We start from the raw sequence: 144,179 nt of genomic DNA, 5'->3' as shown, positions 1-144,179 counted from the left end.
CATATCCTGTGGAATCATGCATAGTAATCACAACCGAGTGGGGTTTGAGGTTTCAGTCAGTAATGCAAATACATTCAGCATCACTAAGGCTGGTTGCCCTTGCTGGAGTGTAGTCAGTCACCCAGGTTACACATGTTGCTGGTCTGAAAATGTTGTTTGGACATGTGCTTTTTTAAGAATCTGAAAAGTGGATTCATAATGTGTCAGACTGTAAAAGTACTTATCACTTGCCAAAAAAAAGAGTAGTAAGTGTGCATTCAAATTGGCAAAGAAATTTCGTTTTGTGACTAATGTGAAAACATGACTCTGTGTGCAAATAGGAATTACAGGCAGAGATTTATTGCGTATTGCTCTGGTGATTTTACATTTGCATTAGATGTAAAGGGGGAGCTATTTTTTTGTGCAGAAGCAGACTCTTAGCACACAGCCAGCTGCTTATCCTGTGGAATCATGCACAGTATTCACAACCGAGTGGGGTTTGAGGTTGCAGTCAGTAATGCAAATACATTCAGCATCACTAAGGCTGGTTGCCCTTGCTGGAGTGTACTCAGTCACCCAGGTTACACATGTTGCTGGTCTGAAAATGTTGTTTGGACATGTGCTTTTTTAAGAATCTGAAAAGTGGATTTAAAATGTGTCAGACTGTAAAAGTATTTATCACTTGCCAAAAAAAAGAGTAGTAAGTGTGGTTTCAAATTGGCAAAGAAATTACGTTTTCAGACTAATATGAAAACATGACTCTGTTTGCAAATAGGAATTACAGGCAGAGATTTATTGCGTATTGCTCTGGTGATTTTACATTTGCATTAGATGTAAAGGGGGAGCATTTTTTTTATGCAGAAGCAGACTCTTAGCACACACCCAGCTGCTTATCCTGTGGAATTATGCACAGTATTCACAACTGAGTGGGGTTTGAGGTTGCACTTAATAATGCAAATAAAAACATGTAAAATAATATGGACTATGTTTTCACCATAAATTAAGGTGTAGTGGTATAAATGAGGAATACTTTTAGGGGGCGAGGTTGCAGTCAGTAATGCAAATACATTGAGCATCAATAAGGCTGGTTGCCCTTGCTGGAGTGTAGTCAGTCACCCAGGTTACACATGTTGCTGGTCTCAGAAATCTGTTTGGTATTGCTCTGGTGATTTTACATTTGCATTAGATGTAAAGGGGGAGCATTTTTTTTATGCAGAAGCAGACTCTTAGCACACACCCAGCTGCTTATCCTGTGGAATCATGCACAGTATTCACAACCGAGTGGGGTTTGAGGTTGCACTTAGTAATGCAAATACATTCAGCATCACTAAGGCTGGTTGCCCTTGCTGGAGTGTAGTCAGTCACCCAGGTTACACATGTTGCTGGTCTGAAAAAGCAGTTTGGACATGTGCTTTTTTAAGAATCTGAAAAGTGGATTTAAAATGTGTCAGACTGTAAAAGTATTTATCACTTGCCAAAAAAAAGAGTAGTAAGTGTGGTTTCAAATTGGCAAAGAAATTACGTTTTCAGACTAATATGAAAACATGACTCTGTGTGCAAAGAGGAATTACAGGCAGAGATTTATTGCGTTATGCTCTGGTGATTTAACATTTGCATTAGATGTTAAGGGGGAGCTATTTTTTTATGCAGAAGCAGACTTTTAGCACACACACAGCTGCTTATCCTGTGGAATCATGCACAGTATTAACACCCGAGTGGGGTTTGAGGTTGCACTTAGTAATGCAAATACATTCAGCATCACTAATGCTGGTTGCCCTTGCTGGAGTGTAGTCAGTCACCCAGGTTACACATGTTGCTGGTCTCAGAAAGCTGTTTGGTATTGCTCTGGTGATTTTACATTTGCATTAGATGGAAAGGGGGTGTTATTTTTTTATTGAGAAGCAGACTCTTAGCACACAACCAGCTGCTTATCCTATGGAATCATGCACAGTATTCACAACCGATTGGGGTTTGAGGTTGCAGTCAGTAATGCAAATACATTCAGCATCACTAAGGCTGGTTGCCCTTGCTGGAGTGTAGTCAGTCACCCAGGTTACACATGTTGCTGGTCTGAAAATGTTGTTTGGACATGTGCTTTTTTAAGAATCTGAAAAGTGGATTTATAATGTGTCAGACTGTAAAAGTACTTATCACTTGCCAAAAAAAATAGTAGTAAGTGTGCTTTGAAATTGGCAAAGAAATTTCGTTTTGTGACTAATATGAAAACATGACTCTGTGTGCAAATAGGAATTACAGGCAGAGATTTATTGCGTATTGCTCTGGTGATTTTACATTTGCATTAGATGTAAAGGGGGAGCTATTTTTTTGTGCAGAAGCAGACTCTTAGCACACAGCCAGCTGCTTATCCTATGGAATCATGCACAGTATTCACAACCGAGTGGGGTTTGAGGTTGCAGTCAGTAATGCAAATACATTCAGCATCACTAAGGCTGGTTGCCCTTGCTGGAGTGTACTCAGTCACCCAGGTTACACATGTTGCTGGTCTGAAAATGTTGTTTGGACATGTGCTTTTTTAAGAATCTGAAAAGTGGATTTAAAATGTGTCAGACTGTAAAAGTATTTATCACTTGCCAAAAAAAGAGTAGTAAGTGTGGTTTCAAATTGGCAAAGAAATTACGTTTTCAGACTAATATGAAAACATGACTCTGTTTGCAAATAAGAATTACAGGCAGAGATTTATTGCGTTATGCTCTGGTAATTTTACAGTTGCATTAGTAGGAAAGGGGGAGCTATTTTTTTATGCAGAAGCAGACTTTTAGCACACACCCAGCTGCTTATCCTGTGGAATTTTGCACAGTATTCACAACTGAGTGGGGTTTGAGGTTGCACTTAATAATGCAAATAAAAACATGTAAAATAATATGGACTATGTTTTCACCATAAATTAAGGTGTAGTGGTATAAATGAGGAATACTTTTAGGGGGCGAGGTTGCAGTCAGTAATGCAAATACATTGAGCATCAGTAAGGCTGGTTGCCCTTGCTGGAGTGTAGTCAGTCACCCAGGCTACACATGTTGTTGGTCTCAGAAAGCTGTTTGGTATTGCTCTGGTGATTTTACATTTGCATTAGATGGAAAGGGGGAGGTATTTTTTTCTGCAGAAGCAGACTCTTAGCACACAGCCAGCTGCATATCCTGTGGAATCATGCATAGTAATCACAACCGAGTGGGGTTTGAGGTTTCAGTCAGTAATGCAAATACATTCAGCATCACTAAGGCTGGTTGCCCTTGCTGGAGTGTAGTCAGTCACCCAGGTTACACATGTTGCTGGTCTGAAAATGTTGTTTGGACATGTGCTTTTTTAAGAATCTGAAAAGTGGATTCATAATGTGTCAGACTGTAAAAGTACTTATCACTTGCCAAAAAAAAGAGTAGTAAGTGTGCATTCAAATTGGCAAAGAAATTTCGTTTTGTGACTAATATGAAAACATGACTCTGTGTGCAAATAGGAATTACAGGCAGAGATTTATTGCGTATTGCTCTGGTGATTTTACATTTGCATTAGATGTAAAGGGGGAGCTATTTTTTTGTGCAGAAGCAGACTCTTAGCACACAGCCAGCTGCTTATCCAGTGGAATCATGCACAGTATTCACAACCGAGTGGGGTTTGAGGTTGCAGTCAGTAATGCAAATACATTCAGCATCACTAAGGCTGGTTGCCCTTGCTGGAGTGTACTCAGTCACCCAGGTTACACATGTTGCTGGTCTGAAAATGTTGTTTGGACATGTGCTTTTTAAGAATCTGAAAAGTGGATTTAAAATGTGTCAGACTGTAAAAGTATTTATCACTTGCCAAAAAAAAGAGTAGTAAGTGTGGTTTCAAATTGGCAAAGAAATTACGTTTTCAGACTAATATGAAAACATGACTCTGTGTGCAAAGAGGAATTACAGGCAGAGATTTATTGCGTTATGCTCTGGTGATTTAACATTTGCATTAGATGTTAAGGGGGAGCTATTTTTTTATGCAGAAGCAGACTTTTAGCACACACCCAGCTGCTTATCCTGTGGAATCATGCACAGTATTCACAACCGAGTGGGGTTTGAGGTTGCACTTAGTAATGCAAATACATTCAGCATCACTAATGCTGGTTGCCCTTGCTGGAGTGTAGTCAGTCACCCAGGTTACACATGTTGCTGGTCTCAGAAAGCTGTTTGGTATTGCTCTGGTGATTTTACATTTGCATTAGATGGAAAGGGGGTGTTATTTTTTATTGAGAAGCAGACTCTTAGCACACAACCAGCTGCTTATCCTATGGAATCATGCACAGTATTCACAACCGAGTGGGGTTTGAGGTTGCAGTCAGTAATGCAAATACATTCAGCATCACTAAGGCTGGTTGCCCTTGCTGGAGTGTAGTCAGTCACCCAGGATACACATGTTGCTGGTCTGAAAATGTTGTTTGGACATGTGCTTTTTTAAGAATCTGAAAAGTGGATTTATAATGTGTCAGACTGTAAAAGTACTTATCACTTGCCAAAAAAAATAGTAGTAAGTGTGCTTTGAAATTGGCAAAGAAATTTTGTTTTTTGACTAATATGAAAACATGACTCTGTGTGCAAAGAGGAATTACAGGCAGAGATTTATTGCGTTATGCTCTGGTAATTTTACAGTTGCATTAGTAGGAAAGGGGGAGCTATTTTGTTATGCAGAAGCAGACTTTTTGCACACACCCAGCTGCTTATCCTGTGGAATTATGCACAGTATTCACAACTGAGTGGGGTTTGAGGTTGCACTTAATAATGCAAATAAAAACATGTAAAATAATATGGACTATGTTTTCACCATAAATTAAGGTGTAGTGGTATAAATGAGGAATACTTTTAGGGGGCGAGGTTGCAGTCAGTAATGCAAATACATTGAGCATCAATAAGGCTGGTTGCCCTTGCTGGAGTGTAGTCAGTCACCCAGGTTACACATGTTGCTGGTCTCAGAAATCTGTTTGGTATTGCTCTGGTGATTTTACATTTGCATTAGATGTAAAGGGGGAGCATTTTTTTTATGCAGAAGCAGACTCTTAGCACACACCCAGCTGCTTATCCTGTGGAATCATGCACAGTATTCACAACCGAGTGGGGTTTGAGGTTGCACTTAGTAATGCAAATACATTCAGCATCACTAAGGCTGGTTGCCCTTGCTGGAGTGTAGTCAGTCACCCAGGTTACACATGTTGCTGGTCTGAAAAAGCAGTTTGGACATGTGCTTTTTTAAGAATCTGAAAAGTGGATTTAAAATGTGTCAGACTGTAAAAGTATTTATCACTTGCCAAAAAAAAGAGTAGTAAGTGTGGTTTCAAATTGGCAAAGAAATTACGTTTTCAGACTAATATGAAAACATGACTCTGTGTGCAAAGAGGAATTACAGGCAGAGATTTATTGCGTTATGCTCTGGTGATTTAACATTTGCATTAGATGTTAAGGGGGAGCTATTTTTTTATGCAGAAGCAGACTTTTAGCACACACCCAGCTGCTTATCCTGTGGAATCATGCACAGTATTCACAACCGAGTGGGGTTTGAGGTTGCACTTAGTAATGCAAATACATTCAGCATCACTAATGCTGGTTGCCCTTGCTGGAGTGTAGTCAGTCACCCAGGTTACACATGTTGCTGGTCTCAGAAAGCTGTTTGGTATTGCTCTGGTGATTTTACATTTGCATTAGATGGAAAGGGGGTGTTATTTTTTTATTGAGAAGCAGACTCTTAGCACACAACAAGCTGCTTATCCTATGGAATCATGCACAGTATTCACAACCGAGTGGGGTTTGAGGTTGCAGTCAGTAATGCAAATACATTCAGCATCACTAAGGCTGGTTGCCCTTGCTGGAGTGTAGTCAGTCACCCAGGTTACACATGTTGCTGGTCTGAAAATGTTGTTTGGACATGTGCTTTTTTAAGAATCTGAAAAGTGGATTTATAATGTGTCAGACTGTAAAAGTACTTATCACTTGCCAAAAAAAATAGTAGTAAGTGTGCTTTGAAATTGGCAAAGAAATTTCGTTTTGTGACTAATATGAAAACATGACTCTGTGTGCAAATAGGAATTACAGGCAGAGATTTATTGCGTATTGCTCTGGTGATTTTACATTTGCATTAGATGTAAAGGGGGAGCTATTTTTTTGTGCAGAAGCAGACTCTTAGCACACAGCCAGCTGCTTATCCTATGGAATCATGCACAGTATTCACAACCGAGTGGGGTTTGAGGTTGCAGTCAGTAATGCAAATACATTCAGCATCACTAAGGCTGGTTGCCCTTGCTGGAGTGTACTCAGTCACCCAGGTTACACATGTTGCTGGTCTGAAAATGTTGTTTGGACATGTGCTTTTTTAAGAATCTGAAAAGTGGATTTAAAATGTGTCAGACTGTAAAAGTATTTATCACTTGCCAAAAAAAGAGTAGTAAGTGTGGTTTCAAATTGGCAAAGAAATTACGTTTTCAGACTAATATGAAAACATGACTCTGTTTGCAAATAAGAATTACAGGCAGAGATTTATTGCGTTATGCTCTGGTAATTTTACAGTTGCATTAGTAGGAAAGGGGGAGCTATTTTTTTATGCAGAAGCAGACTTTTAGCACACACCCAGCTGCTTATCCTGTGGAATTTTGCACAGTATTCACAACTGAGTGGGGTTTGAGGTTGCACTTAATAATGCAAATAAAAACATGTAAAATAATATGGACTATGTTTTCACCATAAATTAAGGTGTAGTGGTATAAATGAGGAATACTTTTCGGGGGCGAGGTTGCAGTCAGTAATGCAAATACATTGAGCATCAGTAAGGCTGGTTGCCCTTGCTGGAGTGTAGTCAGTCACCCAGGCTACACATGTTGTTGGTCTCAGAAAGCTGTTTGGTATTGCTCTGGTGATTTTACATTTGCATTAGATGGAAAGGGGGAGGTATTTTTTTCTGCAGAAGCAGACTCTTAGCACACAGCCAGCTGCATATCCTGTGGAATCATGCATAGTAATCACAACCGAGTGGGGTTTGAGGTTTCAGTCAGTAATGCAAATACATTCAGCATCACTAAGGCTGGTTGCCCTTGCTGGAGTGTAGTCAGTCACCCAGGTTACACATGTTGCTGGTCTGAAAATGTTGTTTGGACATGTGCTTTTTTAAGAATCTGAAAAGTGGATTCATAATGTGTCAGACTGTAAAAGTACTTATCACTTGCCAAAAAAAAGAGTAGTAAGTGTGCATTCAAATTGGCAAAGAAATTTCGTTTTGTGACTAATATGAAAACATGACTCTGTGTGCAAATAGGAATTACAGGCAGAGATTTATTGCGTATTGCTCTGGTGATTTTACATTTGCATTAGATGTAAAGGGGGAGCTATTTTTTTGTGCAGAAGCAGACTCTTAGCACACAGCCAGCTGCTTATCCTGTGGAATCATGCACAGTATTCACAACCGAGTGGGGTTTGAGGTTGCAGTCAGTAATGCAAATACATTCAGCATCACTAAGGCTGGTTGCCCTTGCTGGAGTGTACTCAGTCACCCAGGTTACACATGTTGCTGGTCTGAAAATGTTGTTTGGACATGTGCTTTTTAAGAATCTGAAAAGTGGATTTAAAATGTGTCAGACTGTAAAAGTATTTATCACTTGCCAAAAAAAAAGAGTAGTAAGTGTGGTTTCAAATTGGCAAAGAAATTACGTTTTCAGACTAATATGAAAACATGACTCTGTTTGCAAATAGGAATTACAGGCAGAGATTTATTGCGTATTGCTCTGGTGATTTTACATTTGCATTAGATGTAAAGGGGGAGCATTTTTTTTATGCAGAAGCAGACTCTTAGCACACACCCAGCTGCTTATCCTGTAGAATCATGCACAGTATTCACAACCGAGTGGGGTTTGAGGTTGCACTTAGTAATGCAAATACATTCAGCATCACTAAGGCTGGTTGCCCTTGCTGGAGTGTAGTCAGTCACCCAGGTTACACATGTTGCTGGTCTGAAAAAGCAGTTTGGACATGTGCTTTTTTAAGAATCTGAAAAGTGGATTTAAAATGTGTCAGACTGTAAAAGTATTTATCACTTGCCAAAAAAAAGAGTAGTAAGTGTGGTTTCAAATTGGCAAAGAAATTACGTTTTCAGACTAATATGAAAACATGACTCTGTGTGCAAAGAGGAATTACAGGCAGAGATTTATTGCGTTATGCTCTGGTGATTTAACATTTGCATTAGATGTTAAGGGGGACCTATTTTTTTATGCAGAAGCAGACTTTTAGCACACACTCAGCTGCTTATCCTGTGGAATCATGAACAGTATTCACAACCGAGTGGGGTTTGAGGTTGCACTTAGTAATGCAAATACATTCAGCATCACTAATGCTGGTTGCCCTTGCTGGAGTGTAGTCAGTCACCCAGGTTACACATGTTGCTGGTCTCAGAAAGCTGTTTGGTATTGCTCTGGTGATTTTACATTTGCATTAGATGGAAAGGGGGTGTTATTTTTTGTTGAGAAGCAGACTCTTAGCACACAACCAGCTGCTTATCCTATGGAATCATGCACAGTATTCACAACCGAGTGGGGTTTGAGGTTGCAGTCAGTAATGCAAATACATTCAGCATCACTAAGGCTGGTTGCCCTTGCTGGAGTGTAGTCAGTCACCCAGGTTACACATGTTGCTGGTCTGAAAATGTTGTTTGGACATGTGCTTTTTTAAGAATCTGAAAAGTGGATTTATAATGTGTCAGACTGTAAAAGTACTTATCACTTGCCGAAAAAAATAGTAGTAAGTGTGCTTTGAAATTGGCAAAGAAATTTTGTTTTTTGACTAATATGAAAACATGACTCTGTGTGCAAAGAGGAATTACAGGCAGAGATTTATTGCGTTATGCTCTGGTAATTTTACAGTTGCATTAGTAGGAAAGGGGGAGCTATTTTGTTATGCAGAAGCAGACTTTTTGCACACACCCAGCTGCTTATCCTGTGGAATTATGCACAGTATTCACAACTGAGTGGGGTTTGAGGTTGCACTTAATAATGCAAATAAAAACATGTAAAATAATATGGACTATGTTTTCACCATAAATTAAGGTGTAGTGGTATAAATGAGGAATACTTTTAGGGGGCGAGGTTGCAGTCAGTAATGCAAATACATTGAGCATCAATAAGGCTGGTTGCCCTTGCTGGAGTGTAGTCAGTCACCCAGGTTACACATGTTGCTGGTCTCAGAAATCTGTTTGGTATTGCTCTGGTGATTTTACAGTTGCATTAGATGGAAAGGGGGAGCTATTTTTTTATGCAGAAGCAGACTCTTAGCACACAGCCAGCTGCATATCCTGTGGAATCATGCATAGTAATCACAACCGAGTGGGGTTTGAGGTTTCAGTCAGTAATGCAAATACATTCAGCATCACTAAGGCTGGTTGCCCTTGCTGGAGTGTAGTCAGTCACCCAGGTTACACATGTTGCTGGTCTGAAAATGTTGTTTGGACATGTGCTTTTTTAAGAATCTGAAAAGTGGATTCATAATGTGTCAGACTGTAAAAGTACTTATCACTTGCCAAAAAAAAGAGTAGTAAGTGTGCATTCAAATTGGCAAAGAAATTTAGTTTTGTGACTAATATGAAAACATGACTCTGTGTGCAAATAGGAATTACAGGCAGAGATTTATTGCGTATTGCTCTGGTGATTTTACATTTGCATTAGATGTAAAGGGGGAGCTATTTTTTTGTGCAGAAGCAGACTATTAGCACACAGCCAGCTGCTTATCCTGTGGAATCATGCACAGTATTCACAACCGAGTGGGGTTTGAGGTTGCAGTCAGTAATGCAAATGCATTCAGCATCACTAAGGCTGGTTGCCCTTGCTGGAGTGTACTCAGTCACCCAGGTTACACATGTTGCTGGTCTGAAAATGTTGTTTGGACATGTGCTTTTTTAAGAATCTGAAAAGTGGATTTAAAATGTGTCAGACTGTAAAAGTATTTATCACTTGCCAAAAAAAAGAGTAGTAAGTGTGGTTTCAAATTGGCAAAGAAATTACGTTTTCAGACTAATATGAAAACATGACTCTGTTTGCAAATAGGAATTACAGGCAGAGATTTATTGCGTATTGCTCTGGTGATTTTACATTTGCATTAGATGTAAAGGGGGAGCATTTTTTTTATGCAGAAGCAGACTCTTAGCACACACCCAGCTGCTTATCCTGTGGAATCATGCACAGTATTCACAACCGAGTGGGGTTTGAGGTTGCACTTAGTAATGCAAATACATTCAGCATCACTAAGGCTGGTTGCCCTTGCTGGAGTGTAGTCAGTCACCCAGGTTACACATGTTGCTTGTCTGAAAAAGCAGTTTGGACATGTGCTTTTTTAAGAATCTGAAAAGTGGATTTAAAATGTGTCAGACTGTAAAAGTATTTATCACTTGCCAAAAAAAAGAGTAGTAAGTGTGGTTTCAAATTGGCAAAGAAATTACTTTTTCAGACTAATATGAAAACATGACTCTGTGTGCAAAGAGGAATTACAGGCAGAGATTTATTGCGTTATGCTCTGGTGATTTAACATTTGCATTAGATGTTAAGGGGGAGCTATTTTTTTATGCAGAAGCAGACTTTTAGCACACACCCAGCTGCTTATCCTGTGGAATCATGCACAGTATTCACAACCGAGTGGGGTTTGAGGTTGCACTTAGTAATGCAAATACATTCAGCATCACTAATGCTGGTTGCCCTTGCTGGAGTGTAGTCAGTCACCCAGGTTACACATGTTGCTGGTCTCAGAAAGCTGTTTGGTATTGCTCTGGTGATTTTACATTTGCATTAGATGGAAAGGGGGTGTTATTTTTTTATTGAGAAGCAGACTCTTAGCACACAACCAGCTGCTTATCCTATGGAATCATGCACAGTATTCACAACCGAGTGGGGTTTGAGGTTGCAGTCAGTAATGCAAATACATTCAGCATCACTAAGGCTGGTTGCCCTTGCTGGAGTGTAGTCAGTCACCCAGGTTACACATGTTGCTGGTCTGAAAATGTTGTTTGGACATGTGCTTTTTTAAGAATCTGAAAAGTGGATTTATAATGTGTCAGACTGTAAAAGTACTTATCACTTGCCCAAAAAAATAGTAGTAAGTGTGTTTTGAAATTGGCAAAGAAATTTTGTTTTTTGACTAATATGAAAACATGACTCTGTGTGCAAAGAGGAATTACAGGCAGAGATTTATTACGTTATGCTCTGGTAATTTTACAGTTGCATTAGTAGGAAAGGGGGAGCTATTTTGTTATGCAGAAGCAGACTTTTAGCACACACCCAGCTGCTTATCCTGTGGAATTATGCACAGCATTCACAACTGAGTGGGGTTTGAGGTTGCACTTAATAATGCAAATAAAAACATGTAAAATAATATGGACTATGTTTTCACCATAAATTAAGGTGTAGTGGTATAAATGAGGAATACTTTTAGGGGGCGAGGTTGCAGTCAGTAATGCAAATACATTGAGCATCAGTAAGGCTGGTTGCCCTTGCTGGAGTGTAGTCAGTCACCCAGGTTACACATGTTGCTGGTCTCAGAAATCTGTTTGGTATTGCTCTGGTGATTTTACAGTTGCATTAGATGGAAAGGGGGAGCTATTTTTTTATGCAGAAGCAGACTCTTAGCACACACCCAGCTGCGTATCCTGTGGAATCATGCACAGTATTCACAACCGAGTGGGGTTTGAGGTTGCAGTCAGTAATGCAAATACATTCAGCATCACTAAGGCTGGTTGCCCTTGCTGGAGTGTAGTCAGTCACCCAGGTTACACATATTGCTGGTCTCAAAAAGCAGTTTGGACATGTGCTTTTATCAGAATCTGAAAAGTGGATTCAAAATGTGTCAGACTGTAAAAGTACTTATTGCTTGCCAAAAAAGTAGTAGAATGTGTGCTTTCCAATTGGCAAAGAAATTTCGTTCTCTGCCTAATTTCAAAGCATGACTCTGTGTGCACACAGGAATTGTTTTTAGATATTTAATTTGTGAATGTGTTATTGTGATTTTCACTTCTAGGAAAGGGGTACTTAGTATTTTAAGATTTGAAAAGATCATAAAAAATGTAGTAATATATTTAAATATAAAAAAGGAATTTTTTTTTAGTTTTTTTCAGGTATTGCTGAAGAGCAGTGAACAAAATTTAAGATGCCTACAAAATCCAGAGTAACGAAAAACCACAAAAAAAACTATATTTGAAGACAACTGGAGGACCTAAGTTAGTTGGAGATGCTCATGTTGGGAAAAAGAGAAAGTCTTCTGGTAAGCAGACAAAAGATTTTTTAAAGAACATCTTCAATAAAAGGAAAAATGTACAAAATGTCTGTACTGGAAAGAATGTTTTCAATAGAAAAGAACAGGAAAAAATTGAGAATTTAGTTAATGCAAATATACCTTCTGCAATAACAAAGATTAACTTAAACAGAAAAACAGCGTTTAAAGAGATACGTAGAAAAATGTTTCAGAGAAGAGTTATGTCCAATTTGATAAAGGATGTGAAGAAATATAAGAAAAAGGCAAAATATTACAAGAGAAAAAAAGAAATTGAAGCCATTGCAGCAAAGGCATTAGAATTAAAAAGGAAACTATTCATTTTAATTTTGAATAGGATGCGTACATTAGATAAAATGGTCAATGTACTGAAATCACAAAGCAAAAGGAAAAGAGTAGTGAAAAGAACAAAGTTTTGTAAAGTGTTTTTAGGAGAATGGATGCATAGTTCAAGTAGTGAACCTTTTTTTAATGAAGAGAGTTATTTTCAAAGTAATAGTTTGCTGCATGCAGTTGACACCAGAGGTCGTGCTTACGAAGTGAAAAATGGTTGTATAATGGAGAAGGAGAAAATGGTTCCAAGAGATGAGGTACAAGTGATGGCGGATGAGGCTATGGGGAGACGTCCTAAATCCCCAGTGTACACTTGGAATTGTAGTAGTATTTGCACTGTGCGTCAGGAATCTATTGATACATTTCGTGAGTTTCTAAGAGAATATAGTAAAAAAAGTGTAAAACAGAAGATTAAGGTGCTTCAAAGTCTAGATCCATGCAGAGTGAGAGAGAATACTGGTTTGCAGGGTCATTCTCTGGCTTGTCTATCTAGAAAAGTGTGTAATAGTGTTTTCCATCATTTTAGGATGCTGTCTGTTCATCATGCTGAAATGAGAAAGTTTGTGAGACGGTTGTATTTTGCTAAAAGTCCAGCAATAAAGTTCGATGAATTGAATAGGGCTCTGTTCCGTGGATCGGTATCAGATGTAGAGAAGGTTGTTGATGAAATTCAGTTTTGTTACTTTGGTCCTGAACAAGACAGTGCAGAAAAGGACACAGTAAATGAGGAAGAAGTGGAAGAGAATGTAGAACCCTCTGTAAGTAAAACATTTAATGATCACATAACAAAATTTGCAATAATCTCTAATGAAAGACCAAATATAACTTGTATTTGTTGCCGCAGAACTCATTATAGAAAACAAACTAGGAATGTTGATCTCTACAGAAAGAGTGAAAATGAAGATAATTATAAGTGGAAGGATTTTGCCACATATATATTTCTTGAAAATTGTTTTGAATTGGGTGAAGATCAGCGTATTTGTAAATACTGTTACAACAAGTTAGAGGAAAATAGAATGCCAACCAGAGCTGTACATAATAATTTAGAATTGGATGTTATTCCTGCCGAACTTTCTGAATTAAATACATATGAGTCTATACTTATTCAATGTGTTCATCCGTTCCAGACCATAGTACGTATGGAGCCCAAAACTGGTAAATTACCTCCTTCAGATTTACTGAGAGATTTAAAAGGTAGAGTGGTGTCTTTGCCCTTGGATTTGAAAAAAAATATGGAAACTATTGATGCAGATACTTTGGAAACTGAACCATTAGTTATTCTGGTTAATGGTGTACCTACAAAGAATAAGAAGATTTGGCAGGAGCTGGTAGATGTACGGAAAGTACAAAGAGCAAATTTGTATTTGAAAAGGAATAACAAATGGTATGAATCAATTTATATAGAAGAAGAAGAAGAAGATTTACAAGAAGACACAGAAACACCAACTGGACAAATTGAAAAAGTGGACAAGTCAAAGGAAGAAGAAATTTATGAACATTTTAGCAGACATCCTCTACATTCAAAAGAAGTTATGGGAGACAATATTGATCTGTTTCAGATGAAGAAAGCAAAAGGAACTCCCGTGAGTGTATGGGAGGAGAGCTTGGAAGCTCGATGTTTTCCCCAGCTGTTTCCTAAAGGAAAAGGAGGACGATACGATGAACGTCCAGAACAGATTCCAGCTTCTGAGTATCGGACTACAAGACTATATGCAGAAGATCCCAGATTTCGACAAAGTATTCCTTATTTGTTCCATCTTTTATTTGAAAGCGACTTGTCTGCACTATCTTATGCAGTAAATCACATTTTAAAAAGTGGAGTACATTTACAAAATGTGTCTGCTAAGGATTTTATGGAGAAAGTGCAGCACCGAGATGATCATTTGGAAACACAACTGATCAATCTGATGGCTTGTCAGCGTGGGACAAATGAATATTGGTACCGACGCCATGGTGAATTAAAATGCATGTTACGGAATTTAGGAACACCAACATGGTTCCTTACCCTAAGCTGTGCTGAGTACGCTTGGGATGATTTACTGGATTTTCTACGAGAGGCAAATTCAAACATTAAAAACATTGAATACAAGACAGCAGGAGAACTGGGCTCATTGGATCGGGTTAATGTTTGCAGATATTTCAATCATAGATTTGAGGCTATGATGTCCTTCATCTGCAATAAAAAAAATCCACCCCTTGGAGAAGTAGTGGATTTCTTTTGGAGAAAAGAGTACCAGGCAAGAGGTGCTCCTCATATTCCTATGCTGTTGTGGATCAAGGATGCCCCAAAGTTTGGAACAGATACTGATGAAGCAGTATTATCTTACATTGAAGAATATGCAACATGTGCTATACCAAAAAGCACAGAAGAGAAAAAGTTAAAGGAGCAAGTTTTACGTTTCCAAAGTCATCGGTGTGGAAAATACTGTCGACGGAAATACAAGAGCAAAGATAAATACTACACTAAATGTCGATTTGGATTTCCTAGACCTGTTCTTTCAAATGGAAGAGTAAACAGTTTTATGTCATTTGTGAGACATACTATCACAAGAAAATCACCTAAGAATACCTACAACCTAAAAAGAAAAGAAGAATCAAAAAATATAAATGACTACAACCCAGTCATTTTATCCATGTGGAATGCTAACATGGATATACAGTATGTAGCTGACAATTCCATTGCTGTTGCTCGATATGTAACGTCTTACATTACTAAATCTGAAAAAACTGAATTGAAAGAAATGTGGGAAGAGATTTCTCACGAGAAGACTGTCAGTAAGAAGCTGTACAGTTTCAGTTTAAAGATGTTATCGCATCGAGAAATTGGATCCTACGAATGTTCAGATAGGTTATCTTCTGCAAGTCTCTACTCGAAATCAAGAAGAATAATTTGGGCAAGTTTAGGCCTTGCAGCAATGAGAAATCGGGTACTGAAATCTGTTGCAGAAATTGAATATTTGGCCGAGAATGACCCAGAAAGTACAGATATTTTGAAATCAAACATGTTGGACACATATTATCCAAAAAGAAGTCATCATCTGGAGAACATGTGTCTCTATGAAGTGCTGCAGAACTACATTTATTCACGGAAAGCCGCAGAAGACATCAACAATGGAAAATATAAAGTCATTGGTGAGGAAGGATGTTTGGTGAAGCAAACAAAAGGAAGTTTGATAAATCACAGGAAGCTGAGTTGCGACACTACTGACAAAAAGGAATTTTACTACTTGGCTCTTTTACAGCTGTTTAAACCATGGCGTACAGAGGATGAACTACTGGGAGAATTTCAAAGCTATGAAGATTCTTTTAATGCTTGCAAAGACAGCATACAATGCAGTACATTCTCAACTTATCTGCAAATGTTAAATGAAGAAATTGAACAGGAAACTACAATTGCAGCTGAAGTAGCTAGAGACAGTTCTCAAGACAGCCAAAGTTCAGGAACACTCAGTCAAGATCCCCTAGGACAACCAATCGTTGAAAATGAAGCATCAATAGCCATGAATGAAGTGGAAACGGCTATGAATCAAGCTCAAGAAGAATTTATAGACTTACAAAATTTGGAAAGACAACTGAATGAAGAGCAGCAACACATTTATGAAGAGATCAGAAGCAAAATTGATCACGGATTTCTACATGAAAAAAAAGAGTGCTCATGCACATCATTTCATCCAATCAGGATGTATGTAAGCGGATAAGCTGGAACTGGAAAAAGTTTCCTAATAAAAGTCATCAGAAGCTACCTACAGCAAAAAACGGATTCTACTTTGTCTTGTGTGGTTACTGCTCCAACTGGGTTAGCAGCATATAACATAAAAGGAATCACCTTACATCGTTTGCTAATGTTACCAGTGGAGCATGAGAACAAAATACAATACAACAAGCTAACTGGAGAAGCATGCTTGGAAGTTTCAAGAGTATTGAAGAAGATGCAAGTTCTCATTATTGATGAGGTGAGCATGGTATGAAACTTAATGCTTGCCTTTGTGCATTTAAGAATGCAGCAAATTCTAAGGACAGACTATGACGTGTTATTTGGTGGAAAACATGTCATAGTTTTTGGGGATCTTCTACAACTTACTCCAGTTAAAGGACAACCAGTGTTTAATACTGTGACACATGAAGACACAAAGAAGTCATTGGGAAGCATCGGTAATGCAAATATTTGGTCCTTCTTTGAGTACAAGGAACTTACTACTAATATGAGGCAAGCAAACGATGAAGAAAATGGAAGTATTCTGAAAGATATCAGAATTGGACTACTCACAGAAGTTGGCAAAAAAGCATTACAGAGTCGGCTGCAACATAATTTATTTCCAAAGGAAGAAATAGTTGCAGAGAAGATATACAAGAACATTGCAGAAAAGAAAAGTGTCATCTGCTTAATGCCAACTCTACGTGAATGCTCAATATTCAATGAGGAGCTTTTAAAATTGGAAAAGGAAGATATCAGGAAATTGGAAGCAGTGGACAAAATTGAGGATGGAAGAATTACTATCACATTAACAGGCACACTGAAAAATAAATTGGATTCACTAGAGAAGAACATTTCCAAAACAGCTGGATTAGAAAGAAATCTATATGTTTGCATGAACTGTAGAGTATTTTTTAGGAGAAATTTGGATGTTGAAAAAGGTTTAGTTAATGGAGCTATGGGAAGAGTTGTGGGTTTTATTAATTATCAGAAAAAAGATGGAATTGAATGTTTAAAAATAAAATTTGATCAGATAGAAGAAGTTAAAGACATTTGTCGTTGTTTAGTTCGTTTCATGCTTGTGAAAGACTTATATGTACGTAGGAAGCAGTTTCCGTTTTCTCTAGCATATGCTGTAACTATTCACAAGTCTCAAGGATTGACTGTAGATTGTGCTTTTGTGAACATTGGTTCAACTGTGTTCAAAGAAGGTATGGCTTATGTAGCTTTGTCACGAGTGAAAACATTATCTGGTTTATTCATGATAGACTTTGATGACTCAAAAGTTAGTGCTGATGCAAATTGTGTAAAGGAGTATAATAGATTAAGAAGAACCTATGCTCCTCATTTAGGTCAGTATCCTGTGTTGGAGAAACGTGTAGTTTCTCGTAAAAGGAGAAATGAGAATATCTGTAATGAAGATGTAGAGAGGAGGAAAAAAAAGAGGAGTGATGTAATTGCAAGCAAAAAGAAAAAGGAAAATGAAGAAGAGGTTGTAGGATGTCATTTTGAAAATAGCTCTGGTGTCAACTGCTACGCTAATGTAGTGCTGAATGTTGCATTTTATCTGGAAAGTGTGCAAGAGCAGATAATAGTAAATCAGAGAAAAAGATTCTGTTCTGAGTTGAGTCTCCTTTTTCAAAAGCTGAGTAATGATAAAACTCAAATAGAAAGTGCTACTGAAATTAGAAAACTGTTAGATGTATGTTCAGGACGAACACAGTTTTCTCAAAATGTACAGCAAGACGCACAGGAATTCTTGATGTTTTTTCTTCAGGTACTGGAAGAAGAAGGGGTTCCCATTGAAAATATGTTTGGTGTCTCTTATAAATGGGAACATAGTTGTGAAAACTGTTACAATACATGTGGCTCTAATGTTGATTCTGAAAGGTTTATTTATTTAACATTGCCAGAAAGTAAAACAGTCACTTTTGCTAAATTAGTTAAAGATGCTAATCATAGCATGGAATGCGGTGAGTGTCAATCTGAAATGTTTTCAACGTTAATTTTAAAGGAATACAGACAATATGTAATTTTAATGATGCAACGATGTAAAGCTGATGGTTCAAAATTGGATACTTTAATAAAGAAGTTTACAGGACAGCAATTATCAATTTCAGGAAAAACTTTTGTAACAGTTGCAATAATTTTCCATGAAGGACCTACTGTTACTTCTGGACATTACACAGTTTATCTTAAATGTATTCACATATTCACAAAGCTTTATTTCGACAGTTTGTCATAAAAGCACAACAATACAACACATAACAATCAATAAATAACACATATACAATTACAAAGTAAAAAGTTATTAAATTCCATGACTGTCTAGTATCTAAAAAAAATAAGAAGAGTACATTACTGTAACAACTGTTTTCTTACAGATCTTATCCTCCATGCCCAGCCCAAAAATTTAGCCAAGCAACAGGCATAGAAGGGACGGGCGTCTGAACGTAATATGCGTAAAGCTTCCAGACAGGATCTTGTGCCTAGACACCTACATAAGGGCTTTAACCATCTCGACCTGGGCACAGAATAAGCATAGCACTCAAATAACAAATGGGCTGTAGACTCGACCCTAGAATCACAAAAGGGGCAATAGGGTATAGTTTGGTATGGAGGTTTCCAAGTAGACGTGAACAGACCTAATGGAAGAACGCCCACCCTAAATTTAAAGTATAATGCTCTGTCACCCGGGTTAAGGATTGAATCCAAGTAGGGTTCTCTGCAAGGGATCTCCTTAACCAAGAAAAACTGGGCGACAGATTTACAATGGTTAGGGTTACACAACCTCTCATTATCCACCCAGAGCCAATAGATCTTCTTAAGCAATTGTTTTGAGGGTGCTGTTCTATTTGCCCAGGCATCTCCTAATCCCAGGTCCAAAAGGAGACGCTTAACCTCCCTGAGCCAGGTAACCTTATGCCAGCCAGATAAGGATAGAATTTCGCTAAGGGCATCTGCATAACTACTCAGTTCAGGGACATTCCATATCCTGGCCCATAATAAGAGAGGACGTAGCCTAGCTTGCTCACAAATTGGGCGTGTGCCTGCGTCTAACAAAAGAGGAATAGTAGGGGTGCTATGGGGTAACCTCATAAGATCTTTGTGGAAATTATTTTCGAGGTATGTCAAGGTGTCAACACTCTGTATACCCCACAGTTCAGCACCATACAATGCTGCACTCACCACCCTTGCCCTATAGATATCAAGCAGTGCCCCTATAGGTTTTAAAGCTGAGGCACGATGTTCCTTGAGCAGGGCCCCTGAAACTCTCTTGTGTGTCAGAAACACCTTCTGGTGGTGCGCCTTCCAACTCATATTGGCACACAAACGAATACCAAGGTAGTCAAATTCATTGACTCTATCCAAAGGAACAGAGTCCAAGGTAGGGGGAACAACCGTTTTCCTGGGAGGATTAAGAATGAGGAATTTGGTCTTGCTTATGTTTATAGACAGGCCCTTGGTATCACAAAAGGCCTTAAAGCTAGAAAGCAACTTTTGGATACCTACTGGTGACTTGGAAATTAGGAGGGTATCATCCGCAAACAGGAGCGTAGGAACTTTCCTACCAGCCAAGGATGGTGCATCTGACGGCTGTTGAAGCAGATGCTCCACCACTCCGTTAACGTATAGAGAAAACAGAGTGGGGGCGAGCACGCAACCCTGGCGGACGCCCCTGTCTACGGAGATACGAGATGTTTTATCCCCCTGGGTACCCCATCTAATCTGGGCAAAGTTGCTTTCATGAAACTTTATAAGCAAGGCCAGCAAATAGGGAGGTATGCCCAACCTATCTAAGACATTCCATAGTTGGGCTCGAGGGACCAGGTCGAAGGCAGTTCGCAAGTCAATAAAGACCAAGTACAAGCTGCCCCCACCCAGCACAACCACCTTCCAGTAAATCATTAAAAGACGGAACGTCTGCTCGATAGTACCCATCCCAGATCTGAAACCTGCCTGGAAATCTGACAAAACCTGGTTTTCTTCAACCCACTGCAGGATCCTACCTAGAACCACTTTGCCCGCAACCTTTTGCGTTGAATCAAGCAGGCTAATAGGGCGATAGTTAGCTGGGTCGTCCCGACTGCCTTTCTTAAAAATGGGGACGACCTCAGCACCACTCCATGAGTCAGGAAGAGAACCACCCAACACCGCCTCATTCAGAAGAGCGGCAATTAATCTACTCCACAATGATGGATATTTCTTCAACAGGTCCCCCGGAATTCCATCGGGACCAGCAGCCTTACTAGAAACAATACGACTGATTGCCCCTTCAACTTCCTCTATGCTGAAGGGGGAGGCATTGGTAGAAATCTCAGGTGGTAGGCTGGCATGAAGGCCCGTTTTAAGGATGGGTACCCCACTTTGAACAGAGTACAATTTGGAAAAGTGGGCAAACCAGAGATCGCCAGAAATATTACAAGTGAACTGCGAATCAAGGGGTTTGTCCCTGGCTCTTAGCAGATCCCAGAACCCTTTGGAGTCTTTTCTGGTACTTGCCTCCGCTAAATCCCACCAAAAGCTAAAGTCATGGGCCTCCTTCGCCTCTGCCACAACTTTTTTATAGAGATTCCTCGCCAATCTGATGGTGCCTGGATCCTTGTTTTTAACTGCGGTAATAAGTTCCCCCTTGGCAACCCGACATTTTGAAGAATACCATTTATTTCTTGCCCTGGGAGCACCCTTCACAGAAACCTTTGTGCTGGATTGAGGTATAATAAACAAATCGCTTAGCACCACAATGGTTTCTGTGAATAAAGGTAAAACAGATTGGCTGGAGACACCCAGGGCATCCAGGCGCTGCCCTGCCGCTAACATTGCGGTCCCTGCCTGTGCCATCCTTCCCTCATCCGCTTCTACTTTAGCCCATTTTAGGCGCCTACCACAGGCCGAGGGGACAAGCTCATGGGAGGTTTTCCACTTGAAGGGAATCTTATTCTGACTTCCCACCTGCCAGGGCGGAATCAATGATAAGGAGAGAGGATTGTGGTCACTATCACAAGACGCAATGACCTCCATATCATAATGGAATGCCCACAAATTATAATTCAGCACAACATAGTCTATTCTGGAGGTACGGCCTATCCGGTTGTAAGTGTGCGCACCCAGGATATCCGATTTAGATCGGCCGTTAGTTGGTCTTAAATCATGTTCCATACAGAGCGCGTTGATGTCTACGGCACTCTGGGTCCACTTGGGAATCGGATCTAGGGTCAGGATGGGAATACCTCTCCTTGTGTCCTCATCCCAAGTATCCAGTATATCCTCCACAGCCAATGGCTCAAAACAGCAATTAAAGTCGCCTGCCAGAAGAACATAAGAGTCGATACTGCAGGCGGCTAAATCGCTGCCCAGACCTGTAGAGGATAATGTGGATGACCCGCCCCTGGCCCGCCTTAGATAAAGGTTAAAGACTTCCAACTTCCTACCCCCTGGGCATAGAATGGTTATCCTCTGGAGATCAGGAGAATGCGTGGGCTTTTGAGTGACACTTAGACCTAGAGCAATGTTGACCCATATGAGAAGGCCACCTGACGGGCGACCTTTACCTCCATTTTGGTGGGAAGCTGGCACAAAGTAAGTCGTGAAGCCCACTCTATGCCTAGGCTCAAGACACCAGGTTTCCTGCAAAAGACAGATGTTGTAGGGGGCCAGAAAGGCATTCCATTCTGGAATTTCGAAGTTACGGGCGAGCCCTGCCACATTCCAACATATGATCTTTATCAAGGGGTCGGCAGAGGTAGTCTGTCTTGGAGGGTCATCTAATGTGGCCAATTTAATCACAGGACCTGCCCCCCCCGCAGCAGATCTATTTGGCCTAGATAATGGCTCAATCTGATGGTAATAGGGAGCCATTGTTACATCAGTCAGCTTCCTAGCTAAAGGAACATGCTGGATTGAGATCGTGGGAAACGGGCAAGGTAGGGCCAGTTGGTCCATTACAGGTTGAGAATCAGAAGAATACAGCGTAATCGAGGCCGCCTCCATAGATGGAACAAACAGCATTCCCTCTGAAGTTGGTGGGCTAACAGCCGAGGGTTCGGTCACACAAGGAGAGGAAGATGGTTCATTATGCCCTAGTACCAGTGGTAAAGGATCCTGGGGAACAGGTTGACATGCCAGTCAATCTACCTCCTCAAACCCAGTAAACCGATTAGAAGTGGAAAAGACATTCCAATTTATGGGGAAAACTTGGGATTTTTTGGGGTGGCTCCTCCAATTGCGGTGGTGTACTAGAGACCAGTCCTCATCACGTGTAGATCTAAGACACGGTGGATAAAAGAAGGACAAAGGCCTTGGTATAACGAGAGAACCTTCGCCAATGGGCCAGGAACAGATGTGGTGTACCATGAAAGGATCTTCAAAGGTCACCACTATGCAATCCCCAGCGCTAGATTTCCTTGAGGGGCCCACCCAGGGGGTTCTACGTACCATTAAAATTCTACTTCTCTGACCATTAGGGATTGGTCTATTCGCATTGAGCCAATGGATTGTCTTATTCTTCAGAGACCAATGGTTCTCGTATTGGCCATTTCCTAACTGGGGGACATTCGTCAGCACAACCACATAATCATTAGCCTCTGGAGGGAGATCGATAAAACCCCCTCTAAAGTTATTCTTAGCAGGAGGGCTCTTGGTTGATTGGAGCACCGCTTCCCTAGGAGGGGGTCTATGCAACACACCTATATTAGGTTTAACTACTGGTTGGGGGGTGGGACATTTAGGAGCTTTAGGTATAGAGGCGGTTGAGCTATGATGCCCAGCCGCAGGCCCCGATGTAGGCACCGATCGTGCGATAACTGGTAAAGGAGGGGAAGGTTGTGGAACTTGAGGGATCATATCGTGGGGAAGAGGCTCAGCAACAGGAAAACCCTGGTTTTCTAGACTTCTCAGACCGAGAGTGGCCAGAGCAATAATGCTCTTTTCCATCTCGAGTAAATGGTTCTCAATGCGTGAGAGTCTAAGATCAAGAGGAGAAAGAAGTTTCTTAAGGGTTTCCCAAACTAAACTTATAAATTCCCCTTCGTTCCTGTCCCCACTCTCAACATGTATGCCCTCTTCTCCTGCCTCAATAACCAAGGAGGTGGTCAAGGAAGCAGGAGCTGGCTCATCTTTAACCCCCTCAAAATGTGAATGTTCCCCGGTCACACCCCCTCCTATAGGATTTGAGACCGGAGCACTAGTCGCATTCAGATGTTCAGTAATCACAATTTTGGCCTTCTTACGAAGGTAAGCAGACCGAGAGGTGCATTTTCTTTTAGCTTGATGGGCTCTACTAAGAGTGTGCCTAGAGGAGAACATTGCCGAGGTAGGATTATTAGAACCAGTATCTTGCTTGAGAGGGGTTATGGACAGATTCGCAGCACTATCCAGAATCAGTGGCTCCAGTGTGGGAGGTAGTACAGAGAAAGCCGGAGTGTGGTGGACATCAACATGTGTAACTACACAATGGGGGATAGCTGGACGTGGCGGGGTAACCGCTGTGGCTATATTGCCCAGGGAAGATTTTTTCGACAAATCGATTACCTGGGACAATCTCCTAGCGGACGCCAATTCCAGGGAAACACGAGTCTGGAGTTTGGAAATTTCATGGTCTATAGCTGTATTGGTACGAGTAATAAAATCGTCCATAGGACCATTGATAGGAAGACCACCGATTGGGGCCTTGCTCCGTGTTAACCTGCTAGACATAGCTCAACAACCAACAGGGGCAACCCCCAACCTTACTGTGTGGATATGATAATAATAAATTGTATAACAATTACACTCGCACAGACTAGTTTGAACAATACAAAAGGGGGTAGCCCAGACCAGACCTCACAGACCTCGAACGGCCTCAAACAGCCCGCTCTTTGCCCGGTCTTCGCCCCGGGGTACGCCCCGCACGCGTCCCGCTTACGCGTAGGCGGGGAGACAGTTATAGTAATCGAGGAGGGAGTGGCCGGGAAGAGCCAGCAGCTGCAGCAAATAATCAGCAAGGCAGTAGGGCTGCTGGTACTCGCAGTCCCGGGGACCCGTGTGGAAGAAGAAAGTCACCACTCCTGCACTTCTCCGCCCAACAGATACCTCCGGTGAGTTGAATGCTGGTAACAAAGTTCGTGGACCAAGACAGATTCCGAGCGGCTCCCGCGAAGCGGGGGCCGCGAGGCGCTTTATAGTGGGAGGGAGGGGCCGGGAAGAGCCAGCAGCTGCAGCAAATAATCAGCAAGGCAGTAGGGATGCTGGTACTCGCAGTCCCGGGGACCCGTGTGGAAGAAGAAAGTCACCACTCCCGCACTTCTCCGCCCAACAGATACCTCCGGTGAGTTGAATGCTGGTAACAAAGTTCGTGGACCAAGACAGATTCCGAGCGGCTCCCGCGAAGCGGGGGCCGCGAGGCGCTTTATAGTGGGAGGGAGGGGCCGGGAAGAGCCAGCAGCTGCAGCAAATAATCAGCAAGGCAGTAGGGCTGCTGGTACTCGCAGTCCCGGGGACCCGTGTGGAAGAAGAAAGTCACCACTCCCGCACTTCTCCGCCCAACAGATACCTCCGGTGAGTTGAATGCTGGTAACAAAGTTCGTGGACCAAGACAGATTCCGAGCGGCTCCCGCGAAGCGGGGGCCGCGAGGCGCTTTATAGTGGGAGGGAGGGGCCGGGAAGAGCCAGCAGCTGCAGCAAATAATCAGCAAGGCAGTAGGGCTGCTGGTACTCGCAGTCCCGGGGACCCGTGTGGAAGAAGAAAGTCACCACTCCCGCACTTCTCCGCCCAACAGATACCTCCGGTGAGTTGAATGCTGGTAACAAAGTTCGTGGACCAAGACAGATTCCGAGCGGCCCCCGCGAAGCGGGGGCCGCGAGGCGCTTTATAGTGGGAGGGAGGGGCCGGGAAGAGCCAGCAGCTGCAGCAAATAATCAGCAAGGCAGTAGGGCTGCTGGTACTCGCAGTCCCGGGGACCCGTGTGGAAGAAGAAAGTCACCACTCCCGCACTTCTCCGCCCAACAGATACCTCCGGTGAGTTGAATGCTGGTAACAAAGTTCGTGGACCAAGACAGATTCCGAGCGGCTCCCGCGAAGCGGGGGCCGCGAGGCGCTTTATAGTGGGAGGGAGGGGCCGGGAAGAGCCAGCAGCTGCAGCAAATAATCAGCAAGGCAGTAGGGCTGCTGGTACTCGCAGTCCCGGGGACCCGTGTGGAAGAAGAAAGTCACCACTCCCGCACTTCTCCGCCCAACAGATACCTCCGGTGAGTTGAATGCTGGTAACAAAGTTCGTGGACCAAGACAGATTCCGAGCGGCTCCCGCGAAGCGGGGGCCGCGAGGCGCTTTATAGTGGGAGGGAGGGGCCGGGAAGAGCCAGCAGCTGCAGCAAATAATCAGCAAGGCAGTAGGGCTGCTGGTACTCGCAGTCCCGGGGACCCGTGTGGAAGAAGAAAGTCACCACTCCCGCACTTCTCCGCCCAACAGATACCTCCGGTGAGTTGAATGCTGGTAACAAAGTTCGTGGACCAAGACAGATTCCGACACTGTGTAATGATTCCCAATTGATTTTCAAGCACCGTTTGCCTTTTGATTTAGCAAATTCCTATCTAATCTTCCTGAAACCTACATTTTAGAGAAATTGGCAAGATCTGTACAAAACAATTTTACCATTTTATTGGATTACCATTGGAATTTAAAAAAAAAATGATTTTACAAATTATCATTTGGCCTAATGGAAAGGTAACCAATTGTAATGTGGACTTTTTGAATTTTTAATGAAACTTTGGAAAACCAAAAATTTAGACAAAATCAGTAACATCTGCACAATTTAAATTTTGGAATGTTATTGGATTGCCATTGGAAATTTATTCAAAAAAGATTTTTAAAATTACTTTTTGGCCATGAGGAAAGGTAAACAATTGTATTGTGGACTTATTTAATTATTAATTAATCTTTCGTAAACCTAAATGTTACAGAGAATCGGTGAGATCTGTACAATTTAAATTTAAGAATTTTATTGGATTAACATTGGAAATTTAATCAAAAAAGAATTTTAAAATTACTATTTGGCCTAAAGGAAATGGAACCAGATGTATTGTGGAGTTATTTGAGATATATTTTTGTGATTATACTTCTGAAACAAAAATGTCAGACGGTATTTTAAAGAAATAAGTATTGATATTAGATGATATTTTTTTAGAATATTATGCATTTCTATAATGTTATGTTTAAGTAAAAAGAGATTCTGGGCTTTTTTAAAACAATCTTTGAGATTGTTATTTTTTTTTTGCCCGCTGTTAAATGATGAATGCAATTGCTGTCACAATTTATAGTGAAATGCAATATATTCTGAAAACAGCAAAAAAAAGGCAAAAAATGTTTTGGGAAAATATGTAAATATGTGTACTGTATTATAAAATGTTTTATTAAATATTAATACTTTTTTCTTTTTTTTCAGATTGAGATAGAAAATTTTCGAAAACTTGAACCATTTTTAAAGCAATTAAAATTAAATTTTAATTAATAAATAATTTTTTGAGTGGGTATGGTAAGTCAAAAATTTCATGGTCCCTTTTTTCCACTTCTCCACAATCACATTTTCAGTTTTTCATTCTAGTCTCTCAAGGACCTTGTAATGTGATAATTGATTTTATGTGTTTAAAAAAAAAAAAAAAAAAAAAAATACGCGTACCGTACGCGTACGGTAAAAAAAAAAAAAAAAATATATAAAAAAAGTTGAAAGGTAAGGTTGGCTCTTAAAAGAGCCGTTGTGTTCATGCAGGGACAGAGGAAAGAAAGAATGGGAATATTAGTCGGTACGACAAATGTGCTGATCTATTAAATTGTTCACTAGGGCAACATTGGTCTCCCTATGACAAATTAGATCATGACAAGTGGCGCACCGAATTAAAACCCTCGCAAACCGATGGTTGGTTTCCAGAGGACCAGAAAAAGGAGATGCTCCCCCCACAGATGAAGGGCTCAGCTGACCTGCCGAAGATGGACTCGGCCCTGCAGATGATGGACCAGGCTGAGCTGCTGTGGATGTGCTTGGTTGACTTACTGAAGGGTTACCTTCAGTATGTCGAGCATATGTCCTACCGTGTACATCATGAAGGTGTCTCAACATGGTGTGATTCCCGAAGGAATACTTCTTGTTGGGATTCCCTCTTGAAAGTACACGGTCACAAAGCTTACAAGTCACTAAGGGTGCATTTACCTTTTTCTTGCCCTCTGGAAAAGAAAAATACTCCCATATGAAAGAGCTCTTGTTTCCTCCTTCTCTGCCTCAAGGTAGTGCTGCTAGCCTCACTCTTAGAAGAGGTCTGCTGTTCTGCCATCGTATCACAAAGACAACTCAGCTCCTTCTCCTAAGGGATCACAAGCAGAAATGAGGGGAATGGGTGTGGTGTAGGAGAGTTCTAGAACTGAAAGTACTTTAAACCAATCAAAAGTTTTGTTTCTTGATCACATGACCTACCGTGCGCGTACGTTACGCTTACGGTGCGCTTACGGAGCGCTTACGGCAAAAGTACGCATGCGCGTAAAAAAGACACGTGCACGCGCGCATGCGCAAAACAGGCACGCCCCTTCACTTCCGCGTAACATGCGCGTGCAGCGTACGCGTTACGCGCTGCGCACGTGTGACGTACGTCTACGCAAATTGCGTAAATGAACGCAAACAGCGTAGAAATCTAACGTTATAAAAGCAAGACGTGCGCTTACCGTACGCGCACGGTAAAAAAATACTAAAACAAAAAAAAAAAAAGGGGGAAAAAAAAACCACTATGTTATACTAATAAATCTTACCTGTTTAGTTTAAAAAAATGGTAAAAATAAAAAATATATTGTAGAATTTTTAAAATTTAACCATAGTCTTTAAAAAAGGATAGAAAATTAAAATAAAAATATGTAAAAAAAATTGAAAAAAAAAAACAAAAAAAAAAGGGAAATATAAGAATTAGCATTTAAAAAACCTTGCAAATTCACTGAAATAACCATGGGTTTCACACACGTTATAGTTAGGAATTAGCATTTAAAAAACCTTAGAAATTCAATGAAAAAACCAAAGGTTTCACACACGTTATAGTTAGGAATTAGCATTTAAAAAACCTTAGAAATTAAATGAAAAAACCAAAGGTTTCACACATGTTATAGTTAGCTGGACATTTCACTCGTAAAAAACCAATGAAATTCCCCCGTTATAGTTAGTTCAGCTAACTATAACTCGCGCGCCTGCAATGCACTACTGATGACGTCACATGTTACATCACTCATGACATGGTCACTGACATCACTCATGACATCACTGATGACATCTCAAATGACATCACTGATGACATCACTGATGACATCATCCTTGTGATAGAGTGGCAGACCTCCTCTTCCCCTAATATAACCTTTGATACACACATTCAAAAATAGAGACTAAAATTTTCAAAACAATGGACATACCAATACCAGTTACAACAACCTCTTCAGTAATTCTAAGAACCACATACACATCCACTCATTCACCAACAGTCCTATACAGTCACTCATACATGTACTCACTCATCATATGTACTCATACACATATACATCCTGTTACACAATGCCACTCATCCATAGAGTTACTCACACATACTCACTCATGCTAATAAAGAAACAAACATACATTTATTTGCATATACAGTTATACACACACCACCACACTTACTTTTACAGAAACTTACACATACTTAGTCTTATAAACAGTCACTTATAGAAACACATACTTATTCATACAGGAACTCTTTCAATCTCTCACTCTCACATATACTCACTTATATACACCAATAGTCACATATACTAGTTTAATAGATATGTAGTTACTCATAAAGACACTATTGAGACAGTCATTCACTCACTAACACACCCATACACACACTCATCCACCCATACAGTCCTGCACACATGCTGTCTTCAACACATACAAAGAGTGAATCACTCATTCATGCACCTATGCACTACGTAATACCCCCCACCGAACCATGCAGACACTCAGACTGATAGTCAAAAAAACAACTAATAACCTATATAGACACCCATGAAGCTAATCACCAACCCATGCAGCCACTTATACACAAAGTGAGAGACTGATACAGATATTTTCATATTTAAACATTACTCAGTAAGCCATGTATTCACTATGATACACTTAATCAGTCAGTTACACAATACATTTTTCAAAAACAAAGCATCCATTTAGACACTTATATACCCATTTATTCTTCCATTGACCTTGAGATATACATATATAAAACATATTTAATTTTCAGAAAAACACACATTCACTGGATGATGTCATCAGTGATGTCATCAGTGATGTCATTTGAGATGTCATCAGTGATGTCATGAGTGATGTCAGTGACCATGTCATGAGTGATGTAATATGTGACGTCATCAGTAGTGCATTGCGGGCGCGCGAGTTATAGTTAGCTGAACTAACTATAACGGGGGAATTTCATTGGTTTTTTATGAGTGAAATGTCCAGCTAACTCTAACATGTGTGAAACCTTTGGTTTTTTCATTTAATTTCTAAGGTTTTTTAAATGCTAATTCCTAACTATAACGTGTGTGAAACCTTTGGTTTTTTCATTGAATTTCTAAGGTTTTTTAAATGCTAATTCCTAACTATAACGTGTGTGAAACCCATGGTTTTTTAAGTGAATATGTATATATATATAAAATTTGCATATATACACCATACATGAACAGTAATCAACCAAAGCAGAATTAAACATCAACTATTTAATGGAACTAAGGAAAGGCAGAATAAGAAGAAATATCAGAAGGGACGAAGTTGGAAAATGAGAAAAAGAGGCAAAAGAGAGAGAGAATATCTTCTGAAGAAAGAGAATAAGCATTAATCAACAAAGGCTTAAACCATCTGGAACAGGAAGACATAAAGGTCAACATAAATGCAAAGAATGGGAGTCTAACAGGAGCCAGCAAGGAGGCCTCTAAAACTATGAACAATTCAAAATCAATAATATTGTAAATGGAAAATGAGACAAATATACATTGGACAGAATATTTAAAATTTTAGGAGCACATATCAATTTATGGGGAACAGGAAGGAAACACAGGGTTGAGGAGAGAACATTAGGAAAATAAGACATCTGGGAGACATATCCTGATAAGATAAATAATGCCTGAGAAGGAAAAAAAGAGCATGAGGATGGCAGAATTAGAGAGACCGCGGACAGAATAATGACCAAAAGCAAACACATCCAAAATCATTATGATTGAACGATCACATTTTCCTAAAATCCATTTCTTCTCCTTTATGATGGAATAAGATTTTCTTTAAGTCCTCTAGAGAGTCAAATGATTTAAGTTTGTATGTGACTTTTTACAGGCATGTGTGAATAAGAACATAACAACTGATCATGGATCTGAGAGCAGGACGAAATGATACAAATTCTTTCTTAGCCACGTCCTGTGCAAAGAAGACCTGACCAAAGCATCTGTTTGCTCTCCTTGGCTGCTGTTAGAACCTTCCTCAAATCAGTATATTGTAAGTCGAGAACTATAATGCCTCTTAAACAAGCTAATGGGGAAGCCTTGGAGACTTTAGGGCCCACAGAGTGAGCTCTTTGTATATTGAGAGTTGTTCCTTCTTTGAGACCGACAATTTTTGGAATATGCGATGTGAGGAAGGCCACCATATCGTAGCCTTTTGATCTTTCCACAATTCCATAAATTCATAGGTTATTGGGCTGATTATTTTCCAAATCTTCAGATTGTTGTTTCAGAAGAGAACTGTCTACCATACTTCCACCTTAGTAACTGTATTCTAAACTTCACTATTTTGTTGTTCTCTCTCAGAAACTCTGGATTCAGTGTTAGGCCATTTCTCTTCAATTTTGAAGTATGGTGTTAGTCTCCATTACAAAAGGTTTCAGAAGCTCTATTTCCTCCATTATGTCCTCAAGTGCTAGAGGCAACTGAGATTTTGTCAGCAAGGTAGGGTTTGTTTTTTGCCGTTTATTGGTTTTACTATTAGAATCCTTATGGGTATAGGCATTGTCAGAGGTGGAGCAGTAGTCTTTTGGGCATAGTGGTCACTTGTGTGAGTGCCCAAAGCACAGAATGAAAACCTGGGGGGGAATCAAAGTGGGTCCAAATGGCAGGTTTTTTTTATAAGTTTTTAGGCTGACGCTACTTTCGGCACCCAACTAGTGAGGTATCATTTTTATTGAAAGGGGCATGCTGGGGGGTGGGAAACGTGTGCTGGCACAGTGATCCCAGAAAGAAATGTAACAAAAATGTGACTTTTTGTAGCTAGATTTGAGGTTTGCAGAGGATTCTAGATAGGAAAACGCTGGGGGATCCACACAAGTCACATCTCTCTGTACTTCCCTGGGTGTCTAGTTTTGAGAAATGTCTGGATTTGGTAGGTTTCCGGGGCCAAAAACGCAGGTGCCTTCCTTGTAAAACCAGGTTGTTTTGTGATACATAATTTTGATCTCTCCACAATACGTTTTGGGCCCTTCCCTGTTGCGGGTACGTGACCCATCCACACAAGTGAGGTACCATTTTTATCGGTAAACCAGAGGGAATGCTTGGGGATAGGAAATTTGTGTCGGACTAGTGATCTCACAACTTTGCCAACACAGAAATGTGAGGAAATGTGATTTTTTAAAGCAAAATGTAAGGTTTGCAAGGGATTCTGAATAAGAAAACATTGGGAGATCCATGCTAGCTATACCTCCCTGGACTTTCCTGGGTGTCTAGTTTTCAGAGAGTACTGTGGTAGGTTTCCTTAGATGGCCGTCGAGCCCGGCACTAAAAACGCATGTGATTCCCTTACAAAACCAGATTGTTTCATGAAAAATAATTTTGATGTTTCCACAATAAGTTTTGGGCCATTCCCTGTTGCAGGCACTAGGCCTACCCACACAAGTGAGGTACCATTTTTATTGGTAGAATTGGGGGGATGCTAGGTGGGTGGACGTTTATGGCTCCTCACAGATTCCAGAACTTTCCATCACAGAAATGTGAGGAAAATGTGCTTTTTTGACAAAATTTGAGGTTTGCAAAGCAATCTAGATAATATAATCTGGAGAGAGCCACACAAGTCACCCCATTCTGGATTGCCCTTGGTGTCTAGCTTTAAAAATGTACAGGTTTTCTAGGTTTCCCTAGGTGCCGGCTGAGCTAGGGCCATACATCCACAGCTAGGCACATTGCAGAAAAACGGTCCGTTTTCAGTGGGAAAAATGTGATGTGTCCACATTGCATTTTGACGTGTTTCCTGTCACGGGCACTAGGCCTACCCACAAAAGTGAGGTGCCATTTTTATCGGGATACTTGGCAGTTTGTGGCTCCCCACAGCCTCCTGAACTTTCCATCACAGAAATATGAGGAAAATGTGTTGTTTGACAAAGGTTGAGGTTTGCGAGGGATTGTGGGTAACATAACTTGGTGAGAGCCACACAAGACACCCCATCCTGGACTCCCATGGGTGTATAGTTTTCAAAAATGAATGTACAGGTTTGTTAGTCTTCCTTAGGTGCTGGCTGAGCTAGGGCACACAATCCACAGCTAGGCACATTGCAGAAAAAGGGTCTGTTTTCACCTGAAAAATGTGATGTATCCATGTTGCATTTTGGACCTATCCCTGTCGCAGGCATGAGGTCTACCCACACAAGTGAGCTACCATTTCTATCAGGACACTTGGGGGAATGATGGGTGCGTGGAAGTTTGTGGCTCCTCACAGATCCCAGAACTTTCTAACACAGAAATGTGAGGAAAATTAAACTGTCTTTTTTTTTTCTAAGTTTGAGGTTTTCAAGAGATTCTGGGTAGCATAGCCTGGTGAGAGCGACACAAGTCACCCCTTCCTGGACTTCCCTGGGTGTCTAGTTTTCATAAATGTACAGGTTTGCTAGGTTTCCCTAGGTTCAGGCTGAGCTAGGGCCCAAAATCCACAGCTAAGCACATTGCAAAAAAGGGATCGGTTTTCACTGGGAAAATGTAATGTGTCCACATCGTGTTTTGGGCCGTTTCCTGTCCCGGACACTAAGACTACCAACACAAGTGAGGTGTTATTTTTATCAGAAGACTTGAAAACACAGATTAGTAGAGAAAGTGTTAGTACCATTTGTCTTTCTATGCATTGCTGCCTTCCGAATGTAAGACAGTGTGTAAAAAAGAAGTCATTTTGAACAATACAGTCTAATTCACATGCTAATATGGGTACTCACAAATTCAGAGATGCACAAATAACCACTGCTTCTAAACTCCATATCTTGTTCCCATTTCAGATACACATAGGTTTCCTTGATATCTATTTTTCATTCTTTATATTTTACCAAATGAATGACTGTATACCCGGTACACAATGAAAAACCATTGCAAGGTGCAACTCAGTCATTGGCTCTGGGTACCTCGGGTTCTTGGTGAACCTACAAGCCTCATATATCTCCCCAACCAGAAGGGTCCTGTGGACTTAATGGTATATAGCTTTCAAATATGTACTATAGTTAGAAAAAGTTACACATCCATTTCTATCACTAACTGGAAGGAGGTTAAAAGAACAAAAAATACTAACAATAGGCTATGTCCCAGTAAAATGCCAAAATTGTGTAGAACGTTTTTGTTTTCCGATAAAAGTCTGCCTGTTCCTGAAAGCTGAGAAGACGGTAATTTTAGCACTACAAACCCTTCATACTGCCATTTGCAGGAGAAAAAAAACAGACGCTTTCTTCTGTAGCACTTTCTTTCCATTTTTCCTCAACAAACAAAATGTTGCTGTATTTTGCCTAAATTCTCTATTCCCTGCAGGGGAATCTGCAAACCATGTGTATCTTTAGATTCCTCTGCACTTTGGAAGAAAAGGATGCCAATTTGACGTAGATATCTTATGTGGACAAAATATTATTGGGCCGAAGTACAAACTACCCCAAAAAGCCAAAAGAAGGGTGTGGAACAGAGGGTACATAAGGCCTGGAAGTGAAGGAGTTAACCAAAAGGCAATATGGTTAAATAATCATGTACTCTTGCATTTCCATCAGTCATGTACCCTTCATCTACACCAATAAATCTCAAAGTGAAGGGAGTTCTCTGGGGAGGCAGGATATTTATATACTGTACAGCTAAAATATGGAATTCTCTTGAAAACATATCCTTTCAAGCAATAGCTTTATTATCCTTCTGCGTTTGTCAGGATCTTTTTTTCTAACTCGTTCATCCTTCTCGTTCCCTTCTTGTGCTGTTGGAAGCACCTAGATGCCTTCGGGCAGTAGTGAGCTATGTAAAAAATATAATTTTGATTTTATTTCATTTCATTACTAAGATTACTCAAAAGGTAGCCCATGACATTCCCATTGAACAATAGGGATCACCAGCAAATTTGCTATCAAGAGAAAGTTAGAGAAAAAGAGGGTGGGGAAATCGGGGTCTCAATTGTTTTAAATCTATGTGCTTCCAGGAGCTGGTAATTTAAAGGGAGGTGGTTGAGTAAATCAAAAAACAACTGCAGACTATGGGCTGTCTATGGGTTTCTCGGGAAACAGTTTGCATTAGGTCAGATCTGGAGTATATAACACAATTCTGAAAGTCATTTGTGAAGTGCAGAAAGTACAGGACTCACGATTAGGTGAGCAAAATCATAAAACTGGATATATACGACACGCCTATGCCTACGCATGTATTGCCTGATTCACAAAGCTCAAGCGCAAAAGTCCTACATTACCTCTAGTATCTTTTCGCCTATATTTGTGGTTCATTTATGACATTTCACGCATTCAAATGGCATTTCCGAAAATCTACAGCAGTTTCAGACTACTAGCCATACCACCACCTAGCATCATTCGATTATTAGGACTGTGCAATACAAAAGGCTGCATGACAAATCTTTGGAGAAAAGTGCATTTGTGTATTTCACTTCCGTTTTTATCCGCACAAGAGCTATTATTTTCCTTTTCGAGAAACCTCTTAAACCGAGTACACAAGAAATATGGATACTTTTTTTCTTGCCAATCATAGAAGGGTTATTATAACACGTATCATTCTACATATGATTCCATGAGTGTGAATATTTGTAAACGGGCATAAACCCAGGAGTTTGTGGCCTAGTGATGACTACATTTTGTATGAACTTCTCTTATACTGCCCCCTTTCGTGAGCCTAATACTAAATCTATGATTCCAGTATATACACATAACTGATGCAATTTCTGGTACCTCAAGTCCACCTTGAGTTTCATAAAGAATCCACTAATCATATTGTTCGGAATCAAGGGGACTTATTTTAAGAGATTTTCTTCTGTGCCACTAGGCGTGCAAAAACTATGTCAATCAGGCCAGAGATGTAACAAGGAATGGAAATGGCAATGTCTCGGTCAGTGGTCTAAGTTTTCATTACGGGCTGACAGTTTCTGAGGAAGGAATCGTTTGTTCAGAGAGGCTGTTGGAAGTGTCAGAGATTGCCGTGATTTACCCCCTTTTTGTAAGAATGTTTTTTTAATACCTCTCCTTTCCAATTTATCTTCCTTGTATTACATATGCATTTTGCTACATTTTGCATGGTGCTCGCCTTCATTATGCTGTTCACTTTTTAGCTGTCCCTGCATCTTCGTGGCATGTCTCTTTTAAACCTTCCTCCACTGTTGCATAGGATAACGTGTTCTGTTTTTTAAATCCTTCGGGTTTTTTTTTTTTTTTTTGACAGAGGCGCAGACTTTAGTACTTTTCTAGTTTATATGTATATAATTATTATATATACATCATATCCTGTAAGCGTATCCTTGAGATGAGAGAAGCCCTATATATTTTTTTTTCTTATTTAAACTCACTTTTTAGGCACTGTCTGCAACTGTCAGGTCGCAGCGTCTGTAAAGGCTAGCATAGGACTGCAACTCCTCTGAAATGCAGCTGTTCTGTAATGAGAGAGCTTTGAGTTCATCTAAAGGCCAGCAATCCAACATAAAATGATCAGGGAGGGAGTGTGAGAATGTGTGTGTAGCCTGTCTTCCCTTTTCCCTTTCAATGGAGACAAAATAGAAGTAGTAGTTCATTTTTCATTTCCACGCTGTTACCATTGCAAGAATACGTGAGCCCAATAACAAGCGGTTTTGATGTGGATTTCCAAGAATGTGGGATAAGGAGAGGCGATCTGAGCATCATTATCAACCAAAAGATAGAACATAGCAGACAGCCGCAACACATTGCATTCTCCCTGCGTCTTTCATTTCTTTTTAAGTGAAGCAATATTCATCAAAGTCTTTCAGCAAGTGGCAGGGGGACAGGGCTGCTTTTTTAAGAAAGTCCTCTCTTGAAGCAAGTAGTTTTGATTTTAAACGATAATGCGCTGTGGAAGTTGTTGCTTTGTGACTGCTGTGGCATACTGCACGTTTACTACAAACGGTAAAAACAACAGTCCTAGACAGCCTGACTGCCTACGGCACTTCAACAACATAAAGTGGTAGGTTATTTAGCAATCAATCACACAACGTTGTCTACAGATAATTGAACAAACAAATACCCCAGCTAGTGAAATCAACCGTGTGTGCATTTATTGATCTGCTAAATAGCTTTGCATAATTAGATGCATACGAACTTTGCTTTTGTAATATCCGTGAATTTTGTTAATAAAAGAGCCAATTTCAATCTTCTTTGTGTAAGTTTGAAATTTAAGAAAACACAGCACGTTAATGATGGATGTTGTCTTACTATAGCTGGCATACAAAGTGCACTTGCCCCTCCCCCTCCACCATCCTTTCTCTCATAGAAACACTTGAGTCATTTTTGGTCTTCACAGTGCAAACATTTATTAATACAGATCCGGCCAATTACTCCATTGGCCACTTTACTTATTCGTGATCATCTTTTAATATATTTTACTTCAACCCACCACAGCACTCCAACTGACTGTAAAGATTATACATTTTCAGGTTTGATCTTCGGGCTGTGCCAGCAGGCCACAACCAAGATAGCCTGCTCTCCTTAGGCTGACCGCCCCCCGGTCAACAGAGCCGCAGGTAAATAATCTGCCGCCTCTTGTGACAACCGCTGGCTTCCTGGGGTAGAGCCAGAGAGTCCGGAGCCACCAGCAGGTCAGCCCCACCTCTCTCGCCAGCCCGGAGCCCTGATAGACTTCAAGACCTGTTCTGGTACTAAAAGAGCCACCGACAAACGGAGTCCATGTCATTTCTCTTGCCCAGGACCCCGCCTAACCAACGCACTGCTTTCAGGGATGGGTGGGTGGGCAACTCCGACACGACCTCCGACCCTGTTGCAGGACCGCGGACAAGGAGGGCGAAGTTCACGCCCCTTTCGCTTTTAAACCCCCCTCCATCATCTAATTACTTCCTGGGGTCATCTCCTCGTCCTCCCTGCGCACATCCGGTCTGTTTGTTAATGTGTCTCCCCTCTTCCGGGTCTCGCGACCCGGAAGGGATTCCTAAGCTGCCTGGGCCCTTTGTTGCCACTAAAGGCGCGACGCCCCTTACGTAGGGTGGCGCCCCTCATAGCTGGCATACAAAGTGCACTTGCCCCTCCCCCTCCACCATCTTTTCTCTCATAGAAACACTTGAGTCATTTTTGGTCTTCACAGTGCAAACATTTATTAATATAGATCCGGCCAATTACTCCATTGGCCACTTTACTTATTCGTGATCATCTTTTAATATATTTTACTTCAACCCACCACAGCACTCCAACTGACTGTAAAGATTATACATTTTCAGGTTTGATCTTCGGGCTGTGCCAGCAGGCCACAACCAAGATAGCCTGCTCTCCTTAGGCTGACCGCCCCCCGGTCAACAGAGCCGCAGGTAAATAATCTGCCAACTCTTGTGACAACCGCTGGCTTCCTGGAGTAGAGCCAGAGAGTCCGGAGCCACCAGCAGGTCAGCCCCCCCTCTCTCGCCAGCCCGGAGCCCTGATAGACTTCAAGATCTGTTCTGGTACTAAAAGAGCCACCGACAAACAGAGTCCATGTCATTTCTCTTGCTCAGGACCCCGCCACAGGGCGAGGCACTCACTGGCGGTCTCGCCCTCCCCCCTCCTCAATCTAATACCTCCTCCATGTCTCCTAACACCGTCTGTATGAACAACTCATTACCTGCCTTAGAAAGGTGTACTCCATCCACTGCATAAAGGTCTAACCTTGCTGGTTGTATCAACTTGTGCCTGATGTTCCGGATGCTGGATCCCTTTAAAATTTCCGCCACCGACTGATTCAGCCTCCTCACTGACTTATTTATAGCCCTTGGAGGCTCCCCTTCCGCCCAACGTTGCCGTGGTATGACCTCGGACCAGAATAATATCGCTTTGGGCAAAATGTTCTTGACCTCTGCCAGCACTGAGAACAAAGCCTCCTTGACTCCCCTCCTTCCTGCCGGGATCATATCATTGCCCCCTGAATGTATTACTAAGATATCGGGGATCGGCATGCCACTGGCCATGGTGCCCTGCAAGTCCTTGGGAACCCCCCCTAAACGTTGTCCGCCTACCCCCACCCAATGGTGGTCAATTCTTTTCGCCTTCTGCGCTCTCTCTTCCTGTGAATCCTTGAAGGCAAGCCTTGCCCTGCATATAAAGGAATGGCCACACCAGCATATTTGGGACCTCTGGGATGTTGTACCTAGAGCAAATTGAATGTGGACATAATTAACGTGAGGTGGCATACAAGGGGGGGGTGGGGCAGTCACCCAGCACCTATACTAGCTGGGGGCGTATATAACGTTCAAAGCATGTCGACTTCCACCTGCCCACTCTCTTAATGATATCATCAGGAAGGCCTAATGCCACTGCTGTCGTGGCTGCGCCGATGCGGAATGAATGGGATGTAAAATGCGCCGTGTCCACCCCCAGGCCTACCAGAGCTAGCTTGCACACTCTAGTGAATTGAAATCTGGTGAGGGGAAACCCGTCGTCATGTAATAGAAGTCTGCTGTCGCCCCTTTTGGCCTGATTTGCAGGAAATTCCTTTCCAGGTTAACCGGGCAACTTGTCGCCCCTGCCATTGGTCTTAGCTGGATCCAAATCCCTTTCCCCAGCGGGTCTGTTTTTGATCTCCGCACCCTGACTTGTAGCGAGTCGCCTGTCAGAATCACATCCTCAACTTGTATGCCCCCCTCATTGTCTGTCTTTGAGGCTGGCAGTAACTCTGATATCGTGAATGCCCCAAAAAAGGTTAGAGAATATGCTACTCTAAATAATTGTGTCTCGTATGGTGTAAAACAAATTCTGGGCAGTATTTCCAGCATGTTAGTTAATCTGCTTGCATCTATGGGTCTCCTAGAGTCTTTTGCCCCTGGTGTCAGTCGCTCCCAACTCTTTATCGCTCTTCTCACTCTCGGGTCTTTTGTTGGGTCTGCCACACCTCTCAACCGAGCATAGAATGCTATTGCCGACAATTGTCTTCTCATCATTGCTGGAGATTTCCCGCTTGCCTTCTGATGCACTATGAATTCTAAGATACTTAATGGTGACAATTCCTCTATTCCTCCTGATCCCTTCATAAAAACCTGATATGCCTGCCATGACCTCTCATACATACTCTTGGTCTTGGGGGCCAGTGAAGCTGTTATCAACTCGGGGGCTGTGGGGCACCAAGCTTCCATAGTCCCGCCGGGAAGTCCGTCATCTCTATGTCTGCTTGCGGCCATCGGGAGCGAAACTCTGCCAACTTAAAATGGGACAAAGCGTCAGCGACTGTGTTGTCTATCCCTGGCACGTGTCTGGCAGTAAATCGTACATTACGTCGCAAACATTGCATCACCAGCTCCTTCAACAGGCGCAGAACCCAGGTGCACTTCGCTCTCTGATTGTTAATTGCCATCACCACTGACATGCTGTCTGACCAAAACACAATATGCCTGTTCGCCAAACTGTCCCCCCACAGATGCAATGCCACAATGATAGGAAACAATTCAAGAAAGGTAATATTCCTTGTGAGACCTGACAATGCCCATTCTTCCGGCCAGTGTTGCATGCACCATCTGCGCCCCAAGTTAGCCCCGAAGCCCACACTCCCGGCTGCATCTGTGAACAATTCCAATTCACCATTGGGGCGACTCGGTATTTGCCAAACCACTGTGCCATTGAAATTTTCTAGGAATTCTTTCCATATAGTTAAGTCATTCTTCACTTCCGCTGAGAGCCTAGTATGATGATGCTTAGAGCGCAGCCCTGACATTGCCCTTGCTATGCTCCTAGAAAAAGCCCTGCCCATTGGTATAACTCGCAGTGCAAAGTTCAACTGCCCCACTAAAACCTGTATTTGATGTAACGTCACTTTCTGGGCCAACAAACAGGTCTCAATAGCCGCCTTGAAAGCTGCCACTTTCTCTTGTGGGAGCCTGCATACCACTTCTCTAGTGTCTACCCCTATGCCTAGGAATGTTAAACGCGTTGTTGGCCCTTCTGTCTTCTCTGCCGGCAATGGCATGCCCAGAGCTTTTGCTAAGTGCTGGAAGCCCAGCAGGGCCTTCCTGCATGCTAGAGAGCCCTGCGGTCCCATGAACAAGAAATCATCTAGGTAGTGTACCACCTCGTAAGATGTAACTGAGGTTAAGAATTGTTGTACGGCCCACTCCAGGAACCTGCTGAATGTCTCAAATACTGCGCACGCGATCGAGCACCCCATTGGCATGCATAGATCGATGTAATACTCCTCTCTGAAGGTGAAACCTAAAAACTTGGTGTCCTCTGGGTGTACCGGCAGTAGACGAAAGGCTGCCTCAATATCTGATTTAGCCATCAGCGCTCCTTCGTCTAGTCCCTGCAACTTCTGGATTGCGATATCAAAAGTGGTGTAGCGCACTGTGCACAGTTCTGGATCAAGTTTGTCGTTGACGGATAACCCTGGGGGGCTTGATAAGTTGTGAATTAAACGGAATTTCCCTGCCTCCTTTTTTGGTATCAACGCCAATGGTGAGCATATAAGGTCAGGCTTCGGCAATTGCTTGACTGGACCTGCTACCCTCCCTAGTGCAACTTCGCTTGCGATATTTTTTGCTTAGTCACTTCCATGTTTTGTAGCACAGAGCGTTGGTTGTGTGGGGGATCGGCGGTTGGGGTAGCCGACGATGGGATGCGAAATCCAGACAGAAAACCATTATGTAAAAGCTGTGCATCTTGTAATTTGTCATATTTGCTAAGGAGGTGTGTTAGCACATGCAATTTAATAGGTGTCGGCAAGCCTCTAGGGTGCCAATGGGGGCCGACCTTTAGGTTGTGTAGGGGCAGGCTGTTCTTTTGGCTTTCCCAATTTCTTATAACATCTAATTTCTGGGTGCGCCTGCACTCCACAAAAGGAGCAACAGTGTTTGTATCTGCATGATGTCCCTCGGTTGCAATCATTCTTATACAAAATAATATAATTGTAGCTCGCCGTAATCGGCCTCCCCAGCTCCTATTCCCAATCCCTTAATTGCTGTCCCAGGACTCAGGTAATCGTACTACCTAGCACCCTGCTTTCACTTTCCTTTCACTTTCCTTCTTTGCCGTAGTCACCGCTCATCACTTTAGCGTCTCATCCCACCCAGACTAGTTTCCGCTTTCAGCTCCGAATGTTCGCGGAATTGCTTCGAGTCCGACTTGAGGCTTTCATACCACACTCTCTCGAGCATTCATCGCCCACCATGCAATATCTATGTTGACCATCTCGCACACTGTGAGGCCCCCTTACCTGCAAATCGGGCTCCGGTCGCACCTCCAGTCGCCGATGCTGATTCGGCTCCAACTCCGACGCGACCTCTGACCCTGTTGCAGGACCGCGGACAAAGAGGGCGAAGTTCACACCCCTTTCGCTTTTAAATCCCCCTCCATCATCTAATTACTTCCTGGGGTCATCTCCTCGTCCTCCCTGCGCACATCCGGTCCGTTTGTTAATATGTCTCCCCCCTTCCGGGTCTCGCGACCCGGAAGGGATTCCTAAGCTGCCTGGGCCCTTTGTTGCCACTAAAGGCGCCACGCCCCTTACGTAGGGTGGCGCCCCTCATTTCATCAAACGGGTGTAATTTTATTGTACATGTAAAGGACAAAGTTACAAATTCATTAAAAAAAAATTCTTCAGTACTGGTAAAGGGGAAGATGTATTTCACATTACACGTTAAGAGGTGGAATAATGCAGCTGTCAGGCAATTTTTAATATGCCGCGTTTGTTGTCCCCACTGGTAAGGGGGGGCACAGATCTGACATCGGCCTCCTGTCCCAATGGTTACTGGCCAAACTTAGAAGGGAGGCAGTGGGGGCCCTTCTAAGGAAAGGGGCATGCTGCTACCTACGGAGACGCAGGAGCACTTAATAAAGGATGTTCCTATACACCTATGTGGTTTCTAGCTATTGAAGTGGGTTACTTATATATAACAAAAAAGGGGGTGCTTGGTTAAAATTATAAGGCTAGTAGGAAAAAATAACTTTATTCGCTCCTCTAGTTTGATATGTTAAAATATGGGGATGGTGGGAAACGTTTCTGGTGTATGACCTACTATTTCCTTGGTCGACTAGTTTCAAGCTCTAACCCAAGGCTTTTCTTCAGGACCTTAAAGGAGACGATACTCCCAATTCTAAAGTTAAATTTAACTCATACATAACAATAACAAAAAATGAAAAGTAAAATGTTATACTGCAACTAATTGGTCTGTTTAAATTGCAAAATTCATGTTTAGAGACGATGAATGGGCTTCACGAATCCAGGGGGAATGAGGGACGTCTGTAGTCAAACCTTCATCAAGGCTATTCCCTCGCTGAAAAGACCTGATGGAGCCAACAACGAACAGCTACCAATCAAGGTTTTTACAGCATTTCAGGATTCCCTCATATGCTTATTGGAAATGATTGCACCCATGTGCAATTGGTGCCACCTGAAGTTTCTGCACGTATTTTCCAGAATGGGAAACACAATTACTCCATCAGTGCGCAGGCAATTGTGGATCATAATGGACTCTTTCACAATGTTCTAATGAAGTACCCAGGAAGTGCCCATTACGCCTCTATCTTTAGGTACAACACCATGATTGATAATCAAACTGCACATCTGACTGTACCTATGTGGGTCAGAAATAGAGTTGACAAAATCGGATTTAAACATAAATAAGGTGTGTAATGTACACATAGTTTGTGGAATTAAACCAATCAGATAGCCAATTGTATACCATTGGGTGTAAAGTTTACTACTTACAATGCAAGGTAGAAAGAAAAGTTGTTGCTCTGTATAACTTCAAAGTGAGACAGGACACATCAACCATACCAACAAATTTATGGGATTCTGTATCCATGTGCTGAGGCACTGTGTGCAGTCACCCAACAACTCAGGCACCCTTGTACCATAGTGCAAGGGTGCCTGTAATATTGGCCGAAAATTACTTATTGGTTAAAAATACAATCTAAAAGAAGGCAGAAATCATTAAGCCTCTCACCATGTGTGCTGCAAATGATAGCATATCTAGACAGACGAAATTATTAGGGGTACAAAATATGTATCTCAATCTATGAGCTAAGAGTTATTAGCTACTGTGAATTTGGCAAGGTGTGACATACATTGATTTAAAGCATGTGAATGGCCATGATCCACTCAAAGAATGTGTATCAGCCTGAAATATCCTCTAAGTCGGATGCTACCTTGCATGGACGTTATGTACAAATACATTCAAGGCACCTTAAAATTGGCTTGCCTGGAGTGCAAACCAACACATAACAATTTTCTAGCTAATCCTGTCACCTTGTGAGACACAAGAGACAAGCAAAGTCTCAGTTGGCACTTACTATGGGATCACAGCTGTTGCATTGTAAGAATAATTAAAATACCCTTTGTTGGAAATGGCAACTTTTACAGGGTTACCCCAAACATTTTGCCTTCCTTCTCCTCCTTTTCAGACCCTCTTTTTGCTGGCTTTAGAATTCTGATCACTTTAACACTGCTGACCAGTAATACAGTGCATTTGCACTCGCCTCTTATCATGGTATAATTGGTTTATAAGTGATTGGCATATTTAGTTTACCTGTAAGTCCATCATAAAGTGGTATACCATATACCCAGGGCCTGTAATCTAAAGCAACTATTGGGTCTGCAGCTCTGGCTAAGCCACCCACCCAAGTAGCCTTTTAAACCTGTCTCAGACCTGCCATTAAAAGGCCTGTGTGTACAGTTTACTTCCACTTCGATTTGGCATTTAAAACCACTTGCCAAGCTTTAAACACCCCTTTTATTCCACACAGGTCAGTCCTAATGTAGACACTAGGTAGGGTGCTGTGTAAGTAAACAGTAGGACATGTACTTTTAAGTTTTACGTGTCCTGGTGGTCGTTTTTCACTATTTTGAGGCCTACCCTTCTTATAGGCTAGCTTTGAGAATTCCTTAAAAAAAATATAAGCTGTAATTCCTGATTAGAAAAGTGCAGCTTAATCATGTTTTATATCTTTGGAAGGGTAATGATAAATCCTCCTCAGTGGTAAAGTTGGATTTGAAATTACTATCTTAGAAATGTCAGTTTTATAAAAATTGAATTTTTCTGCTAAAATCGTTTCTCTTTATGCCTACGGCCTGTCTCCAATACACGTCTGGGCTAAGTGACAACTACACTTTGCACATTCCCTCCAGACAGCCACAAACACAGGAAAGTGAGGTCCATGTGCATTCTGAGCACCCGTCTGCATTCTGATGGGCCCTCCTGGGCAGGGAGGAATGATAGGGGCTGACACTTACACTTCAGTAGATAGTGTCCTGTCTGCACACAAAGCACTGATTTACCCCCCCACACACACACACACACAGTTAGCATGGGAGAAAGGATTAGGTTGTAAGAGATCTTTGTGCACCCCTTACATCAAAAGCATTTTTTGGTATAAGTTCGTGGGCACTGACCCTAACAAATTAGTATAGTTCTGGACCTGGGATAAACTCTACTGGATTAAAGACTGCTGTGCTGTACGGATTGCCACTTTGCCGTGACTAACTCTTCTGAGGTACTGCTGCTCTGCTTTGCCTAGCAGCCTTGCTGCATAGTGATCTCTGCCCTGCTGAGTACAAGGGCTGGACCCATCTCACTTGAACTCAGAGGGATGCCAAGGGCGTGCTGGCATGCTTCCTGTTTTCTGAAGTCTCAGGCACAGGTAAGACTTTATGCAATCCTGCTGGGGCTGCTGGACTCTGCCATCTAGTGAGTCATACCCTTGCATGAAGTGCCCCCTCTGGTCCTGGGCCTTAGAAGTGGGTTCTACAGATTATTTCTGCACAAATGGACGCATTGGCTTGACTACATAAGAAATTCTGCAGCTTCATCCTTTGACACTGATGCAGAGGTGCTCAATTACATCGGTTCTACATATGTAAATGTAAATGTAGTTGAGCTTATATAGCGCACAGCTACCCGCAGTGGGTTTCCCGGCGCTTGCTTAGGGAACCCGTCCTGGTATTCCCCTGTGTGATAGCAGGGTATCCACAAGGTGAAAGTCAGGCATCCCGCCGCGAGGGGCCGTTGTGGAGATTAAGCAAGCTATTGCCCAGAGTCGCAGAGTGTGAACCCGTGAGTCGAGGAGGCACCAGGGCGAGAATTATCGAGTCCGTGGAATTTTTAGCCCAAGACCCGCCGAGGCGGGGAATTGAACCCTGGTCCAGGACTGATCTCAGCTTCCGGGTCTGCCGCCTCTAACCCCTGAGCCACACTTCTCCACATCCTGTCCTGCTTGACCATGACACTCTGCGTGGTTCAACAACGATGCATTCACTTCAACAGAGCTCAGCGACGATGCAGTAGGCTCTCAACATCAATTCTTGCTCCAGCCAAGGTATTTTTCAGCAGGACCTGAAGCTGTTTTGTTTTGCTACCCGAGCAGAAGCTCACCAGAGTTTCTGCAAGCCGCACCCAGACCACTTCCGCAGGGACCTGGGCTTACTCTCAGCAGCAGACTGCTAAAGCTGCCACACTCAGGGTGCTTTCTTGCTCACTCACCCCCCTGCTGCAATCAAACTGACCTCAAAAGGTCCTCCACAAACAATGATGAAGGGATGGGGGATGAAGGCCTTTCAGGAGGGCAGCCTGCATCTTTCACGATGCCCCTCACTCCCTATGCCTCGCTCCTCAACCCTCGTCCTTCCTCCATTGACGGAGTCCACAAATCGGAGATCTGAGGAGTCCGAGAGATTAATGCACGAGTCGGGCCAAGTTGGTGGTCAGTTGTAGCAGTGGTATTTTTTTTCAGGCTACTGTGCTCCCTGCTTGCTTGCTGCCACTCTTCGCAGCGAATGTGATGTGGTGCTTTTTGCGTCTCAGGCTCAATCACTCAAGAGGGACTAAACTTCAGCTGGACCTGTCTAGGTCCTGTAGCCGGCCAGCCCTCCATTGCAGTCTGCCCGAACTTTGGATTTATGTGGTCCCTCGTGGCCTCAAGTAATCTTTTCACCTCTAGTGACATCTAAGCACTATTTTTGGTTTATTTTATAAAATGGATATCACGACTTCTGCTTATTGGATTGTTGTTGTTTTTGTCTTGTTTTACTCAGATTAATATTCCCCATTTTTATTAACCTTTGTGCAGTCTTTTTGTTGTGTTGCCATTGTGTCACTGCGTATGTATGTTGTTGTGAGAAGTTGGCCTGGTATATGCTGTCCACTAATTAAAGTGGGCACCCTGTACCAGTCCAAACAACTCCTTATGGTGATAGGTTAAAGACAACCTTTACTGAAAGCTATCCTAGTGGTAGCTATGGAGAGCAGCCTTCAGGCTAAGTCTTAAAGGAATGTAAAGCAGCTTGTTTTACCCATCTATAATCTCGTGAATGACCAAATGAAAGGACAACCACACCAGGTATATATTCAAAATATATGTATTTAAGATAAAACACACCCCTCTAGTCTCTTTATGAGGCTGGAGTTCGAAGTACTTAAGTTACAAGTCAGTATTCAACAGTAAAAGCACAAATACACGTTTGGGCCCTAGGGGCGTACCAAACCATATACCAATAAAGTGGTATAAGAACCAGGACTGATCTAGACAAAAGGCCTAGAGCCTTTAGAAGTGCTTGGGCCCCAAGGAACCACCCAAGGTAGTGATGTAGGGGACCCACGGGGGACATGTGCAGTGTTAGAACACAGGCGCGAATCGCCGTTAACTTCTATGGGGAAAGTCGCGGTTGGAAAATTACAAGTTAAGGACACTTAGAGGACGACTACAAGCAACCCCTTTTGGACTTAGAGGTGTCTAGGGCCAACACCCACGGGAGCACCGGAGTACTTGTGTTACCTCACCCAGGGAAGCCGGGTGCATAGGTGTCTTTTGGTGTCGGGACGCGGCGTAGTTTTCAATGGAAGCTGGCAAAGAAGTGCTGCCGCCGTGAAGAGGAGAAGTGTCTGAAGAGATCCAAGCCAGGATCGAGGATGGAAGGAACCTGAAAGCAGAGGGGACAGAGTTTGGGTCACTTACCAGTGACCAGGGGCACGATAGTCCAATGCCCACAGATGCCGGGTGCTTCAGGTGAGTTGATGGGTGTCTTGACTCTTCAGCTACGAGGTCCAGGAGGTGTCAACAACAACCAGGAGCTGGACTCGAGCTGTCCCACAAAGTCTGTTGAGTGCTGTGGTGTCGGCGACCAGAATGGACCCAACAAGCCTTGGCAATGGCAAGTCATGTGGAAATAGAAGAAAGACGTCGGTGCAGACCAGCAAGGTCTGGGGGACTCACACATCAAGGGTAAGTCAGGGCACATCTGGAGCAATCAGGAAAGCCCATGCAGAAAAGGAGTTGCCTTCGTGGGGACCCACTAACCAATGGGCAAGCGATCGCGAAGGAGCCTCAAGCAATCGCACTGGAAACTAGCCCACGGGTCATTCGTGGAGTAGAGGCCAGAGATCTTTGGTGCAGTCAGTGCTCAAGGCTGGGGCTACTCATAGCCCAAAGCAGAACTTCGAGGAAGACCAGGAAGATGATGCACTGGCAAAAGTTTACGATGTCCAGAGGTCATGGTTCCACATCACCCACGATAGCCACGGGCCTCAGCTTTGCTGTGGACTCAGGGTAGCCTCGGGGAAGTCTGGAAATCCACCTCTGGTGATGCAAAAACTTCGGCATCTAGCGGGAGCTTCATAGTTGCAGACCAGACAGTTGCTTCTTTGGTGCCTGCCAAGCAAGGGAGTCACTGCTTGACCCCAAGGGAGATTTCTTAAGTCTTCTAGTCAAATTAGAAAGTTGAAGGTCCAGGATATATGTTGCAGAGTTTCTTCCAGGGTAATCTAAAGTCTCAAGGACTGGGTTCCCATACTTATACTAAGATAGGGGGTTGGACATACTCTGGGGACCCACCTATGGGAGGGTTTGGAAAGAGGGGTGGTTACACCCATTTCATTTGTCCAGTTTTGCACCAGAGCAGAGGCAGGTAGCCCCTGCAACCGGTTTGATCTAGACTATGCACAGGGACACCAAGTGTGCCCCCAGTGCAGGACTTCAAAGCACCAGAAAGTGCTCCCTCCCAGCCCCAATACACATCCGCCTGGCTGGGGAGGTGGTTACACCTCCCTGTGACAGGAAACCTATTGTCCAGACCTCCCCTGCCGGAGTTTCGGTCAGCAGCAGGAGGCCAGACCCGTGTCTGTGGCAGTGGTATCCATTTTGTAATGCCAGGGCTCTAGAAAGTCTTTACCGGTTAGACCAGTGGGCACATTTCTCTCCCTCTAGAATGGTGGAATGCTACCCCCACCGCCAGAACTGGCAGGGGGTAGTATTCCAAAGTGTTTGACACCAAACACGACATGTTTCCATGCAGCCAGTCCACTTAAGATTATATGGTCAGGCTGCACCACAAACAGCATCAGAGGAGGTACTCCGAACGCTGCAGAAGGGCTCTGCTCATGCAGGGGTACCCCCTCACATAAAAACCAAGCACTCTTCCTTCAGGATTGTTAAGGCCTGCCATAGGAGTGACTTCTAGGTTTTATATGTGTGTGCAATGGTAGTGATATAGGTAGCCTATACAACAGTAAGGGGTGCATGCACCACCTTACCCAGGCTGCAGTAGCAGACCTGTGGTGTCATTTTGGAGTGCTTCCCAGGGGTGGCATAATACATGCTTCAGCCCCTGGTAGGCCTCTGAGGTACCTATGCCCTGTGTACATAGTATACCATTTACTAGGGACTTATAAAGACCTCCAGAATCCAATTAGAGATGTACCTAATGTACATGGAAACCATTTTAGAGAGGAAGCAGCTAGGCTGGGGTCCTGATTAGCAGGGCCACAGCCAGACTGAGGTCGAAAAACAGGGAAACACCAGCAAAAAGTGGGGTTACCCATGTGAAGCAGATCCTACTCTCTCACAGTTGTACACATACTTTACACATTGCCTCTTAAGTTAAGCCTTCCTGCTCTACAGCATGTTACCAGAGGGTGAGCACACGCTAATGTACAGTGTGTATTTAGCTTACCCCCTGACTAGGATTACAGTTCCTTCTTGGGCAGGGTGAAAACCTCTGCACACTAGAGACCCAATTTCTAACACCCTTGTAACAACAAAACATTACCTCTGTGTCATGGCAAAGCATGTTCCTACTGAACTAAGAAACGTGTACAAAGAGACACATCAAGCGATGGGGACATGTGTGTAGACTGCTAGTTCATCAAGCATCAAATCTTATAAAATAGTAATGTACTACAGCAGTTTAAACATTTTCTCTGTATATGTTCCTTCAAATAAATAGCATACATAAATATAGTGCTGCAGTATGAACAAAGTTATTCTAAGGAATATGCTGCATACATAATAATGGTCCATTAAAGCAAAATAGAGTTTATACATATATGTGTACCTAACCTACAGTAACGTAAATATCTGTGAATGTATGTATTTGCTTGTATTTAACCCAAATCAATGTATAGAAATTTGAGAAGTAAGCAGCTAGGTTAAGCACATTTGCACTGCCTGAACATGTCACTTTTGAGTAATACGTGTGTTGCCCACCTCAAATGGCCAGCCGCTTAAAGGACCATAGACAATAATGATAAACACAAGATATGAGAGGCAACGCAAGAGTGAATTAGCTAATACAGTGTGATACTACACAGATTTTTATAATACACACAGAACTAGTAAACTTTTCAGGTTTTTTCTTTATTACAATGATATTGTCACATCCACAGCCAACGCGTTTCGCCCAAACATGGGCTTCTTCAAGGCAAAGAATCAAGCTGTCGAACTGAGTGGCGCAGAGATATTCAGTTACAGCAATGCAGAGAGTTCCCGATATATAAAGTCGAAATGTTATGAAAAGGCCGGTGGACAAACGATGACAAGTGATTCAAAGACACTAGTTTTTCAGAACAGTCCAATTCTGTAGAGAACGTAACTCCAATTCTGTTTGCAGGAGTCGTCAGCGCAGTAGCAAGCACCATCGTGTAGGAGCGGTGACCCACATCAATGTATGTGTGACTTTGATTATCTCTATCACTGTTCCCAAAAATATATCGCACTATATGTCATGTGTTCCTAATATACAAGACCCAAACCTAAGTCATTTTTGGGTCAATCTCAGTATCCCAATATCATCAAGGTTTAAATACGCAAATCATAATCGAGCCCCGTTCTGAAATGCAACTATGAAAATCCGCAATGTTGTGGAAAAGATGCTTGGTGTCCTGAAGTCATGTTTTTGTTTCTTGGACCACTTGGGCGAAAGGCATCTCTACACAATCCCAATGGTTTGTATGATCATCCCTGTTTGTACAATTCTGCACAACATGTGTGTCAAAAGTAATCTACAATGCAACTTGGAATGTCAAATGACATCTCAGAATGACGAGGATGATAAATCACTGTCAGAAATTGTGCCAGAAGAGATTACCTTGGGTTAAATTTCTTTGCATAATGCAATACATGTGCACATGTCAGTTTGAACACAAAAAAGACGAAATCATGCTGTTGTGTTTGTGTGAATGTCAAACAAGAAATGTGCTAAGTATGTTAAAAAAAACTCACACATACAAATATCACAGATTTTCATATTCAGTATGGTACACGTGTGTGGCGTGGTTCCTATGCAGACATCTGAGGCATGAGCAAAGCAAAGAATTGAAATCCGGGGAGGTATTATGATAGCTGAGTAGAGTCATCTAAGACACATCAACTTGTGTATAGAAACATTTTCCCAACTTCTAATTCCATCACAGTCGTATTGTTGATGTCTCACACGGTCATCAAAATAGCTGGTCTATTAATCTGGTCAGCACTCTATCATTAAAGCACAATGTGTAGAAACATGACAATGGATAGCAGGTGATTTGTGTTAGTGTATATGTAGAGTATCTATAAAACTTCTCAACAATGCTCATGTGCTTCACAAAATGCAATAAGTACAAATAATGTGCTTGATTTTGCTAAGACTTCATATAAGGTATGTTGTATCAGGCATGGACTCTTTGGGGCATGTAATCGTGATATCATAAACATAGTAGTTGAGGCCCATAAGTGTATGAAGTCTCCTCTTACATACACACACTATGTACTCATCCATGATAACACACTTCGTTAACAATGTTTGTGCTGCATAATCTAAATAATTGGGCCCAATGGATTTTACTTCATTTTGCAACCTGGCATTGTATCGGTGCCCCTCAGAAAGGTTATGCGTGTACTTATGTATAGAACGAGGTATTTGTGACGCAATGAGAAGTCACATAGCGTGTAATGGAAGAGCTGTCAGCATTGTAAATGAGGAATGATGTGGATGAGAAGCTGGTAGTATGTGCAACCTGAGTGTCAACAAACGGACTAAGACAACACAGTATGTCAATTATGTAAATCAATGCATTTTCAGTTTATAACTCATGTTAGAGCTATAGGTGCAAACATTATGCAAACGTTACATCTTTTGTCAATTAAACACATCCCACCACATCTGTGACTAATTGTATGTGTCATGTACTGTCATGTTCTGCCGACACTATGGAGAAAAACAATGATGTACACTCTGACATAGTTGTCAATAAAGAAATGTGATGCAATACAACAATGCTATTCCACTGACTGTGATGTGTTGCTTCACAGAGGTAGAGCAGGAATGCACAATATGTGGCAATATATGGGCCATTCCTGAACTCTTACTGCCCTGTCCCAATCAGTGCAGTATAGTGTCAGACCAAGCACCCTTACACTATGTTGTGTATGTCTGCTTCACATGTCAGATACTAGTGTGTAGGAAAGGACACCTCCTGCTGTAAAATTAAACCGCAGGCAATTTCCCCTTTTGAGGTATGATGCTGAATGCTACACCCATGCAGTGTAGACATACCTTGCTGAAATGAACATAGCTTGTGACGTCATGCTTCAGCAGAAAAGGCACCTGCATTTCAGCCATTTCAAAGTTTACTTGTGAAAGTAACTATTTTAATGTGCCAGAAAATATGGGTGTACAGTTTGGGATACACATGGTTCACCAACGTAAGTCCTTCTCAGCAAGCAGTAAGACAAGGCAGTGACTTGTACAGGCATGTTGAAATACCATGATAAAAAGAGATTCTGTTGGGCTTATGTATTCAGACTTAAAGCCCTGCACTGCTTTGCGCTGCATAGTAACACATTGTAACAGACACTGCTTGTGGTGCCTCACTTAAAATGACAAGAGCTTAGGTGAGTCATCTGTGTGTCATGGTTGTTTGTATGCATGTACAAATATTTTGTCACTTATTCTCAGGTTGACATATATTTGTAATAGTCAGACTGTGCAAAATGTCTACACCTGCACAATTTCCTTGTAATTTGCATACAATTTGTATCCTATAAATTGTTAGCATTCATTTTATGTGTGTTGCACAAGTCTACACACATTGAAAGAGGAAAAGCACTAGGCTGGACTGTTAGCATGGGGAACAGGACAAGACTAATTTGCATATGGCTGGGTCTAAACTGAAATGCCATGGGGAGCAAAAACAACAATGGATTTAGGACTAGATCTCTGTAATGGGGTGAATGTTTGACATTGATCAGCATTCTGTCAATTGTTCTTTTTGCATTTGTCACCATGAGTGGGGCAGGTATGCCCAGACGTAGGTCCCGTGCTCTCCATGCTACTGGTGTCAAGCTAGCCTGGCTGATATCGGGTGATGCCCCGAAACCGGTCCCAGGATGCTTGTTTACGGTCCAGGGAGGACCTGGCATGTCAGTTGGGGCTGACCTATTCCCATGGGTAACAGGGCTGGACTATTCCCATGGGGAACAAGGTCAAGACTGATTTGCAAATGGCTGGGTCTAAACTGGAATGACATGGGGAGCAAAAAAGTGACGGATTTAGGCCCAGATATCTGTACTCGGATGAATGTTTGACAGTGATCACCATTCTGTCCATCAATTGTTCTTTTTTACATTTGTCACCCCGAGTGGGATGGGTATGGTCAAACATGGGTCATGTGCTCTTCATGCGACTAGAGTCAAGCTAGTCTGGCTGATGAGGGGAGATGCTCTAAAACCGGTACCAGGATGCTTGTTTTTGATTCAGAGAGGACCTGGCCTGTCAGTTGGGGCTGGACTATTCCTATGGGGAACAGGCTGGACTATTCACATGGGGAACAGGGTCAAGACTGATTTGCATAAGGCTAGGTCTAAACTAAAATGGCAAGGGGAGCAAAAAAATATGGATTTAGGACCAGATCTCGGTACTAGGGTGAATGTTTGACAGTGATCAGCATTCTGTCTATCAATTGTTCTTTTTGCATTTGTCACTCAGAGTGGGACAGGGATGCCCAGACATGGGTCCCGTGCTCTCCATGCCACTGGAGTCATGCTAGACTGGTTGATGTGGGGTGAAGCCTTAAAACCGGTTGCAGGATGCTTGTTTCCAGTCCAGGGAGGACCTACCATGATAGTTCAGGCTGAACTGTTCCCGTGCGGAACAGGGTCTAGACTGATTTGCATATGGCTGGGTCTAAACTGGAATGGCATGGGGAGCAAAAAAAAAAATATGGATTTAGGCCCAGATCTCTGTACTGGGGTGAATGTTCAACATTGATCAGCATTCTGTCCATCAATTGTTCTTTTTGCATCGGTAAGAACAGTGGCGCCAAAGAATAAGGAGGGCTGACTGAAAATACGGAATTAATGGTGGACAAATGATGGTTCAATAGATGATTCCTTTCTTGTTGGTTTTATTTTATAATTTTCTCCTAAGTTTTTTTTGTATGCTTTATAGTTTGTTGATACATGTTTTAACAGTCATGGGTGAGACGTGTCCAAAGAGATTTAGGCCATAAGAAAATCAGGGAGGGTTCTCCAAGGGAGGGATGAAGTGAGAGGCATGGGCCGAGAGGAGGTCACAGGGTGGGGAGCGTTTGGGGGAAAAACAAAAAAATAATCCTCAGGTGCCTCAGTCTTTGCCATGTTGTATAGATGTCCGTACAATCTCTTTTCACATTGGTGTGGAAGGTAGAGCAAAAGTAGCCCCTATAAAAATATTATTGTGGAACATAAATGGTTTACTAGTAAAAGGGAAGCGAGAAAGATTGCAATAATGTTTGAGGGACTCTCAGACACATATTAACATTTTACAAGTAACTCACTTGTCTAGGAAAGAGTATAATGATCTGTTTAAGTCAAGAAAATGGGTTCAACAGGTGTTCTGCATGCATAAGAATGTCATACCTAGTGGGTTGCTATTTTAATTAAGAAACATCCAAATATATCCATCAAAGATAACATCACAGAAAGAGCAGAAAGACGGGTTATCTCCAAGCTGACAGTATCCGATCAAAACTATACCTTATTAGGCTATTATGGCCTGAATATAGATTATGCAGAGCGATGTTCTCAAATTTGATGGACTTCAACTCACCTGTTATAATGGCTGGAGATTCGAAAATTGTATTGGATAATGTGTTGGATAGGTCGTCCAAAAGTAGATCGACTGTACCTCCGAAAACTTTATCATTAATCAAAAATATGATGAGACAGATGTAGTTTTGTGACACATGGAAGGAGAAAGCTGGGTCAAGATGAGTTTTCACAACAAAAATTATATTTACCATCCTAGGACAGACCACTTTTTATTAGACCAGAGTATAAGGGGGAGATCCAAGAGATTAAACATGTGGGGGCACATTTGCTGGACCTTTATGCAGTATCATTAGAGTTCAAACTGGTCGTTGGGGCCGAAGTAAGAAGATGGACAGCAGACCACACACTATTGCTTGACAAAAAGGTGGCGAGGGCACTTCGATTGGAGACAGAGCAGTTTTTTAGAATGAATAGGTACTGCCCTTAAGAACATAGTGTGAGACTCCTTTAAACTTTCTGTGAGGGAAAATTACTAGCATTTCATCCTTTAAGAAGAAGTCATATGATAAGAAGGTCAATTCAATTCAACATTATGGACAATAAAAGATGACGCAGAGGCTGGTGTACACAATAAACGACTAAGGAAGGAATTCTCCATGACCTGAAGTGAGTTGCTATGTGCAGAACCCCACATATGTAGCAGTTAGTATCCCTTTTGCCTTATATGTATCAATTATTTCTTTGACTGGGTGACTATCAAGTTCATTAAAAAACCTGAAAATTGCTTCAGAAATTCAACTGATCTTTAAAATGGCATTTAAAATCTGTTAAGACCATGTGCCATTACTGGTAAATAAAATCCCTAGATAACAGAGTTTGCTCTTTTGATTTGTGTGCTCCCGATGTAAAAGATCCTACACTTCTGCACCCTTTTCCCACACACCATCATGTATGATTTTTTCTTGTCAATTTTCATTTTCCTGGCTTCCATGTAGACACTAAATGCATTCATCAGTTTCTGCAGGCCAAAGGATGATCTCGATTGACAGCATTGTCTGCGTACAACATGGGAACAAGTCTGCTGACAATGGTAGGTGTGTCAGCCTGCAGAGCTTGGATTGCACAATCAACCCAATTAGTTAAAAGTGCGCACAGAAAGGTGTAAATAAGCAGCCCTGCCTGATTCCACTTTTGATTCTAAATGGAGGAGAACATTCCCTGTTGATGAAATATTGGACAATTATAGACAAATTATCGTACAGTTGTGAGTGAAAACAAACTATGTCCCCTGGGGTGCCAAGGAAGATCGGGGTAGACCACAGAATTGAGTGGTCTTCCAAGTCAAAAGCACTGCTTAGGCCGGAAAAGCATAGTTAGAGACGCCCTGCCTTGGTGTTTGTTTACTTGCAGGTCAAGGTTTATGCACTGCTCCACTATCACCAAATGTTCCTTGAACCCAATTTGTACTCTCTGACAGGATAGATTTATCCACTTCCTACTCCTCAAATCTCTTTAGGGGGATCTTGCCCCTCAGTTTGGCTACGAATTCCAAGGGGAATGGGGTGATACCATTTAGGGTCAGATGTGTCTCCCTTCTTAAAGATTGGTACTATAATTGATACAGCCCAAGAAGAGGGATGTTTTCTTCAGCAACGTCATTGACCGCATTGATCAAGTGGAACCCCTTCGGGTCCTGGAGCCTTTCCCCCATGCACTCTATTCTGAAGCAAGGAGAACCTCTTCTAAGGTAATATGAAATGGGGAATGATGCCTGTATGCTTCTCTCTCACCGATTGCCAGCAGATCATCCCTCTCGTTAGAATCAAAAATGGCTGAAAAATGGCTGACCCATGCTTTGTAAAAAACAAAGGAAGTAAGTTATGGGAAACAGCCACTTTTTAGAAAAGGGGCATTAACTGTGCTCTAGAATAATGTTCTATACTTTGTCTCAGCAGCCTATGCCAGACTTGATCCGGCCTCCTCTTGCAATGCCCCTTTCTATTAGCTAATGCCTGATTATAGTTCTTGCACAGCTTTTTAAAAGCTGATTAGTCCCTAGGAGAGCTACGTAGGTAAGTTCTCAAAAGTTTGGAAGCTTGGATACATGAATAATCAAACTACCCATGGTTTATTGCTTTGCTTGGTCTTAGGGGTCTTATGAGGAATGTACTTAGTGATCCAGTAATTTGCCCAAAGGCACACAATAGCCTATCACGATCCACATCCCACCCAAACAGTAATTGAACTTGGCTAAGCTAATAACTAACAACTGTTGCAACACACTACATTGGCCTATCCCTGTCCATTCAACCCGCACACCATTGGTCCTGACTGGTGTGACATTAGTGATACATACAGTTCATTTAACATCCTTAACACATAGGACCATTGGCATTTAAAATATAAACTAAAATACATAACACTAATTAAAAAATCGATATTTTTAAACATCTATATTTTTGCAAACAAGATTAATGACTTCTATATTTTTATAAAAGATATTTCTTACCTTTAATTCAATATTCTTGACCACAATATTCTTGTTCTCGATATTTCTGAATCACAATATTTCCAACTCGATATTTGTGTAAGTCGACATTTCCAACTCGATATTCTATCTCAGCCCTGTTACATGTACATTCAATGTAATATAGTGCGGCCTTCCCACTTTGTTTAAATACAGACTGCTCTTTGCATTTATTGCAATAACCATTAATGCCTCTTCTTGTTGCAACTGCTGTGCATGTTTTCTAAAAACTGTCTGGAAATATTACCTTATTTTTGTCAAAGCAGTCCTCTAGCATGTGTCCTACCCACAGAGGCCTTGACACAAGCACCTCTTCCAAATCCTTTGCAGATATTAGAGAAGGTTTCTTCATAACAAGAGGCATAAAGGGAAGATTAGCTTGAGTAGCAACCTCCATAGATTTGTTACGAGAAATCCGTCTGACCCAATGAGGAAAAATGACTGCAGGATAGGCTACAAGACTCAAAAGAAACGTAGGAGCCTGTTCCGGAGGCTAGAGATAGTAAGAGGTGGAAAGTGAGTAAAATAGGACATTTCAAGTATGGGGATAACTGTGGGAAGCTGCTTGCCTGGAAAAATGAATCAGACCAAGTAAGAAATGCAATTAAGGAAATAAAGTGCAGTAATTCCAGGGTGAGCCTAAGAAGCAGCAATGAGATTTAAAATGCTTTCTGCAGTTTCTTAAAAGAGTTACAGACAGAAAGTTTATTGCCAACAGAAGAGAAGGTGATGGAGTGGGTTGCTGGAGAGAAACTAGGTAAACTTAGGGGAGATTATAAGATTCCATTTAATTGCAAAATGAAACTCTGCAAAGTCAATCAGCAGATTAGATCTGGTACATCAGGGATGGCAGAAGGTCCTGATGGCTTGTCAAAGGAATTATATAAAGCTCTGGGAGATTTAATCATACCTGTAATGTCAAGCTTATTTGGAGGAATCTTCAAGAAAGGGTCACCTCTGCCCCCTTCATCGAAAGAACTGTGAGTTGTAAAGACATTATTAGTCCTAAACTGTGATTACCAATTTGTCACCAAAGTTTTGGCTGAGAGGCTGAATGGAGTGATATGAGACCACCTACATGAGGACCAAATGGGCTTTTTGAGGGGTAGAGAATTGCATGAGCTAACCTATGGCCTCATTGACTCTCTTGACCTGGCCACTTCTTGCAATATTCCATTGTAAATCATGACCTTGGATGCAACAAAGGTATTCGATAAAGTTAATTGGTTTTATCAGCAAACTACTATACACCATTAAAATCTGGTGAGCAGATTTTGTAGAGCCTTGCACCTGATCGATCAAAAGTCTTCAACCAGAATACTTGTAAATGGTAACCTTACCATGGCTTTAAAAATATGCAGGGGTATGAGGCAAGGGTACTCCCTATTACCTTTAATATTTAATTTATATATTGAGCCATTGGCGGTGAAAAGTTAGAAATGAGAGATCTATTTCTCACTTTGCTCACAATAGCTGGAAAAAGGTCTCCTGATATGCAGATGACTTAATGGTCTATAGATCAGACCTACAGACTGCATTGCCTATTATTGAGCAGCTAACATTGGACTTCGGTCAGGTGGCAGGGTACTCAGTAAATAGCTTCAAAACAAGAAAGTATGATTTGGAATTTATGGACGTACAATCGCTTAATTAAGGACAAAATGAAATATCTAGGTTTAAGGATCACACAAGATCTTATGAAAATCCCTGAAGCAAACTTTGCTAAAGTTATGATAGAATCATGTAGATTGATCAAGGATTAGGTGTATCTACCACATACCATTTTTAGACGAACCAATCTGGCCAAGATGGCGATACTGTCCAAATGTATATTTCTATTTAACACAATCCCCCTGAGTTTGAAGAAGGAGAGGCTAAGTACATCACAAGGAAATAATAATAGTTTGATCTGGGCCTCAAAGGGGGCACGAATATCCTAGAGGAAGATTCAGAGAAGAAGAATTAAGGGAGGTTTGACACTACCAGATGTGCAGTATTATTCATGGGCAAAGAATGGGAGAGTGTTGCTAGATAGCCCAGATATATTCAAGATGGCTATTATTTACAAGGCCATGCTAAAAGACAACAGAGGCAGGGAGCTTTATTTCCTGTATAAATATGGAGAACCCAAGTACTACAAGAAGGTGAGGCTTAAGGTGTTACAAGCAATGGCCGAACTTTGGTGTCAATTTAGGAAGACTACAAGGCTTACATACTATGTGGATTTGCACCCATTAGGGATTGGTCGGGTTCACCAGAATGTGTTAAGGACAAGCTATCTGTTCCTTTAAAAATGGTGGGTATTCAGAGATGGAGTCAGCTCATACAGGATGGCAAGCTTTTACCATGGGACAAGCTCTATGAGATGGCAAAAGGAAACATATCAAAATTTAAAGAATTACAAAGTTGGCACCAGAGCTTGACTTACAAGATAGGGAAACCAACAATTTGGGGAAACCCTAATGCAAGGAATGATAAGGAGGAAGTAAGTCTCAAGATGGTATTGGTTATTGATGGATATTGCAGATGGAGAGTTTACACTACCAAAGGAGATGTGGAGACGACACTTGCCGAAAATGCAGTTAAAAGAATTATGGCAGGTATCTATGAACATTTTATACAGTATTGTTGTTAGAAATGGGGGTCTCTAGTTGGCAATGGTTTTAGTCAGGGAAAGGAGGATACACTTATAAAATGACCCCTGCTCAACCCCTTGGTAGCTTGGTATGAGCAGACAGGCTTATCTCAGAGGCAGTGTGTAAAGCATTTGTGAACACACACAGTGAAAACACTACAAATGGACACCACACCAGTCTAGAAAAATAAGTATTATTTATCTAAACAAGACCAAACGACAAAAATCCACAATACAATATCAAAAATAAGACTTTCAAATGGTAGAAATAGTTCAGTTCAATGCAAGCTGTAAATGCAACACTTTTCCAACAAAGTACCTCAGGTGCGTCATGCAAAACAAACAAAAGGGTCGCAGGGAAGGTGATGTGTCGGTTCCTTGCTTTGGGGAGGTGATGCATCGGTTCCTTACTGCAGGGCAGGGGAGGTGATGCGTCTGTTGCTTACCGGAGAGGAGGTAATGCGTAATTTTTTTTACTGTGTTCCGGTGCGACAAGATGGCGCCTAATGCGATGCAATGATCCGGTGCGATGCGACAAAATGGTTGCTGGATGCGATGCGACGATCCGGTACGATGCATGCACATTTGCAGCCGCACAGCAGGTGCTGCGACGGACTTCTCGGCAGTGCTTTGGGACCTGGTGTGGATGCGGTGCGCTTCTTCCTGGTTGCTCGACGATGCCTCAGAACCAAGAGGGGATGGGGCATGCTTCTTCCTTGTGACTCGGTGATGCGTTGGGAATCGGTGCGGATGCGACACACTTCTTCTTGTTGCGGTAATCTTCCAGCTCCCAGTGACAAACAGTCTCTAGAGGTCCTAAACAGCAGCAGGCACCTCTTTGCAGGATAGAATTCCTAGCAAGGATATACAGGGGAGCTGGTGATGAAGTCTTTGTGTCTCTGAGACTTCAGAACATGAGGCAAGCTCAGTTTCAAGCCCTTGGAGATCTTTTCTTGAAGCAGGTGACAAAGCTAACAGCAAAGTCCTTCTTCTCCTTTCCTTGGCAGCAAGCAGCCACTGCAGGCCAACCCCAGACAGCAAACAGCACAGGGGCAGTATTCCTCCTTCAGCTTATCCAGCTCTTTTCCTTGGCAAAGGTTCCTCTTGATTTCCCAGAAGTGATCTAAACGTCTGGGGTCTTGGTCCCCCTTTTTATACACACAAATGCTTTGTTCTCTGAATGCAGAGAGTGGCTGTACCCAGCCAAAAACAGTTCTGTACTCACTGGTGCAGCTTCCTGGCAGGAGGTGGAGACAACATTGTTGAAGGCAGACCCAAGTCCAGGCAGGTGAAAGGAAATCTCCTCCCCCTACTCTAAATTCAGCCCAGGTCCCATTCAGCCCAGCCCTGACTCATCAGACTGCTGGAGCCGCAGCCCTCTCCCCAGCTCCTGTCACTCACAAGACAGACATGCAATACACAAACCTAGCAGAGGCAAACTGGATGGTTATTCAAGAAAATACCCACTTTCTAAAAAAGTGGTATTTTCAAACACAGAATGTAAAAATCACCCTCACCAAAAGATGCACTTTAACATTCTGAGTTCAGGCATACTAAACGTTATTTTCCTATCTTGTTCCTAGGGCCAGTTATGTTTATAAGATGGTATAAACTGCCCATTCAGGCATATGGGAACAGATAGCCTTGCAACAGTGAAAAACGAAATTGGCTGTATTTCACTATCAGGACATGCCACATACATCAGGGCATTTCCTACCTTTCACATACAATGCACCCTGCCCACATGGGTACCTTGGGCCTACCTTAGGGGTGACTAACTTATAGAAAAGCGAAGGTTTAGGGACTGGCAAGTGTGTGCACTTGCCAAGTCGACATGGCAGTCCCAGACTGTACATAGGCTCTGCAATGGCAGGCCTGAGTCACATTTTATAGGCTGCTTCTGTGAGTGGCACAATCAGTGCTGCAAGCCCACCAGCAGCATTTGATTTGCAGGCCCTGGGCGCACATGGTGCACTGGACTAGGGTCTGACAAGTAAATCAAATCAGCCAATCATGGAATCACTAATCCATTACACCAATTTACAAAGAGAGCACTTGCACTTTGGAACTGAACAGCAGTGGCAAAGTGCCCAAAGCATCTAGACCAGCAAAAACATAGTAAAAACACAGTAGGCAACAGCAAAAAAACATGGAAGGGAGACCCACACCAATGGTGTCAGGTCTAACAATTGTCAAACCCGCTAGTTTAAGAAGGAACCATCTTTTTTCCCTCTACCATGCATACTTGACGCTCTACAGGATAGTGAAGAAGAGAAAAGGGGGCATGGCTTAATGCAAGAAATGTGGACTAGAGATGGCCAAGGATATCCATATGTTTATGGAATTCCCCAGTATTCAGATCTTCTAGGAAAATGTGGCCACAGCTAAGAGGAGCATTCTTTCTATAAATATCAAGGTAATCATTTCCCTAATTATTTTTGGGGCCATGAAAGACCAGGTGAGGCTGAGTAAAAATGGAACAGATATGTGATTTTACATGATCTTCTTGTCACGTAGGGAAATCTGTTGAAAATGGATAATGGTTCTTTCACCGACTTATGCTGAATGGCTCAATTTGGTAAAATATATATTGTACATAAATGCCATAGATGTGACTGAAAAGAGGTTTACATTTTGGCTGCCACTAGTAAGTAGGTTAGAGCAGCAATGTTAATGGGAAAATAGCATGAAATGTGGCTGTTATTTGACATCAAACAAAATATTGTGCTATGATTTGATTCATCGTTGTCTCTGAACTTCAATGCTCATTTGTAGCCAGTTATGGAGGCTCAGTGGAATAATGCATTCAATGTAGGGGCCTGTGTTCAACCTCATGGTCACAGGTTCAAATCTCAGCATGTCCACTCAGCCTTTCATCCTTCTGAGGTCGATAAAATGAGTACCATTGAGTTGGGTAACAGTAAACAACTGTTATTTAGCCCCAAGATATGCGTAAGTGAATGTGTGCTTTACAAATACACATGTTATGTTATATCGGTATACAATGAACAAAAAAAACCTTTCTCGTGTAGCAACCCTGCAAAATTAAGGGAAAAGTTGGAACTTTGAGGTATAAGCCTGAGGCGAATGACAACAAAACAAATTAGAAAACACTGATGTTGTTCTCAGCCTGATCATAACTAAGTAATGTGTAAGATTTGACTACACAAACACATAATTCCTTTACAACATGAAAGAGCTGGACAGCATATCTAAGGTGTAACTACACAAACACATAATTCCTTTACAACATGCAACAGCTGGACAGCATGTTTCTTATCTGGAGGATGTCCATGTGTTTGTCCAAATACAACCCCATCAGTCCCCATCAGAGGCAACACATCGCAGCAAGAAAACTTTGAAAGGTAACATTTTGATATATTTAGAGGTTTACCAGTTTTGGTATATCTGGAACTGTATCATAATCAATAGATGGATACATGGTAGCACCCACGCTACACCCATGGAATGCCTTCTTAGGTTATTCAAGGCAGTGACTTATCCTGCCTTTCATTACTTCAGATTTAGCAAGCTACACAGGAGCATACAAGGTGCCCATATTGCCCCATGTTGTTATTGTGTTGCTCTTTCCTCACACATGGAGTTCCATGTGTGAGGAAAGAGCAACACAATACAAATTTTGTCCCTAGTACCTACTACTGTATGTCTTGTATAATCCTTGGTACATTGTCACATGCAGCATGTGATGCACATACTCACACTCCTCGGTCCACATTTACAAAAATTTTAAGCAACGCAGTGATACAATAAACTTGTATAAATGGCCCATATGTACAAAATATGGACCACCACTGCTCTCTCATAGCACTGGTGCTCTATATGCATTCTAGTGTGCAACAACATTTCACCGTGCAAGTTTGCCTGCCTGACATTAAAAACTGTGTTTGTACTGGTAGAGGATTCTTTTTATTTTTATTAGAACAGGAAAAAGTAGATAAAGCAAACATTTTACATATCAATTTACGTAGGATATAGCATGACCAAAAAAATTAAAGTGCAAAGTGCAAATATAGAAAGTGCCATGTGCCTATTTTTATAGTTATATTTTAAAGAAATACCCTCTTTTCTACAAAGTGCTGTGTGCATATATAGCTTATATATTAACTAATTTATAATCATCAAGCTTCGGCAATGAATCCATAAGGAGAAAAAGAGCGCCATATACCTTTAAATCTTACTACGACTCCTATACGTTTGGCATAGGCCTCTTCAAGTTTATACATCCTAGTCATTTTATTAAACCAATGTTCAATGCTAGGTTGTGAGCTGGTTGTCCAGTTTTGCAGAACAAGTGATCTGGCAACTGCAATGGCAATTAATATAAAATATTGCTGATTTTTTGTGAAGCATTTCACTTCTGCTGAAGAACCAAATAACACCAACATGGCTGATGGACAGATTTCCAAAGATAAAATTATGGATATTTCCTTAAAAACCCTCTTCCAGAAATATTGTAAATCATTACATTCAAAAAATATATGTAACCATCCCCCTTCCCCCTCTCTATTACAATGAAAACATGTATTTGGGCAAGTTGCAAACATTTTAGACAGTTTCAAAGGAGTAAAATATAATAACCATCTAGATAATAAATTCATTATTTTAAAGTTGGCACCACTAAGAGCTTTATTCGCTAATTCATTAAGCTGAGTCCATTCTTTGATTAAGTAGCATATTACCAGCAGCCAACCCCTACTATTTTATTTACTATCTGCCTGACAATTGGCTTTTTTGTCTCATCTAGAATTGCATAATTATTTTTAAGAAAGTTTGATATCTGTGCGAAGCTCAAAGCCAGTGCAGTATTTGGTGTAGTGGCCTGAAGAGATACCGTTTCCCAAGTAATTAAGGAATCAAGATTATAAAAATCCCCAAACTGGAGATAGCCTAGTTCTTGCCAGTTATGAAAGAGCCTACTAGAAAGTTTAAGACCTCCTGCTGCCCCATCCTGTATTGGGGTATAAGCGTGAAATAAAGGGATATTCCGTGATTTAACAAATGTCTGCATTCTGGCAACCAGAGTAAAAATAATCTTATGACGCATTTTTTTAGGAAGTTTTGGCAGACGTAGGAAAGCTGGAAGTCTGATGGCACTTTCATCCAGCATATGTATAAAAAAAAATTATCAAAAAAAAAAAATTCCTTACCCAGTTGGGAAAATGGATTAAGTAAAGAAGCCTGATAGTATGTTAAAAAATGTCGGAGTGCCATTCCTCCTGAATTTAGATCAAGTTGCAATATAGAAAGCTTAACCCTAGGTTGTTTATTATTCCAAACAAACTTCCTTATTAATTGATCGAGTTCCTTAAAATAATGACTCGGGATTTTCATAGGCAGATTAATAAACAAAAACAGAAATAATGGAAGTACCGTCATTTTAACCATTGAAACCCTTCCCACTAAAGACAGTTGCAGCAACGACCAGTTATCAAATAGCTTTTTGACTTTCGAAAGCAAACTAACATAATTCAGAGAAAATAATTCCCCAAAATCATTAGTGACATAAATTCCCAGATATCTAATTGGGTGCATCGGTTTTAGATAGATGGCAGATGGAAAATCCAAAGGAGTCGTATTAAATGCTAACATTTCAGTTTTTGCATGGTTGACTTTATATCCTCCAACTTGTGTAAAATTTTGAATTTCATCTAATACATTCTGTAGGTTATCTGCCCCTGCCTTCAGATATAAAATAATATCGTGTGCATATAGCTTAATTTTTTACATTCCGCCTATAGGAGGGACGATACTTATGTTCTTCCAGATCTTCTCGGCTAGGGGTTCAATAAATAGTGAAAATAGGAGAGGGGACAATGGGCATCCCTGACGGGTGCCTCGTTTGATAGTAACCTTTCCATTTATTGAGCCATTAATCATTATTGTAGCTTCTGCCCCTCTGTATATTCTTATTAGCATCTGTATAAGTTGTTGAGGAAAACCAAACTTTGATAAAATAAAAAATAACTCACTCCGATCTACCAAATCAAAAGCTTTTTCAGCATCCATCATCATAATCACTGCATCTGTCTGGCTGATAGAAAAGTAATCTATGGCTTGCATTAAAAAATAAGTATTTGATGCCATTAAACATCCAGGGATAAAATCGTTTTGATCATTATAGACCAGCTGTTGTGCACAGGGAGCTATCCTTTTTGCCCAAATTTTCATTAGAAATGTATAATCTGTATTTAACAGTCTGATAGGCCGATAGGAACTTGGGTCGGCAGGGTCCTTACCCTTTTTAAGAAAAACTATTACTACTGACTCCTTGAAACTTTTAGGGGTATCAATGCCATCCTTAATTTCATTAAACAAATTTACTAAAAAAGGAAGCAATTCAGTCTGAAATATCTTATAAATTTATACGGACATCCCATCTGCTCCACTAGCTTTGGCATTCGCCATACTTTTTAATACTTCCTGTGCTTCAGAAATTTTAATTTGAGAGCTAAGTGCTTCTGAGAATTGCTGTGATAACAACAGTAGCTCCAGTGAGTCAAAATATCTCTCAAGATCTACTTCATCCACACCCTACGTTTCTCCATAGATATGCATAAAATGTGAATTAAACACCTCGCCGATACTCTGCTTATCCTCTACTAGGAGACCAGTTACAGGATTTTTTATTTGAGAGATTACTTGTGCAGCTTTTTGTGTTTTCGTGGACGAAGCCAGAAATCTGCCAATCTGTTGACTCTCCTCATATATTTTTTGTTGGTAAGCCTTACTTCCTGAAATTTCCTCTGTTAAGAAAAAATCTTTCAGATTTTCCATTGCTGTAGCTAGCACTTGTTGCTGTGCTTTTATTATGGGCGCTGAGGAATCTGTAAGGGTTATCTTTCATCTAGCCTCCTCTACCTCTACCGATTGTTTTGAAAAAAATCCTTGATAAACCGTCTAGTTTCTATTAGCCAGGTCATATCTTGTAAAAGAGTTTTATCAAATTGCCATCTAGGTCTGTTTTTCACTTTCTTATTTAATAATAAAGAAAAAGAAACTAGAGAGTGGTCTGAAAATGAATTGGTTACTATTTCTACTGGACCCATAACAGCTGTTTTATTGACTAGGAAATAATCCAAACATGAGGATGATCTGAATCTGCCAGAATAGCAGGTGTATTGCGAGAGAGTGGGATTAGCTAGTCTCCAGGGATCCACTAACGAAAAGTCTTTTTTAGTCTGTTAATTATTTTTGCAGTTTTAGTTTTCAGTTGACGCTTTGCTTTATTTGATGAATCCAAAATTAGAATCTGAATAAAGTTAAAATCACTTCCCAAAACTACAAGACCTTCCATGCTTATTACTAATTGGTAAATTTGGACAAGTGCTGAGGTATCGTCCACAATAGGACCATAATAATTTACCAAATTCAGCAATATTTCTTGCAGTTTAACCTTTACCCACAGCCATCTACCTTTCCCGTCTCGCTGGACATCTTTGACTTGCCAATGTAGTGTATTCGTAAGTAGAATCCCAACACCTCGAATGGCTAAATTGGCAGAAGAAAAAAATGCCTGTGAATACCTTTTAGGAAATACTATTTTTGGGTCATCAGATCTAAAATGAGTTTCCTGTAGAAACACAATCGCAGAGGAGAGTGACGTAACCCAATTTAAAAAGGCAGCTCTTTTGCGTGGATTAAGTAATCCATTAACATTACAAGATACAATTTTCACATTCTGCATTTAAACATTTTATCTATAAGGCTAATCACTATTACCATGGCCTGCATCAAAATAAAGTAAATCTGTAAAATCGAGTACACATGTTTCTTTTCCTGTTTATTTTTTCCTGCACTTGTGCACCTCCCCAAACCGCCCCTCTCATTCTCAACCCACCCCTCTGGAGAGGTGTACCACCACACTAACCACCTCTCGTTCCCCCCTACTACTTTGGGTGCCATGGATAAGCACCCGCTGTGACCTCTCCCCGACCCCGGACTAAGGATGTTGACTACAGCGGAAAGTTAGATGCTTTCATCGATTCACTCAATAGGTGAAAAAATCATTAATTAATCCACCAATTCATTGCGACTTCGTAATTTCCTTAAGGAGATCTTGTGCATCTTCTAAATTAGCAAACACATGAAATTTCCCCTTGACAAGAACACGCAATTTTGACTGTTGAGCAATTGACGCCTGTGCGCCTTGAGCCTTAAATAAAAACAGCAACTTGACGAATTATTTGCGTCAGCGAGCCGCCTCTGCAGACATATCAGGGAAGATTCTACAATTGGAGGTTTCGTTAACTGGAAATTGCCTTTGCTGTATTGCTTTGGATAGGACCCTCTCCTTTATAAGATAGTCCACGAAGTTGACTAAGATGGTGCGGGGGACACTCGTGCTTGGCAAAGGATGGAACGGAACTCGGTGAGCCCTAGTGATGGTAAGATCCCCACTGAATTCGGGGAGTCCCTTTTCCCTAATAAAGGATTCCACCCATTGCGGTTTCTGGGCTCCCTCCATTCTCTCAGGAACTCCCACTATACGCAGGTTAGAGCGACGAGAATAGTTTTCGAGCTCCTCAAGCTTGTTTTCTAACAAACTCCTGTCTTTAGTCACTTCGCGTACTTTGGTGAGCAATCCGGTCATCTGGTCCTCCAGTTGAGAAATCCTGGATTCTACTTCCTGGAGTTTGACTGGAAAGCAAGACATTGCGTCTTCAATCTTATCTAGGCGGAGATGAAGAGAGGCAGTTTCATTTTCCTGAGAGCTCTTCATATCTCTTATTTCATCAAGGATAAAATTGAGTAGCGTTTTGATATCTAACTGTTTGATTGAAGCGGTTTCTGTTAGATCGTCTAAAGGAGTTTCTACTGACTCTGAGGCTGTGGCAGAAGCTGTACCTAAAAGCTGTGAAGAGTCCAATATAGTCTGGACCTTCTCACTGTGAGTCGTTTGTGCAGTTTTTGGAATTTTCATCCTCTGCACTGAAACCTTTTGTTGTTCCTGTGGTCTTGGAATGAATGACGTATCGCTATCATTCAGCGTCTGGTTCTGAATCACAGCAGGCAGCACCGATATAGTGGCAGGCAAGTGGGGAGGATTCAAGGAATTAACATTCAATTCTTGTATCATAGAAATTGAGGCTAGCGTATTTCGAAAGTGTGGAGGGACTGGAGAGGCTGAGGAGATGGGGGTGAAGATGACGCACTAAGATCTAGTGGAATCTGGCATGGGCTGGCCAGATCGACCACCACCATCTGGGATGAGTTAGACTGTGGAGGGGCTGGTAGTGCTAGCTTTTTCTTGAAGAGGGGCAACTCCTTGACATTCCTTACCTCTTCCTTGCTGCTTTCGCCGGTCTCTACCGAAAGAGAGATTTGGACTTGTTGGGGTGATCTCATCGACCAATTCGTCCTCTTCTGAGCTTTCAAAGCTAGAATTATGGTCATTACGATTTCCTAAAAGTCCTGCTCTTCCAACCCCAGAAGACAGCGCCTTTAGCCTGTGCCTGCGCCAAGCGGGTTTTTGCTTTTAGTCCGGTCGCTGAGAGTACTTTAGAGACTTGATTGTTTTGTTGATTATGTCTCCCCATAGTCAGTTCTAATATACTCGCACTGGTTGTTGCAGGGATTCTCCCCTTTCTGGGATGCGTTACAGAATCTGTTTATTCCCTTGAATTTTGCTTCCTACAGCACTTCCCAGCACTCCCGGGCACCGACCACTCGCCTCCTCACCTCCCAGCCTCCTCACATCTCTTTAATTTATTAACCGCCTTCTTCTCCAGTCTCCATGATGGAAAATTTTAAAGAAAAGTCCAGGCCGGGTTTTACTTAGCTCCCATACAGTTGATTTGGCCCTTGTAGTTCCACGCCGGAGATACTACATTGGACTTTCCTCGCCTGCACTGCTCCCTGAGTGTCACCAAATTCAATTCGGCCTCCAAAAACCTCCAAATGCTCTCCTGCCATTTCGCCGCTTATTCCGCAGAATTTACCACAAGTTGGCGTTCATTAAAAGTTCCCTTCGCCTCTCAGCACGTGTCTTCTTTCCAGCTCCGTCACTGCTGCAACATGCATCACTTTGCGGCGAGTTTCTTTGCCGCGATCAAGACCGCCGAAACTCCGGCTGAAACTACTGCGTTTTGCTGCACCGCCGTTGCCGCCATTGCCGGTGAAGGGGGTGCGGTCACCTAGTACTATTCGGAGGCGTGGTTCTACGACATAGCCCCGCTGGTAGAGGAATCTTAATGACGCAAAAAAATGCTTGTTGCACTTTTTTTCTTTCTATGTGTGCTGCGAAATGCTCACACATATAAAGTGATTATAAAGTTAAATAGAAAAATAGTTAGCAACATTTAGTCCATACTCTGGGAGGGGTAGAAATCTAATGCATTTTCAGGTGTACCGACCATATGTAATCAGTGCTGCGTGAAATTCATGGGTGGATGCACAGGAAACAACCGTGCTCCAACCATGGAATGCATCACAGACACCAAAGTAATATAATGAGGCACAAGTCACTGTTTTGCATTACTTTTCTCTCTACAGCAAGGCAACACAACACAAATGGCTCCTTGTGTGGCTTTTTAAAATATGTATTAGCTGACTGCGTTCTTACAGCACCAATTAATTGCCAAAACATAAGGCACGATGTAAGTTGATGTGTGTGCAATTTTATTTGGAAAGTAACATTTGCATGTTGTTAATACCTGTCTTAATTTAAGCCAACCAAACATAACTAGTCAGATAAGGATTTGCATGATGGATGACAGAAAATGTAAGATGACACAAGTGAAGTCATACAAAAATCAGTGAAACTGCTAGTAGATGTCTGTGTATGGCATACTACATATATGGTGTTTCTTCCTAATGTTTGGCCACTACAGCTTATGTTCATTACTTTTGTGGACAGTCATCATATAGTCACAATTGCCAGTTGAGGCCTCATTGTACCCAAGTATCACAGAGTAGTAGCTATCAACTATATGGACTCTTCGGTGCACATTCCTAACATCTCTACACAGGGCCTGTAGCAGTTCTGCTTAATGACATATGGCCATATCTTAACACAAAGGAAAAACGAGCTGTATATGTGAGCCTCAATATAGCATCCTGCATAGTACTATTATGATCATAGACTAGCATATTTACTTCAGATGATGTAATAGTTAAGTTTTAGAATGATGTGTGTGCCATATAATATGTCCTGTAGATGCTGTGCTGTATGATTCACAGCCCATACTCCAGCAGTGTAGGTCTATGGTGTAAGTGTTGCAACATTATATGCAGCATTCTGAATGTGATTGAGGATATGCACCCCTGACCGTTACTGATCTAAGCATTGTATAACTAGGGGTTTTATATATAATGTTCATGTAGGGCTTGTAGTAACAAACCTCCATGTATAGGATCATCCTCCTGTAAAATGTGACTGGATTAATGTACAATTATATGTGTGTCTTTGTCACATCGTCATTCCTGTTAGAATGGACACACTAAAGGCCAAATCATCATATTATATCCTGTAATATGCTCTGCCTAAGGTTAGTGAGGAACTAAGTTACACAGCAGTGGGATAGTGATAGAGTGGGTTCCTGATACTCATCATCAAAGGTAAAGTTAACATGTTGGTCTGTACCTTCAACTCAATAGTGTTAATAAATTGGCGTTGCAGCCATATCTCTATCACATGTATAATCTAGGTCACCAATAACATTTATTTAATGTACAGACAATTCCACGTGATAGCTGTTCAACCACTTAGATTTCAATTGATGCATGTATTTGGGAGGAGCATAGACATGAGTTTGCCAGTGCTCAAAGTCAATTTGGGATATAAATTAGTAAACGTTTGTGCTCTAAATGCTGACGAAACTGACACATGTCAACACCAAACCGTGTGCGATATGTAGCTCATGAAATAGGTTCATATGAATTGCACTAATGGTATGATCATGTGAGTAGCATGAATACTGCAAACATATATCTAACGTATTGTAATAGTTGCAAGTTTAAGTGGATATGCCTTTGCATAGGTTGTGATTTGAGTGTTTTATAACATAAATGTGAACATAGTGTATGTATGTATTAGGAATGTTGACATAGTGTTGTTGTGTACAAAGATATTTTTTTACTGTTGCGTAAACAAAAGTGTTTTAACTCTCTAACATTTGTGTAGCTAATATGAATGCTGATGCCAAAAAAATCTTTGCATCAAGAAAGGCAAGATATGAGAAGACACAGAATTCCGGTCAAGGCTTCAGACACATGGGGACAATTTTTGAGGAAGGGAAGGCGGACAGAATCTTAACCTATACACAGCAGACTACTACTTTCACTGGAGCGGCAACCACACATGGTAGCAGTAAGAACACTGGCAAACAAGGACCAACACCAATCATGCCAAAGGCACCAATAAGGCAAAAGAAGAGGAAGAATTCCCTGAACCTATACCACATAATACTGAAGCAGCAAAGAACACTGGAGTTGGTAGGAAGAAAATTTACAAAACAATAGACTACATCTGCAAAACAATTGCCTTCTTTATGGATCCTAGGAATGATTTAGAGAATCACACAAGTTTAGTGCAAAATATTGACTCTCCTCGCACTTTTCTCCTTAACTTATTTTTCTTTTGTGTGTATGTGTGTGTTGATTTAGTTAGCTTATTAGGGAATGTATCAGTTCTAGTAGTAGGTTAGTGTTGGACCTGGCTCTTTTTGCAGGGTTTACCCCAAACCTTTTGCCTTCCTCCTGTATTTTCTCTTACCTGCTTTTGTTGGCTTTAGGACTCTGGGCACTGCTATTTAGTGCTAAAGTGCATGTCCTCTCTCCTGTAAATGTGGTATGATTGGTGTATACATGTTTGGCATATTTAATTTACCTGTAAGTCCCTTGAACAGGGGTATCCCATACTCCCAGGGCCTGTAAATGAAATGAGCACACATGCATATTTCAGGGGTGCAACAGGCACCCTTAAAATTGCATGCACAATTTGCGAGTACCTATTGGTTACTCGCAAATTGCGCATGCAATTCCCATTCATTTCTATGGGTATCTTGGCCCATAGAAATGAATGGGAAGCCATTCCTTATTTGCGAGTCGCAATTTGTGAGTCGCAAATAAGGAATGTGTAGGAATCGCTATTTCAATTGCGAAACCTACATACATTGCATTTTGCGAGTCCTTATCAGCAAATGGGTAAAATTCGCTATTAAGGACTCACAAAATGCAATGTTGATACAGCTGCTACTTTAAGTGGTAATTTTTGATCTGAAAGGTGGAGTGTTGCCATGTTTGGTATGTTAGGAATAATGGTGATAAATCCTACTTAATGGTGTGAGTGGATTTGTCATTACTGTTGGAGAAATGCCACTTTTGGAGAGTTGGCATTTCTATGTGCTGATGATTCTTTGTGCTTTGCAGCCTGACTCCAATCCTTATCTGGAGTGACGTCTGGGCTTTGTGCATACTTTCCAGACGGCCATCACACAGGAATGGTTGAGTGTTACAGGGTTGCATTTCAATTCATCTGCATACTCAATGGTCTTCCTGGGCTGGGAGAGAGGGAAGTGTGGCGCACTTATATTTGTATAGGCCGGGCTCTTCCCTCACACAAAAGGCTTGTTTATCCCCTGCTGGTGTCTGGAGTCTGGGCTGGGATGGTTGTTCGGTGTTGTGCACTTCTAACATTCTTTTGAAGTTACCTCCACATCAAAGACATTTTGAGTATAAGTACAAGGGATCTGATACCACATCTTTAGACAATATGTGAAACGTGTAACCAGACGCTGCTAGCTCAAAATACTGCACAAGAGGATTACTGTAATGCCAGGAAAACCACCACTTGGACTTTGCTTTGTTGTGCTGAACTGCTTAACTGCTTGGCTGCTATTGAGACTACCACTTTGCTGAGGAAATCAGGCTGCTGGCCTACTACTCGCCTCCCTGCTTTTTGCCCCCCAGTTGTTCTCCTGGGAACTGTGACTGTGCATACCTGGCCGTGGTACTCTGAGTTCGGCCTCCCCAGTCACTTGCAAGAGGAACATGTGATGAGCGCTTTAGCTGGATTTTGGTTTTGGCCACAAGAGAAGCGTAGTGAGAGCTTCATTTCTTCGTATCACGAGGCAAGCATGTCCTGGTCTAACCAGCATGGGAGGTGTGCTCTATGCTTAATTTCCCCAGTGCTTCCTCCAGTATCAGCCTGTTCCCAGTATAGTACCTCGAGCTGAGGGGGCCGCAATGGATAACACCTAAAGGAGAGATTTTGATCAGGGGCATGCTCTCCCTGACCTGGATCCCCGACAGCTGGCAAGAGGGCAGAGACCACACTGCAAGGACCTCCCTCAACATGGCCCTGCAAGGCTGAAGGCTGCGATGGTCTCCTGGTGGCAACTTGTGGGGCGTGTAGCTTCAGGAGGAATTTCCTTCTCCACTGAGGCAGAGAAGGGCTACACAGTCACAAAGGTGCCACAGCCCACAGTAAGGAATGTATGCCCCTGGAGTAAGGAAGCCCTGTAAGGTACTGTGTGATATTTGAGTGCACCAACTGCATGCATGTACCCCGGCTGGATTTACATTCCTGACGGCCCATGAACAGCTGGATGGGTGCGCTCCCTTTGTGGCCAAACAGGGTGTTCCCGATTGTTTCGTTTCACTACATACCAGTCAAGGAAAGACCACCACGAAGCCCCTGACCTTGGGTGCCCATTCCATCATTTTAATAAAACATACCATGGGGTATCTGTTTCTCTACGTGGTAGTCTACAGGGGTAACCTCGAAGGAGGTCCCTGATTTTTTAAGGGAAGTGGCTACATTTGGGAGCAGTACTTCATATGGTACGCACCCAGGTGCTCCTCCGACCTATAGTTTACATTGGCATTCTCCCCAGAGGAACTCACTGTGTTCCCTGCACAACCTGTAATAGAGGCACAGTGCACAGTATCTATGTGATGACTGCCTTTCTGGTGATGTTGAGTAATTTAGGTGTTATTCCCCAACCTAACTACTGCATTTCATGCCCTGATGTTATGATATGTGTTGTTTTGCCTTGCACTGACAGGATAATGATTATCAATTCAGGAAATTGCATTTATGTGCGCAGTGATGGTGTTTTATGATGTGTGCAAAATACAAGTCTTTATCTTATTGCACTAACTGTGATGATATGACAATTGCCTAGTTGTCAAAGGGATTATTGGTTTATGTGGTATTGGTCTATGTTTATATGGAATACAGAAAACATATTTTATATAATATTGTATGGAGTCACTTTTGTGGTGTATTTATTTGTGTCACTGGTGTGAGTGTGTTGCGCAAACGCTTTACACATTGCCTCTGGTATAAGCATGACTGCTCTGCCAAGCTACCAAGGGGGTGAGAAGGAGTTATCTTGGATATGTAACTCCCCTGCCCTGACTAGAGGTGTTGGTTTAACCTGGCTTAGGTGCATACCCTAGTCTACGAGAAACCCCATTTCTAACATTCATGATCAGCGGTGACTCATTGTTGCACTACAACCTCTGCACTTAGACCGTTATGTGTTTTTTTCCTCCTGATTTTCTTACAATGGTCATTTTTATTGTTATTCCTGCTTCAGCTCTTACACCTGTCAATCTTGTTCTCAACCTTTGATCTCAACAAACTGGAGGCTAACACAGAGGAGGAGTTAGAGGTTTTCTGCAGGGAATGGAAGTTAGAGCTGTTTGGGGAACACATATACCTGCACCTTAAGTATGTCATACTCTCATTTTTAAAGGCATAATGGGAAAAAGTACCAGCAGGGAACCCGAAGGGTGGTCCTATGGTGTAACCTGAGATCAGGGAGGACTCTGAGTGGGAGGGTTCCCAGACCGCAACCCTAGAGAGGGCAATGACCCTGAAGAATGTGTGGGGGAGGAGGAGAATGACTGGCCAGGGATGATAGCAGATAGGAAGTCCCTTGCTTTGGCTAGTGCCAGGAGCAGTGGTTCCTCCCAAGGGTTGTCCCCAGAGGAGCTGGCGGATAGGCCGGAGGAAAGGGAGCTCAAGCTGGCACTGTAAAGGCTCAAAGTAGAGCATGCCAAGGAGCTAGTGCAGCTGGCTGTGGAGGAGAGACAGGCTGAAGTTGAGAGAGCCTTAGCTTAGGAGAGGATGGCGGATGGTGAGATGGCCTTTACCAGAAAGAAGCTAACTCTTAACATTTATAACAGTTAGGAGTAGTATTAAGTATGCCAGTTTTAGTGTTTAGTTTTATATTTCTTATAATTAGGATAAGAAAATTGGTGAGGGGTTGTTGGTATATGTTTAGAAAAATATATACAAATTAAAAAAATTAAACAAAACTTTTATATTTGTTTAGTGATTTATGTGTAGTTAGTATATCTTTAAGACATGGAATATGTAGATCTTGTCTCTGTTCATGTATATTAAGGAGTAGAGGGTTGATGTTTATCATGTGATGTGTAATAAATAAATAAGATATGTTAGGAATAATGTTAGTTATATTATGATATAGATTAGGATAGGTAGAGCAGGTTTAGATAGTGTTTTATGTTTTGTTTTTGTAAATAACATAACGTACTGTGTATTTGTAAAGCGCACATTCACCGCACAGGGCACCTTGGTGCTGCCTAACAGATGTTACTTCTTTACTTGAGTTCTTCTTGTGTTTTATATTTTATAATTTGGAAATCCACTTTTAACTTATTATTTTAGGATAAGGTAAGTTATTTGTAGCAATCCAAAATGTGTGTGTGAATTTATGTAGCTTTTCAAAGTCATGTGCTTCTTGTGTACATTTACACATATATTCTGACATTGGACACATAAAAAGATTACATAGACTGTTAGACAACACAAACACAACCTCAGTTTAGTCTGCTACTGTTTGTGACTCATAGGGCAAAGGAGTTTACATTACAATGTGATGTACCATTCCACATTGTTATGGTACTTTTACACTGTGAGTTGGCGAGCGATCAAAACCAGCCTTAATTTTTGGTAAGTTTTGAAATTATCTATGTTATTCCTAAAGAGATTGATTGATGTTCTGATACCTTTGTTTTACATATGACAATGCTATTATTTGTTTTGACCGAAACTACACACATGTCTACAGAGATGAGATTAAATCCTAAAATGATTGGATCATAGTCACCCCTATTGAATAGTTGATGAAGCATTGTGACTTACAATGTACTACACTATTAGACTGAGAAAATATTGAAGCCTTTATCTGTGTCCTATATGTTGTACATGGCCATGAAGACATCATGCTATGCAACATGAACATTGATTTAACTGTTTGACTTGCTATAAGCAAATGACCACCACTACAGAATGCCATTGTCATTTCACATGTGTCTAATGGATCTAAATTATTCTAGCTTTGACTTGTGTGAAATATAGAATGTCACATTGAGACGTCATCTGTTTGATCATAAATATTGTTGGATCTGGCATGGAACTGACCCTTACAGCTGATATATGTGTACAAAATTGTTTAAGTTGGCTGAATCATGGGTACCATGGTAGACTGCAGAGTCTCCTCTTTTGTCAGGGATGCAGCATCATGTATATGATCTTAACTTACTTATTACATAACTGTCGAAAGACATAAAGACTCTTGTCATGTTATGAACATGTATATGTGTTAGAAATTGGGTTACTGGTTAGCAGAGGTATGTACACTGCCCAAACAGAAACTACAATCCCAGTCAGAGTAAGTCAGATAAACACCCTAAATTAACCTGTGCCCGCTCTCTAGTAGCTTGCCACAGAGCAGTCAGGCTTAACTTAAGAGGCAATGTGTAAAGTATTTGTGCAACACTTAATACAGTATAACAGTGAAAACACCACACAAAAAGGCACCACACCTGGTTATAGAAATAGAGCTTAATTTAATGAGCAAAGCCATTCCAAAATGACAAAAATCCAGTAGTTAAAACTTGAGACATGAATCTTGAAAGAATTATGAACAAATAGCGCATAAAAGTCCGAAGCGCCAACTTTGGTTATCTGGTTGCAGCAGAAAGGGACAATGTCACAGGTTCAGGACAACAACAATGGAGTGCGGGTCAGCTACAGGGACCCTTCTGCGCGCACTGCACATAGTACCTTAAATCCTGGTGTGTGGTCTGTGTGACATTGCTTTCCAAGCCTATGCATCTTCATGAATGGTTATGAGAAGGGCCATGGAAGGCAGAGCACCTAAAGCCCACTTTCAAGGGTCCAGAACTTGGGGTGGCACCACTTGTCAGCGTAGGCTCACAAACTGCAGAGTCCATGTGCTGTAGCAGGTGACTTAGAAGTCTTTTGTGTCCCTGAGACTTCGAAAAACAGGAGGCAAGCTTGCAAGCACTTGGAGTCACTTTGTTTCCGGGTAGGAGAGATGCAGGTCCAGTCCTTCTCCCTATCGGACAAGGAGGGCAGCAGTTTAGTGCAGCAGAGCAGAGGTCCAACAGAGTGATGGTCCTTTCAGCGGCACAGCAATCCTTCTTCATGGCAGAGTATCCATAGATCCAGAAGTGTAATGAAGTGGTATTGTCTGAGGTCTAGTTTTTAAACTTCAGTGCCCTGGTTCTGGAAGGTAGGAGAAGCTATAGACAGTGGCTTTAAAGTGCAGAGAATCTCCTTCCTCTCCTGTCCTGGCTCCAAGCTGGCTGGGGTGAAAATATAGGATCATTTGGCCTATGGTGTGGAGATAGGGCAAAGACTATTCAGGTGCAAGTGAGGCTCTGTTTAGCTCCATTCCCATTCAAGATAGTTAATGACCCATTAAGGCCCATAAAGCCACACCTAGCCTCCCATTTTGTGTGGCTCTCAAGAGGGAATGCACAAGGCCCAGCTGTCACCCACCCCAGACACGTATTCACATAGAGGCAGAAGGCACAGAATAGCTAAAGTAAGAAAATGCCAACTTCCTAAAGAGGCAATTTCAAACTTGGAACTTGAAATCCAACTTTACCATATGTTGTGATTTTAAATTGTGAGTCCAGAGTCACAAAACTCAAACGAGCCGATTTAGAAACTTAATCCGAGTCAAAAGTCTAACTTTATGACTTTTGATACTATCCACAGAAGTCATTTATGACTTTTGGTATTCACAGAAGTCGTCTCCGACTCACGTTTGCGCTGGAATCTCCACATCTGGGCTGCAATCTCCGCATCCGGGCTGGATGGTCATTGTCTTCAATGCTAAACATCTGTGAAAGTGTTTGCCACCCTGCTCCAGCTGAAACACTGCAGCCCAAAAGCCAACCCCAGTCCTGCAGAAAACATAAAAGCAGAACTAACACATACCTGTCGCTGAATGTGTTTGTTGGTCTGCCCCTTGCCATGCAGCAAGAAGAGTTGAGGAGGAGGAGGATGAAGAGGAGGAGAGTAGTCAGGGTTTTCAGGCAAAGGATTAACCTATTTGGGATGTCCAGCCAAGATGTCAGGACCAGATACCGTTTTCCCCCCTATGTCATCTTGGAGATGGTTTGTGAGTGGGAGCAGGAACTTGACTCTGAGACTTGCTGCTCCCATACCCTCCGAGCTTCAAGATTCTTGCTGCTCTCCATGTTTTTTGCTATGGGATAATTTCAAAGGGTCTCCAGTGACCTCATGGTAATCTCTCAGGCAATTCATAAACCAAAGGAGTCTGGTGGTCTAGTCATTCAAGAGAAACTCAAAAGACATGCAAGAGAAAAGCCTTAAAGTACAGTTTGACTTAGAAGGATTTCCATCAATTACCAGAGACTGGTCAGTGTCATCATCTGGATATCCAACCTTCCCACCACAATAAACCTCTCCAAAAAGAGGTACTGTCTGTGGTGTGGGTGTCAAACATATCACCATACTTAAAGCTAGGAAGGAGAAAGAACAGCAAAGATCACTGGCTCAATCATAGTAAATACCAAAAATGATATCAAAAGGGTGCAGTGCAAAAAAGTGAAGTTTCTTTTTAAAAAAGGAGTTAGAGGAAAGAAAAACTGTTTATTCAAGATATTCCTACTAATCCTAAGGATAGAAATTGGTGCAAAGACAGCTTTTAATATATAGGCTGTACTACAATACGGTCGACATGTTTCAGCCTTCCCGACTCAATGGTCGTTGGCTTTCTTCAGGACCTTAAACCATATTTGTATTGCTACTGCAACAATGTATGTGTCTAAATAAAAATTACATACAAGTGCGTAAATACAACCTTTTTGGTGTGTATCCTTTCGTGCAAGGGGTATACTTGTATTACCTGTTTTGCACAAGGAGTAAGCCTCACCTCACCCGGTAGTTACTCAGGTTGATGGAGGCCCCGCCCTCTCCGCCGGTACCTTTGGGTCTACAGAGGTACCGACGCAGAGGGTGGGGCCTCCATCAACCTGAGTAACTACCGGGTGAGGTGAGGCTTACTCCTTGTGCAAAACAAGTAATACAAGTATACCCCTTGCACGAAAGGATACACACCAAAAAGGTTGTATATACGCACTTGTATATAATTTTTATTTAGACACATACATTGTTGCAGTAGCAATACAAATATGGTTTAAGGTCCTGAAGAAAGCCAACGACCATTGAGTCGGGAAGGCTGAAACATGTCGACCGTATTGTAGTACAGCCTATATATTAAAAGCTGTCTTTACACCAATTTTTATCCTTAGGATTAGTAGGAATATCTTGAATAAACAGTTTTTCTTTCCTCTAACTCCTTTTTTAAAAAGAAACTTCCCTTTTTTGCACTGCACCCTTTTGATATCATTTTTGATATTTACTATGATTGAGCCAGTGATCTTTGCTGTTCTTTCTCCTTCCTAGCTTTAAGTTTGGTGATATGTTTGACACCCACACCACAGACAGTACCTCTTTTTGGAGAGGTTTATAGTGGTGGGAAGGTTGGATATCCAGATGATGACACTGACCAGTCTCTGGTAATTGATGGAAATCCTTCTAAGTCAAACTGTACTTTAAGGCTTTTCTCTTGCATGTCTTTTGAGTTTCTCTTGAATGACAAGACCACCAGACTCCTTTGGTGTATGAATTATTGGACAGGGGATTGAGTCTGGTTTTGGTCTTTAAATATTCCCTCGGACCCCCTCTACCTAGTATTGTTATATAAATCTCTCAGGCAAGCCAGTCGCGTTGCTTGCATTAGGTACTATGCTGCATCAATGCGAGAACCTACCTCCACGTACGAATGCCCCATGCACAGGACAGGAGACAAAGGTTAGTTAGGGATTTCTACCTCATTTCTCGCTTCCCACATGTGCTGGGTGCAATTGATTGTACCTATGTGGCTCTTTTGCCACCCCAACACATTTCACACATCTTATTTAACAGGCACTGATAGCATTCTATCAATGTTCAGGTTGTCTGTGATGCCAGTGGTTGATTCATTTATTTTGCATGCTGTGTTTATAGGCAGTGCCCATGGCAGCTTTGTATTCCGCATGTTACCTCTTGCCTGGCGGTTGGCTGACGGAAAATTTGGCAACATGTGGCTACTGGGCAAGCACTAAGCACAAAACATATGTGATATGTATAAATGTAATGTATGAATGCCATTTCACATAAACAAGAGGGACATGTAATCAAGTGCCCTATTTTCCCTCCTCAGGGTATGCTGGGTATGCACTCTCCCCTCAACTCCTCACACCAAACAAACATGCAGCCACTGTCCCTTAGCGTAGGTACAATTGGGCACACATACGAAATTGAGCCATCATAGAGCATACTTTTGGTCTCCTGAAGTTGCGATTCAGATGTCTTGACCACACAGGGGGGTGTGCTATAATGTGCTCCCATGAAGTTTTGTGCAAGATCATATAAGCCTGTTGTGTATAGCTTTAAGTCATGGCTTACACATACCTGTTGACCCTCAGCTAGGTCTGAATACAGACAACTGGGCCATTGCACAGATCAGAGGGCAAGGTATGCAAGTACGTGATCAGCTTGTTGGCACTTCTTTCACCTGAGCAACCATTTGTGTTATGGACAAAATGTGGTTTGCAGTTTTTTGTCATTGATGAAAGCTGGATATTTACAACTCCAAAAATTCCATCCTGAAACTCCTTTCAAGCCACACTTAGGGGCAGATTTAGAAGAAACTGACGCATCTGTAGAGATGCGTCACTTTCCCTGCACCAACATGCAAAACCCTTGCGTCACCATGGATGCGCCATATTTACAATACAAAAACAACAGTTGATGGACAGAATGCAGAACAATATCATACATTCACCCCAGTACAGAGATCTGGGCCTAAATCCATAGTTTTTTTGCTCACCATGCCATTCCAGTTTGAACCCAGCCATATGCAAATCAGTTTTGACCCTGTGCCTCATGGGAACAGTCCAGCCCGAACTGCCAAGCCAGGTCCTCCCTGGACTGGAATCCAGCATCCTAGGACCGGTTTCGGGGTTTCACCCCTCTTCAGCCAGGATAGCTTGATTCCAGTGGCATGGAGAGCACGGGACTCATGTCTGAGCATATCCGTCCCACTCGAGGTGACAAATGCAAAAGCAACAGTTGATGGACAGAATGCAGAACAATGTCATACATTCACCCCAGTACAGAGATCTGGGCCTAAATCCATCGTTTTTTTGCTCACCATGCCATTCCAGTTTGAACCCAGCCATATGCAAATCAGTCTTGACCCTGTGCCTCATGGGAACAGTCCAGCCCGAACTGCCAAACCATGTCCTCCCTGGACTGGAATCAAGCATCCTAGGACCGGTTTCGGGGTTTTACAATACAGCGCACCATGGCGCAAGGACTGACAGATGCGTCAGAAATTCTGACGCATCTGTTGATGGAAAAGTCACACATTGCTGGAGTCGTGTCGCAAGCATGACGCAACTCCAGCAATGCTCAGGGGCGCCCTATGCCTAACATGCTGCGTCACTCCTTACGTCTGCTTCAAGCAGGCACAGGGTTTTGACGCAGCATGGATGTAAAGGTGACTCAGTGAAATCTTGTAGATTTCACTGCGTCACTTTTACGGGGCTTCCTGCGACGGAACGCCCACCTTGCATACATTAAACCTAACGTAGGTTTAATGTGGCACAGGGATTCACAACGTGATGCATCTCCCTAGATGTGTCACATTGTAAATGGGCCGCAACTTTTATGCTGCCGCTGCATCACAAAAGTGACGCAGTGATGGTGCAAAAGTAATGCAAGGGGCTTGTAGATCTGCCCCTTAATGTATGTAAACCACAGCTGTTGACGGGAGTCAAAAGCTTGGCCATTCAGTAGGTCATGTGCAGATGTCAGCAATCAAGTGTGGTCAATGTCTCTAAGGAATCCATTGCCTCGGAGGATTAAATGTATGTGCATGTGTGAGACCTCCCGGGACCTTTTGACAATGGGTGCCTGATTCACAAGGGAACCTAACTATTGCATTGTCGAGTATTTGCCCCCAATTGAAATGACTCAACTACAACTGAGGCCCCCCCCCATTGTGAGTGTTGATTACCTTTGAGAATCAGGCCCTATGTGTCTGGGATACACAGCACTGCTTCCCTCGAATTTAGTGTAACACTACAGTCAACTCGTGAGCTGAGCACAAAATAGCGACTACATGTACCATAATGTAAAGGAGCAAACTCTTCTGGGATGTGATGTGTCTTGCCACACCTTTTTCCCTGCCCAAACATAATTTAATGGTCTGTTCTGCCTTTTGTCTCACGCCTCTAATGTTCCTTTTATGTGCAAAACTGTTGTGGTTTATTTTTGGAATATCAGTTACAGAGCAGCAGGATGGCAGAGGATCTGATATGTGACAGAGGATGACTCAGAACGAACAGAAAATGGCTGCCACCAACTTCCTGTGATGTATTTCCTGCCTACCATTTCCTGTATGTCATTTCCAGTATGAACATATTAGGTGCCGGCCCGTTTATGAAATCTCCGGCCTGAGTGCGTACTCCCTGTGTGCAAAGCGTAGGCACCGCATAAGCAGCGCAGGCTCCGCATGCAACGCCTCCGCACCGCATTCGGAGAGTAAGCAGGAAGTAAATCACAGAAAGTTGCTGGCAGTCATTTTCTGTTCATTCTAAGTCATCCTCTGTCACAGATCAGATCCTCTGCCATCCTGCTGCTCAGTACAACCCCAGAACCCCCAAAATGGCTGAGGGACTTGAAGAGAAAGCACTCTCTTTCACTGAAAGGAAATTTTATATCTTAGCAGAGAGGGTGTTAGAAAAGTTCCCTCAGCTGGATGGGGGGCCCGAGGACCAGTTGAGCAATGCAGCATGTGCCAGACACTGGTCCACGATTGGGGAGCATTGCAGTGCAATGGACGTCTGTGCCCGGTGGGTCAAGGCATGCCGTTAGCGCTGGGAGGAACTAAAATGCTGGGTTGGGATCAAGGCCCAGGAAATCTTGAGCCAGTCCTTCCAGCACCATGTATACCATCCCACCTCTCACCACTGTACAGGAGGGTCCTGAGGGCAGCATGGCTGACCCTCCATGCTCAGTTGGAGGAGCATGAGCAGCAGAGAGATGGTAAGTGAATTAACTGCATCATGTGTCTGAAAATATGATACGAGGGATGACAAAGCTGTACCATCAGGTGTCCCATGCCTTCATTTACCTATTCAGTGTAAATGCAGCAGTCATCATAAGACCAAAGGCTCTCTGTAGCACATACAATTCACTGAGCAGAGTGCATTCTGGGAGCAATAGTTTTGTATGCCGCAGAGGGAACAGAGTGACACACTTACATTTGTATATGAATTTGCACTGCCAGCATCATTACCAGTGAACCAAGGGCTTATCACTGATGTGTTCATTGGGTGAGAAATTGTACAGACACTGTCCAGTGTGTGGATGAGAGGGTCTATAGGTGTTGGATGCTGTGACTTGCATTGCCTTCGGTGAGATTGGGTTCTGATTAAGAAAGATCATCATGTGACATCGAGTTAAGACAGACTTTGAGATCCTTGCCTCACTCTTAAGTGATACCATCTTCTCTAAGTGGGCCCACATACACATGTCTTCCCAACAGTATCTTGTTTGTCATTTGTCCAGTCAAGGGAGGTGTAACAACTAGCTACAACTGGTCACAAGGGCACAACACTACCTGTGTAGTCTTCAAAAGCAAAATGTGGCAGAAGACTGTCTGCTGTTGTGAGGGAATATCAAAATGTTAGACTCTCCACTTAGCAAAGCTAATATCCCAGCCGCTATTTGGATATGTACACCCAAATCTGCATTTGTGTTGTCTCATACAATGCTACACAGCAGATAACATTTGTTAGAAAGTGTAAGAGTGCAGAGACTCCATATCACAGGATCATTCCAATACCATCCGGACTGTCTCCGAGCTCCTTTTGTAGACTGCCATTGGAAGATGCCTATATAGCAATGACAAGAAACACAGATTACAAGAATGCAGAAGGTGAGGGTTGGCCAGTACAGAAGTGTAAGCCATCAAAATTCAAGTAAGACGTCTATGTGTGAGTCAAATTAGGACATCACAGTGAACATACATGTACTTTAGGCTCCAAGGGCCCAATTCACAGAACTAACTTAAGACAAAATCCTAAACTTACTACTTTTGGTAACCACAGAAGTTAGGATGTTGTCTTAAGTTTGTCTTAATATAAATTTAAGACAGACTTAAGATAAACTTAAGACAGACTTAAGAAGACTTAAGACAGACTTAAGACAGACTTAAGACAAACTTAAGACAAACTTAAGACAGACTTAAGACAGACTTAAGACAGACTTAAGACAAACTTAAGACAAAATCCTAACTTCTGTGAATACCAAAAGTAGTACGTTTAGGATTTTGTCTTAAGTTAGTTCTGTGAATCGGGCCCCAAGTCACTAATATTTGTATAGTGTGATGAGAGGAAAACAACATCTGCCCTTGCTTCATGTAGTTATGTGTGTTGTTCTGATGTGTACAACCACTACATTATGATTTCTCTTTCATTTCAGTCGGCCCAGCTGGCCATGAGGACCAGGACCCGTGTCAGAGCAGGACATCGTTGGAGCACTGGCAGACACAACCTCTCTCCACAACTGAAGAGGAGGAGAAGGGACCTTCAACATCAGAAGGCAGGGGAATTGCTCCCACCTGGACTGAGCAAGACCACACCTCAAGTGCTACGGACCAGGTGGAGGCTGAGAACATTGTAAGGGGTTAAAGAACTGGATACCGCAGGCCAGGGATGGGGAGAAGATCAACTCTCCCCCTGACAATTCACAACTTTTATTTGGCGAGGTGCCCCGGGGGAGGCTGCACCACGACTGGGCCTGCCATCCGCTCCTCCCTGACTCTAGAGGGTCCCATTCCATCGGGGTCTACAGATGCATCCCCTGCCACTAGTCCTCCTCCAAGTGGCTGCCAGAAAGACCCTAACATAAGCTCTGACCCCGACACACTGCACCTCTCATGTTCAACCCAAACCCTTCCCTGTATTGTAACTCCGGTGGCTTTATCCCAGGAAGTAATGGGGGCATGTGAGGGTCAGACAGACGTGTCCTCTTGCATCATTTTGCAGATCTGTGATTAGGTGTGTATAATGCGAGAGAAACTTGCAAGATCTATGGCCACCCTCACTGTCAGTGTCACTTCCTTGAGTGCAGCCATGTTGTCTGTCCTAGCACAACACCCCTCCCAAACTACCCTAAATGTTTCCCTCTGTATGTTGTACCACAGTGTTTTGCCATGACTCCTCGTGTGTTCCAATCCCATGCGGTGCCTAGTCCTGCACCGGCCAGCCAGGTGCTTGAATCGGATTCAGAGGATCTGAACATTGGTGAGATTGAGAAGGACCAGAAGGACAGTTGACGTTTTGGAGTATGACTTTGTTTTGGACATGTATTTACTTTGCCCCTTGTATATAGACGTGTTGCCCTAAGTCCCCTAGTCCATTCTGTTTATAGAAAATTATCTGCTTTCCTTTCTCCCTTCCAAATGGACAGAATGTTGTTGTCCAATCCATTTGATTTACATAAACATATTTTGAATCAAACTTTCTCTATCATGTTGACTTTATTGTACATTTTGTGTTCAAAGTATGGACATATACCTTGGGAGTAGTTATTTGCTCTGCACATGATAGCTTGTTGCACTGATGGGGTTACACTTTTAGTTATGTCACTCACACACATTCATACTCACATCTCTAGGCCACCACAATGGTAAACATTTGGCCATTAGTATATTTTACAGAACTTAGTCTTGATTTGTGAGTACATTTATCTTTTATTTACACATATTCGGGATGATTTTTTTTTCCTGTGATCAAGAGGGATCGTGCTTGTGACTTTACAAAGTTGGTGGTGATGATCACTATGAGTGAGTCTGTGTTGTTGCCGAGCTGCAGGGTGGTGTGGTGCATCTGCCTGTACAGGGAGAAGTTCCTGGACAGGGGCTGATGGTGTATGTACAGTTGGTGGGAGTCCATTGACAGTGGGTAGTGGTGGATGTGCAGGTAAGGGAAGTGGCTGGACAGGGTGTGATGGATATGCTGGTAGGGGAGTGCCTGGTTAGGGTGTGGTTGTACTCTTGCTGTGAGCCTGTATACTTTGTGGTACAGGTGTGTGAAGTGCTGCAGGTAGATGTGATGACTCCCCTCTTTGCATTTACCTTGAAGGGAGACTTTGGATATGTTTCAGCATGCCCTCTATCATCTTCATGGCCGAGGCACAGTGTCTTGCACTCTCTTCCCTTTGAATGCATGTGATTTAATTGATCTTCTTGGACATGTCTTGCCAAGATCTATCCATCCTGTCCAACACCTGGGTCAGTCTGTCCACCACCTGAGAGATTTGCCACATGTCCTGCAGTGCCTCGGACATGTCTGACTGGGTAGCCACAAATGTCCTGCCTCATATCAGCCTCCACATGGGACGGCTATGAATAAGACCCCCAGAGCCACCAGGAGGGGGGAGGGTGGCAGGTGGTACTCTGTGGACAAGATATTGGTGCCCATGGAATACCTGCACAGTATCAGGGGTGTTACCTCCCTCAGATGGTGGAGAGAAAGCCTTGGATGCACTGTATAGGGAGGAGTGTGTAGGAGAACCACCACATCTATCCTGGATCTGAGGTCTGTAAGGGAGTGATGGCTGTGTTGGGGTGTGTGAGAGCTGTGACTAGTTAGTGCTATGCTGAGGACAGTCAATCATGTGCTTTGGACGTTGAGGCACTTTGCTGGGTGGAGGGGGCGTGGCCTTACACATTTTGGCCAGTGTAGCAAATGTTCTGGTTAGGGCTTTTGACTCCATATCCTCTTTGAGAAGGGCCAGATAGTCTCCATCACCCTCCAATCAAATAGCCTCCTCTGGTACTTCCTCCTCCTCCGCCTCCTCCTCTTGCGCAGTACTGGCAGCTGAAATTGCTGCTTGCAAGAGTAGTGGCTTCTCCCCTTTGATTTCCGTCACCCACCACTGGGGGAAGGTTCAGTGTCCTCATCATCCTCCTCACCTGGAAGACAGAGTTTGCAACAGTATAAGTAATTGGCCTAGTATAAGATGTAGTGCAACACAAGGGTTGCTTCTACTGTACTTAGCATCAACAGATGATGCACATATGACCAGGTTTGGATACACCTACACATGACAGCTCACACCATAGCACTGAGGTGTTGAATGGAGATGTACAATGCATAAGCAAACTCACCAGCTCCAGGCACAGCACTGTAATGCTTTGCGCTCCCCCTGATGTCAACTGCTGAACCTGGCTCCTCATATGTGTAGAGAAGAAGCTGTCTGCGATCCAGAAGCTTGAGGGGGAAGTGACACCATACATAAGGATCTGTATGACCAATATGCTAATAGGCACACATGACACTCACATAACTGGGGGGTGTTGTCTAATCACTGATGGTATCCTGCCAGCAGCTGTTATGAGACATACATGTCCATATTTAAGCACACAGGATGATAGCAAAGAGTTAACATGCATAGGTCATCGTCATCGTCATAGACTATTGATATGCTATTTCTGGCCAATTTTGTTTTACCTCCTGGATTGTACATGTGGGTCCCTGCTCACCAGCAGCAGTTTTCAGCTGTTACCTCCACACAGCACTGACATCAACAAGATAACAAAATTAACAGACAAATATTTATGAGAAGCTAACTGATATTTGAAGGAAGGGGATAATTATGCTGAATGCCTCCGCCTACCTTTGGTTATGCCTTCATTGTTAGACCCATCATGCTTCATGAGTATGATGTTGTCTGTTGACAAATCTAAAGGAGTGTACATCATCATGCAAACCAGTTTCACATTTGCATATCAGATCATATCATTGCATTGGAGAGTTAATATGTGAGATGTCCAATAGTCAGGTACATTTTGTGCTTCCCTCCCCGTGTAGTCACAATGCCCATTTAGGACTGGGAGATCACACATTTGCTATGTTTTAACTTTGTGTGTCCTCTGTTTCTATTATATAGGCACAACATCATGTTTGAACTTAGCTGTCATTGGATGATATCTTGTACAGCACATATCCTAACCTCATATAGTATCCTGTCAATGTCATATGGGAATATGGTAGGGGAAGAGGCAGGCTGAAATATATATTGTGGTAAAGTGTAGAATCTTGGATGTTTGTTGCCTACACTGGATTTGCGTTGTGCAGTTCAGTCACCTGATATATATGTTTCACTTCCAGTTAACATTCCAGTTGCCACATGTCATGCACTCGATTTCAGAGTTGGGTTCACAGTTCTAGCACTGTTGATGGAATACATGTAAGGTGCCCAATTCACAACAGTAAAATAAGAAAAAAGCCAAACGTTATGACTTTTTGTACATGGGTACATACAGTGCACTTTACTAGGGACTTATAAGTAAATTAAATATGGTAATTGTGGACAAGACAATGTTACTATCTTTTAAGTAGAGAGCACATGCACTGTAACATTGTCTGCATTTTTTGTTCTTTTTATTTATTTCTCCTTGTTGTTTCCACTTTCTAAGCGAGCTGCATTCTGTTGCATCCTTAGAAAGAGGAAGGATTTTGTTGTGCAAAACGGTGTCCGTTCCTGCACAAAATGTTATCCTACCTGCAATGTAAGCACCCTTGCACTATGGTGCAATGGTGTCTACATTGAAGCTATTCAGCACATACTGCACCAAGGCAGGGAGAGAGCCGGAATCGGCCATCTATTCGGAGATTAGGGGCATTCCTGTCCTCTCTATTTGATATAGTACAATGAGTTGCACTGTATCAAATATTGATAATTCTGGCCATAGATCACTTCACAGTTGTCTTCAATACGTGTGGAAATTGGCACACAAACTTGCATGCTCCTTGCAACACCTTGGTTCCTGCAATCCCAGCCTTTTCATGGCAGGGCTCCCGCCATGAAATGGCTAGCAGTGCAGGAACTCGTAATATGCTCAGCAGGACTGAGTAACAGGAACTCGTAACATGCTCAGCAGGACTGTGCCAGTCCCGCTGAGCATTTTACATTGTGGCCAAGCTCCGCCACTGCCAGGAAACAATTGTTCCCTGGCGCAGCCAGTGGTCCTCTGCCGCTATGACTAAATTTTGTCGTAATAGAGCCGACGAACCTTCTTGAGGGCGGCGGTCTTACAACTCATAATCAGGCCCTTTGATTCCTTTATACATCAGATACAGTGTACTCTAATCCTTTTATCCTATGGCAGTCAATATGGACAAAACCTGAAATTGTGTTTACAAAGGAGGTCCTTAGAGATTGTTTACCTTTGGACTACGTGCTTAAAATACCTTGGATTGCAAATATCAGGGTTATGCTGAAGGATATCTGTAATCTAAACAATGACGTCTGGAAGACTCCTTAGACCATAGCCTTGTTTTTAAAAAAGGGAACTCTAGGAGTGTGCTATTGCTATGAGAACTCAGGACAGAATCCATTGAGATTATAATAAAGTCACCATTGTGAGTTCTATAATCACATAGTAATGCAACCATACTTAACAATGGTTGCCAACTCCATATCATAGATATATATTCTTACTCATTTTCGATTAGGTACAGCTCACCACTTGCACTCCTAGTAGTGGGGTGATGGTCACATAATAGCTGCATTTACAGTGTGATAACAGATCTAACAGATCAGCTATTAATCTTGTACTTTTTTATGTAAATTTTATGTTGTATATAGGAAGCCTTTTTAAAGCCATCACTTCTGAGGGAGGAGTTGCACTATAATCGGTAAGATTTTAGGTTTTTGACCAGATTAAATGATGTGCTAGTATGTAAAACTGTAATTACATATCTGTACATGTCTTACGAGAAAGGACATTTATGTCATTGGCAGAACTTAATCAATGTTTACCTTTTGAAACTTGCATGTGATCATGTGATCATAGTTGTGAAATGAGCTTAGGGCCAGATGAATGATCATTGTAAATTGCGAGTCGCAATTTGTGATCGATTGCGAGTCGCAAATTGTGTGTCGAAATTTACAATGTACAACAGTGTCTGAGACACTGATTGTGATTCCCAATGGGGTCGCAAAATGCAAGTCTCATGAATATTAATGAGGCGCACGCACTTTGCGACCCCATTGGGAATTGCTGGCCCTCCCAGGTATGGTGGCCTGCTGGGCTCAGCAGACTTCCATGCCTGGGACTGCTTTTAAATAAAGGAAAACGGGATGCATTTAAAAAAATAAAAATTAACGTTTTTGTTTCATGTTTTAAGGGCAGGTAGTGGTCCCTGGGACCACTGCCTGCCCCTAAAAAATATTTCCCCCTTCCCATTTGCAACTACATTACCACCCTCTTGAAGAGGGCGGTAAATTGCAAGTGTTTTGCGACCGCAATTGCATCCCGCAAAACATTCATACATAGGACTGTGACTCACAATTAGGAAGGGACGCCCTTGGAACGTCCCTTCCTAATTGCGAGTGGCTAAACACCATTTTGTGAGTAACAATTTTTTGCGACTCGCAAAATAGTGTTTGTATACGGCCCTATCAGATTTCGCATGCGCAAACGGGTCGCATGCAAAATCTCGTCGTACACCTGGCCCCTTATCCTGATAAGAAAATATTTGTAACTATGTGTACTTATGTGCTTTTATTGTTTGTTTTTCTAAACTGAATTCAAGATGTACTGACTGAAGTAGGATATGTGTTTACATTTTACATGTCTTGCAGTGAAAAAATCCTTAAGACATTTTTCACTGCTGCTTTATCTCCTGTTGACGAACACTGAGCCATCTTTTTGCATTTTTTAAGTGATAACTTTGGATTAGGAACTGATAGAGATATGCTGTCTAGACCCGAATTGTAATTGAAAATCATCTTTATTGTTGAAGTCAAAATTTAAGTCACAATTCTGAAAATGCCACTTTTCAAAAGGTGGCATTTTCTCATCCTAACCATTCAGGAGTACTGCCAGTATCCTGCATCACATGATTATGCATGACTCTGCTGTGAGGGTTGTATATGCCTGGCACATAGTGACACAAAAGGGTACAAGGTGTGGGCAGGATGGCCCAGGATCACTGGGGGAAAAGATGTTCCTAGACCCACTCACACTTCAAAGGGCTTGCCTCCAGTACACACAAAGTACCCTGACATCAACTTATTGTTACCCCAAACAGGAGGGCACCTTGACAGAGTAAGGGGAAGAACTTTACCGAACCAGATGTGGGGGAAGGACAGGTTGTTACCCCACCCACAAAGGCTGGTACCAGGTATAAATGTTGGACCTCCCGAGCCACTCTCGGTACACCTCTTGACCTGTTAACATTACAGAAGAAGGGCTGCTCTACTACCAGAGGACTGCCCTTCTGCTTTAAGACTGCCTTGCTCTGTGAGAAACTTAGTGGATCCAAGGGTGAGTTGTCTGACCTTCCGTCTGAGCTACAGGGACAACACAAGCTCCAGAGGCTGCCTTACAACTGCCCAGCTCACCTACTGCAATGGACTTACCTGGACCTGCAACTGGACCATTCTAAGCCCTTCTGGCTTCTGCTGGAGTAATTTCCTGCTCCCCTAGCTGTGCCTCCAGAGGGGCCCTTGACTGGCATCAGTTGAGCTGCTCCTAAGAAGTTAGGTGAAGTTCTGACATTTTTGGCTCCTCGAGGGACAGAAACCCTTGTAAACTCATGAAGTGAATCTAAAAGGGCTGGACATAAAGATCAAGCAAATCTCCGAGTCCAGCAAGAATGGCAGCAGAGAAAACAGTGTACAGGGGAGATAAAAGAGTCCACAACCATATGCACAAAGGCCTGGGGACATATTTACAAATATTTCAAGCAGCACAACAAGCCACCTTGCTGTGCTGCATGAAAGGAAAGGAATGTGCCACATTTACCATAATACAGTGTGTTCTTGCACTTCCATTACGCTGGTTTGCAATGTGCTGCCTTGCACCAATGTAGGCACCCTTGCACCATCAAACAAGGGTGCCTGCTTTGCAGACATAATTGTTTTTGAGCAGGAAGTGACACCTTCCTGCACAAAAACAATAATCTGAGGCATTTTCCTATTTCTATTTGTGCTGCAAAACACATAGAAAGAGTGAAAAAACACACCCCCTAGGGAGAAACTGCATTTTTGATGCATTACATCTGGGAATGCACTAAAATTCATGGGTGGATTTGTGGGAACACCACCATTCCACCCATGGAATGCCTCCTTTGGGGGATGGTAACATAGCACAGCAATTTGACCTGTGATACGTTACTCTAGATTTATCGAGCCATGTAGGGCCACATAAAGTGTCTAACATAGTAATTGCATCACCATTCTGCTTCCTTGCGTGGAGCAAGGGCGACGCAACTCTTTGATAAATATGACCCCTGCTGTCTAGCTTTGAGGTGGGGGAAGATACTGATAGTAGGGGTGGGTGGAATTTTGGCAATTCCATATTACTCTTTAACACAGAGTTCTGGCCAAATTCTGTGCCAGAATTTTTCTCCTGTGAGGCTCCAGAATAGGGGGATCAAGCAAGATTTGGCATCCCCAACTTTCATTTCGCGGGTAGTCACTGGCGTTCATGAGCACCTGTGGTCAGAGGCTTGCTCTTTGAGAAGATTTGTAGCCACTCAAGTAGATTTTCTACAAAAAATTCATCTCGAATGGCTGTGGTTTCTTGAGCAATGCATGGTGCCGCTCGCACTCGTTATCAGTGCTGCTCACACTACTGGCACTAAATTGCATCACACGCTGAATATATTCCACCTGTTGGTGGAATCCCACTGAATCTTTCTGAGTTTTTCTGTAACTCTGCCGAATTTTGCGCTGTGAATCTCCACGAGTTCTGTTTTCCCCTAATTGAAAAGAATGCATTGGGTCCCAGAGGAGATTTGGGAAAGCTAGCCTGTGGAGGCACATGCCAGCTATTGGAAGGAATACTGTGCTGACTTTAGAGATGGCTGACCAGATGTCCTAAACCCCCCTGGAAGCAGCCCTTTTAATCAAGTCTGATCTCACCCCAGATGGATACCGCTGAAGGTTAATGGATAGTCTCAAACTATCTGACCATTCTTGGGTAGATTTTATCAACTTTTCGAGTACGGTTCTGAGTGGTTGAAAAGGAGCAGGAAAGTGAGTAGTTATGAGGAACTTTACAATCTAATTTTGAGAGTGTACATGCTCAGTAAATTGCAAGATCATAACAATAGCAGGTATAGTGACACCACTATTTTCCTCATAAAAAATAGGATACTTTTGGATTACAGCAACTGAAGACATTAATTACAGTACAGCAAATATTTCCCCAAAAACCCATGAGAGCAGATGGCAGGTCCTGACAGCTTTGGCTTTAGTTGAGTTCCCAAAAACCCTAGTCGAGGTTGTTGTGTCCTTCAAACTCTGCATTAATACCTTATAAACAACACAAAAAAGAAGAGCAAATAATAATCCCAGGGACCTAACCAGATGCTAAAGAATACTCCCTGGAACCCAGTGCAAGAGACATTTTATGAATCCCCCATCCATAAGATTTAAAAAAAATTCGCAGGAACTAGATGTCTTTGATAAAGATAAAGCAACTGCACGTACACCAGACTGTAGTTTTGATTTTCTCATAGACCTCATACCCAAGGAATCCTTGCCTTGTAGCAGGATTGAAGCTCTGACCAAATAAAAAGATCTGTTCATCAACAATTACTTAGATGAGTTGTTGGTTTGCGGATTAATCCATCTTTCCTTTTTCTCTGTTTCTTCTTCGCTTTTCTTGCCCTTGGAGAGAGAGCAGAGAAATAAGGATGTACTGATTATGGGGCCTTGAACGAGGTCAATATAAAAACCCATTACCCTTTTCCTCTTATACCTGGTCTTCTGAATCAAGTAAAAAATGCCACCATTTATGCAAAATCGGATCTCAAAGGGGCATACCATTTTATCAGAGTTCAAAAGGGAGATGACTGGAACACTGCATTTTGTATGAAATACGGTCACTACAAGTACTCTGTTGTGCCTTTCAGACTCTACAATGTGAATTGTGTTCTATTTTGTTTTATAAATGAGGGTCTGAGAAAGTTCCCTGACATGTGTAGTGTGTAGTCTTCATTGAAGGCATCCTAATATTCTCTTAGAATGAGTAGGAACACATCCAGTAGGTTGGAACAGTTCTCCAGTATCTCTGAGAGAATCATCTCTTTGCAAAGTTAGAAAAAATCTCCTTACACTCTCCTTCGGTAGAGTTCTTAGGGTTTTTTTTATCACTCCTGAAGGCAATAAAATGGGTAACAGAAAAGTTAAAGTAATCCTCAGTAGGCCATCTCATAATTTTTTAAGATAAACAAAGTTTCTTAAGGTTCATCAACTTCTATTGGTGTTTTATCAGGCACATTGCTCAGATTGTAACCTGATTACCAGATCTTTTAGAAAGGGAGTCTCTTTCAGAGGGACCGATTAAGCAAAAAAGGCTTTTTTGACTTTGAAGAAAAGCTTTAGTTCTTCTCTCATACTCTTCCATGTTTCGAAGAAGCAGACACATCCCATAATGCAAAGGGTAGAGTTCCTTCTCTGGAAATCCTGAATCAGGACAGATTCATCCTATGGCCTTTTGTTTAAAAGAAATATCTCCCTGCTGAACACATCTACAGCAACCTTGAATGGCAACTCCTAATCATCAAGTTAGCCTTTCAGGATAATAATCTATTCTGATCATAAGAATTCACAAATCTTAAGATCTGCAAGGGCCCTACCCCTAAGACAAATGAGGTGACCGCTTTTCTTAGGTGAATATGATTTTATCATAATCACCTTCTACCCAGAAGTAAAACAATGCTAAAGCTGATTCTGTATGAAGAACAGAACTCCATAGTTGACTTAGAAAGCCGAAACGAACCACCACGAATTATCCCTGAGAATAAAACAGTCTCAGCCCTTCATTTTAACTTCTTTCATGCTAAATTAAAAAATGAGAGCAGTAAACTAGACCCATTATAATGGTTTAAGGAAGAAGGTAACACATGAGAGGATGGCATCTTTTATGAAGATCACTTAGTTTATGCACCTACCTAAGAATTACAATAGTGAGCTTTAGAATGGAATCTTTATTTACATTTAGTGGGCCATCCAGGAGTCACAAAATCGGTTCAAAGTTTTTCAAGCTTATTATTGAGAGTCATGCTTGAAATTTAGAGTTGTCCAAAAAAGGACTCACATTCTCATCCCTCTGGTTCATTACAAATAATGCTGATACCTCCCACGCCATTGTATTGATTTTATGACAGACGTATTTCCTCAACAAGACTACTTTACCATATCTGTGGTAATAGATATGCTTTCTGAGATGGCCCATTTTGTTGCCACTACAAATATTCCATCTGCTAAAGATTTGGTGACAATCTACATCCAGAACATTGTAAAAATACATGGGTTACGTTCTAGCTTAATTTCAGATAGAGACCCCATATTTGTGTCTTGATTATGGGAGGAAAGTGTGTGCATATTTCGGCATTTACACTCGTCTGTCATTAACATACCATACTCAGACTGAAGGTCAGAAGGAACTAGACTACAATTTGCTAGAACAATTTTTATACTGTTTATTAGCTATGTATGTTGGTAGATGAACTAAGTATAGCCAAATTTGAATACAACAACCCAACTCATTTCAGCACTGGGATATCATCTTTCTTTCATACGACTGGACCCCTCCTAAGACAGTACCCTTGGACTGGGACAGGAATCTAGACAAATGTCCTGCCATTGAAGAACATCAACTGTGATTGATGAAAATGCACCAAAGCACAGTCGAATAGTTACAACAGACTAACAAAACAGTAAATTGAGAACAGAACAACTCAGGAATAAAGAACCCCCATATAATGAAGGAGATAAAGTTTGGCTACAGGATGAAAGGAAATGTCCAAAAGATGTCAAAGTGCACCCAGTATTTCATGTTTGTCTTGTTAAACCCTACAATAAAGGCAGAGTACCCACCACCCACCATCGTTATTAAAAACCATTTGAGATAGAAATAAAAGTTGTAATTATTACTAAATCAGTTGGTGGAAAACCCTTTTACTTGATTGTCTGGAGAGGCTATGGACCAGATGAGCTTTCATTAGATGACCAGGCCCCACACTAGTTCAAATTCTTCTCTGGAGAAATCCCTCTGAACCAAAACCAGTGATATGACTTTTAGATGGAGTAACTGTTGCAACCTTTAGCCTCTGCAAAAAGTCCTTAAATTAAACCCAAGAACCAAACCCCAAAGAATCTTTCCAGGATCACAAACACATGCCAAAGAAAACTCACAGGGACCCAGAGAAAGAGGCATTCCATAAATCCCTCATCTTTAAAATTTACAAAAGATTCCCTAGATTTAGCAAACGTTTAGAACTATATTTGCCATACTCTTGGGACATAGTTTGACTGCTTGGCCCATGGTTTCAACACTATTGAAAGACGCATCGCCTGGCGGAGTCTCGCAAGACTAAGATGAGATATGGCATGGTCAGGTAACTCATCGGCCATCTTGGATTGCAAAGGCTATAACAACCATGCCCTCATGTGCGGAGGTGCTCTCTTACTTTACATTTGGAAACATTTTGCACTTACCTGCTCCAAGGAATTTTCTTCGAATTCTTGGCAGCACATCAGTTACTTGTCACAGTGCTTAGAACGGAGTCTGAACCAGTCAGATAAAGGAAAAGAAAACAAAGGTTGGTTAATATTTGTTTCCTTGATAGAAAGAAGAACATAGTTTTACAGAGGTAAGATTTCCATAAAGCAAAAGAGTAAATACAAGCTTAGTAAACCAATGCAAGATTGGCATTAAAAAAGACTAAGAATAATCATCAGTATGGAAGTTTAATTAAGAACATTTTCTACAGTAATAAATCAAATAAACGTCTGTGGAGCTCCAACCATTAAAAAATCAACAATTACTGTTCCCTGGTAAAACCCCTTTCTGATTTAACCAAAGAAGCTCATTTAGGTTGCATCCCTTCTCCTCAGTAAGTAGATGACTGTTTACAAGTAGAGACTCCAAAGGTAAACTTTGATTCAGCAGAACTCTTTACTCAAAGAACTCAAAGTGTTGGAACATTCAAGAACATATTAGGGGCTGCAAACATTGTAAATGTAAAAGGTGACCTAATTTTAATTCCTGGTTGTCTGTTCAGGATTAAGAGATGAATATGTGCTTGATCTAACTGTTAACCCCTTCGCCATGGCAGGAATTCCGCCGCGCCGCTGGGGGGGGTTTGGGGGCAGGTGCGGTGGCGCTGTGCTCGTGACGGAACCACTCCGTCACGAGCCACGGTTGAGCTGTGCTCATGACGGAGTGGTTCCGTCACGTCTCCGCCCACTGCGCTAATCGCCCGCACAGGCGGGGAATTAGCGCCGCGTGGGCTGAGCGGCCGCCAACGGCCGCAGCATGACGGAACCACTCCGTCATGAGCACAGCGCAACCGTGGCTCATGATGGAGTGGTTCCGTCATGAGCGGGGAAGGGGTTAATCTTTTATTGTGTCATTAAATAGAAAACAACTAAAGGAACTGCTGAGTCAGACATCAGCAGAACACCATGGCTTAATACTGAGGTAAGAAAAGGTTCTCGAATAAGAGTCTACATAAAGGCTTCACCAATCAGGATCAATGGGTATCATCCCAACCCATTTCTAGCTGGATGTCTTCACAGGTTGTTTCTCTGGAATTGGTGGTGTGTCCTGTGAAGGAACAACTAGTCGGATCCATGTTGCTCTCACAACTTCTAGAGACTTTTGCCTAAATTGCAGGTTAGTGTCCACAGATGGCAATATAATTTTATAATTAAGAAAAATTGAATTGAAAGATGGCTCTGCTGTCTAAACTGGAATGAAGAGTTATCTTTACATGTATGAGAATTGAATATAACCTTGCCATTGTATTAGGTGCCGCTTTACTATGAACCTGTAGCTTTAAATTCTTATCTCTCTTTTTGTATATTCTCTTTCAGTGTGAAGTGACATCTGAAATCAACGAGGCTATTTCTGCTATATCATACATCTCTGACTTGAAATGTCATAGGTTTGATTGCTTGTGCATTTTATACGTTGTTCGCAAAACAAAGATTACAGTTGAGCAATGAGGGTGCATTCATAGAGTTATATTCCAAACGTGTCTTTTATTGTGGCAAAAGCACCTATACTGTTTGATCTCAGAAGGCCTTTTTCAAGGTAGGAACCATATGACCAAATCAACATGTGATTATAATGAGGTATGAACATAGAAGAGACATGTCAAGGTTTACACCAAACACTTTAATCACAATCTCATTCTGCAATGTACAGAAATATCATTAAATAGAGTCGCATAGGCTGGTAAAAGGCAATATCATTAACATAGAACAATACTATACATTATATTGAGTCTGATTAGTAAAATATAGACAAAGATAAAGACTATTACCAGCTGTAATGCGGGGGGCGTGGCCAGGCACCAAAGATGGCAGGCGCGTCTTGCTAACGCTCTGTGCCTAATCCCCTAATTATCCTGGGCATCCTCTTCAAACTGCAGTTTTTTTCTGCCTCTGTGCACATCTCTCATGCCTTCCCGAGTCTGCCGTACCTGGTGAGGGTCGTCCAGACCCTGGCGACGCTTCACAGTGGCCCTGGGCGATGTGGCCTGTTGTGCTCTGGGAGCCTGGTCCTAGCTGCATGGACGGCCTGTGTGAGACGACCTGGCTGCCTGTACTGCTGCGACAGTCCCCGTGGTAATTCTGGGACTGCCACACGCTGCTGTTCCCTGATTCTGTGGGGCTACGGAGAACACTGTATGTCGACGCGGATGGCCTGAAGAGCCTGTGGAGACAGCCTGTGATCTGCTCATGAGAGGCGCCTGCTGCGAGGGCCTGGGCCTCTGCTGCAGAGGTCGTTGCTGCCAAATGCCTGGAGACACCCAGAGTGGCCTTGGCTGACAAGTTAGGGCCACGAGCTCTAATTGCAGTGCCTGCTCGGCGGCGGGGGGGCGACAGGGGTCGATCAAGCCTAGGGCCCCCACCTGGATACGATGCGTAAGTAGTCGCGCGGCTGCTGGAGGTGAGCTCCCGAGCCGGGGCTGCACTATCTGTTCCTGCGGTGGGTGGCCACTGGGGTCGGTCGGGCCTAGGGCCCCCACCGGTGTGCAGTGCATGTGGTGGCAGTCTGGCTGGGGCTGTGGGCCATGTTGTCTCTCCTGTGGGGGTCCTCAGGGGTCGGTCGGTTCCAGGGTCCCCACATGGACTTCGTTTGCTGACTGCGGTGCGACCATGGGGACAAACATGCATGTGAGGGCCGCAGCATCGGCCATGAAGAGGGAGGCCACGGGCATCAGTCAGACCTAGGGCCCCTCACCTGCAGCGCCATTCACACCAGGTTCCCACATTCTCCTGTTCCTGCTCTTGGCGGAGTGACTGTTGTGGTGTGGGGCCGCGTGGTGCTGGCTGCAAGGTCTGCCCAGTTGCTGGGGGCCATGGGGGTCAGCCAGGCCTAGTGCCCCTAATCTGAACACCCTCACAGGCTATCGGCCGGGCAACGCCTGGTGGAAATGTGTGCATTGCGCTGAACTGCTCTGAGAGTCTCCTAGTAGCAGTTTATACAGACGGCCCCCAGGGATCCCTTCTGCGACTGGACCTTACAACGTAGTACCGCATATCTGCGGGGGCTGGGTGCCTCCTTCCTCTCCCCATCTGTTGCGTCATCCGTGGTCCCCATGGGGGGTGGTTTGACCTCCAGGGGGGCCCTGCGGTTACTGGGGCTACGGTGGGACACATCGCTGCTTGGAGCAGTACCACCTTGCAGAGAGTATGGTCCTGAGTACCGGCGCTGCTCCAAGTGGTAAAGCCGTGGAAGTTTGACATCCTGGCCTCGCTCCCTATGCGGAGTACTCAGCAAATCGTCATGGGCCACCTACGTGCCAATACCCACCGCGATGTGCCCTCCGGGGGTCAGACTGGGGCACCGCTCACGGCTCCTGGATTCGCAGCTGGGATGAGTCAGGATGACATTGCAACCAAACTCGACAATGTACTAGCGGCGGTTGAGCGGATCGGCAATGCCTTGGACCTGACCTGCAACTCCTAGGAGGGCTGGATGGACACCATCACCTCTGACTTCACGCTCCTCCGGGCCAACCAACACATACTCTCAGACAGTGTTTGTAATACGGAGGCTGCACTTGCAGACCTTCAAACCAGATCTCAGAATTGCTCCACCTCACTCCAAGATCTGCTGGATTGGGTTTGTACCCTGGAAGAGAAGGTGGATGAGGCGGAAGGACGCTCATGCCATAATAATGGCCACGTGGTCATCTCCCTGAGGGGGCGGAGGGACGAGATCCGGAGACCTTCACAGAAACCTGGATGAAAGAGCTGATGCCCCCTGGATCGCTCTCCTCACAGTTCGTAGTGGAACGGGCCCACAGAAAACCTGCCCGCAGGCCACCTCCTGGAGCTCATCCTCGTCCCTTCCTGTTTCAAGTTATGAATTTCAGGGCCAGAGATGCTATTCTACGGGAACTGGGCAAACACCCCGGCCCTAAGGTACAAAACATCACCGTCTCCCTCTTCCCGGATTACACGGCTCAGGTGCAGAGGAGGCGAGCCAAATTCAACGTAGTAAAAAACAGCTCCACGATATGGACCTCCGATATTCTTTGTTATTCCCGGCCCGCCTGTGAGTTATCAGAGACGGGAAGACCAGATATTTTGACTCCCCCACAGGGGCTTGGGACTGGCTCGAGGAACAGGGGCTGGCGGCGGCGCTCAAATCATTAGATGAGTCCAGACCCCGCGAACGCCCTTGCAGAGGCAGGTGTGGGGGAGAAAGAACAAGGACATGTGACCAAAGGTTGCCGCCCCAAACCCTGACCAAATTAGGGTGGAGCGCCAAGAGGCCCTGCAGGCGATGGCGGCCCTCCAATCTACCAGATCACCGTCCCCGGTCGACTCCGCTGCCTCCCTGCCAAAATCCAGAGATTGGCTTTTCTCTATCACTGGTCTGTCCCCTCAAAGTCGTACAATGACGCTAGTCCAGTTGCTATGACATGGCGAGTTTGTTTGGGCAGTTCCTCATGTTGGGGACCCGCTCTTTTCCTGCTTCAAGGTACCCTAAAGATCTACATTATTATTTTCTCCCCCCTGCATGAGTCGCCATACATACACACCTGCTGCCTTTACATCATCCCTCCCGGGGGCGGTTCATCGCCCAGGGGGCGCCACAGTACACAGGTGGGGTCCGCTGATTTCAGTTGTCCCGATGACCACTCTTAATATAATAACCTGGAATGTCAGGAGCATTCACACACCCTCCAAGCGGTACGCCAACTACGCCTATCTGCAACATCACGCGATGAGTGTGACGCTATTACAGGAGACACACCTGTCGACTGTGGAGGCTTTCTGCTTGCGTTGTCGCTGGGGGTGCCAGGTGTACGGTATCAACTATTCATCCATGGCAAGAGAGGTGGTGATATGGGTTAAGGACGGGGTTCCATGGGAGGAAGAGGAGGTCCTGTCAGACCCAATGGGGTACTACGTTTTAGTGAGCGGCAAGCTGAACGGCCAGCCAGTCTTGTTGGGTTCCATATATGCCTCCAATGTCACGCAGGGCACCTTTCTTAGTGACATTTTGGAGGTCTTGCTCTGGTGGAGGGAGGTCCCGTGGCTCCTAGGGGGCGACTTTAACGTGGTACTCGATGTCTCACTTGACCGTTCCTTTCCCCCTCTCACACGTACTACGGCCTCCTCCAACGTGCAACTCTTAAAATCCTGGATGGACAATTGGGCACTCTTGGACATCTGGCAGGAATGCCCTCCGTACTCCAGAGTATACTCTTTTTATTTCCCAGGCCATAATCTACATATGCGCCTCGACTGCATACTCGTATCCATGGCCCTACTTGCTCTGATACAGTCTATTAACTATCTTGGTCGGACACTCTCCGGCCATAATCCCTTGGTGATGCACCTGGCCTGGGAGGCACGACCTCCTCCAATTCCGGTCTGACGCCTGCAGACAGTGGCCTTGGAGGACCCCCTCTTCCACGGCTCGCTGGAGACTGTGATAGTTACCTATTTTGAACTCAATACGGCTTCCACGGACTCGGTTCTCACAGAATGGGAGGCCTTTAACGTAGCGATTAGGTGTCATTATCTAGGACAAACTTGGAGTTTTTGCAGACAACTCGACACTTCACTATCCCTCATTGAGAAGCAGCTGCTTCCACTTGAGACACAGGCTGTCCACTGCCCGGATCAACAACGGCGCCTGGACGCTGCTCATGTCGAGCCGGAGGTACTTCTGAACCGACTGAGGTGCCATATTTATTTGGCGCACTCGGCCCGTTCTCACTCTGCGGCTGACAAGGCCGGGAGATTGCTGGCATACTTGATCAGGCAGGAACACCCTCAGCACCCCATAGAGTTGCCACTCGATGATCTGGGCCAGGAGCGAAGCACTCAGAGAGACATTCACACACTGATGACTGAACACTACACTCGACTCTATGGGACCAGACTGGTGGGCAATGCCCAGGACGTGGGTTCCTTCTGAACACAGTGGACTTGCCTACTCTTACAGTTGACCAAATCCTTGTCCTCGGGTAGGACGCCGGGTCCGGATGGCCTCCCGGCCGAGTTTTTCAAAACGTACGCGGATCATTTAGTACCACATATCCATTTGCTGTTCGCATAGGCAATCTCGGATGGGGCTCTACCCCCAACCATGCATATGCTAATGTGGTTTCTTTGCTGAAACCTGGTAAGGACCCCATGTCCCCTGGCTCTTATCAGCCGATTGCAATATTGAAAACGGATTATAAGATCCTAGCAAAAGACTTGGCCAATTGACTGGCCCCACTTGTCCCTGATTTAGTGCACTCCTATCAGAATGGCTTTGCTGCACACTGTAATACTGCTTTGAGCATACAATGCTACCTTCAGGTGGCGGAATATGCCTCGATCAATTGGCCACGCTCAGGCTGCATGGTTTTAGACCTTGAGAAGGGCTTCGATTCGCTGGCTTGGAACTTCCTCTTTGCCGTTCTGGCCCGTTTTGGAGTTGGCCCCTACTTCCTTAGTCTGGTGCGGCTGCTATATCGCAATCCGTAGATCCGGATTTGGACAGGACCCTATCTTTTAGATCCAATCCAGGTGCAATGTGGAACCTGGCAGGGATGCCTGTTGTCCCCGCTTTTGTTCGCATTGACAGTGGAACCGCTGGTGGTCAATATTCGCACCCACGTCCACATGGGGATTGCACTGGGAGATGGAATTCACACCATTTCGCTATACGCAGATGACCTGCTGTTATATGCTCGAGACCTTCATAACATCCACTCCACACTTGACCAAGCCCTTAGCCATTTTGCACGTGCCTTGGGACTGCTAGTCAATGCAGCAAAATCTATACTTTTGCAGTTTCTGAGGGAGACTCCTGATCCGGGATATGTGCTGGGGGGAACACCTGTGACCTGGTTTGTAGACCCTTTTCGCTATTTGGGGTCCAAGTTTACTGTACCAGAACTGATCTCTTTGATGGGAACGTAATTTAGGCCACCACGGTGATTCGGTCACAGATGGGTTTCTTGAAGACTCTTCCATTGGCGATCTCTGGGAGGATTGCCCTTATCAAAATGGTAGTTCTTCCCAGCCTTCTCTACTTCTTCGCCACTCTACCTCTTATCATCTCCCTGAATTTCTTCAGGCAATGGAAAAATGTTGTACGAGACTTTATATGGGGAACATCACGTCACAGACTGTCCATGGGAAAACTTTATTTGCCTACTGAACTGGGTGGCCTAGTGGTAACCAACTTTTAACATTACTACTTGGCTTCCCAGCTGCAATAGGTTGCCAGGTGACTATCCTCCTGTCACTTACCAGACACAGCTTCTCTACAGCCCCCGCTGATGCAGGATAGCCTTTTACAAATTTTCCATCCTTGCTCCAAGGCCAGACCCCCCAATACACTTCTACTCAATGCAGCATACAGGTGCTTTTCTAGGTGTCCTTTTCTCACTAGAACCACCATTCCATATGCACCCGCTATCCCATTGCTGGGAACTCCATGAGGGGACACCTACACGACGGTGACTGAGTTACAGCACTGGGCCTCGGAGGGAATACAGGACGTGAGAGACCTTTTCCAGGACGGCACTCTCATCCCATACCAGGAACTCATAGCGGAGGGGAACCAACGCCCTGAGCTGTTTCTACTACATAGAACACTTATAGCTTTGTTATCATCTAAATGGGGTACACTCACCCAGGAACCCCCCATGCACCACACTTTACAATACCTTCACATGATGGCGATGGGGGGACACCTCATGTGCTGGTTCGCATCTTCCCTCCGGCAGCACACGGAGGTGGACCTCACTGGGCTTCGGCATCATTAAGAGGGGGCCCTGGGATGGGCATTTACAGATAGAGAGTGGACTACCATCCGAGGCAGCCCGACATACATTCCGCGTAATCAATGATTCAAACAAATTCAATTCTTTGTGTTGCATTGGACTTACCTTACTCCAGCTCAAATCAACAGGTACTTCCTCCATGCAGATGCGGCTTGCCCCCGCTGCCGGCAGTTAGATGCCGACATCCTTCATATGCTCCGGCATTGTCCGGTCTTAACTGAATACTAGAACAATGTGACAATCAACTTGACAACTTACACCTCCCAAACCATTCCCCCTAGCTGGGAAGCCCATGTATTGCACCTCTTTAGTAGAAAATAAAAATATAGAGCCGCCATATGATTTCTTGACCTGGGCACCCATCAAAATTAAAAAATAAGGGCTGGGTCTCGCAGGAGAAGCAACTGGGGCCATAGGCCGTGGCTCCCCCTGCAATCTTCAACTAATGCATGTAATATATATATCTGGGGCAAATTGGAGATACTATTGCGGTTGGGAGGTTCATAGCAATGTTACATCTAGGTTGTTGTTGGAATTATCCAGTGTGTGTTACTTGAAGATGACAATTGCACTAATAATATTGTGTCTTATTGTTTTATTTATGGGTTGTTGTTTTAGAGTATATATAACTAATATAGATTATATTTATTTTATTAGTAGGGTTCATGATTTCAAATATGTATTTTGCATTTTTTCATTGTCCCCTAAACCCATATGTCTTCCATACTTTTAGCCCCACTGTGGGGCCGAATTAACTGCACTTTAATCCATGCTGCTCTAATCGTACATGTCACGGTTCTAACTATTGCGTGATTTGCATTGTCCATCATCAACAATCTTATTAAATTGTTGCTTTTTATGTAGATAATACATTTGATATTTCAGTATGAGCCACTTAAGCAACCGCTATGTATTTTAAAGTATTTTTTGCCATTGTTTACATCATGCCATGTCACAAACCAATATGTCTTCTATGTCTATTGGCCCCATAGTGACGTGATGTTCACTTCGTGCACTTTAAATTCAATTGCTTTTTTCTTAGCATCATGTGATCAAGGCCTTTCTAAGGCCGAAACGCGTCATGGTGGTGCTTGGTATTCCAACGGAATAATACACAATTTTGCACAGTAGATTGGGTCTGTTTTCGTCGTTCCTGTCAAACGGGATTACAAGGCAGAGTTCTTTGGCGATATATATATGTATATATATATATATATATTACTCCAATTCGTGCGATTTGTTCTTATCACAGAAACCGAGCCCAGATCCGTATGCGTGGTTGAAAAGGATTTTTATTCGTTACATGGCAAACACAAGCCCGACGCGTTTCGGAGCAGCCGCTCCTTTGTCACGGGTCAATAAACGAATGTTTGTTTAAAGTATAAATAAAGTGTTTCACATCACATGACATAACATAAACGTAGGACTACTGCGCCACATCGGGATCCTTGTGAAACTGGCGGCCATTTTAGAGTGGTACTTTTAAATCATAAAGTATTCATTGCGCTGTTATGTTTATACACTGCACAATAATTAATAAATGTTCACACAATTAAACAATTTTCTTTCTGAAATAGGAATTCTTTCCAGAGCACAAATGAACCGTGTAAATCCTGAATAAGTTTGTATTTTAACCATTTAGAAAGTGATTTTGATCAGAATTGTTTGTAATACTGAATATTGGCCCACTGGGGCGTTTATTTATGTTTATGGTTATGTTCCAAAATGAAGAAATAATGTAGTGTTGGGATATTGAGCAACAGCCCACTGGGGCAGGATTTTCATTTACAAATTGTGTAAGTGTAATGTTGTTATAATCTTTGGAACATAGCATTGATAATGGAATTATGTTTAATTGTGTGAACATTTATTAATTATTGTGCAGTGTATAAACATAACAGCGCAATGAATACTTTATGATTTAAAAGTACCACTCTAAAATGGCCGCCAGTTTCACAAGGATCCCGATGTGGCGCAGTAGTCCTACGTTTATGTTATGTCATGTGATGTGAAACACTTTATTTATACTTTAAACAAACATTCGTTTATTGACCCGTGACAAAGGAGCGGCTGCTCCGAAACGCGTCGGGCTTGTGTTTGCCATGTAACGAATAAAAATCCTTTTCAACCACGCATACGGATCTGGGCTCGGTTTCTGTGATAAGAACAAATCGCACGAATTGGAGTAATATTGAGGTTCGCTACCTCACCGGAGCCCGCCGCCATCAAGAGGCAGAGCAACGCGAGTGAAATTGGGGATATATATATATATATATATATATATATATCACACATTTGTAATCTCCCAAAAATCCGTAGAAACGAAGAATGGAAACCACCAGGTAAGGCACAAATGTTGTTAATTTATTATCAGCCGAGTTTCACCAATCTGACGCGTTTCGGGCATCCGCCCTTGCTCACAGACAGTCAGTTGGATAAAATGTGCCCCTTAAATACTATAAGGTATTTCATTGGTTACATTTTTTTCACTATTTTTTTACACCATGTGACTTTTAAAAAGTGAAGACACACTATTCAGAATTACATTAGTCTGTTTTCCAAACACATACATTTCAAACTTAAATGTATGTAAATAATTAAATAACAGGTTTAAATCCAAAATCCCATAAGACATTCATCAAGTGCTCAATTGGTATCAAAACAAAATTCTTATGCATATAATGCAAATGTTCCAAAAATGTATAACATGATGGTATCAATGTTCAATTGACTGTGCAAATAACGCAATAAAGTGCAAATATATCAGATTAAAATTCATCATATCAAAATTTGCAAATGACGCAAATATGTAAACACAGGAAGAAAATTGTGCAAATTAAGCTAATTTTATGCCTAACCATACATGTTGTACTAAAATTTGTCTCATATACCTGAAAGTCTAATATATGTTATCAGAACACAGAATATAATTTGTGAAGCACTTGAAATGTTTGAATTTTAAAATCTTATAAACACAAACACTATAATTGAATTTAATGTTGATATTGATTTTTAAATCTGGACAGACACATCACTGAATCTATGTCAAATACAAAAAAGTGAAAAAACATTTTTTTGTGTATCCCTAATTTGTGCGTTTAAGCACACATAGGAAAAAATAAAATGTAAAATAAAAGAAAAAGAGGAACAAATGGAAATTCATAATATCATTTTTACATGATATGTTATTTTTACGCGAAAGCGGTCATGGCAATACACTCTAAAATAAATCTGACCCAAAATTTGACATGTCTTAAAGAAACACATGCAGATCCTCCGTTGTATTTAGCCCATTGGGAATTCTGCTGTCTAATTTTAAAATGAATTCAGACTCTAATCTTCTGAGCATTTTATCCCGGTCACCCCCTCTCTTAGTTTTTGGAACCGAGGCGATAACAAAATAACTGAGGCATTGCAAATTATTGTTATGACAAACTTTAAAATGCCTTGCCACCGGATAAGACGCATCATTATTTACAATAGCACGTAAGTGCTGAAGAATTCTAACATGTACTGGTTGCCAGGTACTCCCTACATATCTAAGGTCACAGGTACACGTTAATATATAGACAGCAAATTCAGTTTTGCAATTAAAAGATCCATGTATATTAAGCGGATCAGGGCTAAATGGTGTGCAATACTGGGTGGTGTTTATTCCAAATTTGCACGCTCTGCATGTGGTACAGCGTTTAAATCCCGGCCGGGATTTCAACCACTCCTCTTGTTTTTGAAGCTCAGGAAAATCATGACAAACATGCGTTTTTAAAGAGGGCCCCTTCCGGTAAGTTATCGTTGGCCTATCTGGTAATCTGGGTTTTAAGACTAAATCAGTTTTCAAAATTGGCCAACGTTCTTGAATAATAGATCTGATTTGCCTTGCCTGTTTGCTATAGGTTGTAATGAGCCTGGGGGATTGGCTGATGTTAGTGGACTCACTATCTAAAGATGTATTAGATGTAGATGAAAATAGTGATTCCCGAGTTCTGGCTTCTGTTTTAAGAACTGCTTCCCTCAAGACTGATTCCCTATACCCCCTCTGTCGGAACCTTTCCAGTGCCTCCTTTGTACACATTTCGAGATCACTCGCTTCACTACAAATCCGCTTGAGTCTCAATAATTCCCCAAATGGAATATTATCAATGATGTGTCTAGGATGCGCACTGCTGGCATGAAGAATATTGTTTCCAGCAGTGCTATCCGAAAGAGTTTAGTGGCCAAGTGATTGTGGTGTATAAACACTTTAACATCTAAAAATTCAGCTTCACACTTACTAATAGATGAAGTGAACTTGAGATTCTCCTGATTGATATTGATGGAAGTAACAAATTCAGTTGCACTGGCAAGATCACCACGCCATAAAATAAAAACATCATCTATAAAACGCAACCAAAGTGCCACATGTTTGTTGTAAATACCATAGTGTGTTTGCCTGAGGACATGCTCCTCCCACCAGCCTACATGTAAACATGCATAGCTAGGAGAGAAGCATGCCCCCATCGCAACACCACATCGTTAGATGTAGATGTCATTGCCAAATAAAAAATAATATATAATTATTGTTGAGACACCAATTGGTAAGTTCAATCAATAATTTGTTATGATTATAACAATTAATGGGCCTTTTGCCCAGGAAAAATTCCAAAGCTCTGAGCCCAGATGCATGGTCAATACTTGTATAAAGTGACTCAATATCTAAGGTGATAAATAGCATATTGTCACTCCATCCAGCATTTTTGATCTTACCAATAAAGTCCCCAGTGTCTCTAATGTAAGTAGGAAGATCCTTCACCAAGTCCTGCAGGAAGTAGTCAATATATTCAGTCACATGCTCCGCTACTCCTGCAATGGCGGAAATAATTGGTCTCCCAGGCACTGGAACAACTTGCTTGTGGACCTTGGGTAGAAGATACAATTTGGGTAATAGGGGATGTTCAACATGCAAAAAATCAAATTCCTGTTTAGAGATCATGCCTTCTCTCTTCCATTTCCACAGTAGCTTTTTTAGTGTCTCTTTGGCATGATTAAACTCTTTGATGGTACTCTTTGCATAACATAATTGATTGTTAAGTTGATTCATTGCTTCTTTAATGTAGGCTTCTTGTGGCCAGATAACCACGTTACCTCCTTTGTCCGCGGTGGCCACAATAATCCTATGATCATCACCCAATTTTTTGGTTAGCAACAAATAATCCTTTTCATGTTGACTTTTGTATCTTTTTTTGTGTTTTATCCTGTGATATAGTTTTTTAAGATCATCCACAACAACGTCTTGGAAAACATCAATTGAATCCCTAGGCATTGTTGGAATAAATTTTGATTTTGGTTTGAATGGGCTTAGGTTTGCTCCCAGCTGCTCAACCGAGGCCATTCTCAATTCCTCCTGTGGGGATGTCATATCAAGATCAATCATGTCATTTGTTGCCAGTTGCCAGTATATATATATATATTCACTTAAAAAACCATAGGTTTCACACATGTTATAGTTAGCTGGACATTTCACTCGTAAAAAAACAATGAAATTCCCCCGTTATAGTTAGTGCAGGCAACTATAACTCACGCGACCGCAATCCTCTGCTGATGACGTCAGATATTACATCACTGTATTTAGACACTTATTTACCCATGTCTTCTTCCATTAATCTCTAGCTATACATATATTACAAATATTTATTTTTCATAAAGACACATATGTCATCAGTGACGTAATATCTGACGTCATCAGCAGAGGATTGCGGTCGCGTGAGTTATAGTTGCCTGCACTAACTATAACGGGGGAATCTCATTGGTTTTTTACGAGTGAAATGTCCAGCTAACTATAACGTGTGTGAAATCTATGGTTTTTTCAGTGAATTTGTACGGTTTTTTAAATGCTAAGTTATGTATTTATTAAATTTTTTTTTTTCAGGTTTTTCTCCGTTCGCGCATCGTTTACATATTTAAACATCACTCACTAAGCCATGTATTCACTATGATAAACTTAATCAGTCAGTTACACAATACATTTTTCAAAAACAAATCATCCATTTAGACACTTATATACCCATTTATTCTTCCATCGACCTTGAGATATACATATATAAAACATATTTAATTTTCAGAAAAACACACATTCACTGGATGATGTCATCAGTGATGTCATCAGTGATGTCATTTGAGATGTCATCAGTGATGTCATGAGTGATGTCACTGACCATGTCATGAGTGATGTAATATGTGACGTCATCAGCAGTGCATTGCGGGCGCGTGAGTTATAGTTAGCTGAACTAACTATAACGGGGGAATTTCAATGGTTTTGTACAAGTGAAAAGTCCAGCTAACTATAACACCCCTGAAACCAATGGTTTTTTCAGTGAATTTCTGAGGTTTTTTAAATGCTAATTCCTAACTATAACGTGCCTGAAACCTATGGTTTTTTTCTGTGAATTTCTAAGGTTTTTTAAATGCTAATTTCTAACTATGCCTACAGAGATAGGACATGTGAAGAAAGAAGAAAAATGCATAGAAAGAAAAAAAAGAAGTGCAGAAAGAAGCAACAGAAGTCCTCAAAAACGAAGAAAAGTGCAGGAAGAAGGATAACGTGCAGAAAGAACAAAAATAAGAGCAGAAAGAAGCCTTGTTGCAAAATCATCCTGTACCCTCAACTTTTTTCAGACGGATACTGGTGGTAACTGAGTCTGACTAACCAGTCCTAGAGCCAGTGCTATGTTAAAAGACACTTAGAATACAGTGAAAACACCTACAGACACTAGGGAACATTATGCGTTGGGGTCCCCCTGTGATTAGCATGACCTCCTCTGTAAGCCCCTAGTATATAATAGGGCAGGGGGATTAAAACTACCTCTTAAATCAGGCCACAGGGCGTTTTTGCAGACGTCACCTGAGGCCCCGTCCCCTCCCTTCACCACTGTGTAAACGCACCCTGTGGCTGTTCTAAGTTGAGAGATTAAGTCCCCTTGAATCCTAAGGGTCCCTAGGGTCAAACTAGACCACCATGTACCTCCAGTAAGCGCTACAGAGCTGCGTTGCAGAGAGGTGTAAAAAGGGGCTTGGCCTCAGAACACCTGTCTGCAGCACAGCTCCCTGGCGCATACTGGAGATGTCTTTTGGGCTAGTTGGCCCGCAGGGACCCTCAGTATTGAAAAGGAATTAATTCCCCAACGTACAACTCGCCAGGGGGCGCGTTTGTAGAGTGCTGCAAGGAGGGGGCGTGGCCTCCGGCACGATGCCAGTCTTTTATTTATTTTAATTTTGTAAGAAGGTGGGCTGTGTAGTTCCCCTTCTTATTCTAATTTATTGGCCCTGATGACCCCATCCCCCAGAGCCTGTCTGCTAATTATATTTTTTGGACCCCAATCCCCAGGGCCGGCCACTGTTTTTTATTATTTTAAAAAAATATATATTTATAGACACACCTAGGACATGCTGGACAAACCGTACGTACCTATCACCATGACGATTTGCGTGATATTCATTAAAAGGCGACTATGCATGCAATGAATCCACGTGGAATGTATTCACACCACTAGTGAAGCTCTGACATGTCTGATGCCCTACCGTGCCTAATCCCGGTAGACACCCTTGTTGTTTATTTATACAAACATTTAATAAACATGCACACCAAGCCATTCAAAGGGGATTCGACAAAAATTCGACCAAAACTATGCCGGAAACCCCCCTCACGGTTAATAAAACACACATCCACTGCCGGATGTGTAATACTTTTTATTTTACTCTCTGGAAAGGGGACGAACATCACTTGAGAGTCACAGCGCGCTCCTGGCAGAGCCCAATGCTGTGTTACACCCACCATTGCCTGCCGAGTGCCACACACCTCTGTGTTGTATACCATCTTATAGTGCGTATTCTATGACACTCTCTAGCCCATGTGCACTGTAACACCACCCCGTGAATATGTCATGCCACACTTGTCTTCGCAAGGGTTATATTGCCCCATCTAACGTGCCTTCCTCGATGCCTATGTTATAACGCACAGTGCTATGCCATACATATTACAATCTGGGATCCATATCTTTGTCACAGTGCATATGCAACGTTACACTACCCAGCACATATTTTATATTACAACTTTAGAGACTAGTTAGGTTACACAACACTGCCCTGTGCATATTACACTCCAAGGCGCATATCGCATAGCACGCGCTAGTGCCTGTGCTATCTCGCGCTCTCCAATGAATCTCTCATTGCTCACAATGTATTGCATATTATATTTCACGCCCGGTTCATCCTATATCACACTTTTTGGTGCATAGCTTATACCATACACTATATCTAGTTTTCATTTTCAATCGTGCTCTCAGGACTATGTTGTATATAACACTGTGTTCACCTACCCTTTTCACGGGCATTACATTTTGCGATAGGGGGTGGAGGGTCAGGGGGTGTTTCTGCCAAGTGAGCCCGGAGTCACAGTCACAAACGTCCTCTTCTTCCTGAATAAAAGTGAGATTATGCTGCATACTTGTTCATATTTTAAGTAGTTCGCACAGACACACGTTTTAAAAACAATAAAGTTCCTAATACCCGCCTTCTCTGAACAGTTAGCTTGCTGCCCCATCCCCCTCCTCCCTATCCTCTGTTGTGTGAATCCATGGACTAGCCTCCTCCCTCCTGCCATGCATGGTCTGATGTGCTGCCACTGCCCTCAATTTAGTATGATGCACCAGTCCACTCCTCCTGCCCTCCATTGCCCAATTCTATTCCCCATCATTGACCTCCTGCTTAAACTCTGTGCTTAGCTTGCTGCCCCTATTCTCCTTCCCCCTGCCCTCCGATGTCTTTGTGCATGCCCCTGCTCCATCCTTTTTGCCCTCCATGTCCCATGGACCTGCCACTCCTATCTACTCTGAGTTTTCTGTTGAGCTGCCACTCCCCTCCCACCTGCCTAGCATTGTCAGATGACTGTAACCTGTCCCTGCCACCTCCACCCTGCCTGTCCACATGCCATGCCCCTATCCTCTTCCTCCTGTCCTACATGGTCCATTGTAATGCCACACCCTTCTGCCCTCCCTGGTCTGTTGTGCTGCAACTGCTCCTCCTGCCTGCCCCGTGCGGTCTGTTGTGAGGCCCCTTCCCCTGAACTTTCTTGTCTGTGCACAGGTCCTGACCCTCCCTTCTATCCTCCATCGTCCTTTGTGCATGCCCCTGCACTCTCCTTCTTGCCCATCATAGCCATTGTGCTGCCACTAACCCTCCCACTTGCCATGCATGGTCTTCTGTGCTGCCATGGCCCCTCCCACCTTCCCTGTGTGGTCAGTTAGCTGCCCCTGACCCCCTCCCACCTTCCCTCCATGGTCTGTGTGTATGCCATCACAGTCTCACTGTTGCTCTTCATGGTGTGTCTTGCTTTTAGTGCCCATCCTGCCTGACCTCCATGGCTATCTTGCTGCTCCTGCCCTGCCCCCTTGCCCCCAGCCCTCTGTTTACATGTGCAGACCCCTACTCCCTCCCTCCTGGCTTGTCTGTTCCATTGTAATGCCCCTGATCCGTCCCTCCTGCCCTTTATGGTATTTTATGCTGCAGCTTTCTCTCCTGTCTGTCCATAATGGTCAGCTAGCTACCATTGCCTCTTGCCCCTCTGTTCTCTGTTGTCCATGTGCATGGTCCTGTCCCCTCCCTCTTGCTTTCTATGGATTGTTGTGCTGCACTCCCGTCCCACATGCCCTGTGTGGTGTATTGTGCTGCTGCAAACCCTGATGCCTGCCCTGCAGGGTCAGTTTGGTGCACCTCTCCATGTCCCTCCTGTCCTCTGTTATCCAAGTCCATGTCCCTACCCCATTTCCTTCCATGATCCAATGTACCATACTTGCGAACATTTTGAACTTGGTAAGAGGGAGATTTTGAAAAAAACTGGGGTATTGATTTTCCCCTTTGAGTGACATTGAAAAAGAGGAGATTGTAGACAGGAGATAGATCAAATAAAGCCCATTTGAGCTTAAAAACATTGGACGTTTCCTGGCTGAATCGGGTCTGTTGGCATGTATGGTTGTACTACCATTGCCTCTTCCTTCTGCCCACAATGGTCTATTACATTGCCACAGCCTCTCTTGCAAGTCCTGTATTGTTGGTTTGTTGCCCCTGCCCCCCTTTCCACTGCCTTCCATAGTCTGTTGTGCTGCCACGGCCCTTACTGCCTGCTCAGTGTGGTTAAATTGTTGCCTTTGCACCCTCCTACCTGCCTTCAATTTTCAGAGTCCGTGCCCCTGGCCTCTGCTTCTCAACAGTATCCTAATGAACAACTAGATTGCTAATATTCTATATTTATTACAAAAGTGTGGAACGCCTGACGTCATCTTGATGTAATCAAAACTGTAATACCTAGAGCATTTCCTTTAGAAATTACATATATGAGAGGGTCTTATTGGCATCAAAATTATGGTTAGTGCTCTAAAAGACTAAAATAAGGACATATTTTCTGAGTTTTCAAATAGCGACAAAGCACTTTAAAATTATTTGTTATCTTTATGTTTTTTTATCCAGTTGACCACTTGATTAAATGTTGCACTTAGGGGAGAGGATGTAGTGTTACTTCCAGAACTGCAGACTTTGCAACTGGGGAACCAGGTTGGAGTTTCTGCTTCAGCTCGACATTCTGTGATTCTGGTCAAATCACTTAGTCTCCCCATGTCTACAACCAAAATGAATTTGTTCTTGTGTGATGTAACCAATGCTCATGTAAAGCACTCCAATACCTGACAAGTCTGCACTATATAACACTGCAAAAACACAAAATAATAAGTGTTTTGCACACTTCTGTCATTGGGCTATATTTGGGCAACATCTGGGGGATTTTGGGCTACATTTGGGCTCTTTTGTCTCCGGTGGCCATCTTGGGAGATTTATTTGTTATGAAGTTTCCTAATTTCCTCATGTACTGCAGTCTCCTCAGTAGGAAATGCTTTCAGTTTTTTACTTTGATTCCATCATGAAGGTATTCAGATATGTCACACATTTGCCATAAATTCTGAATGTTAGCACTCTAGTTGCTCATTAGATCACTGTAGTAAAACTACTGTTCACCATGGAAGTCTGCTCCTGGTATTAAAAGTGCATGTTTCAGTCTGCATGTCTGAATTTTTTAATGAAATAGAAGAGGATTTGAGAAGTCACTCAAAATGTGCCCTCATTTTCTTTCTTCAGCATTAATCATACTTTTTATGGAAAAATGAACCCCCTCATTTTGTTCCTTTTTAAATTAAATGTTTTAAGTGTTACCAGTTTATTCCAATCGAGATGGCTTCAGGTGTGCCATACTTTTGTCATAATGAAGACAGTAAGCGCTCTAGTTGTTTTTAAGAACACTCTGGGACATTCTGTCATTGGGCTATACTTGGGCTACATCTGGGTGATATTTGGGCTACATTTGGGCTCTTTTGTCTCTGGTGGCCATCTTGGGAGACTTATTTGTTATGAAGTTTCCTAATTTCCTCATTCACTGCAGTCTCCTCAGTAGGAAATACTTTCAGTTTTTTACTTTGATTCCATCAAGAAGTCATTCAGATGTGTCACACATTTGTCATAAATTCAGAATGTTAGCACTCTTTTTGCTCATTAGATCACTGTAGTAAAGCTACTGCTCACCAGGGAAAACTGCTGCTGGTATTGAAAGTGCATGTTTCAGTCTGCATGTCAGAATTGTTTAATCAAAATAGAAGAGGATTTGAGAAGTCACTCAAAATGTGCCCTAATTTTTCTTTCTGCAGCACTAATCATACTTTTTATGGAAAAATAAACCCCCTCATTTTGTTCCTTTTTAAATTAAATGTTTTAAGAGTTACCACTTTAATCCAAACAAGATGGCTTCAGGTGTGCCATACGTTTATCATAAGTAGGACTGTTAGCGCTCTAGTTGTTCTTTGGAACACTCTGGGAAGCTGCAGTAGAACACAAAGGAATCAACTGACAGTCTCTGCCCTTGTTGGATGTACATGTTTTACTGAGAATGTCAGACTTCATTCTCACATGACTGAGAAAGATAATGTGAATTTACAGAAAATACGCTCTCAGTTTAGCTTATAGATCACCTTCAAAACCTCTGTGGGAAAAGCATGAGAAAATATTTTTCTCTCAATCATGAGATCCCAGCAGAAGGCTTTTTCACATGGTGAAATCACCTTAGAACATACCACAATTCCTAAAATGAGTATGGTACCATCAACAAATGATTTATAATGTAACTAAAGTCTTAAAACCTTCTATTAACTGCAATGCTTTTTAATGAGGTGCTATCATGTATATTGGTCCCAAGATGGCTGCCAACACTTCTTGGATGAAGTGCTGACAGCCAATCAGATCTCAGGATGAGATGTGTGGTTAGGGTCCGCCCACATATGTATATGATTTTACTTTTGATTTTATCAGGAACTACTGAACAGATGGACACCAGACCTGCAAAAGGCACTTCCCTGACCTTATGGCTACCTCTCTGCCAAATTTCAGGTAATTCTGTTCAGCCGTTCGGGCTGTAGCTGTGTCTAAAGGTCCTATGGAAAATAACATGGGGAAAACGCGTTTTGGGACCCCCCTTTTTTCTCAGCCCCCGCTTGACGAATCATCCCGAGACTTTCAGGGTAGGAGCTGAGCGGAGCGCCCCATTAGTTTTGAAAATTTCGCGAGGATTCGTCAACCGGCGCCAAAGTTATTCAAAATAGAATTTTGAGATTTCCTATGGAAACTAGGTTCCATGTGTTTGCTTTTGAATTTATGTGGGATGGAATGTGATTTGATGTTTACATGTATATGTGTGGAAAATGAGAGGGAAACTTTGCCATTCTTTGGTTCTGCTGACAGGTGCACAGTGCAGAGATTCTGTATAAGAAAATCTGGTGTGTGACTGATATCTGGTGTGTGACTGATATACTTCTTAATCTACAAAACATCTTGAAAGGTGAGTTATTTAATTGTGAGGGGATGTATGTAGACTATTTTTATTTTAATCAGACTAATGTATTTTTTCTGCTAAAGTGTAGGGAGTATTTTTTTTTCTCAAACAATCTTATTGACAGTGTGTGTGCATGTGGAAACCATTTTGTGATAAGGATTTGTTTTTTTTCATGTGTTTGTAGACAGATAACTATGCAGTTCTTATATTTTGGTAGATTTAGAAACCACTTATTGTTTATGAATTTGTGAAATGAGTTATGTTTCTGCAGTAAAATGTAGTACTCCTTGTAGACGAAGAAATGTATTTTGATATAGTGCAAGGGATAGTGTTGTTTGTCTAGAATCACACAGAGAGCCTGTGTGCATTTGGGAACCTCTGAGGAGAAGCGTTTGGTAACATCGTGCATTTGCTGACAGATAACTGTTTTGAAACCTGTCATGTTGTCAAGTTTCAGTAGCATTAGAAGACCGTTATGGCTTATGCTTTCATTAAATGAGTTAGGTATTGACAGTAAAGTGTAGTCATGAAATATGTAGATTGTATGCAGTTCCCTTACCATTTCCAGTGTAGTGAATGAGTTTTGGTAAACTCCTAGGGATACTGGTGCTTGTCTAGAATCACACTGTGAGTCTTTGTGCATTTGGGAACCACTGTGAAAGAAGCGTTTGGCAACATTGTGCATTTGCTGACAGAAAACTGTTTTAAAACTTGTCATGTTATCAAGTTTTAGTAGCATTAGAAGCCAGTCTTTGCTTATGTGTTGATTAAATGAGTCAGGCATTGACACTACAGTGCAGTCGTGAAATATGTAGATTGTGTGCAGTTCCCTTACCTCTTCCACTGTAGTGAATGAGTTTTGGTAAACTCCTAGGGATAGTGGTGCTTGTCTAGAATCACACTGTGAGTCTGTGTGCATTTGGGAAACACTGTCAGAGAAGCGTTTGGTAACTTTGTGCATTCGCTGACAGAAAACTGTTTTGAAACCTGTCATGTTGTCAAGTTTTAGTAGCATTAGAAGCCAGTCTTTGCTTATGTGTTTATTAAATGAGTCAGGCATTGACACTAAAGAGCAGTCGTGAAATATGTAGATTGTGTGCAGTTCCCTTATCACTTCCAGTGTAGTGAATGAGTTTTGGTAAACTCCTAGGAATACTGGTGCTTGTCTAGAATTACACTGTGAGTCTGTGTACATTTGGGAACCACTGTGAGAGAAGTGTTTGGTAACATCGTGCATTTGCTGGCAGATAACTGTTTTAAAACATGTCATGTTGTCAAGTTTTAGTAGCATTAGAAGCCAGTCTTTGCTTAAGTGCTGAATAAATGAGTCAGGCATTGACACTAAAGTGTAGTCGTTAAATATGTAGATTGTGTGCAGTTCCCTTATCACTTCCAGTGTAGTGAATGAGTTTTGGTAAACTCCTAGGAATACTGGTGCTTGTCTAGAATCACATTGTGAGTCTGTGTGCATTTGGGAACCACTGTGAGAGAAGCGTTTGGTAACATTGTGTATTTGCTGAAAGAAAACTGTTTTGAAACCTGTCATGTTGTCAAGTTTTAGTACCATTAGAATCCAGTGTTTGCTTATGTGTTGATTAAATTAGTCAGGCATTGACATTAAAGTGCAGTCGTGAAATATGTAGATTGTGTGCAGTTCCCTTACCTCTTCCACTGTAGTGAATGAGTTTTGGTAAACTCCTAGGGATAGTGGTGCTTGTCTAGAATCACACTGTGAGTCTGTGTGCATTTGGGAACCACTGTCAGAGAAGCGTTTGGTAACATCGTGCATTTGCTGACAGAAAACTATTTTGAAACCTGTCATGTTGTCAAGTTTTAGTAGCATTAGAAGTCAGTCTTTGCTTATGTGTTGATTAAATGAGTCAGGCATTGACACTAAAGTGTAGTCGTGAAATATGTAGATTGTGTGCAGTTCCCTTACCTCTTCCACTGTAGTGAATGAGTTTTGGTAAACTCCTAGGAATAGTGGTGCTTGTCTAGAATCACACTGTGAGTCTGTGTGCATTTGGGAACCACTGTCAGAGAAGCGTTTGGTAACATCATGCATTTGCTGACAGAAAACTGTTTTGAAACCTGTCATGTTGTCAAGTTTTAGTAGCATTAGAAGCCAGTCTTTGCTTATGTGTTGATTAAATGAGTCAGGCATTGACACTAAAGAGCTGTCGTGAAATTTGTAGATTGAGTGCAGTTCCCTTATCACTTCCAGTGTAGTGAATGAGTTTTGGTAAACTCCTAGGGATAGTATTGCTTGTCTAGAATCAAACTGTGAGTCTGTGTGCATTTGGGAACCACTGTGAGAGAAGCGTTTGGTAACATCTTGTATTTGCTGACAGATAACTGTTTTAAAACCTGTCATGTTGTCAAGTTTTAGTAGCATTAGAAGGCAGTCTTTGCTTATGTTTTGATTAAATTAGTCAGGTGTTGACATTAAAGTGCAGTCATGAAATATGTAGATTGTATGCAGTTCCCTTATCACTTCCACTGTAGTGAATGAGTTTTGGTAAACTCCTAGGGATAGTAGTGCTTGTCTAGAATCACACTGTGAGTCTTTGTGCATTTGGGAACCACTGTGAAAGAAGCGTTTGGTAATATCGTGTATTTGCTGACAGAAAACTGTTTTAAAACTTGTCATGTTGTCAAGTTTTAGTAGCATTAGAAGCCAGTTTTTGCTTATGTGTTGATTAAATGAGTCAGGCATTTTCACTAAAGTGCAGTCGTGAAATATGTAGATTGTGTGCAGTTCCCTTACCTCTTTCACTGTAGTAAATGAGTTTTGGTAAACTCCTAGGGATAGTGGTGCTTGTCTAGAATCACACTGTGAGTCTGTGTGCATTTGGGAACCACTGTCAGAGAAGCGTTTGGTAACACCGTGCATTTGCTGACAGAAAACTGTTTTGAAACCTGTCATGTTGTCAAGTTTTAGTCGCATTAGAAGCCAGTCTTTGCTTATGTGTTGATTAAATCAGTCAGGCATTGACACTAAAGAGCAGTCGTGAAATATGTAGATTGTGTGCAGTTCCCTTATCACTTCCAGTGTAGTGAATGAGTTTTGGTAAACTCCTAGGGATAGTGTTGCTTGTCTAGAATCACACTGTGAGTCTGTGTGCATTTGGTAACATCTTGTATTTGCTGACAGATAACTGTTTTAAAACCTGTCATGTTGTCAAGTTTTAGTAGCATTAGAAGGCAGTCTTTGCTTATGTGTTGATTAAATGAGTCAAGAGGTACAAAAGGGGGTGGTGATGGACGGAGCATCAGAACCAATCAAACACTCACACCCAGTCAACAGATCTGGGTTTGATCCATCACCATTCTTTAGCCCACCCTGCCACCCCAGTTCAGACATGGCCATATGCAAATCAGTCTGACCCTGTGCCTCATGAGAACAGTCCAGCCCGAACTGCCAAGCCATGTCTTCCCTGGACCGGAAACAAGCTTCCAAGGACCGGTTTCTGGCATTTCAGCCGTCTTCAGCCAGGCTTGCTTGAATCCAGTGGCAAAGTGAGCAAGGGACTCAACGTCTGAGCATACCCTGCCAACTTATGGCGAACAAAGAGGTACAAAAGGGGGTGGTGATGGACGGAGCATCAGAACCAATCAAACACTCACACCCAGTCAACAGATCTGGGTTTGATCCATCACCATTCTTTAGCCCACCCTGCCACCCCAGTTCAGACATGGCCATATGCAAATCAGTCTGACCCTGTGCCTCATGAGAACAGTCCAGCCCGAACTGCCAAGCCATGTCTTCCCTGGACCGGAAACAAGCTTCCTAGGACCGGTTTCTGGCATTTCAGCCGTCTTCAGCCAGGCTTGCTTGAATCCAGTGGCAAAGTGAGCAAGGGACTCAACGTCTGAGCATACCCTGCCAACTTATGGCGAACAAAGAGGTACAAAAGGGGGTGGTGATGGACGGAGCATCAGAACCAATCAAACACTCACACCCAGTCAACAGATCTGGGTTTGATCCATCACCATTCTTTAGCCCACCCTGCCACCCCAGTTCAGACATGGCCATATGCAAATCAGTCTGACCCTGTGCCTCATGAGAACAGTCCAGCCCGAACTGCCAAGCCATGTCTTCCCTGGACCGGAAACAAGCTTCCTAGGACCGGTTTCTGGCATTTCAGCCGTCTTCAGCCAGGCTTGCTTGAATCCAGTGGCAAAGTGAGCAAGGGACTCAACGTCTGAGCATACCCTGCCAACTTATGGCGAACAAAGAGGTACAAAAGGGGGTGGTGATGGACGGAGCATCAGAACCAATCAAACACTCACACCCAGTCAACAGATCTGGGTTTGATCCATCACCATTCTTTAGCCCACCCTGCCACCCCAGTTCAGACATGGCCATATGCAAATCAGTCTGACCCTGTGCCTCATGAGAACAGTCCAGCCCGAACTGCCAAGCCATGTCTTCCCTGGACCGGAAACAAGCTTCCTAGGACCGGTTTCTGGCATTTCAGCCGTCTTCAGCCAGGCTTGCTTGAATCCAGTGGCAAAGTGAGCAAGGGACTCAACGTCTGAGCATACCCTGCCAACTTATGGCGAACAAAGAGGTACAAAAGGGGGTGGTGATGGACGGAGCATCAGAACCAATCAAACACTCACACCCAGTCAACAGATCTGGGTTTGATCCATCACCATTCTTTAGCCCACCCTGCCACCCCAGTTCAGACATGGCCATATGCAAATCAGTCTGACCCTGTGCCTCATGAGAACAGTCCAGCCCGAACTGCCAAGCCATGTCTTCCCTGGACCGGAAACAAGCTTCCTAGGACCGGTTTCTGGCATTTCAGCCGTCTTCAGCCAGGCTTGCTTGAATCCAGTGGCAAAGTGAGCAAGGGACTCAACGTCTGAGCATACCCTGCCAACTTATGGCGAACAAAGAGGTACAAAAGGGGGTGGTGATGGACGGAGCATCAGAACCAATCAAACACTCACACCCAGTCAACAGATCTGGGTTTGATCCATCACCATTCTTTAGCCCACCCTGCCACCCCAGTTCAGACATGGCCATATGCAAATCAGTCTGACCCTGTGCCTCATGAGAACAGTCCAGCCCGAACTGCCAAGCCATGTCTTCCCTGGACCGGAAACAAGCTTCCTAGGACCGGTTTCTGGCATTTCAGCCGTCTTCAGCCAGGCTTGCTTGAATCCAGTGGCAAAGTGAGCAAGGGACTCAACGTCTGAGCATACCCTGCCAACTTATGGCGAACAAAGAGGTACAAAAGGGGGTGGTGATGGACGGAGCATCAGAACCAATCAAACACTCACACCCAGTCAACAGATCTGGGTTTGATCCATCACCATTCTTTAGCCCACCCTGCCACCCCAGTTCAGACATGGCCATATGCAAATCAGTCTGACCCTGTGCCTCATGAGAACAGTCCAGCCCGAACTGCCAAGCCATGTCTTCCCTGGACCGGAAACAAGCTTCCTAGGACCGGTTTCTGGCATTTCAGCCGTCTTCAGCCAGGCTTGCTTGAATCCAGTGGCAAAGTGAGCAAGGGACTCAACGTCTGAGCATACCCTGCCAACTTATGGCGAACAAAGAGGTACAAAAGGGGGTGGTGATGGACGGAGCATCAGAACCAATCAAACACTCACACCCAGTCAACAGATCTGGGTTTGATCCATCACCATTCTTTAGCCCACCCTGCCACCCCAGTTCAGACATGGCCATATGCAAATCAGTCTGACCCTGTGCCTCATGAGAACAGTCCAGCCCGAACTGCCAAGCCATGTCTTCCCTGGACCGGAAACAAGCTTCCTAGGACCGGTTTCTGGCATTTCAGCCGTCTTCAGCCAGGCTTGCTTGAATCCAGTGGCAAAGTGAGCAAGGGACTCAACGTCTGAGCATACCCTGCCAACTTATGGCGAACAAAGAGGTACAAAAGGGGGTGGTGATGGACGGAGCATCAGAACCAATCAAACACTCACACCCACTCAACAGATCTGGGTTTGATCCATCACCATTCTTTAGCCCACCCTGCCACCCCAGTTCAGACATGGCCATATGCAAATCAGTCTGACCCTGTGCCTCATGAGAACAGTCCAGCCCGAACTGCCAAGCCATGTCTTCCCTGGACCGGAAACAAGCTTCCTAGGACCGGTTTCTGGCATTTCAGCCGTCTTCAGCCAGGCTTGCTTGAATCCAGTGGCAAAGTGAGCAAGGGACTCAACGTCTGAGCATACCCTGCCAACTTATGGCGAACAAAGAGGTACAAAAGGGGGTGGTGATGGACGGAGCATCAGAACCAATCAAACACTCACACCCAGTCAACAGATCTGGGTTTGATCCATCACCATTCTTTAGCCCACCCTGCCACCCCAGTTCAGACATGGCCATATGCAAATCAGTCTGACCCTGTGCCTCATGAGAACAGTCCAGCCCGAACTGCCAAGCCATGTCTTCCCTGGACCGGAAACAAGCTTCCTAGGACCGGTTTCTGGCATTTCAGCCGTCTTCAGCCAGGCTTGCTTGAATCCAGTGGCAAAGTGAGCAAGGGACTCAACGTCTGAGCATACCCTGCCAACTTATGGCGAACAAAGAGGTACAAAAGGGGGTGGTGATGGACGGAGCATCAGAACCAATCAAACACTCACACCCAGTCAACAGATCTGGGTTTGATCCATCACCATTCTTTAGCCCACCCTGCCACCCCAGTTCAGACATGGCCATATGCAAATCAGTCTGACCCTGTGCCTCATGAGAACAGTCCAGCCCGAACTGCCAAGCCATGTCTTCCCTGGACCGGAAACAAGCTTCCTAGGACCGGTTTCTGGCATTTCAGCCGTCTTCAGCCAGGCTTGCTTGAATCCAGTGGCAAAGTGAGCAAGGGACTCAACGTCTGAGCATACCCTGCCAACTTATGGCGAACAAAGAGGTACAAAAGGGGGTGGTGATGGACGGAGCATCAGAACCAATCAAACACTCACACCCAGTCAACAGATCTGGGTTTGATCCATCACCATTCTTTAGCCCACCCTGCCACCCCAGTTCAGACATGGCCATATGCAAATCAGTCTGACCCTGTGCCTCATGAGAACAGTCCAGCCCGAACTGCCAAGCCATGTCTTCCCTGGACCGGAAACAAGCTTCCTAGGACCGGTTTCTGGCATTTCAGCCGTCTTCAGCCAGGCTTGCTTGAATCCAGTGGCAAAGTGAGCAAGGGACTCAACGTCTGAGCATACCCTGCCAACTTATGGCGAACAAAGAGGTACAAAAGGGGGTGGTGATGGACGGAGCATCAGAACCAATCAAACACTCACACCCACTCAACAGATCTGGGTTTGATCCATCACCATTCTTTAGCCCACCCTGCCACCCCAGTTCAGACATGGCCATATGCAAATCAGTCTGACCCTGTGCCTCATGAGAACAGTCCAGCCCGAACTGCCAAGCCATGTCTTCCCTGGACCGGAAACAAGCTTCCTAGGACCGGTTTCTGGCATTTCAGCCGTCTTCAGCCAGGCTTGCTTGAATCCAGTGGCAAAGTGAGCAAGGGACTCAACGTCTGAGCATACCCTGCCAACTTATGGCGAACAAAGAGGTACAAAAGGGGATGGTGATGGACGGAGCATCAGAACCAATCAAACACTCACACCCAGTCAACAGATCTGGGTTTGATCCATCACCATTCTTTAGCCCACCCTGCCACCCCAGTTCAGACATGGCCATATGCAAATCAGTCTGACCCTGTGCCTCATGAGAACAGTCCAGCCCGAACTGCCAAGCCATGTCTTCCCTGGACCGGAAACAAGCTTCCTAGGACCGGTTTCTGGCATTTCAGCCGTCTTCAGCCAGGCTTGCTTGAATCCAGTGGCAAAGTGAGCAAGGGACTCAACGTCTGAGCATACCCTGCCAACTTATGGCGAACAAAGAGGTACAAAAGGGGGTGGTGATGGACGGAGCATCAGAACCAATCAAACACTCACACCCAGTCAACAGATCTGGGTTTGATCCATCACCATTCTTTAGCCCACCCTGCCACCCCAGTTCAGACATGGCCATATGCAAATCAGTCTGACCCTGTGCCTCATGAGAACAGTCCAGCCCGAACTGCCAAGCCATGTCTTCCCTGGACCGGAAACAAGCTTCCTAGGACCGGTTTCTGGCATTTCAGCCGTCTTCAGCCAGGCTTGCTTGAATCCAGTGGCAAAGTGAGCAAGGGACTCAACGTCTGAGCATACCCTGCCAACTTATGGCGAACAAAGAGGTACAAAAGGGGGTGGTGATGGACGGAGCATCAGAACCAATCAAACACTCACACCCAGTCAACAGATCTGGGTTTGATCCATCACCATTCTTTAGCCCACCCTGCCACCCCAGTTCAGACATGGCCATATGCAAATCAGTCTGACCCTGTGCCTCATGAGAACAGTCCAGCCCGAACTGCCAAGCCATGTCTTCCCTGGACCGGAAACAAGCTTCCTAGGACCGGTTTCTGGCATTTCAGCCGTCTTCAGCCAGGCTTGCTTGAATCCAGTGGCAAAGTGAGCAAGGGACTCAACGTCTGAGCATACCCTGCCAACTTATGGCGAACAAAGAGGTACAAAAGGGGGTGGTGATGGACGGAGCATCAGAACCAATCAAACACTCACACCCAGTCAACAGATCTGGGTTTGATCCATCACCATTCTTTAGCCCACCCTGCCACCCCAGTTCAGACATGGCCATATGCAAATCAGTCTGACCCTGTGCCTCATGAGAACAGTCCAGCCCGAACTGCCAAGCCATGTCTTCCCTGGACCGGAAACAAGCTTCCTAGGACCGGTTTCTGGCATTTCAGCCGTCTTCAGCCAGGCTTGCTTGAATCCAGTGGCAAAGTGAGCAAGGGACTCAACGTCTGAGCATACCCTGCCAACTTATGGCGAACAAAGAGGTACAAAAGGGGGTGGTGATGGACGGAGCATCAGAACCAATCAAACACTCACACCCAGTCAACAGATCTGGGTTTGATCCATCACCATTCTTTAGCCCACCCTGCCACCCCAGTTCAGACATGGCCATATGCAAATCAGTCTGACCCTGTGCCTCATGAGAACAGTCCAGCCCGAACTGCCAAGCCATGTCTTCCCTGGACCGGAAACAAGCTTCCTAGGACCGGTTTCTGGCATTTCAGCCGTCTTCAGCCAGGCTTGCTTGAATCCAGTGGCAAAGTGAGCAAGGGACTCAACGTCTGAGCATACCCTGCCAACTTATGGCGAACAAAGAGGTACAAAAGGGGGTGGTGATGGACGGAGCATCAGAACCAATCAAACACTCACACCCAGTCAACAGATCTGGGTTTGATCCATCACCATTCTTTAGCCCACCCTGCCACCCCAGTTCAGACATGGCCATATGCAAATCAGTCTGACCCTGTGCCTCATGAGAACAGTCCAGCCCGAACTGCCAAGCCATGTCTTCCCTGGACCGGAAACAAGCTTCCTAGGACCGGTTTCTGGCATTTCAGCCGTCTTCAGCCAGGCTTGCTTGAATCCAGTGGCAAAGTGAGCAAGGGACTCAACGTCTGAGCATACCCTGCCAACTTATGGCGAACAAAGAGGTACAAAAGGGGGTGGTGATGGACGGAGCATCAGAACCAATCAAACACTCACACCCAGTCAACAGATCTGGGTTTGATCCATCACCATTCTTAAGCCCACCCTGCCACCCCAGTTCAGACATGGCCATATGCAAATCAGTCTGACCCTGTGCCTCATGAGAACAGTCCAGCCCGAACTGCCAAGCCATGTCTTCCCTGGACCGGAAACAAGCTTCCTAGGACCGGTTTCTGGCATTTCAGCCGTCTTCAGCCAGGCTTGCTTGAATCCAGTGGCAAAGTGAGCAAGGGACTCAACGTCTGAGCATACCCTGCCAACTTATGGCGAACAAAGAGGTACAAAAGGGGGTGGTGATGGACGGAGCATCAGAACCAATCAAACACTCACACCCAGTCAACAGATCTGGGTTTGATCCATCACCATTCTTTAGCCCACCCTGCCACCCCAGTTCAGACATGGCCATATGCAAATCAGTCTGACCCTGTGCCTCATGAGAACAGTCCAGCCCGAACTGCCAAGCCATGTCTTCCCTGGACCGGAAACAAGCTTCCTAGGACCGGTTTCTGGCATTTCAGCCGTCTTCAGCCAGGCTTGCTTGAATCCAGTGGCAAAGTGAGCAAGGGACTCAACGTCTGAGCATACCCTGCCAACTTATGGCGAACAAAGAGGTACAAAAGGGGGTGGTGATGGACGGAGCATCAGAACCAATCAAACACTCACACCCAGTCAACAGATCTGGGTTTGATCCATCACCATTCTTTAGCCCACCCTGCCACCCCAGTTCAGACATGGCCATATGCAAATCAGTCTGACCCTGTGCCTCATGAGAACAGTCCAGCCCGAACTGCCAAGCCATGTCTTCCCTGGACCGGAAACAAGCTTCCTAGGACCGGTTTCTGGCATTTCAGCCGTCTTCAGCCAGGCTTGCTTGAATCCAGTGGCAAAGTGAGCAAGGGACTCAACGTCTGAGCATACCCTGCCAACTTATGGCGAACAAAGAGGTACAAAAGGGGGTGGTGATGGACGGAGCATCAGAACCAATCAAACACTCACACCCAGTCAACAGATCTGGGTTTGATCCATCACCATTCTTTAGCCCACCCTGCCACCCCAGTTCAGACATGGCCATATGCAAATCAGTCTGACCCTGTGCCTCATGAGAACAGTCCAGCCCGAACTGCCAAGCCATGTCTTCCCTGGACCGGAAACAAGCTTCCTAGGATCGGGCTGGACTGTTCCCATGAGGCACAGGGTCAGACTGATTTGCATATGGCCATGTCTGAACTGGGGTGGCAGAGTGGGCTAAAGAACGGTGATGGATCAAACCCAGATCTGTTGACTGGGTGTGAGTGTTTGATTTGTTCTGATGCTCCGTCCATCACCACCCCCTTTTGTACTGCTTTGTTCGCCATAAGTTGGCAGGGTATGCTCAGACGTGAGTCCCTTGCTCACTTTGCCACTGGATTCAAGCTAGCCTGGCTGAAGACGGCTGAAATGCCAGAAACCGGTCCTAGGAAGCTTGTTTCCGGTCCAGGGAAGGCATGGCTTGGCAGTTCGGGCTGGACTGTTCCCATGAGGCACAGGGTCAGACTGATTTGCATATGGCCATGTCTGAACTGGGGTGGCAGAGTGGGCTAAAGAACGGTGATGGATCAAACCCAGATCTGTTGACTGGGTGTGAGTGTTTGATTTGTTCTGATGCTCCGTCCATCACCACCCCCTTTTGTACCGCTTTGTTCGCCATAAGTTGGCAGGGTATGCTCAGATGTGAGTCCCTTGCTCACTTTGCCACTGGATTCAAGCTAGCCTGGCTGAAGACGGCTGAAATGCCAGAAACCGGTCCTAGGAAGCTTGTTTCCGGTCCAGGGAAGGCATGGCTTGGCAGTTCGGGCTGGACTGTTCCCATGAGGCACAGGGTCAGACTGATTTGCATATGGCCATGTCTGAACTGGGGTGGCAGAGTGGGCTAAAGAACGGTGATGGATCAAACCCAGATCTGTTGACTGGGTGTGAGTGTTTGATTTGTTCTGATGCTCCGTCCATCACCACCCCCTTTTGTACCGCTTTGTTCGCCATAAGTTGGCAGGGTATGCTCAGACGTGAGTCCCTTGCTCACTTTGCCACTGGATTCAAGCTAGCCTGGCTGAAGACGGCTGAAATGCCAGAAACCGGTCCTAGGAAGCTTGTTTCCGGTCCAGGGAAGGCATGGCTTGGCAGTTCGGGCTGGACTGTTCCCATGAGGCACAGGGTCAGACTGATTTGCATATGGCCATGTCTGAACTGGGGTGGCAGAGTGGGCTAAAGAACGGTGATGGATCAAACCCAGATCTGTTGACTGGGTGTGAGTGTTTGATTTGTTCTGATGCTCCGTCCATCACCACCCCCTTTTGTACCGCTTTGTTCGCCATAAGTTGGCAGGGTATGCTCAGACGTGAGTCCCTTGCTCACTTTGCCACTGGATTCAAGCTAGCCTGGCTGAAGACGGCTGAAATGCCAGAAACCGGTCCTAGGAAGCTTGTTTCCGGTCCAGGGAAGGCATGGCTTGGCAGTTCGGGCTGGACTGTTCCCATGAGGCACAGGGTCAGACTGATTTGCATATGGCCATGTCTGAACTGGGGTGGCAGAGTGGGCTAAAGAACGGTGATGGATCAAACCCAGATCTGTTGACTGGGTGTGAGTGTTTGATTTGTTCTGATGCTCCGTCCATCACCACCCCCTTTTGTACCGCTTTGTTCGCCATAAGTTGGCAGGGTATGCTCAGACGTGAGTCCCTTGCTCACTTTGCCACTGGATTCAAGCTAGCCTGGCTGAAGACGGCTGAAATGCCAGAAACCGGTCCTAGGAAGCTTGTTTCCGGTCCAGGGAAGGCATGGCTTGGCAGTTCGGGCTGGACTGTTCCCATGAGGCACAGGGTCAGACTGATTTGCATATGGCCATGTCTGAACTGGGGTGGCAGAGTGGGCTAAAGAACGGTGATGGATCAAACCCAGATCTGTTGACTGGGTGTGAGTGTTTGATTTGTTCTGATGCTCCGTCCATCACCACCCCCTTTTGTACCGCTTTGTTCGCCATAAGTTGGCAGGGTATGCTCAGACGTGAGTCCCTTGCTCACTTTGCCACTGGATTCAAGCTAGCCTGGCTGAAGACGGCTGAAATGCCAGAAACCGGTCCTAGGAAGCTTGTTTCCGGTCCAGGGAAGGCATGGCTTGGCAGTTCGGGCTGGACTGTTCCCATGAGGCACAGGGTCAGACTGATTTGCATATGGCCATGTCTGAACTGGGGTGGCAGAGTGGGCTAAAGAACGGTGATGGATCAAACCCAGATCTGTTGACTGGGTGTGAGTGTTTGATTTGTTCTGATGCTCCGTCCATCACCACCCCCTTTTGTACCGATTAAATGAGTCAGGCATTGACACTAAAGTACAGTACCATTTAGTATTGTCTTTACTGCACCAGAACTGAAAATTTAAACTTATGTTGTGAACCATTCATTACCAAATAGACTGCTTGAAATGTCTATGCAGTATGCATGTAGTTCTCAAACCACCTACACAGTTGTTTTTCACACCTTCAATTCTCTAGACAGTATCCATACACTTCCAGGAAACACCCTGTCACTCTCTTTCTAGTCTTCTAGTGACCTATTCAGCACCATGTAGTAATTCATTCACTGTGCCAAATCCCAATCATTTATAAATTCACCAAGACACTCTCTTTCCAGTACTCTAATGATTCAGTTACTGTCTAAGTATTCATGCACTTTGCCAGGACTTAGCACATGGACTGCTTCAGACCCCTATGCACTATGCATGCAGTCTTTTAACCACCTTGAGATTTGTCTTTTATACTTTCAATTCCCTAGTCAATATCCATATAGTCCAGCAAACATCTTGTCACTCTCTTTGCAGTCTTTTAGTGACCTTTTTTTTACCAAGTACTAATTCATTCCCTGTGCGAAAATTCTACCAGTTATAAATTCATCCAGGCAGTCTCCTTGCTGTAGTCTAATCATTCAGTCAGTACCCAAGAACTCATGCAGTGAGCCGGGCCTTAGAACATGGACTGCTTTAAATGCCTATCCACTATGCATTCAGTTCTCTAATGAGCTACACAGTTGTCTTTCGCAGCTTCAATTCTCCAGTTAGTATTCATACACTTCTAGCAAACACCATGTTACTCACCCAGTGTGTCTCTTTTTAGTACTGTAATCATTCAGTTAGTTAGCATGTAGTCTTTTAGTGAGGTAGGCTTTAGGGCATGAACTGCTTCAAAGTAGTATGCATTATGTATGTAGTGTTTTAATTATCGCCACACTTGTTTTTTGTCTGTTTTTATATAAAATGTGTTTGAACAGTAATGGAATATTGTAAATTTGAAAGTTATTAATATACATTTATTTGTGACTCTTTTTTGCAGATACTGTTTTTCACTGTTAAAATCGAGAAAGTATACCAGAAAAAAAAAGAAAAGAACAGAGACAGGAGGATTATTTGAAGAAACATGAACCACAAGTATTGAATGAAAAAGATAATGTGGCTAAAAGGAAAAAATCTTTTGGTAAGATCACGAAGCAATTTATTAAAAATGTTTGTAGGAGCAAACAGAATGTAGAGAATGCTGCAACTTCAAATAATTTTTTAAGTAAGGAAAAAATCAAAATAAGAGGAAAAGTAAAAAAAACAAATGTTCAGTCAAAGGAGATAAAGTATGGTAAAAGAAGTCAAAATCAGTATAAGGAATTACACAAAAAGTAGTGCATAATTTGCTGAAAGATGTGAAGAAATATAAAAAGAGAGCTTTATTTTATAAAAAGAAGAAGCATATTGAAAGCATTGTGGAAAAGGCTTTTGAAGTAAAAAGGAAACTGTTTATTTTAGTGTTAAACAGAATTCGATCACTAGATAAACCAATCCATGTAATGAAGGCCAAATGTAGGAGGGAAAGAGTTATTAATAAAAAAATAAATTGTGATTTTCTTAGGGAGAATGGAAACACAGTTCTAGTTCAGAGCCTTTTTTTAATGAAGAGAGTTATTCACTAAGTGAAAAATTATTGTATGCAGTTGACACCTGTGGTAGAGGTTATGAGGTTAGTGATGGTTGTCCAATGGAGAAAGAGAAAATGGTTGAAAGAAATGCAGAAGAAGTGATAGCTGATGAAGTTTTAGGGAGACGTGCTAAAAACCCTGTGTACACTTGGGATTGCAGTAGTGTTTGTAGTGTACGACAGGAATCTATTGAAAAATTATGTAGTTTTTTACGAGTCTATACTAAAAAAAGTGTAAAACAAAAGATTAAGCTGTTGCAAGGACTAGACCCTTGCAGAGTGAGAAAACATACTGGTTTGCAAGGTCATTCTCTGGCTTTTCTTTCTAGGAAAGTTTGTGAAAGTGTTTTTCACCATTTCAGAATGCTGGCAGTACATCATACTCAAATGAGGAAGTTAGTGAGAAGGTTGTACTATGCAAAAAGTCCAGCACTAAAGTTAAGTGAGTTGAACAGTGCTCTTTTGCGTGGGTCAGTTTCAGATGTGAAGCAGGTCTGTGAGGATATTGAGTTTTGTTACTTTGGGCCTCAGCAAGAGAGTGAAGAAACTGACACATTAGTAGAACAAAATGTTGAAGACAATGTAGAACCTGTAATTACAGAAAATTTGAAGATGAAATCACAAAGTTTAAGGTAATTTCAGGTGAAAGACCAAATGTTTCTTGTATTTGTTGTCGGCGAAGTCACTATAAAAATCAGACTAGGGGTGTCAATCTGTATTTAAAATGTGAAATAGAAAATAATGATAAGTGGATGGAATTTGCAACTTATTTGTTGGTTGAGGATTGTTTTGATTTGGAATGTGAGCAGCGTATTTGCAAATATTGTTATAATAAATTAGATGAGAATAAAATGCCTGCTAGAGCTGTTCATAATATTCTAGATTTGGTTGCTATTCCTCCAAAGCTCATAGATTTAAATACGTATGAGTCTATTCTGATACAATGTGTTCACCCATTTCAGGCTATTGTTCGTATGGAGCCCAAAACAAGTAAATTACCTCCATCAGAGTTGCAAAGAGGATTGAAAGGAAGAGTTGTGTATTTACCATTAGATTTAAGGAAAAAATGTGAAACTATTGGTGTAGATCATGCAGAAAATGAGCCACTAGTCATTCTAGTTAATGGTGTTCCTACTAAGAATAAGAAAATCTGGCAAGAGTTAGTGGATGTTAGAAAAGTGCAAAAGGCATCATTGTATCTGATAAAAAATAATGAGTACTATAGAAATGTGTTTGTTGGAGAAGAAGAAATAGATTTAGCAGAAGATAGTGAAACATTAAGTGGACAAATTGAAAAAGTGGACATGTCCAGATGTGAAGAGATCTATGAACATTACAGTGTACATCCACTTCATTCCAAAGAGGTGATGGGGAATACAATTGAGTTGTTTCAAATGAAAAAAGCAACAGGAAGTCCCATGAGTGTTTGGGAAGAGAGCTTGGACGCTCGTTGTTTCCCGCAGTTGTTTCCAACAGGAAAAGGTGGACGATATGATGAACGTCCTGTGCAGATTCCTGCATCTGAATATCGGACAACAAGATTATATGCAGAAGATCCAAGATTTTGACAATGTATCCCTTATATGTTTCATCTTCTGTTTGAAAGTGACTTGTCTGGATTTTCATATGCAGTAAATTACATTTTAAAAACTGGAATGCATCCGCAAAATGTAACTGCAAAGGATTTTATGGATAAAGTGCATCAGAGAGATGATCATTTAGAATCTCAGTTGATTATTCTGATGGCATGTCAGCGTGGGACTAATGAATATTGGTACCGTCGACATGGAGAACTGAAATGTATGCTACGGAACTTGGGAACGCCTACGTGGTTTCTTACCCTAAGCTGTGCTGAGTACGCTTGGGATGATTTACTTGAATTTCTTCGAGAGGCAAATTCCAATATAAATAATATTGACTACAAGACACCTGGAGAATTGTGCTCTTTAGGTCCTGTCAATGTATGCAGATATTTCAATCATAAATTTGAAGCTATGATATCTTTCATCTGCAATAAAAAGAATCCTCCTCTTGGAGAAGTTGTGGATTTCTTTTGGAGAAAGGAGTATCAAGCAAGAGGTGCTCCTCACATACATATGTTGTTATGGGTCAAGGATGCCCCCAAATTTGGAACAGATTCAGATGAAAGTGTTTTGTCTTTCATTGAAGATTATGCTACATGTGCTGTACCAAATAGCAGAGAAGACAAAAACTTAAAAGAACAAGTCTTACGATTTCAAAGCCATAGGTGTGGAAAATACTGTCGACGAAAGTACAAGTCAAAGGATAAGTTCTGTAACAAATGTCGTTTTGGATTTCCACGTCCTGTATTAGCGAAAGGAAGAGTGAACAGTTTCATGTCAGCTGTACGACATACCATCACAAGAAAGTCTCTGAAAAACACCTACAACTTAAGAAGAAGCGAAGAATCAAAATACATAAATGACTACAACCCAGTTATTTTATCCATGTGGAATGCTAACATAGATTTTCAGTATGTTTCAGACAATTCTATTGCTGTTGCTCGATATGTAACGTCTTACATTGCTAAATCAGAAAAGACTGAATTGAAAGAAATGTGGGAAGAGATTTCTCACGAGAAGCATATGAATGTTCAGATCGGTTATCATCTGCAAGTCTATATTCCAAAAGTAGAAGAATCATTTGGGTGAGTCTAGGTCTTGCAGGAATGCGAAATCGGGTACTGAAATCTGTTCAAGAAATTGAATATTTAGCAGAAAATGACCCTGAAAGTACAGATATTTTGAAAACCAATATGTTGGACACATACTATCCAAAGAGAAGTCATTATTTTGAGAACATGTGTCTCTAAGAAGTGTTTCAAAACTACACTTTTAAACGGAAAATTACAGAGAACATCAACAATGGAAAATATGGAGTGATTGGTTCTGAAGGATGTCTGGTGAAACAAAGGAAAGGAAATTTAATTAATCACAGAAAACTGAGTTGCGACACTGCTGACAAAAGGGAATTTTACTATTTAGCCCTTTGCAAATGTTCAAACTATGGCGTTCTGAACTGGAATTACTTGGAGATTTTCCCAGCTATGAAGATTCATTTAATGCTTGTAAAGATAGCATACAATGCAGTGCTTTCGCAAATTATGTGAAAATGTTGAATGACGAAATTGATCAAGAAGCTACAATTGCAGCTGAGATTGCTAGAGACAGTTCTCAAGACAGTCAAAGTTCTGCTGCACTGAGTCAAGATCCACTAGGACAACCAATTGTTGAAAATGAAGCAGCGATTGCCATGAATGAGGTGGAAACAGCAATGTATCAAGCACAAGAAGATGCAATACAGTTAGGAAACTTGGAAGAGCAACTAAATGTTGAACAGAAACAAATATATCAGCAAGTGAAAGAGCAGATTGACCATGGATTACTTCATGAAAAGAGAGTGTGCTCAGGTACATCATTTCAACCTATCCGAATGTATGTGAGTGGTCAAGCTGGAACAGGAAAGAGTTTCTTAATTAAAGTAATTACAAGTTATCTGCAAAAAACAACTGAGTCGCATTTGTCTTGTGTTGTCACTGCTCCAACTGGGTTGGCAGCACATAACATTAAAGGAATTACTTTACATCGTTTACTAATGCTGCCAGTAGAGCATGAGAACAAATTGGAATACCACAAGCCATCTGGAGAAGCTTGTTGTGAAGTTTCAAGAGTGCTGAAGAAAATGAAACTTCTCATTATTGATGAGGTGAGCATGGTTTCAAACTTGATGCTTGCCTTTGTGCATTTAAGAATGCAGCAAATTCTTAAAACAGAGTATGACGTGTTATTTGGAGGAAAACACGTCATAGTTTTTGGAGATCTACTGCAACTGACACCAGTAAAAGGACAACCGGTATTTAAAACACTTGCCCATGAAGATACTAGAAAGTCTCTTGGCAGTGTTGGTAATGTGAACATTTGGACTAATTTTGAATACTAAGAACTGACAACAAATATGCGACAGGCAAATGATGCTGAATATGGAAGTATTCTTCAAGATATAAGAATTGGAATTCTTACAAAAAAAGGGAAAGAAGCTTTGGAGAGTCGATTACTTTGCAATGTCTTTCCAAATGAAAATGCAGTTGCTGCAAAAGTGTACGTGGAAATTGCTAAAAATAAGTCAGTGATTTGCTTAATGCCGACACTGCGTGAGTGTTCAATATTCAATGAAGAATTATTAAAATTGGAAAATGAAGAAATTGTCAAGATGGAAGCCATCGATAAAATACTACATGAAGGAATCACTATTATTTTAACGGGTAAGTTGAGATCAAAACTAGATTGTTTAAAAAAAAAAATATCTAAAACTGCTGGTTTGGAAAAGACACTGTATGTGTGTGTAAAATGTCGGGTAATTTTAAGGCGTAATTTGGATGTAGAGAAAGGTTTAGTTAATGGTGCAATGGGCAAAGTGGTGGATTTTGTGAATTATCAGAAAAAAGAAGGAATTGAATTTTTAAAAATTAAATTTGATCAGATTGATGAAGTTAAAGAAATTGGTCGTTGTTCAGTTAGTTTTTTGCTTGTTAAAGGTGTATATGTCAGTAGGAAACAATTTCCATTTTCTCTGGCATATGCAGTGACTATTCATAAATCTCAAGGATTAAGTGTAGACAGTGCATTGGTGAACATTGGATCTACTGTATTTAAAGAGGGTATGGCATATGTTGCTTTGTCGCGAGTCAGAACATTATCTGGTTTGTTTTTGATTGATTTTGATGAGACAAAGGTTACTGCAGATGCAAACTGTGTAAAAGAGTATAATAGGTTAAGAAGGCTGTATGCTCCAAATTTAGGTCAATATCTTGTATTTGAAAAGCGTGTGGGTGGTCGAAAAAGAAGGTTAGAGAATATCTGTTCTGAAGGTATTAAGAAATGAAAAGAACAAGATTATGTTGTGATTGCAGGTAAAAAGAAATTGGACAATGTTGAAGAGATTGTTGGTTATCATTTTGAAAATAGTTCTGGTGTCAACTGCTATGCTAATGTAGTGGTCAATGTTGTTTTTTATCTGGAAGGTTTACAAGCACAAATTATGCAGAATCGGCAAAAAAGATTTTGTTCTCTGTTGCATTCTGTTTATGAAAAATTGACAACAGATAGAAGTAAAATACAATCTGTTTCAGATGTTCGTAATCTTTTGGATGTGTGTTCAGGAATTTTTAATATATATGCTTACAATTTTTGAAAATGAAGGTGTAGAAATAGAAAATATTTTGGCCTTTCTTACAAATGGGAACATTATTGTGAAAATTGCATGTATACATGAAGCACCAATGTAGACACTGAGAGATTTCTGTATTTAACATTACCAGACTGTAAATCAGTGGCTTTCAATAAATTAGTGAAAGGTGCAATTCAAAACATGGAGTGTAGCCAATGTAAATCAGAAATGTTATCCACATTATTGTTAACAAAATATGGAAAATACATAATTTTAATGATGCAACGTTGTACAGCTGATGGAAGAAAATTGGATACTTTAATAAAACAATTTGTAGCAGAACAAATAGCAATATCAGGAAGGACTTTTGTAGCAATTGCAATAATTTTCCATGATGGTCATTCCACCATACCTGGACATTACACTGCCTATCTAAAATGTGACAAAGGCTGGGCACTTTGTAATGATGCCCAGTTGGTTTTCAAACAACGTTTGCCTAGGGAATTACAAAATTCCTACCTAATATTTTTGAAGCCAAAGTTTTAGGAAGCTAATTCACTCTCTGAGGAATTTATTATTATAATTTAATAGAACTACCATTGGACAATTTACATAAAGAAGAAGTGTAAAAATACCATTTGGCCTCAAGGAAAGGTATATTTTTGAATTATGGACTTTTTGGTGGTCATTTATTCGGTGATTATTTTAATGTGGCAACATTTACAGTTTTTATAAGTTAAAGTTATAAAATGTTGTAATCTGTAAGCATTTCATATATGTATGATTTGTATTTTCTGGTAATTTACTGAGAATAGGAAGTTGTTTTTTTTTAACAATCTTTCTGATTGGTTCTTTTTTGCCCGCTGTTAAGTAATGAGTACCATTGAAATCACTATTTCGAGTGAAATTCAATAAATTCAAAAAAGGCAAACAAATTACTTTGTGGAAATTATGTTGTGTTGTAAAAATGTATTATTACATGTTATATATTTTTTTTCTTTTCTTTCACAGATCCAAATTTTAAAATGAGCAATTTTTAAGAATTTAAATTGGAATGAAAAATAGGCAAAAATGAATAACATTTTTTATTCCTATTACTGTGAAGGTAAGTTTAACTAAGTCTCAATATGCAGAATGAAGAGGCCTGCAAGAATCTACAAAGTTGAAACATGTTTCTAAAAACACTTTGTTTATGTAGTTTTGAAATCTGACCATAATCAGATATCAAGTGACCTGCAAAAAAAGAGATTTGAGGGGTTCATAACATTTCATCTTTTTAGCTGTTGAAGGAGCGCAATCATTTCAATCATTCTTCTTTGAACATCTTTGCAGTCAAAATTCTGTGCTTACCTTGTATCATTCGCAAGGAAATTTAAAAACGGAAATATGTCACTTTTTGTAACATAGTTATTGTGTAAGATACTCTTTCATATTTTCAAAGAGAGGAAAAGGGACTTTGTGCACTTTTTATACTCCATGAAAATACTTATCATGCAGACCACTTTCGGTTGAAAGGGTGTTCTATAAGTGTTGTTGTGCATGATTGCACTTAATACTCATAGAACAAGACACATGTCTAGATTTATTAGAAATCGTAAATCTCGATATGTGTGTGAATGGTGCAGCATTCTACAATTGGTGTAGGAAAGCACAACAAAGAGAATTGTTTTAATTTCTCCACATTTGTATATCTTCAATGCATGCTGAAATGTTCAGCATACATTGAAGGAGAAAAATGCATTTTCTCATTGTTTTTGTACAGGAAGGTGTGTCTTCCTGTAGAAAAACAAACAACACATGACACAGATATCCTTGCACTATTGTGCAAGGGTGCCTGTGTCACCACATGGCTGCAGTTTAAGAAGCCGTGCAGAGAGAAGCATAGATTTGCAACATATTTATGTACATATGTTGCATCCCTCTGCTTCGGAAGTACTACAGCACACTACAATTAAAGAGGTTACTGTGTGATGCTGCAGCACTTCCTTATAGTTCTGCACTTATACATTCACCATACGCTACTAATGCATTAATTCAGTCAATTACGTACTAAACATACATTCATCTAAACTTTCACACACTAACAAAGAAATTTAGCTCTTTTTTAACCCAAGAAAGTTAGTTCTTACAAGAACTTATTTTTTTTCTTCTTTATTCTTTCATAATTTTTTTGTGGTTTTCTGAACAATTTTGTGATTTTTTGGGTTTTTCTGAAAAAAACCCCCCAAAAACAGGAGAAACCAAACAATGATCTTCAGGGAACAGCAAAAAAAAAAAGAAAATCTAGCAAATATGACTTTCCTGCCGGCAGCAGATCAGATCGATCGACTGCTCACCATAGCACAAAGTCTTATTGCACTTAGTGCATAGCACTTTTAAAAATTGAAATTTAGGACGGATGTCCAAGGTTTAGTCTGATGGATGCACTCTTGACGTGCTCAGCTGCGATGAGGTGGATGGCGCAGGAGCAGGAGTGTCTCTCATCCGTCGGCACTCTTCCGTGCAAGATTGTTTGGATGAAGGCTCCTCATGTGCTTCATCATACTTGCCGTGCCACAAGAGTATTTCTTGTTAGGATCCCCTCTTGATAAGACTCTTTTGCAAATCTTACATGTGACCAAGGTGGCATTGGTCTTATTCTGTCCTTCGGGGAAAGTAAAAAATTTCCACACCACTGAAGCAAAACGTTTTTTGTGTGGTTCCTCCGGCAAAAATTCATCCTCAGAGGTTTGAGGTGATGCAGGTGATGCCTGCTGCCCTGAAGCCATTTTTGGGTTCAAAAAGTTAGAGCTAAGTGTATACTTAGTCTAAAAAAATCTTCTTCTCTCCAAAGAGATGGTTCTCCAAAGAAGCTCAAAGAAGAATGATTGAAATGGGTGGGGTCTTTCAGTAGTTAGAACAGGAAGTGTAATGAACCAATCAAATCTCTTTTTTTGCAGGTCACATGGGATCCGCGCACCGTGCGCTAACGCAGCACGCACCCAGCACGCATCCGCGATATTGAATTTAAAAGGAATATAGGATTAGATGTAAAAACATATTAGTTTTAAGACTATTTTAGAGTTTGTCTTCAATTAATATTCACATGCAATACATAGACGCAGATGTTGCATCGCGGAAGCGCATAAACGTCGCGTTACGTACATTGAACGTGTCGCGTATAGGCTGGGAGTCGAGTACCGGTCGCATAACGATCGCGCACTAAACACGTACCCAACGCATACCATGCGCGGATGCTATCGCGTACGGATCGTGAGCGGTGCGCTTAAGGTGCGCGGATCCAAAAACATTGAAAAAATATATATCTAAAATAAAGTTTTGTACATATAGTTAAAAAAATATTTTGAAAAATATAAAAAAATATGTTTGAAAAACCCATTAAGTTCAAATAGTCTTTTTTAATTTTTAAAAGAATCAATTGGAAAAATATGTAGCAAAAATGGTGATGAAAAAGTATTTAAAAAAAATATAATTAATGAAATTGACAAACTGAATTTGAAAAATATAGAAATCCAATGACAATCATTAAACATGATATCTTTAGAGATAAATTATAGATAGGAATTAGCATTTAAAAAACCTTTGAAATTCACTGAAAAAACCATAGGTTTCATGCATGTTATAGTTAGGAATTGGCATTTAAAAAACCTTTGAAATTCACTGAAAAAAACATAGGTTTCAGGGGCGTTATAGTTAGCTGCACATTTCCCTCGTACAAAACCCTAGAAATTCCCCTGTTATAGTTAGTTCAGCTAACTATAACTCGCGCCCCTGCAATGCACTGCTGATGACGTCACATATTACTTCACTCATGACATGGTCAGTGACATCACTGATGACATCACTGATGACATCATCTATGTGATAAATTAGTACACCTTCTCACATCCTAATATAACTTTTGATACACCAACTCAAAATTTCAGACGGCCATTTTGAAAACCATAGATACTCCAATACCAATAACTACATACCCACTCATTGACTCTTAGGTCTACATACATCTCCACTCACTCACCTGTACAGTCACTCATACTTACAGTCACTCCGTACAAGACTACCATATGCATTTATACACCTATATAGACACTCACACACCGCCAATCGTCCATTGAGGTACTGACACACCTAGTCAGTCATGCAAATAATTAAACACAGTCCAATTTACTCACCTATACAGTTAAACACACTCAAGTTCACTTACTCATAAAAATACTAACAAATTCTGACGCTCTTATACAATTACTAATACAAGCACACACTCATCCATACAGCCACTCCCACAATCACACACTCTCAGATATAGATAGGTATATACTCTTACACACATATATACTGCCTTTCACATATGTAGTTACTCACACATGTACCACTGAGATATACATTCAATCACTAACACTCCCATACATACACTCACCCAACCATACAGTCCATCACAGATGCACTCTTAAAAACATGCACCCACTGAATCACCCACTCACACATCTAGTCACAGAGTCACACACACCCTACCTACACAAACACTCAGGCACCCATACAGATACTGAGACAACCAATCAATAACCCATATATACACATTCAATTAGGTATTCACAAAACCATGCAGCCACTTATACACCAACACACAGAATCGGATGTATGACGTTACAACGCATACTTTTACAACGCATGCACTTACAACGCAATTTTTACAACACAACATCCACTACAACGCATTCCATTACATCGCATGACACTACAACGCATTTTTAAAAACTACCTTTACAACGCATACCATTACAACGCATAATATTACATTGCATTTAAGGTAAGTATTGAATAGTATAGGGGTAAAAATTACTATTCTAACTCCAGGGGGTGCAACAGTAGGGTAAGTGTTGGATAGCATAGGGGTAAAAATTACTATTCTAACTCCAGGGGGTGCAACAGTAGGGTAAGTGTTGGATAGTATAGGGGTAAAAATTACTATTCTAACTCCAGGGGGTGCAACAGTAGGATAAGTGTTGGATAGTATAGGGGTAAAAATTACTATTCTTACTCCAGGGGGTGCAACAGTAGGGTAAGTGTTGGATAGTATAGGGGTAAAAATTACTATTCTAACTCCAGGGGGTGCAACAGTAGGGTAAGTGTTGGATAGTATAGGGGTAAAAATTACTATTCTAACTCCAGGGGGTGCAACAGTAGGGTAAGTGTTGGATAGTATAGGGGTAAAAATTACTATTCTTACTCCAGGGGGTGCAACAGTAGGGTAAGTGTTGGATAGTATAGGGGTAAAAATTACTATTCTAACTCCAGGGGGTGCAACAGTAGGGTAAGTGTTGGATAGTATAGGGGTAAAAAATACTATTCTAACTCCAGGGGGTGCAACAGTAGGGTAAGTGTTGGATAGTGTAGTGTAATATTATACGTTGTAATGGTAAGCGTTGTAAAGGTAGTATGCGATGTAATGGAATGCGTTGTAAAGGTAGTTTTTAAAAATGCGTTGTAGTGTCATGCGATGTAATGGAATGCGTTGTAGTGGATGTTGCGTTGTAACAATTGCGTTGTAAGTGTAGTGCGTTGTAAAAGTTGCGTTGTAAAGGTTGTTCCCCCACAGAATCAAATCAAATCAAATCAGGAGAGTTTATATC

The sequence above is a fragment of the Triturus cristatus genome, chromosome 6, assembly GCF_964204655.1.
Source record: "Triturus cristatus chromosome 6, aTriCri1.1, whole genome shotgun sequence".
NCBI classification, from domain to species: domain Eukaryota; kingdom Metazoa; phylum Chordata; class Amphibia; order Caudata; family Salamandridae; genus Triturus; species Triturus cristatus.
This window is presented reverse-complemented; position numbering follows the sequence as displayed.